A 113958-nucleotide genomic window follows, 5' to 3' on the forward strand; every position below is an offset into this window, starting at 1 on the left:
CTCTCTCTCTCTCAAATAAATAAATGAAATCTTTAAGAAAAATGCTTAAGTGCTTACTCAAGGCAATTTAGATATTTCATACAATCCCTACCAAAACACCACCAGCATTTCTCAAAGAGCCAGAACAAACCTAAAATTTGTATGGAACCACAAAATACCCCAAATAGCCAAAGCTATCTTGAAAAAGAAAAGTAAAGCTCGTGGCATCACAGTCCCAGACTTCAAGCTCTATTACAAAGGTGTAATCATCAAGACAGATACATACAAAACAAAAATATGGCACAAAAAGAGATACATACATCAGTAGAACAGAATAGAAAACCCAAAAATGGACCCATAACTCTACAGACAATCTTCAGCAAAGCAGCAAGGAATATCCAATGGAAAAAGGCCAGTCTCTTCAACAAATGGTGTTGGGAAAACTGGACAGCAACATGGAGAACAAAACTGGACCACTTGCTTATACCATACACAACATTAAATTCAAAATGGTTGAAATGCCTAAATTTGAGACAGGAAACCTTCAAAATCCTAGAAGAGAACACAGGCAGTAATCTCTTCGATCTCGGCCACAGCAGCTTCTTACTAGACACCTCCTCAGAGGCAGGGGGAACAAAAGCAAAAATGAACTATTGGGACTTCATCAGGATAAAAAGCTTCTGCACAGTGAAGGAAACAACAAAACTAAAAGACAATCTATGGAGTAGGAGAAGATATTTGCAGATGACATAGTGGATAAAGGGTAAGTATCTGAGTGCTTGCTTTGGCAGCACATATACTAAAATTGAAACAATACAGAGAAAATTAGCATAGCCCCTGTGCAAGGATGACACACAAATTTGTGAAGTCTTTCATATTTAAAGAAAAAAAAAGGTAAGTATCCAAAACCTATAAAGACTTAGCAAATTCAACATCCAAAAATTATCCAGTTAAGAAACAGGCAGAAGACGTGAACAGACATTTTTCCAAAGAAGACACATGGCTAACTGACACATGAAAAGATGCTTGTCACTCATCATCAGGGAAATACAAATCAAAACCACAGTGAGAATGGCTCACACCAGTCAGAATGGCTAAAATTAACAAGTCTGGAAACAACAGGTGTTGGTGAGGATTGGAGAAAGGGGAGCCCCCTTGCACTGTTGGTGGGAATATAAACTGGTGCAGGCACTCTGGAAGACAGTATGGAGGTTCCTCAAGAAGTTGAAAATACAGCTATTCTATGACCCAGCAATCACACTACTAGGTACTTACCCAAAGGATACAAAAATACAGATTTGAAGGGGCACACACACCCCGATATTTATAGCAGCATTATCTACAATAGCCAAATATGGAAAGAGCCCAAATGTCCGCTGACTGATGAATGCATAAAGAAGTGGTGTATACACGATGTAATACTACTCAGCCATCAGAAAGAATGAAATCTTACCATTTGCATCAACATAGAGGGATCTATAGAGTATTATGCTAAGAGAAGTAAGTTAGAGAAAGAGAAATACCATATGATCTCACTCACGTAGAATTTAAGAAACAACACAGATGAACATATGGGATGGGGGGGGAAAAGAGGACAGTAAACCACAGGAAACTCTTTAGGATAGAGAACAAACTGAAGGTGATGGAGCAATGTGGGTAGGGGCTGGGCTAGATGGGCATTAAGGAGGACACTTGTGATGAGCATTGGGGGTTATATGTAAGTGATGAATCATTAAATTCTACTCCTGAAACCTGTATTACACTATATGTTAACTAGAATTTTTTTTTTATTTTTTACTAATTAGAATTTAAATAAAAACTTGAAATAAAAATAATTGAAAAAAATCATAAAATACTTAATGCTGCTATGGACTCTGCTGCTTTCCACCCACTCTAGTTCTCCTGGACAAAAGGTGGGCATGCCTAGGGCATGTAAGTAGACCATAGCTGTGGGAAAAGCTGGGGTGATACAGACCTGGGGAAAACCTCTGTAAATAATCACAGGCTAATGAGGAAATCCACTCCTTCATGATCATACTTTCTGCTGTATGTTTCTAAGGTTAAAATATCAACTATCAAAGAGATCCTTAACCAGCTACACTCCGGGACAAGCACTGCCATAACTTCCAACACCACTTTTGTAGGGAGCCTCACGGGAACTTTCCTGTCGGGCTGTCATGAGGCCATTCCTCCCTGCTGCTGACCACGTGCAAATCTTGGAGAGGTCTTGCTGGGTAAAGCACTGCCTGTAAGCTCTCCTTCTTCTGCCTTCCCACTGGGTGGTTACTATAGGGGCAACTTGTCCTTTTGGAACCAGGGAGCATGCCAAACCTGGCTGGCCGTCAGGGGTGTACTGCTGCATAGTGACTCCCCGGGACAGCCTGAGGAGATCCTAGAAATGGCTCTGAGCTGATCCTAGAAATGGCTCTGAGCTCCCATACTTAGAGTCAATCCATTCATTCACCACGGTCCAGGCAAAGCATCCCTTGATCTTTTCACTCTACAGAGACTGAAATTTTCTTTTCAAAACAACCCTTACCACTCTTTATAATGTTGTATTTACATAAATGAAACGTAGGAGAGAGAAGTGATTATGGGCCACATGAAGTGACTTGCCTTAGAGATGGTTGTGTATAGGGCAGTCATGGATAAAAATAGATAAATTGAAGTCAACCAGCAGTTTAGCCAGTTTTCCTCAAAGGGCACAGGAAAAAATTATCACAAAATTGTAAGTACTGGATATAATCTTTAATTTTAATTGTTCAGAAATAATCTTGATTTCTTCTAAGTCACAACTTTTAAAACTAGGTTTGATAGCTCGGGTTTTAATATTTTATCTACTTCAGATGAAGATGCCTTATAAAATACTGTGGTTCAGAAATATCTGAGTGCTTCAGTGCTTCAGTGATTGTCACAATAAACCCTCCATAGGTAAGGGTCCTCTAGATTTAACAGTTAATCCCAGGGTACAGAAAGAAAAATGAGGGGCAGAGAGGTTAAGGCTCAAAGGCAAATGTTTAGGAGGCCCATGTGGCACACAGGAATCAGAAGCCAGGTTTCTCTTTGTCAAATGCCTGCTCTTCACTCCAGGAAGACACTTAAATAATCTCTAGACATCAGTAAATTATCTGATGTGGACACTAATAGAAGAGAATTTTAAAATTTTTAGAAATAATACTTGTGCTTGGAACATTTAAAATTTTACCAGTTAATAGTCTAGTGGCATGCACACCAGAAAGGTAACAAGAAACAGGAGAAATTAATTTTAATGATATATTTTAACTGAGTACAGGCATACCTCAAAGATGCTGCAGGATTGGTTCCAGACCACCACAATAAAGCAAATGTGGCAATAAAGCAAGTCAAATGAACTTCCTGGTTTCCCAGTACATATAAAAGTAGTATTTACACTACAATCTACTAAGTGTGCAATAGTATTGTCTAAAAGAAAACAGTGTACACACCTTAATTAACAATATTTTAGGGGCGCCTGGCTGGCTTAATCTATAGAGTATGTGACTCTTGATCTCAGGGTTGAGAGTTTGAGCCCCATGTTGGGTGGGTGTAGCGATTACTTAAAAATAAAATCCTTTTTAAATTTAGAATTATAACTTATAATTCTAAATTTTAAAAGGATTTCATTTATTTGAGAGAGAGTGAGCACAGAAGGAGAGTGAGGAGAAGCAGACTCTCCAATTAGCAGGGAGCCTGACAAGGGGCTCAATATTAGGATGCTTAGATTATGTCCTGAGCTAAAGGCAGATGCTTAGCTGACCGAGCCACCCAGGCACCCCTAAAAATAAAATCTTTTTTTTTTTTTTAAAGATTTTATTTATTTATTCGACAGACAGAGATCACAAGCAGGCAGAGAGGCAGGCAGAGAGAGAGAGAAAGGGAAGCAGGCTCCCTGTGGAGCAGAGAGCCCGATGCGGGGCTCGATCCCAGGACGCTGAGATCACGACCCGAGCCGAAGGCAGCGGCCCAACCCACTGAGCCACCCAGGCGCCCCCCTAAAAATAAAATCTTTAAAAAATACTTTATTGCTAAGAAAATATGTTAACCATCACCTGCACTTTCAGTGAGTTAATCTTTTTGCTGGTAGAGGGTCTTGCCTTGATGTTGATGGCTGCTCAATCACCACGGTGGTGGTTGCTGAAGCCTGGCATGGCTGGGGCAATTTTTAAAAACAAGACAATGAAATTTCCTATATGAATTGACTCTTTTCCTCATTAACTTTTTCTCTGTAGCATGTGATGCTATTTGATAGCATTTTACCCACAGTAGAATTTCTTTCAAAACAGGAGTCAAACCTCTGAAATCCTGCCACTGCTTTATCAACTAAGTTTATGTCATATTCTAAATCTTTGTCACTTCAACAGTCTTCACAGCATCTTCCCCAGGATTTGATTCTACCTCAAGCAAGACTTTCTGTGCTCATCTATAAGAAGCACCTCCTCATCTGTTTAAGTTTCATCATGAGATTGCAGCAGTTCAAATATAATAATAATGAACAAGTTTGAAATATTGCAAGAATTACCAAAATTTGACAGACAAAGTGAGCAAATGCTGTTGGAAAAATGGTGCTGACCTGCCCAACGCAGAGTTGCTGCAAATGTTTGATTTGGAAGAAGTGCAAAAAATGAAGCACAATAAAACAAGGTATGCCTTATATCTGCATTTTAGATATAAAATCACTACTTAAAAAGTATTAATGAGCTATTTTACCTTTTTCTCACACTAAGTGTTCCAAATTTGGTACATATTTTACACTTACATTGTGTCTTAATTTGGATGTTAAATTTTCAGCCAAAACACTTGCTCCATATTTAGATTTCATGAAATTTACATTTGAAAGGGTCAATTCACATACCCAAATTATTGCTAGCATACTTAAAAGTTTTCCAGTAACTGAGTTAAGAATTGATATTTAGGGGCGCCCGGGTGGCTCAGTTGGTTGAGCGGCTGCCTTCGGCTCGGGTCGTGATTCCAGGGTCCTGGGATCGAGCCCCGCAGCAGGCTCTCAGCAGAGAGCCTGCTTCTCTCTCTCCCCATCTCCCTGCCACTCTGCTTACTTGTGCTCTCTCTCTAGCTGTCAAATAAACAAATAAAATATTAAAAAAAAAAAAAAAAGAATTGATATTTAATTAAAATTTTAAACAATCAAAAGTTCCTCAGTTGCACTCAGCACAATTAAAGTGCTCAAGAGTCACATGCGGCCAGTGGCCACTGTACTGGCAGCACTGATTTAAAGAGCCACAGGATGTTTGTTTAGGGTGTTGATATTAACGGGATGGCATTCAGAACAGATGGCTGGTAATCTCTTCTCAAAACCAAATAACTTTCTTATGGTTTAAACTACCCACTGTTCTCGTCAACACATTATACATAATTTAAAACTTTCTTAATTATGTTTTCTCATAATACGCCATGTTTTCTATCAAACTTTAAGCTGCGTTCAGATTTTATGCATACACACTTTCTGTTGAATTATGAAGAGGCTTATATAAATTCTAAAATGACTCAGTCGGTCCCTACCCCAGTGCAAACACTGTGGTACTTACTACAAAGTGTTAAACCACCCTCTAAAACCAGTGTTAAAAAAAATCCCATCGTATTTTTTACAGAGCAATGATTCCTTGAACATTTACTTAAATGGAACAGTTCCTGGGACTCAAAAAGTCAAAATATTTTTATGCCTATGTTTCAGCTCTCCAGTTTACTTATTTCTTTACAAGTCGAATGTTTTAAAAATAAAGGCTAACCACATAGGTAATAGACTGAACGACAGCAGCTATAGAATTTCTTATTTAACTTAAACCTTTGTGACCCTTGAAATTATAAAATCCAATGATCAAAACAGATGCTTTAATCTTTACTGAAAATGAGTAATTAATCCTGTGTGCAAACTGGCGTGAGACAAGAACGAGGTACAAATGCCAGAGCCCGTGAAGTGTGTGTGAAGGCGAGACACCGCCACCTGCTACACCTTGGACCTAATGCCTCCAGCTTGGTCCCGCAGCTCCATCGCTGCGATTGCTGAGAGGTGGACTTCATCGGGCCCGTCTGCTAAGCGCAGGGTTCGCATTAGGGCATACCTGGAACAAACAAAAGGAGCAGGAATGGCAGGAGTTATTGACCAGGAACATCATGCTTCAACGTCAGTCACTGACTCTAAGCCAAGACTATTCATTTTTGAACTCTCGCCAAGACAATAAAAAGAGCACAAAGAGAACCAAGGAAAGTAAGCCTAGAGTGTATGAAATGCCATAGAAAGTTCTCACTTTGGGGAGAGGAATCTTAAATGGCCCAGTGCAGTGGGCTTAATCTCAGTCTTGGTTTGCTTTAGGGTTCCAGAAGTTGCTAGAACTAAGAGATATCTTAGATAAGCCACATGGAGTGAAGTATAAATATGGAATACTTACATACTGTAAATATGTAGTACTATATATTTAGTTCTTCTGGTTAAAAATGGATGGAAAAAACTGGTGGGGCACGAGACTCTTGTCTCCAGTGTGGGAGAGAAGGTGGCATGGGGACCTTGTAGTGAGGCACTGGAGAGTGTTCCTTGACTCCCAGCAACCAGAATCTGGACATTAGATGGTCACTGGCCTGAGCCATCCCTGTGGAGGGGGCAAACAGTCCTAAGGACATACCCAGGCCTGGGTCTGGGTGCCCTGTGCCATCTGTGCTTCTGTCACATCATTCTGGTTTCGGGATGAAGCCCCAGTGTCATTTCCTCACTGGTGCATGAACCCCAACGTGGGAAAAGTTGACATCACTGAGCAAAATGATAACTGTAATCATAAGAGCAACTATTTATTGGTACTGGGTACCTATATTACCTCATTTAGCCTTGAATTATACTTTTAGTATCTTTGTTTTCTTCTGAAACAGTAAGGGTCAAGGCAGCTATAGATTTTTAATTCCATCCCATTCCAAGCCTGTCAAATGTAGATGATTACTAAGTGACACCTACTTACATGTTAGCCAGAGGGTAATCCTGGGAAACACCCGCACCTCCACACACTTGGATCGCCCGGTCAATAATTTTGCAGACAGTCCGAGGGGCAGCCACTTTAATCATTGCTATCTACATAAGCAAGATAAAAAAGGAATGTTCCTTTCTTAGTACACAATGTGACAGAATTTGATATAGTCTGTATTTTCTTTGTGAAATGAGACAAGGGAAATTTCCCACATGAATTCATCACTGAAACAGGATCTTTGATAGAAGCCAACAAAGAGATTCATTGTAATGAGGCTAATGGCCATAATTCCGTCAATATAGACATTCTGAAAAGAGATATCTCTTCCAAATCATATTTTATTACTTATGACTTGCCTTGTTTCCAAAAGGATTTAAGGCAGCTGATAAATCACATTTATCACCTTAGGGATCATTAAACTAATTCAAGAGCCCTTATTAATCAGTTTTCTCTTGGTTTTTAGAATTAAACAATTACATTCTTACTCCATATCAGCCAGAAACATAGAAAGATAGCAGATGAGATGCATCTTTTACGAAGATGCATGTATATACATGTATATACATATACTATGTGGTAGCAAAGTGCTGTGCACTCTGTATCACCTTGGTCACTCTTCAGTAGAACCCTAGGCCACAGGCAACAAGGTCAGATACTTTGCCCAAGACCACCTGCCAGAAAGTGACATTCTGGGTATAATTCCAAGTCTGTTTAGTCTTGGATTTCCCTACTCCCTGGTGCTGCATCTCAAGAATGCTGAAGATATTCTACATCCTGAAAATCATTCCCTAAAACAGGCAAGTGAAAGGAAAACTAGCAAGTGACATATATTTATAATCTTGAAACCAAAATCACAGAAGTTGTTTCCAATATTCTTAGTACCATCAAGGCACCTCAAAACCTGAAAAGCCCAGTGGGTGAAAGAAACTGAAGAAGGTTTGGCAGACAGTGGGCCCAAGGGGCTTTACCTCCTTCTTAGCGCCAGCGCTGCCCAGAGTGTCAATGCTGTGGGCAGCTTTCAAGGTCAACAGACATATCTTCTCAATGGCAATGCGGCTTTCAGCAATCCAGTGAGCCACAACCTCCTGCAGGGCAGCAAAGGGCAGCAAAAAGGAGGACTGGATAAGCTGGCATGAGGTCCACATCTAACACGACCTTGTAGCTTGGTGAAACTCTAGGCCAACGACCGTTTCCAAGCCTTACTTTGTTGTTTAATGATGGAGTTCCTTTATTTGATACGTACCAGCCAACCACGTACTTGAGCAATGCGAAAGTTAACACTGCCAGACTTTAGTTAACAACGCTAGACATTTTCTTTGCTGAGAAAGATAATTTATTTTGGATATCTTGATGTCTAAAGTCAAGACGGCTGAACTGAGCAACCATCTTATTGCTGAAACATTCCTCCCTGGCCCTCCTGAGTGCTAATCTTACAGTCTCATTGAAACTCGGATAAAGGGACGCCTGGGTGGCTCAGTTGGTTGAGCAGCTGCCTTCGGCTCAGGTCATGATCCCAGCATCCTGGGATCGAGTCCCACATCGGGCTCCTTGCTCAGCAGGGAGCCTGCTTCTCCCTCTGCCTCTGCCTGCCATTCTGTCTGCCTGTGCTCGCTCTCTCCCCCTCTCTCTCTCTGATAAAGAAATAAAAAAAAAAAAAAGAAAAGAAACTCGGATAAATATATATGATGGTGGACTTGTTTATAGACAATTGAGATGATCCCCAGGACAATGTCAGTGTGGGGAAGGTGCAGCAGTTCTTTGTTGTGTTATTTAGTAACAATGACCTTTGCCTTTGATGAACAGTTGTATGAACCGTACCACATGTGTAGATTGCTGTAACCACAATCAAGGTACAGAGCAGTTCCATCTCCTCTTTAGAGCTGCTGCCCCTTTTTAGTCATACCCTCCCCAACCTCTAAACTCTCCCAACCACTGATGGTAAGTTATCAGCTACTATCATTTTGCCTTTCTCAGAATGTCATGTAAATGCAATCATGTAGTATGTATTTCTTTAGAGACTGGCTTCTTTCACTCAGCATAATGCTTTTGATTGTCACGGACCAAGTTGTTCTGTGTACCAACAACTGTCCATTCCTTTTTATCGTTGAGTAGTATCCCATTGTAAGGATGTACCAGTTTGTTTATCCATTCACCCGCTGAAGGATATTTGGGTTGTTTCTAGTTTTTGGTGATTATTAACAGAGCTTCTGTAATCATGTGCACACAGGTTTCTGTAGGACTATACTTTTCATTTTTTAAAGCAAATGCAGGGAACAGAACTACTAGATAATCTGGTAAATGCTTATAAGAAACTGTCAAACAGTTTTCCAGACCAACTGTACCATTTTGTATTCCCACTAGTAGTATATAATAGTTTCAGCTGCTGTGGGAAACATTAGCACTTGGTATTCTTTTTTTTTTTTTTAAATATAAGCCAGAAACATAAAAAAGATAGGAGATGAGTCATTTTATTAGTCATTTTAACAATGCAGAGCTATTTCATGGTAGTTTAAATTTGCATTTTCCTATGACTAATGATGCTGATCACCTCTTGATGGGCTTATTTTCTGTCTATATAGTCTCTTTGGTGACATGTCTGTTCACGTCATACCTCCACTTTTTAAAGTGGATTGTTCTCCTACTGCTGTTTAAAGAGCTCTTTATTAAAGATACAAGTCAACTGTCACATGGGCAATTTCCAAACATCTTCTCCAAGTATGTTTCATTTTCATTCTCTTAAGAGTAACTTTCAAAGTACAAATGTGATTAAATTTAATGATGTCCAATTTGTCAATTTTTTCTCTTATCAGTTGTGCTTCTGGTGCTTGTCTTAAGAACATTTTGCTTAATCTTGTCACAAAGACTCATTCCTATTTTTTTTCCTAAAGGTTATATAGTTTTACCTTTTACATTTAGATCTATGGTTTACTTGGAGTTAAATTTTGTGTGAGGTGTAAGGTTTAGGACAAGTTTCATTTTTTTTTTTTTTTGCCTATGAATGTCCAACTGTTCCACCACCATTTACTATAGAGACTAACCTTTTCCCATTGAACGGTCTTTAATTGGTTTTGTTTTGGTTTTGTTTTTTTCATCCATTCCATCACTCTACGATGTGATTAAATAGCGCATTTACATTTAAAATAGTTACTGTTAGATATGTTCTTATTGCCATTTTGCTCATTGTTTTCTCATTGTTTTTGTAGTTCTTTGCTCCTTCCTTCCTCTCTTGGTCTCTTTCCTTGTGATTCGTGACTTTTAAAAGTTTTCTGTTTCGCTAGGCTGCCCCTACCCAAACCTTCAGCTAAATAGGGTAGACTTCTGTTGGAAGTATTTTTCAAAAATTTTTGTCTGTGCTCACAGGCATTTTCAGTTTGTTAACTTTTTCAGCTCCAAGTCTGGAATGTATAGGCAAAAACAAACAAACAAACAAACAAACAACCCAACTCAGGGAACTCACTACCATGTTGTTCTTTTAGCTTAGCCAGTCTCCCACCTCCTCTTCACCTATCAGAGTCTTCCAGTGTTTGTTTTATAGCTAATCCCCAGGTTTTTAGTTGTATTCAGCAAAAGGAACGGGGGAAAGTGCATCTGTTTCATCTTTCTGGAAGTGGAAGTCACTGGAAATGACATTATTAATCTATATGGGCACCTATAAACTGCAATGCAGAACTCTCTGGGAATAGCTGGATTGGGGAATGGGGCTGGAGCTGAAGCTGAAGTGGAGGCTCCCTGACTCTAGATCTGGGCCTTGGAACCCACACATTCAGGCATGTGTGCAGAGCACAAAATTTAACAACTTAAATGAAGTGGACCAATTTGTCAAGATTCATAAACTACCAAAACTCACTGCAGGTGAAATAGAGTATTCTACAATATTAAAGAAGTTGAATTCACAGTTTAAAAGCTCCTGAAATAAGAATGATCAGGTCCAGATAGTATTACTGGTAAATGTTACTAAATAATTAAAGAAGAAATAACACCAATTCTGTGCGATTTCTTCTACAAAGTAGAAATGGAGGAAACACTTGCCAACTCATTTTATGAGGCCAGAATTGCCCTAATCGAAAACCAGATAAGAATAAACAAGACCAATATAGATGCAAAAACCTATGAGGAAATAAAGTCCAGCAATATATAAAAAGAATGTACACCACAACCAAGTAAGATTTATCTCAGGAATGCAAGGTTCATTCATATTAAAAAATCAGTTACTAAGAAAAATAATTATTGTAATATGCCATATTAGCCTGAAAAAGAGAAAGTACATGATCATGTCAGTTGATCCAGAATAGCACTTGACAAGATTCAGCATGTATTCATAATAAAAACTCTCAGCAAACTAGGACTAGAAAGGAACTTATTCAACCCAATGTAGAGCATCTAAAAAATTCTACAGTTAACATGCTTAATGATAAAAGACTAAGTGCTTTTCCCCCAACACTGGGAACAAAGCAAGGATGTTTACTCTAACCACTCCTATTTATCATCATTGAGGGAAGTCCTACCCAATGTAGTGAGTCAAGAGAAAGAAATTGCATACAGTTTGGGGGGAAAAAAAGAGGTAAAACTATCCATACTCACAGACAACGTGATTGTTAGAAAATCCTTAGGATTCTACCAAACAAAGCAACCTTCCTAGAACTAATAGAGTTTAGGAAAATTATGGGATACAAGATCAACACATAGCATCAATTTTTTGTCTATATGCTAGCATTAAACAGTTGGAAACTGAAATTTTAAAAATGCTACTTACAAGAGAATTTTTAAAAGGCACAAATCTAACAAAACATGTGTAGTATCCAAATGCTAAAAAATTATAAAATTGATTAAAAAAAAAGGAAGCCTAAATATAGAGGAATACTGTGTTTATGGACTGCTAGACTAATAGTACAGATGTCAGCTGTCTTCAAATTCTTCTACAGATTTAGTGTAATTCCAATCTGAATTCCAGCAGGACATTTTTGTGGATATAAATATACCTGTCCTAATATATAAATATAAATATATACCTGTCCTAAAAATTATGTGAAATGCAAAGAAACTAAAATAACAAAAACAATTTGAAACAGAAGAAAGTTAGAGGAATCAGATCACTACCTGATCTGAAGACTGTGTGGTATTAGCAAAGGGAGAGATGATAGGTCTTTGGAACAGAAGAGACTCCAGAAATCGACTCATAAAAATATGGGTTGGGCTCTCACTCAGCTCTGCCCCTGACCCCAGACTCGTGCTCTCTTTCTCATGTTCTATCAAATAAATAAAATCTTTAAAAAAATAGAAATATTAAAAAATAGAACAAAATCTGTTGGGACACCTAGCTGGCTCAGTCGTTTGAGCATGTAACTCTCTGGGTCATGAATTCAAGACCTGCTTAAAAACAGGAGCCTACTTAAAAACAACAACAAACCACACCAAGAGATAAAGAAGGGCATTATATAAATATAAATATATATATATATATATATATATATATATATATATATATAGCAATCCACTTACATCAATGGATAGATCACTGGGGCAGAAAGTCAACAAAGAAACAGTGTCTTTGAATGGCACATTAGATTAAATGGACTTAACATATACAGGGAACATTCCACCCCAAAACAAAGAATATACATTCTTTTCAAGTGCAAATGGAACATTCTCCAGGATAGATCACATTAGGTCACAAAATAAGCCTCAACAGATTTAGGAAAACTGTAATCATATCAAGCATCTTTTCCAAGCACAATGGTATAAAACTAGAAATCAATTACAACCAAAAAAGAAAAAAAAAAAGGAAAACACAAACATGTGGAGGCTAAACAACAAGCTATTAAATAACCAATAAATTAACAAAGATATCAAAGAGGAAATTAAAAAATACATGGAGACAAAATGAAAACACAATGACTAAGTCTAGGAAGTGCAGTAAAAGCAGTTGTAAGAAGAAAGTTTATAGTAATACAGATCTAGAAACAAGAAAAGTCTCAAACAATCTGGGGCACCTGGCTGGCTCAGTGGGTTAAAGCCTCTGCCTTCAGCTCAGGTCATGATCAGGTCCTGGGATGAAGCCCCACATCATCGGGCTCTCTGCTCTGCAGGGAGCCTGCTTCCTCCTCTCTCTCTGCCTGCCTCTCTGCCTACTTGTGATCTCTGTCTGTCAAATAAATAAATAAAATCTTAAAAAAAAAAAAAGAAAAAAATCTCAAACAATCTAATCTTACACCTAAATTAACTAGGAAAAGAACAAATGAAGACCTAAGTTAGTGGAAGTTAGGAGATAATAAAGATCAGAGCAGAAATAAAATCGATAAGCCATTAGCTAGCCTCATCAAGAGAAAAACAGAGAAGACATAAATAAAATCAGAAACGAAAGAGAAGTAACAGTTGACACCACAAAAATTGATTAAATACAATTAATTAGAAGAGACTACTATGAACAGTTATATGCCAACAAAATGGGCATCCTATAAGAAGCAGATAAATTCCTGGAAACATACAATCTTCCAAAAATGAGTCAGGAAGAATGATTACTGGTAATGAAATGACTCAATAATAATAAAAAATTCTCAACAAACAAGAGTCTAGAACTAGATGGCTTCTTAATTCTACCAAACATTTAAAGAAGAGTTATTAATGATTCTCAAACTATTCCCAAGAATAAAAGAGGAAGGAAAGCTTTCAAATTCTTCCTACAACACCACCATTATGCTGAAATTAAAATGAGATAGACAGTACAAAACAAGAAAACTGCAGGCCAATATCCCTGATGAACATAGATGGCAAAAATCCTCAACACCACATTCAACAGTACAATAAAGGGTCATCAACCACAATCAAGTGGGCTTTATTTTGGGGACACTAGGATGGTTCAATATCTGTAAAATCAATCAATGGGTATACCACATTAACAAAATGAAGGATAAAAATAATATGATTATCTCAACAGATGCAGAAATAGCATTTGACACAATTCAACTTCTGTTCATGATAATACTCTCAACAATATGGGTATAGTGGGGACATACAAACAAACAAAAATATCACCTACAGACTCTTAAAAGAATGGCTAAAGGAATTTCCCTAAACAGAAAGAGGAACCTTAAGAAATCAGGAAGAAAGAATGAACATAGTAAGAAAATATATAGTTAAATACAATTGACTTTTCTTTGCTTCTTGAATTTTCTAAATTATGTTTAACAGTTGAAGTAAAAATTTTAACACTGTGATGTCATTCTAAATTTATGTAGAAGAATTACTGAAGACAATTATAAATGAAGGAGTTAAAGCGACTTAAATTAAGGGAGATAAAGTTTCTATACTTCATTCAAACGAATAAAATGAGGACACTGGTAAAATACATGCATTTATACAAATATGTATATATTTATATAATGTAATACCTAGACCAGTCACTAAAAGAGCTAGGGGTGCCTGGGTGGTTTAGTCATTAAGCGTTTGCCTTTGGCTCAGGTCATGATCCCAGGGTCCTGGGATCAGGCCCCACATTGGGTTTCCTGCTTGGCAGTAGGAAGTCTGCTTCACCCTCTCCCACTCCCCCTGCCTGTGTTCTCTCTCTTGCTGTGTCTCTGTCAAATAAATAAATAAATAAATAAAATCTTTAAAAAAAAATAAAATAAAAGAGCTATACAAAAAGGTATACCCAGAAACACTATAGATGAATCAAACTGGAATTCTAAAAATGTTAAATTAACCTAAAGGAATGAAAAACAGAGAACATAAAACAATAAATTAAATGGCACACTTAAGTCATAACATGAATTATTACAAAGGCAAAGACTACGGAGTGGATTAAAAACAAGAACCACCTAAGTGCCAACTAGAAGAAATTCACTTCAAATATAATGATATAAGCAAGCTAAAAACAAAACAAAAAAATAAAAAATATGTAATATGCAAACATTAATCACATGAAAGCAGGACCAGCTATATTACTATCAGATGAAGCAGAACAAAGAAAATTACCAAAGACAGAGAGGGTCATTATATAATGATAAAAGGGTAAATCCATCAAGAAGAAGTAGAAATCTTAAATGTGTATGCAGCAAACAATGGAGCTGCTGACTATGTAAGAAAAAGCTGACAGAAATGAAAGGAGCAGTAAACAAATCCACAATCCTAGCTGGAGCTTCAACACCCCTCTCCCAACTACTGATAGAACAACTAGACAGAAAGTCAGCCAGAATACAGAGGAATTCAACAACACCAACAAGCAACAGGATCTAAGAGACATTTATAGAACATTCCACCCCAAAACAGGAGAATACACATTCTTTCCCAACGTTCTCAAACAGTAAGAGAAACAATATCCTAAGCCACAAAACAAATCTCAACAAATTTGTAAGAAATTAAATAATATAGTTTGTTCTGTAACCACAATGGAATCAAACTAGAAATAAGGACAGAGTAACAGGAAAATCTCCAAACACTTGGAAACTAAATAACACAGTTCTTAAATAATTCATATGTCAAAGAAGAGGCTCAAAGAAAATTGAAAAATAAATTGAGCTGAATTAACATGAAAACACAATATATCACAATTTGTGGGACACAGGTAAAGCAGTACTGAGAGGGAAATTTATAGCACTAAAAAACATACATTAAAAAGGAGGAAAAGTCTCAAATCAATGATGGATGCTACCACTTCAAGAACCAAAATAAATCCAAAAAGCAAAACAAACACAAATAAGCAAAAGGAAGTATATAATAAAGAGCAGAAATCAATAAAATAGAGAAAAATCAATGAAACACATATCTTGTTAATATTAAGCCCTAATATAACAACCACATTTTATAGTTTTGTATGTTAATAATTAATATATTTTAGGAGCGCCTGGGTGGCTCAGTGGGTTAAGCCACTGCCTTCGGCTCGGGTCATGATCTCAGGGTCCTGGGATCAAGCCCCACATCGGCTCTTTGCTCAGCAGGGAGCCTGCTTCCTCCTCTCTCTCTCTGCCTGCCTCTCTGCCTGCTTGTGATCTCTCTCTGTCAAATAAATAAATAAATAAATAATCTTTTTTAAAAATTAATACATTTTATATTCTTTGAAAATATCAGTAAAAGCAACAGACCTCTAGCAAGACTGACAAAGGAAAAAGTAGGCACAAATTACTAATGTCAAGAATGAAACAGGAGATATATCACTAAAGAATATAGAAACCAAACCTTATCATAAAATCCTACAAGCAACTCAATAGATAATAACAGATACTTCTGGTTGGCCATAATGAGTTTTTTGTTGTTGCTGTTTCCATTCCTCATCATAGAACTGATATTTACAGTGGAGAATAATTTGTTAAGTTTGATCAGCAGCCAATTACAGTGCTATTATTTGATCCACATTAACATTCCATAGTCACTTTTATGCTTGGTTATATTTGCTGCAGTACCTTTCTTAAACAGTGGTATTTGATCAGTTTTCCTATAACACTGATGTTCAACATAATAGCTGCTAATAACTACTTGTGGCTACTGAGCATCTGAAATATGCCTAGTCTGAATGAAGATGTATCGTAAATGTGAACTATACACCCAATTTAGTAAAATTAGTAGTTTTTAAAAAAGAATGTAAAATACCTTAATCTTTTTATATTTATTTCATTTTGAAGTGATAACATTTTAAATATACTGGGTTAAATAAGATAGATTATAAAAATCAATTTCATCATTCTTTTTACTTTTAAAAAATGTAGCTATTAAAAATTTTTTTTTATTTAACTAAAGCTTTTTTTTTTTTTAAACGTTCAGTTACTAGAACATATTTCTATTGGATGACTCTAGAGGTTGAACCAAGGCTCTAAATTAACAACTTCAAATAAGCCCCAGCAGTAAGTATCTTTTTGATAACTATAAAGCTGGGTGATTATAACTTCATGAACAGATCACAAATACATTTATTTTTTAGCTTTTGAATAAAAGAAAGTATTCTCAGTTGGGTCTCTACTGACCTTTGATTTGCTGAAAAGCATTTAGTGGGCAGAAACTGAGTGCTCTAAGGAGGTGCCAGATTAATTTACTAAGACATTATTTTGATACAGAACTTTCTACTTTCGTGCCTGAAATAATTTAGAAGGCAGCTGGAAAAGAGTCTCCAAATTCAGGGAAATGGAATGTTACATACATAAACTGAAAAAAAAAAATCTGGCTCATATTTTTGTTTACGACATGCCTCAACATATCTTTTGCTTCTGCCAGATCATTTTCTTTGTGCCAAATGCAAGAAGTTTCCAGTGAAGGGAGGCATGTTTTTGAAAAGCTCAGGCTTGTTCTGCCTGATACATTAACTTACAAAAAGCAAGAGGGAAATTTCCCTTTGGTATAGTGTTAAAAATATCTCTCATGAAACTTAAGGAGAGTGCTTTTATGTGTTCAAGATGTCTTTGCATCTCTCCCTGTCCTTCTTGCATCCTGTTCCAGGGTTTGGGTGGCAAACTTGAAAAGAGAAAAGTACAGGAAGAAATTGATGCCATGAGCAACTCTTTAGCTCCTACTCAGAGCAGCATGGAGTTGTATCCATGGTCCCAAAATTGATACCTTATTTTACTTCCTCCCACAGTGTCCATCCAACAGCTGAACTCCTTGCCCTTGCCATATACTAAAGGGGTTCCCCACAAATTATCCCTAGGTGTGCGCTAAAAATAGGTTGTATTTTTCCATAAGAACAGTGTTATAACTAAATCACAGATATGCTGAATAATATTTCACAAAAAGAAAACACAGTCTATAGGAATTTAAGGTAAAAAATATACTGTGAAATTTTAAAAGATGCTCACAAATATACAAGGGAACCAATGTACTAAAATGTACATGTCCAGCAAACACAGATACAATTTTATCAGCCTACATTTGACCTAACACTAAAATGTTAGCAATCCTAAATACTGAATATTTAAGAATAATTTTTCTTGCCTTCTTAAAAGGAGGGCTTTTGGGAGATGATTTGAATATCCCACTTATAAAGTTTCCCAAGGAAGTCAGAAATGACTGCTTCTTTTCCCTCTTGATAAAATATTCTCTAATTTTGATTATAGTGGGCACATGTAACTTTATTGTTTATTGTGCTTTGTAAAGAACAGACTCCATAGTACATAACTTATAGATGGGAATTCAAAAAATCATGAACATCCCACCAAACTATTGGTCCAATTTCTACTTATATTTCTCTAGTAACAGGGAACTCACTTCCTACAGAAGCAGGCCTTCCATTTTTTAGATCTCTCTCCTCTCACTGAGTTGTAGGTTATTTTCCTATATTTCCTCACTTATTACTAATTCCCTTCAGAAAGCCAAAGAACAAGGCAAATCCTTCTTCTTTATGCCAGCCCTCTCAGATCCACAGAGAATGCTAATGTACCAGTTTCTCTAGAGAACAAGAGTATGAGAAAGTTGAAGGAACTGTCCATACTCTTTGAGCTGTGCTGAAGCACATTGGGAATTATTTAATCTTTCACAAAGTTAAAGATCTCTCATTAGACTATATTAAGTACAGGAAAATATACTTTGTGGGAAAAAAAGCATCTTATTTACGTAGAGGAAATCTCCCTAAGATCAATAATGCTGTTTTGTTACAAGGTCAGTGAGTGCATGGGGCTATAGTAAATTCAAATAAATAATCATCCTTACATGTGAAAACAGTTTCTTCTTAAAGGCCACCCTCTGTGTTGCTCGTTCACACATAATCTGCAAAGCTCGTTCTGCCACCCCTACTGTTCTCATACAGTGATGGATTCTGCCTGGTCCAAGGCGGCCTTGGGCAATTTCAAATCCCCTACCTTCACCTGTAAGGAAGAAAGGAAAACATTAAAGTGGCCACAGCCCACTTATTTTGTTATTTAGACAAATCTTGAGAAAACGATGAACTGCCCCCTCAATGAGAATTGTGGTATTCTGGTAGGAAAAAAGTCAGCTCTGTAATAGTGTTCATTATTTATGGAACGTTTGATTTCCATGTTTTTTAAAACTACCACTGCTAAACATTTTAATCCAATTCAGGAACTGTCTCTTGAGAACCAACTATCCATGTATTTTTTAAGTGCCGCAGTGGTTACAAAGATAAGACACAGTCCCTACACTAGGAGTTCAGAATCCAGAAGTAGAGGCAAGGATGCTAGGAATAAGGGATATGGAGGAGAACAAAGAAAGGCAAAGGAGAGAGAGATTGTCTCCTGAGGGAGGCAGCAGGGGCTTGTTGAGTGGATGGGGTGAAGAACACAAAACCATTCTGAAAGAAGTGCCATTTGAGATGTTCTCTGAAGGTTGGGTTGGGTAGGATTTTAGTAAGCAAGAGGATGAGGACATTCCAGTCATTTAATATGCAAAGTTATTTATACTTCTAATGGGTTTATATATAAGACTTGAATTCAGAAAGAACATTGAGGTTTTCTTAGAACAAGTGGAGACCTGAAAGTCATGTTTTAGGAAAAAGTTTGTTGCTCTGAATTGTACATTTTTTTGTACTTAGCGATGTTTTCAATTGATGTGATATATAAAACCAAATCAAACACTTAAATATTATTCCATGTAAAAAAAAATCCACCATGAAAAATGTTGCCTTATAAATGGAGTAGGAGGGAAAAGTATCTAAATCAAAGTATATTTCTTATCTTTTCCAGATTCAGACGAAAATACTTTAGTACACAATACTGGAGAATCATTTCTCCAACTTATCTCACCTAGTATTAAGTTGGTGGCAGGAACTCTTACTTGATTAAAATGAATCTCAAAATGTCCTCCATGAAGATGATCTATAAAATAGAAAATATAATTTTATTTTATTTTTTTAAGATTTTATTTATTTTATTTGACAGACAGAGATCACAAGTAGGCAGAGAGAGAGAGAGAGAGGAGGAAGCAGGCTCCCCGCCGAGCAGAGAGCCTGATGCGGGACTCGATCCCAGGACCCTGAGATCATGACAGGAGCCGAAGGCAGTGGCTTAACCCACTGAGCCACCCAGGCGCCCCTAGAAAATATAATTTTAAAGAGCAAAATGAGTTGACCTGAAAGACACCCCCCCCCCCCCGTCGTTAACTAATTAACTGCTCTTTTGTTGTGTAAAAGTACCCCTCCTCCCCTTGCAATGAAAAGACCCTTCCCCCAGGGTTGAATTCAATGTAACTGCTCTTTTGCCTTTCTGTAACCGCTTGGCTTTTAGGGCATGACACTTGACTCCTGTTTGAACAAGATACCCTCTCCTAATAGCCGGGGCATGGTCACGTAGGCAAGGGGGCTGCATGGTCCCGTAGGTCACGTCGACAGGGGGCTGCATAGTCAGGTAGGCAGGATGTCTTTCTGCCTACCTAAGGTCAAACTTCCCCTCTTTGTTTCTCCTTCCTGCCTTTCTCTTCGCGCGAGGGGGTCTTCCAGGGCCAATCCACTAACACCAAGTATGCCTTTTTTTCAAATGTTCAAATTGTCAGCCAATCAGCCCCATCCCATCCGGGACTTGTATGTACCTGTCTATAAAAATCCTGCACCACCCCAGCCTGGTGTGCTCAGCTAGCAGGAGCTGCTGACCACCCGCAGGCACGCGCTGACCACCCGCAGGCGCCTGCGTAACAATAAAGAACCTCTTGCTGTTTGCATCCTGTGGCAGTGTTGAATTCTTGGGTAAGGGGATCCGCGGGTCTTTAAGACCAAAAAAATTTCATATATAATTAATAATTACTCAAAGAAATTACTCAGAAGTAGGACTTAAGAGCCTTATATGTCAGATATTCCTAGGTAGACCTCAAGCTCTGAACCCTTAGCACTCCATACCCTAGAAAACTCATCAACTGTTCCACTTAGAAGAGATTTTAGAAATCATTTGATCTAGACTTTCAAATTCATTTTCTGAAGTTGCAGAGTTACTAAAATGGAAGGTGGCTTCACAGACCCAAACAGATTATCTTACTATTATTTTATTACTGCTTTTTCTTTGAGACTTCTAATATATGGGGTTCCATAGAAAATTTTGCTTGGAAAGAGAAAAAGGTTCCAATGGTTCAAAAATTAAAAGTGAGTAATGTAATTCAAGTTTCTTATTTTATCATTGTGTAAATCAATGCCTGAAGAGGCAAAGAGCCTCCTACAAGGGACAGAGCAGGCTCAGTATTCAAAAACAAAGCAGTGATTGGACTTTGAGGTATGTTTACTCCCAGTCCAGGCTTGTTCCCTATGTTTGCCTCTTGGAAATGCTTGCATTTGATGGAGACTGGGAACATTTCTGTCTTTACATCATACCGCCTACCCCTCCTCCTGCTCCCCACCCACCCTTCATCAAGTTCTGGAGATAATCTCATGCAAATTCCACACCCTTTTCCTGTCAGAATAGACATTAATAATTGATCTTCTCCACAATTGTTTCTTTTGGCCTTGGGCATGGGAGTTGGAGAGGTGCTGGTGAATCTGTCTCACTGAAAATTCAAATATAGGTTCTGCAATAGAGGTGATTTCCAGGCAATTTAAACTATAAATCCATTTTGGGGGTCTTCAGGCCATTGCTCTGCAACCCAACAGATCCCCATGCACAATTTCCTCTAGTGAGCTTGTTCATCACTGTCTTGAAAATTATGCTTAGTCTGCGGGTATATTCTACAGCTGCATCCTATGGGAGGTGATGACAAATGTTCTCCAAAACTCCAAGTCTTACTTACATCTGGTATTGAACATTTTTATTAGCCATATTCAACTACAAAGACAAAGCCAGGGTCACCACAGAAGATCATATGGATCAGGTTCAAAAAACTTTTCCATAGCATTTACCTGCTGATTTGCTGTAATTTAGTTATTTATGTGTTTGTAGTTATTGCTACTCTCTCCTTCCCCTAGCATGTAAACTCCATGAGGGCACAGATCCTAGCCTATTGTGTTCACTGATGTATTCCAAGCACCTAGAACAATGGTCAGCCCTCAATAAGTACTTGCTGAGTGAATGACCTGAGCAGCAAGGGAACAATGAACAATGAGCCTGAGGTAGGTAGCAGGAAACAAAAGTATCCTTGCTTTTTAGAAATTCCATCCAAAGAACAGAAGGAAGGAAAGTTTTGCATTCAAATCAGTCAAAATTCATTGCTTACTAATAGTTTTTGTAGTTTGATTGGTTAATAAAGCTAAACTTGAAGACAAAAGTGAATTTTATTGGGGTGCCTGGGTAACTCAGTTGGTTAAGCATCCTTGTCTTGATTTTGGCGGGGGTCATGGTCTCAGGGTCATGATCTCAAGCCCCGCACTGGGTTATGCACTGGGCCTGGGCCTATTTAAGATTCTCCCTTTCCCTTTGTCTCTCACCCCCATTCTTGCTCGCTCTCTCCCAAAAAAAAAAAAAAAAAAAAAACGTGAATTTTACTATGGATTACTTAGATTTAATTTTTCTAAGTCTGTTTCATTATAGCATTCTCCAGGATGACAGAAGTATCAGTCTTAGCTGCTGTTCCTTGAATACAATCTACCCTTTCCAAAAAGGAAACAAAATGAAGTCCAGTGTTGCACCACTTCTCTCTCTTTGCTTTATTCTGAGTTCCACCAGCATTTATATGAAGATAGTCATCAGCACTAAAGGACTTCTAAGAATACATCTCCTACATTATAATGCTATCTGTTCCCTTAAGTGTTACTGCATATTTCAGTTGTCCTGCTTGCTAATGCATGCTCATATTGGTTGAGTACTTACCCATGTAGCCAAACACTGACAAAGGCCTTATTATTTCTACTCCAGGTGTGTTGAGAGGGACAAGAACCATGCTGTGTTGTTTGTATCTAGTTAAAGAAAAACAGATGTTAGGGAAAGTGTGCTAAGTGGAAAAATAAAACAGATCCTAGGTGGAGTTGCAATTGTCATTTTTGTTGTTATTATGTAATCATGTAAGCAATGATGTCTGGAATGGAAATTGTGTAAAAGACATACATCAAGCAGAGTTGGATGTTGGCTGTGATCTGGAACAGTAACAATGATTTGAAAATAAGTTAGTTATTTGAGGATTCTCGTTGCTCAGCAATGGAAACTGGGAACTGATACGCAATATCAAATTTTGCAAGACTATCAACTTTGATCTACATATCTAATCACTTAATTACTTATAGACAGTTCTGAAAATTTTAATGTATTTTATAATCTGATCCAAACAGTTCTGAGGATTCAGCAACACTTTCTTTTTATTTATTTATTTATTTATTTATTTATTTATATTTTTAAAAGATTTTTATTTATTTATTTAACAGACAGAGATCACAAGTAGGCAGAGAGGCAGGCAGGGAGAGAGAGGAGGAAGCAGGCTCCCCACAAAGCAGAGAGCCGATGCAGGGCTCAATCCCAGGACTCTGAGATCATGACCCGAGGCGAAAGCAGAGACTTTAACTCATTGAGATACCCAGGCGCCCCTCAGCAACACTTTTTAATGCAGGAAATTACACAGTGAAGAACATACAGCAACACTTCCTGAAATGCTTCTTAAATATTATCTTACAGTGAAATAACTGTGAAACACAAATGTGACATTAATCTCACATTTTATATTATGATTTGTAAGTCCAAATGGTGTATTTAAAAAAAAAATTATTTTAGAGTCGGTGGGAGAGACAGAGGTAGGAGGGGCTGAAGGAGGGAATCTTAAGCAGGCTCCATGCCCAGTGCAGAGCCTGACACAGGGCTCAGTCTCACAACCTTGAGATCATGACCTGAGTGGAAATCAAGATTTGGAAACTTAACTGAGCCACCCAGGTGCCCCGACCAAATGGCATATTTTAAGTAAATTATGTGGATAGAAAGCGCAATTCTTATTCCCAAATAGATCTCTCAATCACAATTATTTTGTTACCTGGTTGCAGAGGCATTTTTTGTTCTTCCCATAACAATTGCAATTGTGCACTTTGGATTTCCAGCTCCTAAAGCAAGGGGGAAAATAAGCAGAATACAACACAAAAAGAAATTTTTTAGTCTGACATTTCACCCTTAAAGTTCTAATCCTTCCAAGTTTATCTTGCAAAAAAATAGGAAGAAAACCCTTAATTCATTTAAAAATGCTTATGTGCTAAACTGCACAGGCAAAGCCAAGAGTGGACACCATCAATAAGAGCTGCAAAAATAACCAGAAACTGATGCCATGAAACAGCTGCAACCCTTAAGACAAAATGACGGCTCTCTCATTCATACTATTTCGGCATGTTAGAAAGGTTGTGAAATTCTTCTAGCGTATTTCCTCCTGTTTAGATCTCCTATTTTCTGAAATATGACCAACAAAGTATTAAATCTCATATGGTTTTAACTATCCAGCCAGTGGCTGAGAAAGACCTCATTTCCCTTACCATGGAGTTGGGTGAAGGTGAGTTGGTCTGAGGATCTCAGTACCTATCCTGACTATACTATTTGGTCAAGACATACTATACTAAGGAGCAGCTGAGGATGATTTACCTGGAGTTGTCTACATATATAAGGCTCTGACTCTACCATCAATAAGCCTAAGTTCTCATTTTTTTATTTATTAAAGGTCAGGAATTTGAAATCTAAAGTTCTTTCCATTTAAATACAAACTTTTATTTTATCACAGTTCACAGCTCTATGGCAATTTCCCAAAGGGGCCTTCTTATAAAAACTACATTTCTTTTTCACCAGTTAAGTCTAAGCCCTGTCCCTCAGGGAAACTACCATTTAATTGGCTTTCTAATTACAAAGCTACACACCACAGGATCAGACTAAGTTAAACACATCTGTACAAAATCTTTAAACAAATTATCAGATTCTTTTTTTAAACTTTTTATAAAAAATGGTTTTAAGAGATTTGAAATCATTTGACCATTCAATGAGAAATATTGGGAATTATTTCAAATACAGCAATGCCCCTTATCCACAAGGGATATATGTTCTAAGATCACCAATGGATGCCTGAGATTGCAATTGGACCAAATCCTATGTATACTGCTTTTTTCCCCATACATACACATATGTGATAAAGTTTAATTTTTAACTTAGACATAGTAAGATATTAACAACAACTAATAAAATAGAACAGTTATAAAATATACTGTAATAAAAGGTTGTGAATGTTGCTGATTAGGCAAGAAACAGAGACCATGGCAAACAGAGATAAAGAAACGGAGGATAAAAGTCAAGAGTAAAGGTAGAGAGAAGGGGTTTACTTTAAACCCCAGGACTCACAAATGAAATTTTAAAATTCCTTATAGTTGAATCTCTGGCTCTATAGAAGAAGCAAATGAAACAGAATTACAGTCATAACTGTACTCTTATTGTGTTTTTGGTATATCTGAGGAGATACTAAACTAAATAAACAGAAAACTATACAGTAGAAATTAATTTAGAATTTGCTAGAGCTCAGAATAGAAACCAAATTGGTAGCCTTCTTATTTATTTATTTAGCACACACGTGACAAGGGGGAGGGGCAGAGGAAGAGGGAGAGTGAAAAAAATTCCAAGCAGGCATCACATTGAGTGAGGAGCCCTACTTGAAGCTTGATCCCACAACCCTTAGATCATGACCTGAGCCGAAATCAAGAGTTGGACATTCAACCAACTGAACAACCCATGCTCCCCTTGATAGCTTTTCTAAAACCAACTTGGAGAGATTCACGAATGCAGAAATTTGTTTGTCCCCCATTACTCCTGAGATTCCATTAAAATAAATATATACGTCTGTTCAGGTTTTCTATTTCTTCTTGGTTCAGTTTTGGTAGTTTATATGTCTCTAGGAATGCATCCATTTCTTCCAGATTGTAATTTGCTGGTGTATTAGTTACTCATAGTATGTTCTTATAATTGTTTGTATTTCTTTGGTGTTTGTTGTGATCTCTCCTCTTTTATTCATGATGTTATTTATCTGGGTCCTTTTTCTTTTCTTTTTGATAAGTCTGGCCAGGGGCTTTATCAATCTTATTAATTGTTTCAAAGAACCAGCTCCTAGTTTCCTTGATCTGTTCTACTGTTCTTTTGGTTCCTATTTCATTGATTTCTGCTCTGATCTTTATTATTTCTCTTCTGCTGGGTTTAGGCTTTATTTTCTGTTTTTTTTTCCAGCTCCTTTAGGTGTAGGGTTAGGTTGTGTATTTGAGACCTTTCTTGTTTCTTGAGAAAGGCTTGTATTGCTATATACTTTCCTCTCAGGACCGCCTCTGTTATATACCAAAGATTTTGAACAATTGTGTTTTCATTGTCATTTGTTTCCATGAATTTTTAAAAATTCTTCTTTAATTTTCTGGTTGCCTTATTCATTCCTTAGTAGGATGCTCTTTAGCCTCCATGTATTTGAGTTCTTTCCAACTTTCCTCTTGTGGCTGAGTTCTAAAGCATTGTCATCTGAAAATATGCAGGGAGTGATCCCAATCTTTTGGTACTGGCTGAGACCTGAAATGTGACCCAGGATGTGATCTATTCTGGAGAATGTACCATGTGCACTACAGAAGAATGTGTACTCTTGTTGCTTTGGGATGTAATGTTCTGAATATATCTGTGATGTCCATCTGGTCCAGTGCGTCATTTAAAGCCTTTCTTTGTTGATCTTTTGCTTAGATGATCTGTCCATTTCAGTGAGGGAGGTGTGAAAGTCCCTTACTATTATTCTATTATTGTTGATGTGTTTCATTGATTTTGTTATTAATTGGTTTATATAATTGGCTGTTCCCATATTAGGGGCATAGATATTTACAATTGTTAGAACTTCTTATTGGACAGACCCTTTAAGTATGATATAGTGTCCTTTTTCATCTCTTATTTAATCTTTGTTTAAAATCTAATTTGTCAAAGGATTGCCACTCCAGCTTTCTTTTGATGTCCATTAGCATGGTAAATTGTTTTCCACCCCCTCATGTTAAATCTGGAGGTGTCTTTGGGTCTAAAATGAGTTTCTTGCAGACAGCATATCGATGGGTCTTATTTTTTTATCCATTCTGATATCCTGGGTCTTCTGATTGGCATTTAGCCCATTTACATTCAGGATAACTACTGAAAGATAAATATTTAGCGCCATTGTATTGCCTGTAAGGTAACTATTTCTGTATATTGTCTCAGTTCCTTTCTGGTCTGTTACTTTTAGGCTCTCTCTATAACCAGTAAGGAGACTGATGCAGTCAACAAAAATCTCCCAACAAACAAGAGCCCAGGGCCAGACAGCTTCTCAGGGGAATTCTACCAAATATTTAAAGAAGAATTAACACCTATTCTCCTATACTGTTCCAAAAAATTGAAATGGAAGGAAAACTTCCAAACTCATTTTATGACGCCAGCATTACCTTGATCCCAAAAGCAGACAAAGACCCCATCAGAAAGAATTACAGACCAATATCCCTGATGAACACAGATGCAAAAATTCTCACCAAAATACTAGCCAATAGTATCCAACAGTACATTAAGAGGATTATACAACACGACCAAGTGTGATTTATTCCAGAGCTGCAAGGTTGGTTCAACATCCACAAATCAATGTGGTATAATACATTAGTAAAAGAAAGAATAAGAACCATATGATTCTCTCAATAGATGCTGAAAAAGCATCTAACAAATTACAATATCCTTTCTTTTTTTTTTTATTTGACAGAGAGAAATCACAAGTAGATGGAGAGGCAGGCAGAGAGAGAGGGAAGCAGGCTCCTTGCTGAGCAGAGACCCCGATGCGGGACTCGATCCCAGGACCCCGAGATCATGACCTGAGCCGAAGGCAGGGGCCCAACCCACTGAGCCACTCAGGCGCCCTACAATATCCTTTCTTGATCAAAACTCTTCAAAGTGTTTTGAAGGGAGAGGGTTTTGAAGGGAAAGGGATAGAGGATCCATATCTCAATATCATAAAAGCCATCTATGAAAAACACACAGTGGATATCATTCCCAATGGGGAAAAACTGAGAGCTCTTTCCCTAAGTTAGGAAAACACAAGGGATGTCCACTATCACCACTGCTGTTCAACAGAGTACCAGAAGTCCTAGCCTCAGCAATTGGACAACAAAAAGAAATAAAAGGCATCCAAATTGGCAAAGAAGTCAAACTCTCACTCTTTGCAGATGATATGATACTTTATGTGGAAAATCCAAAAAACTCTATTCCAAAACTGCTAGAACGCAAACAGGAATTCAGTAAAGTGTTAGGATATAAAATTAATTCACAGAAATCAGTTGCATTTCCATAAGACAGAAGACAGAGAAGTTAAGGAGTCAATCCCATTTCAAATTGCACCCAAAACCATAAGATACCTAGGCAAAATAACCAAGGAGGCAAAGAATCTATACTCAAAAAACTATAAACTACTCATGAAAGAAACTGAGGAAGACACAAAGAAATAGAAAAATGTTCCATTTCATGGATTGGAAAAACAAATATTGTGAAAATGCCTATGCTACCTAAAGCAATCTACACATTTAATGCAATCCCTATCAAAATACCGTCAACTTTTTTCAAAGAAATGGAACAAATAATCCTAAAATTAATATAGAATCAGAAAAGACCCCAGATAGGGGAATATTAAAAAAGAAAACCAAAGTTGGCGGCATCACAATTCCAGACTTCAAGATCTATTACATAGACTTTAAGCTCTGTAATCATCAAGACAATATGGTACTGGCACAAAAACAGAACACAGATTGATAGAACCAAAGAGAGAGCCCAGAAATGGATGCTCAACTCTATGGGCAACTAATCTTTGACAAAGCAGGAAAGAATATCCAACAGAAAAAAGACAGTCTCTTCAACAAATGTTGTTAAGAAAATTGGACAGTCAAGTGCAGAAGAATGGAACTGGACCATTTCCTTACACCACACACAAAACAGGCTCAAAAAATGGATGAAAGACCTCAAAGTGAGAGAGGAATCCATCAAAATCCTTGATGAGAACACAGGCAGCAACCTCTTCAACCTCAACTGCAGCAACTTCTTCCTAGAAACATCGACCAAAGGCAAGAGAAGCAAAGGCAAAAGTGAACTATTGGGACTTCATCAAGGTAAAAAGCTTTTGCACAGCAAAGGAAAACAGCCAACAAAACCAAAAGACAATGGACAGAATGGGAGAAGATATTTGCAAATGACATATCAGATATTTGGGCTAGTATCCAAAATCTATAAAGAACTTAACAAACTCAATACCCAAAGAGCAAATAATCCAATCAAGAAATGGGCAGAAGACATGAGCAGTAGGCAGAGAGACAGGCAGAGAGAAAGAGGAGGAGGAAGCAGGCTTCCTGCTGAGCAGAGAGCCCGATGCGGGACTCGATCCCAGGACCCTGAGATCCCAGGACCCTGACCTGAGCCGAAGGCAGCGGCTTAACCCACTGAGCCACCCAGGCGCCCCTGAATAAAGTTATTTTAAAGCTTGGGGTCTGTAGCTTGATAACTAGCTTCCTATCAGTGACTCTAAACTGAATCCCAGGCCTCCTCCACCAAAAGTTTCTTTATATAATTTCCACCTAGGAAGGAAACATGGCTGGGAAAGAGATCTGTGAAAAACTCCATTTACCCTTGCTTTTCTCTTAAGTATGCTCAGAAAACCAAGAATCTGTACTACGTGAAGAGAACCTGCAGCATTAAAGAGAAATGACTGACCAAAATAAATAAACTGTAAAACTGACCATAGAGGAACAAAATAAAACAAGAAACAGAGAGAATCTAAACAAAACAAAACAAATGAGTTAAACCAAACAAAGAAATTCTAGTTGGTATAATTTGAGAGATTCAAATGTATTACAGCCATAAAACCAGAAAAGGATGTTGTGAAACAGGAACAACCAAAGAACAAGAAAATAAAAACTCTTAGAGCTTAACATATGACTGCTAAAGCATAAAGTTCAGTAGAAGCACTAAAAATCAATTCAAGAAAATTTCCCACAGGCAGAGGAAGAAGTCAGAGACCAGAAGTACGAAAGCAAAGAGAAGAGACACTTGAAGCAAAAATATAAAATCTAAGATCACAGTAAAAGAGGTCTAAAAAAAGAGAAAATAGTCCAAAAAAAGAAGAGAAAAATAAAGGGAAGAACTTATCCCTGAAACTTGAAAATTCTCTAAAACAAAACAAAACGTCTTCAGATTAAAAGGGCCATTGACTGGCAAGAAGAATCCATCTCTAGGCATTTCAAAACATCAACTATAAAGAGAAAATCCTAAAGGGTTTCAAAAAGAAAAAAAAAAAAACAAAAAACAAATAACAAGCCACCTCTAAAGGAATGAGGATTAGACTTGCATCAGATTTCTCATCAGCAACAAGGGCTGCTAGATAAAAGAGTTCAATCTAGAATTCTAGGGAGCCTGGGTAGCGTAGTGGGTTAAAGCCTCTGCCTTCGGCTCGGGTCATGATCTCAGGGCCCTGGGATCAAGCTCCACATCCGGCTCTGTGCTCTGCAAGGAGTCTGCTTCCCCCTCTCACTCTCTGCCTGCCTCTGCCTACTTGTGATCTCTGCCTGTCAAATAAATAAAATCTTAAAAAAAAAAATGTTTAAAAAAAATCTAGAATTCTATACCCATCCACATACAAATCTCTGTCATGGCAAAATAAATATCTACCTATTCAGACACACACGATCTCAGATTTTATTTTAATTTAATTTAAAATTTATAATTTATAAATATATTATAATTTTTAATTTATAAATTTATTTAATTTTAATTTTATTTATTTTAATTTTATTTATTTAAGCATTTTTTCTTAAAAAGAATACACTCAAGCAAATAAGGAAGTAAAAAAAAAAAAAAAGGTCATAGAGTGCAAAAGATGAACAATCCCAGGAAAGTAATATGTAAAAATTCCAGGATAACTGTACTGAAATATGCCTAAAAGATAATCAGTCCAGACTGGAATAGGCAGTCTCCAGAAAAGGGAAAATTCAGTAGAATTACGGGTACAATATAAACATACATGTGTGTATGTTTAAGGGGGAGGATATATAATATAAAACAGGTAAATAATGCAGTGAAAGAAAAATGGTAACTAGAGATTCCAGGAAAATAATTTTTTAAATATACAAATGAACCATGATGCCATATTTTACTTGGTTTTATATTTGGCTCTTCATTTGGTGAGTAATTTTGAATTTTGTTTTGAAGACTCTAGATTCTATTATAATCCCTTCAAAGCATGTTGATGTTTTTGTCTTATTAGGCTCTTAGGCAGAGTCAAACCGCAGAGTCTGTCTCAGTTTAGGTGGGGTGAGAGATCAAATTTTAGTTTATTCTTTTTATTCAGCTGCAGGTGCTTTGAGTCGACTACATGATTTTGATTCAGGGCTCAGCAGAGACTTGGGCAAAGTTTACAGGTGAAACCTGGAGCTCTCCTTTTATCGTTCTCTACCTTCCTGTAATACGCAAACTACAACCTCATTTTTGAGCAGTGATGGCGGCTCTAGGCACTGTCTTCTAGTTGCTTAGAACACAAAGATCCAAGTTTTCTAGAGAAGCTTCAGCTTTCTCAAACCACACTGTGTCCTCAAGCCAAAGTCTAAAAATGAAAAACTTCTCTTTTGCTGTCTCATCTTCCAAATTTTGACTCTGCTACAAAATCAGCCTGCTTTGGGTCACTCCCTAGCATCAAGTAGTTGTTTGTTTTGTTTTGTTTGTAGCTTTTTAGTTGTTATCTATGAGGTCGATCTTAGGTGGTAACTCCACTGCACAAGAAATGAAATTCCCTTAGAGTTTTGGCCTTTAAACTTTGCCAAAACCAAGTTTTTGCACAACCAGTATGGCAGTTTCTTATATATTCACACACCTATCATTAGTTTCGGCTAATGTTTTAGAAATGCAATGATCACCTCAAAACATGATCATACAAAAAGCAGAATTAGAAATCTTAGCTCTAAAACTTTAAAACCAATAAAACCGAGAGTTTAAAATTCTAATCCCCTCTGTCCTATATTGTGAGTTATACATGTAAAGTAAAAATGTATTTAAGATTAAAATATAATTGTTTTAAAACAATTTCGGTTCTGGGGCACCTGGGTGGCTCAGTGGATTAAGCCTCTCCCTTCGGCTCAGGTCATGATCTCAGGGTTCTGGGATCATGGACCCCGCATCTGGTTCTCTGCTCAGTGGGGAGCCTGCTTCCTCCTCTTTCTCTGCCTGCCTCTCTGCCTACTTGTGATCTCTCTCTCTCTGTGTCAAGTGGATAAATAAAATCTTTAAAAAAACAAAAAACGAAAAAAGCAATTTGGGTTCTTTCAAATTTAATGGAATCTACTTTCAATCAGTTCTGACTGGACTCTTTAAAATAAGGATGTTTCAGGAGCTACATTTGCCAAATTTTAATGAGAAAAGATCCTACCATTCACATATTTCAAAATTAAGTTTTTTTTTTTTTAAAGATTTTATTAATTTATTTGACAGAGAGAAAGATCACAAGTAGGCGGAGAGTCAGGCAGAGAGAGAGGAGGAAGCAGGCTCCCGCTGAGCAAAGAGCCCGATGCGGGGCTCGATCCCAGGACACTGAGATCATGACCTGAGCCGAAGGCAGCGGCTTAATCCACTGAGCCACCCAGGAGCCCCTCAAAATTAAGTTTTAAAAAGTCTCAGATCAGGGCGCCTGGGTGGCTCAGTGGGTTAAGCCGCTGCCTTCGGCTCAGGTCATGATCTCAGGGTCCTGGGATCGAGTCCCATATCGGACTCTCTGCTCAGCAGGGAGCCTGCTTCCCTTTCTCTCTCTCTGCCTGCCTCTCCGTCTACTTGTGATTTCTCTCTGTCAAATAAATAAATAAAATCTTTAAAAAATAATAATAATAATAAAAAAATAAAAAGTCTCAGATTATACCATCAGTGTGAATCCACTTAACTATCCTTGCTTGTTGAATCATATTTGAATTTCCAAATTGTGTATCACTGTTTTATAAGAGTGTGTCCTGATTTTTATAGGTCCTAATATATAAAAAACTGAATTCCACTAATCTGAGGATCAACCTGAAGAACATTAGGATTATTAAATAACAGATTATCCATACTGAATTATGGATCTTAACTGCAACTTCTTCTTTTTTTTTTTTTTTTTTTTTTTTAAGATTGTATTTACTTATTTGACAGAGAGATCACAAGTAGGCAGAGAGGCAGGCAGAGGGGGAGGAGGAAGCAGGCTCCCCTGCCAAGCAGAGAGCCCAATGCAGGGCTTGATCCCAGGACCCTGAGATCATGACCTGGGCTGAATGCAGAGGCTTAACCCACTGAGACACCCAGGCACCCCTTAACTGAAATTTCTTATCTGAAAATGCTGGGCTGGGGATTTTTTTTTTTTTTTTTTTTTAATATCCTTGACTGGTCCTGGCTGTGCAATAATATGCAATTGTGCTTTGATTCTTAGAAATTAGAGAAAAAAATTTTTTTCCAGAGATGCTCCCTTTTAAATTTTCAAGTGAGTATTTTTCTAGTTAGAGTTTTTGAAGTTTTAGTTGTAGGAAGCCTTGAGGCCCACAGGCTAATAAAAGGGTCAGGTCATTTGCTGTATATAATCTACATTGTTTCCATAGTGAGAGTACTTCAAAAATCAGATTAGGACACAATGACACAATTTGGGGTTTATTCGCACTAGAGATCTTTTCTTTCTCTACTTTCTATCCTGGTAATCAAGGACATTTTTGATAAATCTTTTAAGGTTCTGTGGATTTTAAACTTAGATGACCAGTAGCTAAATCTTTCAAAAGCAAAATCTTTTCTATAATTCCCTAAACCTAGCTGAAAGCCCTCTTTTTCTAACACCCAGAATATATTTTTCTCTAGTATTTTCCAATAGCACTTCCTGTCTTGTTCTTCATGAAAAATTGTGCCACAGTTTTAAGTAAGTGCTTAATAGATTCCAGAGATTAGGTAAATTTTGAAGAAAGTCAAGAAACAAGGCAAATAATTTTTTGATTCTGCCTCATTCAATCTAATATGGAAAACAATTCAGATTTTAAAAAATAAAACTTCTAAACTGGCTCTTCTTTGGGGGGGGTCATTAAGTAGAGGAAATAAGGGGAGTGGATAGGTTGTAAATTTTAAGATACTTTGATTTAACCTTGATGTGTCAGAAAATGGGAAAGACCCCTCACAAATATATCATCTCAACTTAGCTACAAGCAGAATTTGGCAGGTGCAGCAGCTGAAACACATCCTTCTTCTAAATAGAGCTTTTGCTCTTTTTTATGATTACGACCTTGGACCTTGAGATCAAGACCTGAGCTGAGATAAGATTTGGACGCTTAACCGACTGAACCATCCAGGAGACCCTCTTTTTTATTACTTTAGTTAACGAACAGGATACCAGACATTGTGGATGAAATATATTAGAGGAAATCCGAATAGGCCAGGAAACATTTAAATATATCTGTTGTGTCACAGGCTTCCATGAATGAAAATAGATGGCACATGTAAAATAATTGTTTTTAATTTAGACTCTGATATTTCAAGGCTGTTCAAGTGCCAAAATCAGGCTGAAAATCACATCTCCCTGATATTTGCTGGTCAGTTTTAATTTTTTAGGCTCTTACAAACCATATGGTTATCAAACAAAATCATTCTTTAACTCAAGGAAAAATGTCAGGAAAAAACATGACCATTGGGATTGAGTCCTGCATCATCGGGCTCCTTGCTCAGTGGGGAGACTGCTTCTCCCTTTGCCTGCTGCTCCCCCTGCTTGTGTTCTCTCTCTCTCCCTAACAAATAAATAAATAAATAAATAAAGTTTGTTTTAAAAAATGTTTATCTACAATCCTACAGTTAAGAAAAAACTTCATGGGATGCCTGGGTGGCTCAGTTGGTTAAGCAGCTGCCTTCGGCTCAGGTCATGATCCCAGCGTCCTGGGATCGAGTTCCACATCGGGCTCCTTGTTCGGCAGGGAGCCTGCTTCTCCCTCTGCCTCTGCCTGCCATTCTGTCTGCCTGTGCTTGCTCTCTCCCCCCCCTCCTCTCTGATAAATAAATAAAATCTTTAAAAAAAAAAAAAAAAAAAGAAAAAGAAAAAACTTCATTAGGGAAGCCTGGGTGGCTTATTTGGTTAAGCATCTGCCTTTGGCTCAGGACATGATCCCAGTGTCCTGGGATTGAGCTTCACACTGGGCTCCTGGGAGCCTGCTTCTCCCTCTCCCTCTGCCTCCTGATCCCCTTGCTTGTGCTGTATCAAAGAATAAATAAAATCTTTCAAAAAAAAGAAAGGAAAAAAATCCAATATAGTGTGCTCTCTTGGAATATGTGTTATTTTTAATGGGGGGGAAGCACCCTTTGAAATTCACTTATTCTACCTCCAGAAAGGTTTTACACAGTAATTATGCAATCAGTGTTAAATGCTGGACTACTTCTGTCATTGTTACAGAATGCAGTTGGATCAAAATCAATTCCAAATAGATCAGAGTTGAAATTATTAAAAATTTAAATAATCGAGCCATAAAAAGCTAGAAGAAAAAATAGTATTTATGAAATCTCTGTCTGAATGGGGAAAAAATTTTAAACCTTAAAAATGATAAATGAAATCAAAAGAAAGACATTAATTGTGCCATCTACATAAAACTACTGTACATTAAAAAGAAAAAAAGCCAATCAGGGGAAAATATTTCATACATGGCCAGGAAGAAGAGGGGAAGAGTACTGAATCTGCTACAAGTCATTTAGAAAGCAAAGCTAGTCAAATAACTCATTCTATTGGCAAAGTTCCATGGAGATAGACACTTTCATTACTGATGGGTGTACAAAGTAATATCCCTAGATAGTATAACTTGGCAATATCCATCAAAATTACAGATTCAATTACTCTTTGATCCATCAAACCTACTTCTGGAACTTACCCTACAGATATAGTTGTTCCTGAATGCAAAGACAGGTGCACAGGATTATTCACTGCAGTAGTATTGTTTTGTATTTGCAAAGAATTAGACATTAACCAATATCCATCAATAGAAGACTATTTAAATATACTGTGCTGTGTCCATACAATGGAACCCAACCAAAAAGACTAAGAAACTCTTCTATGCACTTACCTGGAAGAACTCTACAACTATCCTATACTGTGAATGGTAAGAACACTACCTTTTGTGTAAGAAATTAAGTCCAGTTTCCCACATTATCTACAAAGATGCTTTCTATAACATCATTTGTAATAGCAAAACACTAGAAACACTCTGCAAGTCCTATAATAGTTGAGTGGGAAGACAAATTATGATCTATACAACAAAATATTATTTAGCTACAAAAATGATATTTATAGGGATGCATGCATGGCTCAGTTGGTTAAATGGCTGCCTTTGGCTCAGGTTGTGATCTCAGGGTCCTGGCATTGAGCTCCACATCGGGCTCCCTCCCCAGTGGGGAGTCTGCTTCTCCCTCTCCATCTGCCCCTCCCCACCTGCTCATGCTCTCTCTCACTCTCTCTCTCTCAAATAAATAAATAAAATCTTCAAAAAAACGACATTTATAGTGAACCTGGAGTAACAGAAAATGTTAAGTAAAAAACTCACATACAATATTAATATGTAATATGCACACTAAAGAGAAGTCATGAGATTATCTAAATGTTCAATGCATATCTCAATATCAATTTTCAATATAAATTATGTTGAAAATATAACATTATATTTTCAATGATAATTCAGTATATAGTTTAGTCAGATTGCTTTCCCAAACATCTGTCACTGAGCAAAATGGTACTTCAAGAGGAAGGCTAAGAAATGGGTGTGGAGAGAGAGATTCTTCAGGAATGAGGGATACTGGTATGTTAAGGCATTTCATGGAGAGAGTTAATGGTGAGCAGCTAGTTGCAATCATAAAGATTCTGTTCTTAGGGATATGAGAAATAGGAGACAAGTACCAAAAATGGGGGAGGGGCAAGAAAGAAACAACTTAGCACTTTGGTAAGTTGCTTAGGGTAAATGATGCTTTTCCCTAATCTCCAAGCTATATGATTGCCTTTCCTATCTTGTCAAGACTCCCCTATCAACACCACCTCTTCTAGTTCTGTCTGGGAGAAGGAAAATACAGGAAAAGGCCAGGCAATAAACTAGTTTCACCTTACTGCATGTGGTATATACGACCAAAAGAGGTTTGATCTTTTATCTGTTATGCCTGGGTATGTGTGTGAATTAGCAAAAAAATGATGTGTGATTTTTGAAAGATATAAAGATTATAGCATTATAACTGATCATAATCCTATTTACAAGAAAGCATGTGATTGTTGGGGAGTATAAAATAAAGGAAAAGAATACTTTTAAATACATTTTAAAATTACCAGGATTCAAAGGGTGCCTGGGTGGCTCAGTCATTAAGTGTCTGCCTTCGGCTCAGGTCATGATTCCAGGGTCCTGGGGTCAAGCCCTGCATCAGCCTCCCTGCTCAGTGGGAACCCTCTCCCTCTGCCTGCCCCTCTCCCTGCCACTCTGCTTGCTTGTGCCCTCTATCTCCATCAAATAAATAAATAAAATCTTAAAAAAAAAATTCCAGCTTCACTGCTAAACTTGTAAGTCTGTGGAGGATAAGTTAAACTTTGATTGACTGAATCATTCACTCATTTATTCATGTATTTAATTATTATTCAGTAAACTGGTACCATAAGTAAGGCACACAGCTAAATGTTGAGGATATAGCAGGACACATGATTGCTATGGAAGATAAAAAATTTTACTAAGTACTAATAACAAAATGAGATAGTACTATAGGAGTAAAATGTATACACATCTGATCTAATCTAAAAGGGTTAAGGAAGGCTTCCTGAATTAAGTAACATTAAGGTTAGACCTGAATCTGAATCCTAAATAGAAGTAGCTAAAGTGGAGGGGGGGAGGAGTATCTAGATAGGAGTAATAGCACTGAACAAAGGCTCACAAGTCAGTATTGCATCTACATATAATATAGATAAATTGAAGAGATTATATGATTGTTAACTATGGAGGCTGCTGTTATAGATGAGTCATAAAAGAAGCATAGCATCAAGGGGAAGTAAAATGGATCAATAATCACAAGGGAAAGTAGGATTATTTATTAATTGAAAATACTGACTATTTGCCAGGCACTATTCTAGGCACTTCGGATATATCATTGAAGAAAGGAAATAAAAGCCCTTGCCCTGATGAAGCTTATATTCTAATACAGGGCAAGAGATAACAGCAAACATAATACATATTATATAGTAAATCAGCAGAGAATCAGTACAATGGTTAAGCTAGATTGGAGTATAGGTGGGTGAGGGGTATTTTAAATAGAGTAATTAGGGATTGCCTCAGTGAGGAGGTGATGGTGAATGGACAAAGCCTTGAGAGATGAGGGAGTACGGTTTGCAAATATTGAGAGGAAACACATTCCAGACAAGCAGAAAAGCCAATACAAAAGTCCTAAGAAGGAATGTGACTGGTACATTCCAAGGCAGAAAGAAAGTTGGTGTAGCAGACCAAACAAGCAAAGCATAAAGTAGTAGGAAAAAAGGTCAGAGAGGCAATGAGGGATGGAGGCAGAACTTGCAGGATTTTGTAGGCCTGTCTGAGAATTTAGGGGAAGGTTGCCTGTTCACAAAATACTGCTCTAGTATATATAAGATCAAGAACAAGAGGTAAGAGAGGAGGCTGGGAAAAATGGCAGAGTAGGGGCACCATTGTTCCATGTTTACAACTAGATTTCAATCACCTGAGTAAATATACCTGAGAGCTATCTGAAGAGAGGCAGAACAAACTCCACAACTAAATGCAGAAAAGAAGCCACATGGAAGAATTTAGGAAGAATAGAAAATGCAGTTGGGAGCTCTCTGCAGGAAAGAGGGAATTGTGGGTGCAGAGAAGAGAAAGGAACATGGAGCCCACATGGGGAAAACGAATCCCCATAATATCTGGCCTTGAAAACTGGAGGGGCTGAATTCCATGAGTTTGTACAACCAGTGAGACTTGGAGCCTAGAACTTTAGAAGTCAGTTGACTCAGCATTGGGCAAATGGGTAGAGGAATGATAGCTGGGCCCCCCACCCTTAAAGAGACAAGGGCTGGCCGAGAGGCAACATAGAAGCAACAGTTTGCACAATGAGAGGGAGCTCTGTTTATACGACTTTGGTGTGTGTTGAGGACTTCTCTGGGAATGAAGGAGTTGGTAGGTGCCATTTTCCTCCCCTCCCTGCAAACACAGAGCCGTTTGTGGGAGATGGTGCTACATAGATACTTGCTGCCTAAGCTGCTAGCAATGCAACCACCCATAAGTTCTCCTGGAACACTTGCCCAGTCCAAGGCTGCTGGCTTCAGCCCCGGCTTCAGCACAGATTTTGTTAATGCCTCCGCACTTCAGGATGTCCAGTCTAGGACTAGCAGCTCAGAACAAACCTGCTAACCCCGCTGTCCTGCCTCTAAGCCCTTCTGCAGTCATGTGCCCTCAGAACGAGCCTTCGTGGGTCTCACTAACATCACAGAGAGCAAGTGCAGCCCACAACAGGCAGAGATTCAGGGTAGATGTCTAGACTGAAAGGAAAAGTGACTCGGACACAATAGTAGCATGCAAGTGACACACACAGGTGAAGTATTATAACTGATTCTGATAAATAGCAGACACTGCACTGAGGGCACTACAGTAGCTCTTCTTCATAAAGCCACTACTTTCAAGAGCAGCTGATATAGCTAACTTTCCTAACACAGAGAGACACACAGTGAGGTAGAAAAATAAGGAGACAGAAAAACACATCCCAAATGAAAGAATAAGATAAAATCTTAGCAAGAGATCTAAGTGAAATAGAAATAAGTAATGGGCTTGATAAAGAATTTAAAGTAATAATCACAAAGATACTGGACTTCAGAAATAGGTGGAGAACATTAGTGAGATCCTTGACAAAGAGATAAAAACTAACATATCAGAAATGAAAAACTCAATAAAGAAATTTAAAAAATAATAGGTGAAATAAATAGTAGGTTATAAGAAGCAGAAAAGGTATCAGTAACCTGGAGGACAGAGTAATGGAAAGCAATCAAACTGAAAAGGTGAGAGACAAACAAATACTGTATAATGAGAATAGACATAGAGAATTCAGTGACTCCATCAAGCATAATAATATTCACATTATAGGGATCCCAGAAAAGAGAGAAAGGGAGGCAGAAATGTACTTGAAGAAATAAGAGCTGAAGACTTCCTGAATCTAGGAAGGGAAACACAGATCCAGATTCAGGAGCCACAAAGATTCTCCCAACAAATTCATCCCAAGGAGGTCCATACCAAGACATACAGTAATTAAAATTGCAAAAAACAAAAACAGTGATAAGGAATGTTACAGTTTGCAAGCGGAAAGATGAGTGTTAAATACAAAGAAAACCTTATAAGTCTAGCAGCTCATTATTCAGCAGTAACTTTCCAGTCCAGAAGAGAGTGGCATGATGTATTCAAAGTGCTAAAAGGGAATAATCTGCAGCCAAAAGTACTCTATCCAGCAAGGTTATCATTCAGAATAGAAGGGGAGATAAAGAATTTCTGAGACAAACAAAAGTTAAAAGAATTCATGACCACTAAACCACTCCTATGAGGATGTTAAGGGGGACTCTGTGAATGGAAAACAAAAACCATAAGTAAGAGTAAAACAAACAAACAAAAAAAAAAACAGGAAGCACAAATTTTTTAAAAAGTGTATCTGTAAAAATTAGTCAAGAGAAGCACAAAATAAAAGGATGTAAAGTATGATACCAAATATCTCAAAGGTGGAGGGGAGAGGAGTAAAGGATGAGTTCAAAATTAAAGCAACCATCAGTTTAGTATAGACTACTATAAGCAAAAGATGTTATATATAAACCTAATGGTAACACAAATTAAAAAATAGTAATAGATATGCAAAAAATGAAAAGTAAGGAATCCAAGTATATCACCAAAGAAAACCAGCAAACCATGAAAGAGCAAGAGAAGAAAGGTCAGAGAAAAACTGCAAAAACAGTGACAAAACAAGTAACAAAATAACTATAATCAATACATACATATTAATAGTTTCTTTGAATGTCACTGGACTAAATGTTCCAGTCAAAAAACATATGGTATCAGAAAGGATAAAAAAAAAAACAACCAAGACCCATCTATATGCTGCCTGTAATTTCTACCTGTGGAGACTGAGCCTAGCTTTGCATGAGAAAAGAAATAAAGGGCATTGCTAAGCAAATGTATGGAGAGTCCTGTTTAAACTGGAGGACTAAATCTGCATGCATTTCTTCTTCAATTTTCATTTGTTTGGAAGCATGAGAAAAACAATGTCCCCAGACAGAAGGATTTTGAAAGTTTGTATGCTGGTCTTTGAAAAAATAAATTTGAAGGAGGCAAGAGAGTTTACAGTCATGGGGAAAGGCATACTCTGGGGTCAAGGACAGGGAAGAAATAATTTTTTTTTTTTTAAGCCAAGAGCAGTTTCATAGTTTAAGTAAAATATTAAATGATGTGGCAGAAAAAATATTGTTCTATAAATGCCTAATCATCACTCAAAATTTAGTCTGTGATAATTTAGTCTTTTAAAAGAACTTTTCAAGTTAAAGTCATTTTTCTTTTTTTTCTAAACAAAATAACTTCTCAGAGTATTTCTCTAAATTCTACCTACAGTGCTCATTAGCCCCTGATGCTCTCTGGGGTGAATTTTTTTTGGTTTGGCCATTGGTTCTTTAGCTGCCGGCAATTTCTTGTTCCCTTTCATCTAAGTAGAAACTTTGAAAGGTATGTCGTTTTTGAAACAAGATAGAATTCTTTCAAACTTGTATGCTAAGACACTTTAGAACTTGAATTTGACTTCACAGTATGGTTATACAAAAAATAAAAGATCAAGTGCTCACAAGGTTAAATTTCAGGAAAGCTCTCTCGGATGCAAGACAAAGGCGGGGTATAAAACGAAAACAAAAGTAGCCTGAGTTAAAGAGGTCATTTGAATTTAGTCTCCACTCAAGACTGCTCCTCTCTGCACGCTGAAACAGGTTGGTTTTTTCATTTTCTCATTCTAATTGGGATAAGATTGTTTTTTAAAGCCCAAAGACTTTATATACTTACCTATATAAAGGGAGTGTTGATGCACAAAAGTTTAAATGTTAACATATGCAAAAAGAGCTATTTGAAAACAGCTATACACTTTAATCTTAAAACAAAAATATGAATATAGCAAGAAGAAAACATATTATTTCTGGCATTATGTTAATACCATTACTTGCCTATAAAACTTTGTTATTGAGAAAATAGGTTGTGTTATACTATTTTTTCTGTTTTATTTTACAAATGCTATTTTTGTTCTTGTAATAATTATAAAGACATCTAAACTGTGTTCCTGTATTTCTGACAGAAGGATCAATTCCTGCAAATAATTTCCATTCCTGTCCTATTTACTCACATTTTTAAGTAAGATTCTTATTTAAAAATATACTTCCTTAATGTCTTATATTATTTGTGCATATTATTTCTTATCATCAGATTCAAGATTTGTGATGAATGAGAAAGAAAGAACAAAGTTCATACTGTGTTAATAATTAACACATTAAGAAAATGATGACCAGAATGGTCTTCCAGATTGGAGCTTTTCAAATTAACTTAAGGGTAAAAATAGTCATTTTAAATTGTTGGCACCTGGTTTTTACATAATGAAAGCAGTTCTTCTATGTGGTATATTTCCTTGAGGGCCTTCTCTGCTTTACTCATCCAAACAAGGTTAGTAAGAATAAGAATATTCTTTTGGAAATGTACCATAAGTTGGCACACTGTTTTAAAAATACTATTTTCATTAATGATTCTATAAGAACATTAGAGCTTTTCCCAAGGACAAAAATAACCAAAGGAAGACAGAAAGGCTAAGGAAAAGGCAAAATAAAACTCAGCAGTAAAACAAAAACATCGAACGTCATTTTTATATACATTTTAAAACTTGTGAATTCTGGGGACACCTGGGTGGCTCGGACAGTTAAGCATCTGCCTTCAGCTCAGGTCATGATACCAGGGTCCTGGGATCCAGCCCCACATTGGGCTCCTTGTTCATCTGGGAGCCTGCCTCTCCCTCTCCCTCTGCCTGCTGCTACCCCTGCCTGTGCGCTCTCTCTGTCAAATAAATAAATAAAATCTTAAAAACAAAAAACAAAGAGCAACAACAGCAACAACAAAAGCAACATGAACTTTCTGTGAGCTTATTTTACTCCTATAATAAAATAAGCTCACAGAAAGTTCACGTTGTTTTTACTATATTGGTGTTAATAACCAATATAGTAAAATAACTAATGATGAGGCAAGATGATTCCTGCCATACCATCTATATATTCTAGACTAATAACTTTATATCTGCTTGTAAGTCCTTTAGTTTGACAAATATTTACTGAGCACCTATTGTATACCAGCCACTCTCCATGTAGTCATTATAAACATAAATCCAACAGGTCATACTCTTAGGGAACTAAGAAACACATTTTTTCACATCATGGGGTCAGTTCTCTGAGAATGAACGTAGGTATGCATATAGATATAGGTATTGGATCAGGAAAATCTTCGGGGGAGGTGACATCCAAGTTAACTGGGAAGGAATGGGCTCTTTAAGGGAAGGGCAGGAAATAGTCTATCAGACGAGGAACAGAACGAGTAATGGTGCAGACATGTGCTGCAGCATGGTGTGTCCCAGCAAACTGCTTGCAGATGAGTACTATGACTATCTGGGGTGTAGAGAGATATGGCACAGCATGGGGCACATTATAGAGAGATGTAGCAGGAACCATGGGTCATTTTTTATATACATTTAAAAACTTGTGAATTCTGGGACAAGTTAAGCATCTGCTTAACATTATGCAGGGAGCGGTAGGCATCATGCTAAGTATGTATCGTTAGCTTGGATTGTACCTTTCAGGTGGAGAAATGTATCTTTCAGGTGAGGAGCTTAGCAGAAGAGTGACAGATTGACATTGCAGAGATAGAGAACTCTGGTGGCAGTAAGAAAATGATTTTGACAAAGAGGTAGTAAGAAGGAAAAAGAATAGGAGATAGCAGTTGGGAAGATACTGTAATAGGCCAGGTAAGAAACAACGGCGGTCGAATGGTGCAGATATGTCAAAGAGGGCAAATTAAAAGAGATCGATTCACAATCTATTTGTAAGGTAAAATCAGAAACTAGGGGCTGACTGAAAATTAGGGATGAATGTGACAGAAGTCAAGGACAGTGTAGGCTTAAGACTCAGGTAACTGGTGGAATAATGCTACTGAATGGTAGCGTACTTTCAGCATGTGTGACAGCTTTTCAAGGGAAGCTAACTAGAGGAAACTTTGTTTTTTAAAGGCAAGGCAGTGAAATTAAGTATAAACACTGAGTTAATTTATTTAACTTATTTTAAAATAAATTCATTTTTTAAAATAAAATTCATATTTTAAAATAAATTCATTTAAAAATATGTTTATAAATAAAAATATACTTATTTTAGCTAAATAAAGTATTTGCTTATTTAATTCACTGCCAATATCCTACATAAGAATCACAAAGTTGTGTTTGTAAAAAATATAACATTTCCTTTTCTTTTGTTGAAATCTGACTAAATTTTCATATTTTAAAAGCTATATAAAAGTCATTATTTTGATTTAGGGTTTAATGATTAATAAAATTCCACAGCGTGTTATTTTTATCTTTCTTGTGTAAAATCCAGCTCCTGCACACAGACTGGTAAAAACAAAAATGCAGAACTAATCTTGGGGATGTCTGGGTGGCTCAGTTGTCAACCATCTGCCTTTGGCTCAGGTCACGACCCCAGGGTCCTGGGATCAAGCCCCATATCGGGCTCCTGCTCAGTGGGAAGCTTATTTCTCCCTCTCCCACTCCCCCTGCTTGTGCTCTCTCTCTCACGTGACTGTCTCTGTCAAATATATTAAATAAAATCTTTAAGAAAAAAAAAAAAGAACTAATCAACTAATCTTGGGGCTATACTCCAATGTGGCTTCCACTGAAGAATTTCAAATTTCAAAAAGCGACAGATTCAGCCTCACCTATGTTATAGCAAAAATCTACTCTCTAGTAAAAGAACAAAACTTACACTACTTTAAAAAATGCTTCCTTTTAAACAATATTAAAATGAATATTTTGTATTCTTTTTGATATTTAGATTGGAGCCATGACTTTGGAACACAACCAGTCAACAGATTACTACTATGAGGAAAATGAAATGAATGGCACTCATGACTACAGTCAGTATGAAGTGATTTGTATAAAAGAAGAAGTCAGAAAATTTGCAAAAGTTTTCTTGCCCGCCTTCTTCACAATAGCTTTCATCATTGGAATTGCAGGCAATTCCATAGTGGTGGCAATTTATGCCTATTACAAGAAGCAGAGAACCAAAACAGATGTGTACATCCTGAACTTGGCAGTGGCAGATTTGCTCCTTCTATTCACTCTGCCTTTTTGGGCAGTTAATGCAGTTCATGGATGGGTTTTAGGGAGAATCATGTGCAAAGTCACTTCAGCTTTGTATACAGTCAACTTTGTCTCTGGAATGCAGTTTCTGGCTTGTATCAGCATAGACAGATACTGGGCTGTAACTAAAGCCCCACGTCAATCAGGAGTGGGGAAACCATGCTGGCTTATCTGTTTCTGTGTCTGGATGGCTGCCATCTTGCTGAGTATACCTCAGCTGGTTTTTTATACAGTCAATCACAAGGCTAGGTGCATTCCCATCTTTCCGTATCACCTAGGAACGTCAGTGAAAGCATCAATTCAAATGCTGGAAATCTGCATTGGATTTGTAATACCCTTTCTTATTATGGGAGTGTGCTACTTTGTCACAGCAAGGACACTTATCAGGATGCCCAACATTAAAAAATCTCGTCCCCTCAAAGTTCTGCTCACAGTGGTTATAGTTTTTATTGTCACTCAGCTGCCTTATAACATTGTCCGGTTCTGCCAAGTCATAGACATCATCTACTCTCTGATCACCGACTGCGACATGAGCAAACGCATGGATGTTGCCATCCAAATCACAGAAAGCATTGCACTCTTTCACAGCTGCCTTAACCCAATCCTGTATGTTTTCATGGGAGCCTCTTTCAAAAACTACATTATGAAAGTTGCTAAGAAATACGGGTCCTGGAGAAGACAAAGACAAAACGCGGAGGAGATTCCTTTTGATTCAGAAGATCTTACAGAGCCAACCAGTACTTTCAGCATTTAAATGTAAGACTGCTGCCTCTTGCTTCGATACACATGAATGATGCTTCTCCCTCAGATAAAACATCTGCTTTATTCTGAAACTTAAATCTCAAACACCGTGGTGCCAACTTATAGCAATCAAGAGGTGGGGGGAATATGGGGAGAATATAGCAACCAGGAAGAGGAGGAAATGACATAATAAATGCAGAAAAACATGAACTTAAAGTTAACAATATAGGAAAATAGTATTAATAGGCATAAATAATAAAAACACTATGCTATGAATTAGGCCATCTGAAACAGATTAATAAAAAGGCTTACTTATATTAAGGGGCATTTCTAGTTATTTTAAAAGATCTAAATTTTAATGTAAGAATGATTTCACTGCATAATTTCAGTAGTTGAATAACTATACAACAAAATTTAATCCTTTTTTCCTGTTTCTTAGTTTGTAAGAGATTTAAGACCCCAGAAATAACAGTGTAACAATAAAAATATTACATAAAAAGCTTTACTGGTCCTTTTAATACATCCCTGGTAAACTTTTTTTTTTCTTTTTATCCCTGGTAAATTTCTGAACATGTGCTTCCATGATGTTAATTTTCTTTAGTAATAAACTGGTTATCCGATTAGATTTACCTGTATGCTCTAGAAGCAATCTTTAGATAATCATATTTACCTAGATTCCAATTTTGTGAGTTCCTAAAGGGCTTATCCATTTATGTGAGTCTGTTACTGAGGGTTGACTAAACAATGCATTTTCTTACATATGGATTCTTATTTTTTTGCTTAAGTACTTACATCTTTAAGCAATAAAAGTATGTGACACAATAGATGATTTTTAATAACATGTATGTCTTATCTCTTTAAATATAATTATTTATAAATTATAGTTCATTTAATATGGCCCTACTGAGGGGTGCCTGGGTGGCTCAGTGGGTTAAGCCTCTGCCTTTGGCTCAAGTCATGATCTCAGGGTTCTGGGATCAAGCCCCGCATTGGGCTCTCTGCTTGGCAGGGAGCCTGCTTCCTCCTCCCCCTCTGCCTGCCTCTCTGCCTACTTGAGATCTCTCTGTCAAATAAATAAATAAAATCTTTTTTTTTTTTTAAGATTTTATTTATTTATTTGACAGACAGAGATCACAAGTAGGCAGAGAGGCCGGTAGAAAGAGAGAGAGGAGGAAGCAGGCTCTCCGCAGAGCGGACAGCCCGATGCGGGGCTCGATCCCAGGGTCCTGGGATCATGACCTGAGCCAAAGGCAGAGGCCTTAACCCACTGAGCCACCCAGGCGCCCCAATAAATAAAATCTTTAAAAAAAATATGTCCCTACTGAAATTTAATTTTGAAAGAAATTACAGTGATCAATAGTGTACACTAATACGAATTTTCTCTCTCACAAACTATAAAAAAACTGTGAACTGTAAAACTGTAGGAAAAAAAAAGACATGTTTTCTACTCTTAAAATAAATTATCACCTAGTCAAGATATGTTATCTTAAAATTACTTTTTGGGGGGCACCTGTGTGCCACTGTTGGTTGAGCCTCTGGCTCTTGGTTTTGGCTCAGGTAGTGATCTTGGGGTCGTTAAGATCAATCCCTACGTTGGGCTCTGCACTCAGCATGAAGTCTGCTTAGAGTTTCTCTCTCCCTCTACCTGTGCCTCTGTCCTACCCTCCACCCCTGCACTCTCCCCCTCTTGCCAAAATAAGTATTTTTTTAAAATTACTTTTTTTTAATCAAGTATTTCTAAATTTGAATATGCCTTCAAAGCCAGAATTTAAAGAATGGAGTGATCATGAAACTAATAATTATGTATCATATTATTCTAGCACAGCACCTGGGACAAAGGATGGATCCGAATACTCACCACTGCTCCACCATTTCTTGCCATTAATTACATAGCTATCTCCATCTCGTTGGATGCTACATTGAATATTTGTGGCATCACTCGAAGCTATACTGGGCTCTATAAATAAGCAAAGATTGAATTTACAGACATCAGACATCATCAGTTTACAAAAGAGATTTTAGATAAGGAAATGTGAACTCTTTGAGGATAGAGGCATGTTCTATCCTTACCCCTTCCACCCTAGTTCTCCTAAAACCTACATAAGTAGGTACTCAGTAAATGTGCACTGGAAGAATGAATGAATGAATTGTGAACACTGGTGATCAGCAATCTGAATTGTGTTCTTGGCTTCCTCACTGATGCATGATTCAAGATAACTCACTCAATCCTTTCTCCAATTATCAAAAGTAGATTAAATATACTGTTGTTTATTGTCCACAATAGAAATTTACTAAATACTAAATATTTGCAAGCCAGATTTCCCCACCATGTAGTTTACTATCTTAGACAATTTCCAACCCTGCCTTGCAAATCCCATCAGGAATGCTTTCACTGACTTATTCTGCATTCTGTAAAGACTGATCAACACAATTTCTTCAGAAAGTTTTTCGTGGGACACCCTTACATAACTGCCTTACTGTATGGCATTTCCAAATGTGCAGGCTAGTCATCTGTTGTCATCATTTGTAGTCATCTGCACTTGCTAATATGCTGCTCTTTTAAATGGGTCCTTCAGATATTTTGTGCACTCTATTTCTAAAACTAGAGACCCACGGGGTTCCTTTAGAAAGGGTGCTGTGTACTTATTTTGTAACCTCCAATTAGTGGTTTGAAGATAACATGTCACTGCAGATGTCCAATAAATTCCTCTCACCGATTTTAAATGGAGATCAGTTTTCCTATTACAAATACATACAATGTTATAGAAGACTTTTAAGTATGGCTAAAATTATGGCCAGATGACATTTAGTTTAATTCTAAGCTCAACTATATAATAATGACTTTTTCCTTTGAAAAATTCTTACCTGCTGTTTCCTATGCTGTTTCCTATGTTCCATTTTTAACATGCTCCTAATTTTACTTCCCTACATGATCATAATTTTAACTATGTGATCAGCCCTGGTGAATGGTCTATTTTTCTATTTTGTAACTATCAGTTGTATTTTGTAACTATCAGTAAAAATTATTACAAAGACAAATATTTCATACATAAGGGCAAAAAAGATATTAAATATACATACATGGCAATTTTAGAAATGCAAGTCAAAAGATTATGAAGTTAGGTTTACTCTGCTGCTAAATGCTTAAAGTAGACTATCAGAACACATCACTGGGTATCCTCCCAGAGGGGAGGACAGTTTGATTCTGCACATTTAAAAATGCCAAAATTTGAAATAGGGCTCAAAACAAGCACATGCTCATCTCTGTCCATGGGCAAATTTGCCTGAAACACAGAGCCACTCTTTCATTTTAGCTTATCCATAATAACTCCAGGATGACTGACTGCACAAGGGGAGAACCATGATTTGCTTTTACCTGTCATACAGAAGCAAGAGGCAATGTTCCCTTGAAGAAGAGGCTCAAGCCACTGCTGCTTCTGCTCTTTACTTCCATATAGGTGGAGGACCTCCATGTTCCCTGTGTCTGTATGTAATAAAAACAAAACAAAACAAAACATTTCTTTGGTGTTTAAAAATTTACCAATATGAAATCCAAACTTTATGTTGGAATTATATACATGTATCTTTTTTTTAAACAATTTTTTTGGCTTTAAAAAAAATAATAATTTTTTTGGCTTTAATTGCATTGTTATGTTTTCCCAAGTTGTTTTCTTTCTTTCTTTCTTTTCTTTTTTTTTTTTTTTTTAAGATTTTACTTATTCATTTGACAGAGATCACGAGTAGGCAGAGAGGCAGGCAGAGAGAGGGGGAAGCAGGCTCCCTGCTGCACAGAGAGCCTGATGCGGGGCTTGATCCCAGGACCCTGAGATCATGACCTGGGCCAAAGGCAGAGGCTTAACCCACTGAGCCACCCAGGCACCCCTACATGTATCTTTTTAAAGTAAACACTTGCTTACAAAAATATTTTGAAACATAATAGTGAATATAACTTATAATGAAGTATGCCATAAATAATTATTATAAATATATGGCATTTGGTGCATATTTATTCAATTTGTGTTGAATTACGACACTTGTCCACTTCATTCCAATAAAACATGGCTTTAATGAGGTCTGACTCATTTAGGACGAAGGAAAACAATTCACTGTCTTTTTTTTTTTTTTAAGATTATTTATTTATTTATTTGACAGAGAAACATCACAAGTAGGCAGAGAGGCAGGCAGAGAGAGAGAAAGGGAAGCTGGCTCCCCGCTGAGCAGGACCCTGAGATCATTACCTGAGCCAAAGGCAGCAGCTTAACCCACTGAGCCACCCAGGTGCTCCACAATTCACTGTCTTAATCTTTTCCTGCTTTCTTGCAAATATGCTTTGCTAGGAGTGACTGCAATGCTCCTGAAGAACAATTATCATTCCATGCTCTACTGAGACTCCATTGCTGAGACTCCTGTTCCTCGAACATACACCGTGCTCTCTACCTTTCGCCTGTTTGCCTGTGCCAAACCTTCTCTCAAGTCCAATTCTACCCATCATTCCTAAGTAAATTTCTGCTTCTGAGCCACTTCCACCATGAAGAATCTCTGACTACACAGTCAGAAATACCTCCTTCCTCTGAACTCACAGAGTAATTATTGTCTCCTTACTTTTACCATTGTTCTTACTATTGTGCACCCCCTCCCATCTAGGAAAGCACTAGGTGGTGTCTCAAGAATGATAAACACAGAATCCCCGATAGAAAATGACAGCAGATAACTTCAAAGACCCTTTCCAACCCTCAGAGGGCATTGTTCGGTAACTGATACACTACTATCACTCTCATATAAAGAAGAATGCTTTATACCTGCCATGGAGCAAAACACTCTAGGGGCTTTTCTCCGATATTTGTTCCTATCAAACTTCTAAAAAAAATACTATTTAAACCTTTCCCTTGAAAACTGATTACTCGCAAGATTTATTTATTTTTATTTTTTAAAGAACTTATTTATTATTTACTTATCAGAGCAAGAGAAAGCAAGTGCATAAGCAGGGTGAGCAGCAGGCAGAGGGAGAAGCAGGTTCCTCGCTGAGCAAGGAGTCCAATGCAGGATTCGATGCCAGGCCTCTGGGATCATGATCTGAGCTGAAGGCAGATGCTCAACCAACTGAGCCACCCAGGCATCCCACTCATCATAAGATTTTTCAAAAATGATTTATTTATTGTATTTTAGAGAGAGGGTGAGGGACTGTGTGGTGGGGGGATAGAAGGAAAGGGAGAGAGAGAATCTCAATCAGACTCCTTGCTGAGCAGGAAACCTAACACAGGGCTTGATCCCACAACCCTGAGTTCATGACCTCAGCTGGAATCAAGACTCAGACACTTAACAGAATGAACCACCTAGGTGCCCCAATTATTTACAAGATTTTCAAGAATCAATATCAGCTTTAAACATGACTTAAAGGACAGTCACTGATATGCCTATGAAAATGGAGTTAAATCCAAGTTAAGTCTCTCAAAATGTTTGCAGTCTGTCCAGACACTACCAACAGAGCCAAAGTTATATTAAATTGCACAAAATTCCTAATAGATTAACATTAGTTTAAAATTCTTTTTGGCTGAGAGAAAAAATGAGTCTTGAGTTATAATTAATGAAGCTCACTATTTTCTTCGCTTATTTTAAATTCACTGTTTCTTGTTATAGTTCAAATGAGGTAAATATTGACTAAGATCTTTCAAAATTTGTCAGTTTGTTCTGAGAAGCTGGCAAAACGAAGCTATCATTTATGGGTTGGGAAAAAGCCTGGATAAATTAGTTCTACAAAAAATTACCCTCCCCCAAATCAGCCCATAGGCCCTCCAAATTTTCTAGTATAGCTATAAAATTAAAATTGCTATTTTCAACATTCTAATATACAATATTGTATACTTTGTGAAGTGAAAAAAAAAAAAAAAAGACAAATTGGAAGACTGCATATGTTTTCCCTAAGCTTTTAGAACTATTTGGAAAACTTGAGTAGAAATTCATCTTTTATACTTAAGAAACCTCCCAAAGTATTTAATTAACATCTGTTATATTCCCTTCTTTTTCTGTTTCAGAAATGCTCCGATACACAATGTCCTAAGGCCTTCATGAAGATATCTCCACTACAAAGAAAAAACGCCTAGTTTTCTACTTATGGTTTTATACATCCTTGTTTGTTAATCATACTCTGGCCAAAGAAAATGTATTTTCCTGGCCACTTTTTAAATTTCAGCAGTTTGGTGATATCATTTAGAGAGTACAACTGATAGACTCATGAAATTTTAATGCTAGAATTTTTAATGCTAGGCAAATGATCTTCTAGTGAAAAGGGAGTTCATGGGTCAAATGGAGAAAATAGTGGCAGAGCTGTGTATGCAAAGGAAGTCTTCTATAGCATTATTTTTTATATTATGAAAATATTGTAAACTATTAGTTATATTTTAACCATATTATGACCTGTTAGTATGTCATGAAATCAATTTAATGGAATAGGCTACCATTCTCTAAAAAATAGATCAAAATAGAACATATTAGATTTGACTAGACTCACTGGAAAATATCTGAATATACTGTATGTAATAAAGGAAATTATTATTTCATGAAACACTTTTTCAGTAATATATAAGCCTCTCATTTCTTATTCCCCAAGTCCCTTGGTCAATCCATCCATCCATCCATGAACATACATGTACAACTACATATGCTACATATTGGGTCACAATATAAATTGTATTTCTTAGTATAAGTAGCAATAAAAAAAAATTTTAAGCAAAAGACCACCAGTTCTCCTTCCACAAAATTATGCCACCTATACAGTAATAGCTTCACATAAATGAGACGAAATATTTAGAAATTCTTTGATAGATTTCTATCAGTAGCCTCATTACTGGATTAAAATGTAGTAGAGCAGTAATTTGATAAACTGGTGATTTGAAGAAGGAAAACCACCAGGGATAAATTCAACCAACATCAGAAGTTTATAGCTACCTTAATGGTTTCAAATAAATGAGAGTCAAAGTCCACTGTCCAAACAATTTACTATGCAACCAGAGTGTGTCTTCTCTCAGATATCCAAATACTTATTTTTGGTAGTTCCATCCTTCATTAACTCTTTTTGGGAGAGCTTTAGCAGCAGGGCCGTACAATGAGCACAAAAGGCAATACTGAGGTCCAACTTGTTCAGTGACAATATAGGATATCATACCATCATCCTTCTATAACAAATTAAATGTTGGTCCTTGAATGGTAGCAACAGAGTAACTAGAGAAACTAGGAGGAAAAAAGACAAGATATTCCCTGGGTCTAACCTAGACCTACTGAACCAAATCTACAGGGATGGAGTCTATGAATCTGTTTTTGTTTTAAAGTTCCTTAGTGAGTTCTTTAACAAATCCATGTTCGAAAACATCTTCTACAGACACAGTACAGTTTATCTGTTCCATATGACCTTTTAAACAAACAATTTTTTAGACTTTTATTTATTTATTTGAGAGAGAGAGAACACAAAGAAAGAGGGAGAAGCAGACTTCCTGCTGAGTAGACAGCCCTACAGGCCTTCATCCCAGGACCCTGAGATTATGACCTGAGCCAACAGCAGACACGTAACTGACTGAGCCACCCGGGCACGCCATTCTATATTACGTTTTTAAAGAAAAGTTGGCCTCCTTCCTTTACCCTTCCAATTTTTCATGCCAGAATCTTTGCAGGCATCCTTGGGTTCCTCTTTCCTCTTCCTTCAGAATATATTTAGAATCTTTCTACTTCTCACCTACTGCTACTACCCTAGAACAAATCCCCATCATCTCTAACGAGGATTATTACAACAGACTCCCTGCTTCCTTCCTTCCCTCCTTTTGTTAATTCCTAATACAGTCGTCAAAGCGATTCTTTTAAAACTGATATAACATCTTGTCACTGCTCTGGTCAAATCTCCCATGGCTTCCCCATTCATAGGAGGTATAAGCCCTTACCTGCCCCATAAGGCCCTTTACTCTCTGATATCTTCTCTTACTATTCTCCCAACTATGCAGAGTTCCTTGACTCTTCTTGGAATACACCAATCATACTCTTGCCTTAGGGTCTATGCAATTTCTGTTTCCTCTGCTATGGAAATTCCTTCCCCAGATAACAACATAGCTAACTCTCATGCTTTTTTTAAGTCTTTATCGAATATCATTTTCTCAGTAAGGCCTACCCTCATCATTCCATGTTAAATTGTAATTTGCATTTCTTGTTCCTCAGCATTCCAACGTTGCCCTACCCTGCTGGGTTTTTTTCCCCCCAAAGCACTTTTCATCTTCAAACTGACTACATAATTTACTTACTTATAATATTTATTATTTATTTCTGTCTCCCTCCATTAGAACATCAGCTCCATGAGGGCAAAAATCTTTGTGTATTTTATTCTTTGATACATCCCAAGGATCTAGAATACTGCTTGGCACATAGTAAGTAATCAATAAATAACTGGTGAATAGGAGCACCTGGATGGCTCACTTATAAGAGTGTGTGACTTTTGATCTCAGGGTTATGAGTTAGAGCCCCATGTTGAGTGTAGAGTTTACTTAAATAAATTTTTAAAAACTTAAAAAAAAAAACAAACTGGTGAAGAAATGGAGAGACAGTGAGGCTAACCAAGATCTGGAACTCTCGATCCATTCCAATTAGCCATATAAATATCGAAGATCCAATCGTGAAGTTGTAATCTTTATATTGCCAGTACCTCTGGAGGTGGCTTCTATTCACTAATAGAATGCAATGATGCAATGATGTTTAACAAAAGGATAATCCAGTGAGAATATCAGATCCATTTTTAAAAACATTTAAATCAAAGTAACTGAGAAATAAAATTGTAGACAAGTTTATAAACCAACGACTTTGTGTAGAAAAACTTCTTATCTTAAAGTAGAGGAATTTCAAACACTGCTCAGAATATCTGAGAAAGTTCTGGGTTTTTTTTGTTTTTTATTTTTGTTTTTAAGATTTTATTTATTTATTTGACAGAGAGAGTAGGCAGAGAGGCAGGCAGAAAGAGAAGGGGAAGCAGGGTCCCCGCTGAGCAGAGAGCCCAATGTGCGGCTCGATCCCAGGATCCTGGGATCACGACCTGAGCTGAAAGCAGAGACCTTAACCCACTGAGCCACCCAGGCACCCCGAGAAAGTTCTGTTTTTAAATAATATAGTAACCTGGTGCTTGGCAGTTAAAGACATCTGGAGCAAAAAAGCATTTTCCTGTTTCTTCAGCAATCAAGGCATAGTCCACCTGGCTGAGACCGCTCACAGCTGGCAAAAACAAGTTCCAGAGGCCTTCTGCTTTGGCCATTTCCTGTCAAGGTGATGAATACACCAGAGTGATCATAATTTACCATGCACTAAAATAGTTTATTTTTAAAAGATATTGCTATTTATGCTTCTTGCAACTTAAAAACACTTACGAAGTTACTTGTTTTATTTACCTTACCTAAAACCAGTTACTATCTCATTAGAAATCAACAATTTCCTGTTAAAGAAATGCCCTTTTCTCCAAGTTTCCTTAGATTTGGCTGAAAAACTAAATTTGCTTTCCTGAGTACCTCTTACTGAATTATAGTTATTACAGAATCTCCCACATTTGAATCTAAGTATGCCAAACATACTGTTGTGTATATTTTAATTTCTTATGTGTGTTGTGGTTAGGATTTAAAAGCATGGAATTTAGACCAAGCGCATGTGGAACAAATGTTCTGCTTGACTTCTATTGTAATTTTGCAACAGATGGTAGTGAGTGCTGTTGATCATATTTTTTCTTTCAATAGCTGTAAGAAGTTATCGTCATCACATACCACATACAAAATGCTATGTAACCTACTTTGTATACTATAGGTTCTGTTCTTAACTTTCTTTTTAAAAAGTTATTACTGATATATTTATTCTCTCTATATATAACAACAACAGCAATGACAAACTAAGGTTTCAAAAAACATCTGCATATTCATTTTCCAACATTAAATGCTTTCTTGTTTTTCTTACCTTAAGTTTATCAATCACTAAAGGTTTTTTCCATCTGTCTACTGAATTTTCATTTTGAATGTAGAACTCAATTACCTCCTTAAAGTAATAATAAGAAAAAAAGTTCATTAGCTAAAGTTAATACAAAGTAAATAATGCCACAAACTGCAAATATCCAAAGTAAACCTATTTAGATGAAGAAGCTTTTCAAACTGCTATTAAATCAGTAATATTTCTTTCCAAAACCAGATATACGAGTATAAACAAAGTTAGAGGTTTGTTGCTCACAAAATTATGCTGCCTCGATATTAGATAACAGACTTCCAAAATCTTGTACCAAGATTTAGTGTTCCCTTTTTAGCAATATAGCTCACTGGGTAGTCATAGGAACCCCTCTCAAAGTAGCACAACTAAGAATGCCAGAGAAAATATTTAAAATAATGAAAAAAAAAATACATGTAATGAATAGCTGTGCTGGAAGAACAATAAGGAAATTCCTCAGTGGTCAGAAATAAAAAAGCTTGACTCTTCAGGTGTTACTAAAGTACTTGTTTCAAGCCACCATTAGCAAAAATTAGCAAAACTAACAGTGTAACAAAACTGAATCACACTCCCCAAAGACTACAGACAAAAAACAAACAAAAAAAAGTCATATGTAGAATAAAGTATTTGTGTCCAACAGATTTAAAGAATAAAGGAAGGAATTAAAAGTATGACAAAGGTTATCAAAATTGGCCAAATTTGAAAAAGAACAACAAAAAAAGTAAAAGAATCAAAAGCAACTTGAGGAAAAGAAAAAACACATTAATTAAATTTAAAAATCCAAGCAGTGGTTCTTATAAACAATTGAGAACTGAATTCCCAGTACAACAAATGAAGGCAGAAATCAGTGTTTTAATGTCTTCAGTTGCTAAGAGAAAATAACTGTCAACCTAGAATTCTATGTCTAATAAGACAATCTTTCAAGAATTAGGGCAAAATAAAGGCATTAGAGATAAAGAAACAGAGAGAATCAGAATCAGAATCATTACTTCCCTCTCTTGAGCAAAAAAGGAAAATAAAAAGAAAAAAAAATCAAAGGAAAGATTACTAGCAGATTCTCATTAAAGGAACTTGATCCTAAAAGAAATATCTGAGTTGCAAGAAGAAACAGTAAATAAAGTGGTAAATACATGGGTAAATATAAATTAAAAACTAGCCACACCAAACAGTAATAATAATCACTAATTTGTGCAACTAAAATAATCAAGATGAACTAAAATATGGATTGGGAAGGCATTTTCCAATATTTTGCTGTTACAGAATATCTATACCTAATTTTTTTTACTTATGCTAGAATTATAAATTAAAATCTGTGACTACAGTCACAAGGCCACATTACAAAATTATTTTCTAAAATTGTTCCACTCCTTTATAGTCATATAATACACAAAACTGTTCTTTTTATTAAGCATGGCTAGTCTAGGGAAATGATGTATTTAGTGAAAACTACAAGACAAAGGACAGCTCTTTTTCACCAGGATGAAGAGCATTCATCATTTCTGTCAGGAAGTCAGTTGAATTGGAGATTTCCTGTTTAGGGTTGTTTATTATGTCCAACCCTTGTGCTGCAGTAGAAATAGTCAATGCTACAATATATTATGCAATACATTTACAAATTCCTCATCTCTGACTACCTCTTTATGATACTACAGTTCTGAGAAATTAAAGCACCCAATGTTTACATAATTATTTAAAAAATTTGTGTGATTTAATACTTCCTATTCTAAAGTCTATCCATTTAGAGATCTGCAAAATCTGTTTGTATTGTGGTATAAGTCAGAATTAATGTAAAATCTCATTATAAAGAAGGTTCATTAATTCTTAGAGTATGAAAAACAGTATATTGGTGAAAGGAGAAAGCAGAAAATACACTTGATGCCTAATTGATTCCCCCCAAATAGCACCTTTAACATCTAACTTCCTCATAACTTACTGAGATACTGCTTTGCAGTATGTTAGTTCAAAATCTTAAATCTGAGCCTACAAATAATTTTGTTATATAATATGCTTTTCACCTTAAAGTTGTCTATTAGAAAAAAGCAATAGCTCTTTAATAGTACATTACACTTAAGAGGAAAATATAACTAATGTTATCTTTATATTGTAAGTGTATTCTCAAGACTATGTTGCTAGTTCTTGTATTAAATTCTATTTTTTAGGACTTCTTATCCATTTTATTTATTTATTTTTTTATAGACAGAGTATGCACATGTGGTGGTTGGGGGACAGAGAGGGAGAGAGAGAATCTTAAGCAGGCTCCACACCTACTGTGAGCCCAATGCGGGGTTTGATCTTATGACCCTAAGATCATGATCTGAGATAAAGTCAAGAGCTGGGTGCTTAATTGACTGAGCCACCCAGGCCCCCTCCTTACCCATTTTAAATAGGAAAAACTGCCTTTTAACACTTTCATAGATATTGGGTTCTTAATGTTCTTACTTTATGAAATCCAAGGAATATCAAAGGTCATTAGAGTAGTTTAAATAAAGCTTATTTTTTCCCCATTATAAAAATTAGAAAAATTGTAAAAGTATTGAGAAAAAGTCATCAATGGTCTTACTAAAGATGTATACTGTTAAAATACTGGTGTATTATATGACATTATTTTGTTTTCTAGATCCGACTTTTAATTTTTATAAACTTAGTTATAATACTGGATAGGATTTTATAGGCTTTCCCCCTCCTATTTTGAAAAAGTTAATCACTTTTCTCCAGATATCATTTCAAATGTATATGTTCACAGACAAGGATTAGTATTGCTCAAGATCATTCTACATGATAAAACATTTTTACAGATGTTGGCTTAAGATTTTTGTGTTTAATATTTTATTTTATTTTATTTTTTAAGATTTTATTTTTAAGTAGTCTCTATACCCAATATGGGACTCAAACCCACAACCCCAAGATCAAGACTTGCATGCCCCGATGACTCTGCCAGCCGGGTATCCTGGTTTATGATTTTTAATGAAAGAAAAAGCCCATGTTATTAGGCATGGATATATTCTAGATTTGAACTATCTGCAAAGACAAAATTACTGTGGTTTTCCTTGCCACAGAAATATTGACAATCTTCTGTTAAAGCTATAGATTTTTTTTTTAAACTTATAATAAAGCATTTTCTTTTACATTGAAAAACTTTTTAAATTTATTCATTTGAGGCAGAGAAATACAGGGAGAGAGCATGATCAGGGGAAGAGGCAGAAGTAGACTCCGGCTGAGCCAGGAGCCCTACTCAGGGCTTGATCCCAGGATCTGGAGACCATAACCTGAACCAAGGCAGATGCTCAATCATCTGAGCAACTGAGGCATCCCTAGATTGAGAATTCTTTGTAAATATTTTAATAGCTGCATAATATTAAGTTTAGCAGATATCACAACCCAACTTGTGATACTTCTTTTCTCTGCTTCATGTATCCCTTGATTTCCCATTCACATTTATAAATGAAAGAGCAAGACCACATGGTTTCTTCTGCTAATTCTGCCCTCTCCTTTGAATAGTCGGCTGGTTCCAGGCACAAGCATGTCAACAAATATGTTTCATTTTAGGGTGAGCAGGCAGAAATCAGGCAGGTTGATAGGCAAGCTGGGGTTTACACCAAACCCCTATTTTTTTTTAAAGCCCCCAAAATAGAGGACTCTAGAGCACTAACCCTCTTGTGAAATCCTGGCTTCTTGGAATAGGCAATTTTTTTTTTAGAGTTCTAAGTTTATTACTCATAGCTTAAATATTCTCTGACTCATTTTCAAGCCAGAGTAGTAATTGTACCCCTGCTACAAGGATTACATAAGTTACTACACTTCAAGCTCTTGGCATAGTATCTGGCAGAGGAGTAAATTCTTAATATAATAACTAGTGTTGATTCACTGTCTCTCTCCCATTTGACTGTGAAGAGAGTAACTTGTCTTCCTGGCATAATATCATCATGCTTAATAAGACTTAATATCATCATGTCCCCACCATCAAGTACACTGACCAGCACAGAGAGGTGCTCAATGTTTGCTGAATGTCTGAAGGAAGTATTTTGCTGAGGGTAGAATTTACGCAAAGTCTGAATCTAGAACACATGCTCTAAGTTCAGGTTTTCCACAGTGTTCCACACTGGCTTCCTTCTCTTTGATTTAGGCAAACTGCTTAATGTCTCTGGGCCTCAATTTCCTCACTTTGTTTTTCATCTTATCTTTTTTCAAACTGGAGTGGTTAGCATGCAATATTCTATTTGTTTCTAGTGTACAACATAGTCATATGATCACCAAGATAAGTCTAATCATTTGCTTTTTTAGAGGACTCTTGCAGCCTTCTGTCTGAAGCAAATGCTACAGCTAGGCATGGGGTGTTACAGACCTACCCCTGCAGCCCATCTACAGGTTAATTCTTCAGTCAAACATCTTAATTTTTTTTTAAAAAGATTTTATTTATTTATTTGACAGAGAGAGATCACAAGTAGATGGAGAGGCAGGTAGAGAGAGAGGGAGAGGGAAGCAGGCTCCCCGCTGAGCAGAGAGCCCGATGCAGGACTCGATCCCAGGACCCTGAGATCATGACCTGAGCCGAAGGCAGCGGCTTAACCCACTGAGCCACCCAGGCGCCCTTAATTTTGTTTTCCCTTCTCACTCTTGCTCTCCATACCAGCCCATGACAGGGGACTCCATTGTAAAACAAAAGAAAACAAAACAAAATGGTTACCACCTGTGCTATAGCCTTCTCTTATTTCAAAATGATTTTGAGCCTCACACCAGTCAGAATGGCTAAAATTTACAAGTCAGGAAATGAGAGATGCTGGTGAGGATGTGGAGAAAGGGGAACCCTCCTACACTATTGGTGGGAATGCAAGCTGGTGCAACCACTCTGGAAAACAGCATGGAGGTTCCTCAAAAAGTTAAAAATAGAGCTACTCTATGACCCAGCAATTGCACTACTGGGTATTTACCCTAAAGATAAAAACGTAGTGATCTGAAGGGGCACGTGCACCCAAATGTTTATAGTATCAATGTCTATAATAGCCAAACTATGGAAAGAACCTAGATGACCATCAACAGATGAATGGATAAAGAAGATGTGGTGTATATACACAATGGAATACTATGCAGCCATCAAAAGAAATGAAATCTTGCCATTTGTGATGACATGGATGGAATTAGAGGGTGTTATGCTTAGTGAAATAAGTCAATCAGAGAAAGGCAACTCACTATCATATGATCTCCCTGATATGAGGAAGTGGAGATGCAATGTGGGGGGCTTGGGGGGGTAGGAAAAGAATAAATGAGACAAGATGGGATTAGGAGGAAGACAAACTATAAGAGACTCTTAATCTCACAAAACAAACTGAGGGTTGCCAGGGGGAGGGGGGGTAGGGAGAGGGTGGAGGGTTTATGGACATTGGGGAGGGTATGTGCTATGGTGAGTGCTGTGAAGTGCATAAGCCTGGTGATTCACAGACCTGTACCCCTGAGGATAAAAATACATTATATGTTTATAAAATAAATAAATTTTTAAAAAGATTTTATTTTTTTATTTTTCAGAAAAGGGAGGGCAGGGAGAGGGAGAGGCAGGCCCCCCACTGAGCAAGGAGTCCAATGCAGCATTCGATACCAGGACCTGAGCTGAAGGTGGACACTTAACTGACTTAGCCACTCAGGCATTCCCCCATTCTCTTCTCAAAACCTTAGTCTTCTGATGTGTCCACTCCTTTTTTTGTGCTTTTAGTAACTTAATTCATTTTTCAAAAGTTTTTTTTTAATTGTTAATAGGATTTTATTTGAGGGAAAGCAGGTAAATGCTGAATTCGGTCTGCCATCTGAACCAAGTGTTGCATTTTCTTTTTAATACCCAAAAGTTCAGAATTTTAAAACTCAACATTCTATATGTACTATATGTATATATAGATCAAAAGTCTCCATGGGGACCTGGGTGGCTCAGTGGATTAAAGCCTCTCTACCTTTGACTCAGGTCATGATCCTGGAGTCCTGGGATTGAGCCATACGTTGGGCTCTCTGCTCAACGGGGAACCTGCTTCCCTTCCTCTCTCCTCTGCCTGCCTCTCTGCCTACTTGTGATCTCAGTCTAACAAATAAATAAATAAAATATTTAAAAAAAGAGTCTCCAAAGTGATACCTTAAATACTAAACACATGTAAGAGGAGACTATTTTTATGCTATTTTATAAATTTAAATTTAATTAATTAACATACAGGGTGTTATTAGTTTCAGAGGCAGAGTTCAGTGATTCATCAGTCTTACACAGTCAGTGCTAATTACATCCTGGCCCTCCATAATGTCCATTACCCAGTTACCACATCTCCCAACACCCCTCACTCCAGCACCCCTGAGTTTGCTTCCTCTGATTGAGAGTATCAGGGTTTGTCTCCCTCTCTGATTTTGGCTTATTTTATTTTTCCCTCCCTTCCCTATGAGCCTCTTTTTTTTTTTTTTTTTTTTCTGTTTTGTTTCTTAAATTCCACATACATGTGAGATCATATGATAATTGTCTTTCTCCGACTTATTTCACTCCCTCCAGTTCTGACCATGAGTTGAAAATGGCAAGATTTCAGTTTTTTGATGGTTAAGTAATATTGCATTGCATATATATACATGTCTTACATATAGAAGACATCTTCTGTAACATCTTCTTTATCCATTCATCTGTTGATGGACATCTTGGCTCTTCCACAGTTTGGCTACTATAAACATTGGGGTGCATGTGCCCTTTCAGATCACTACATTTGTATCTTTGGGGTAAATACCTAGTAGTGCAATTGCTGGCTCACACAGTAGCTCTATTTTCAACTTCCTGAGGAACCTCCCCATACTGTTTTACAGAGTGGTTGCACCAGCTTGCAGTCCCACCAACAGAGTTAAGAGGGCTCCCCCTTCTCTGCAGCCTTGCCAACATCTTGTTTCCTCACTTGATAATGTCACTATTCTGACAGGTGTGAAGGGGTATCTCATTGTGGTATTGTTACCAAGGGATGTGGAGCATTTTTACATGTGCCTGTTGGTCATTTAGGTCTTCTTTGGAGAAATGTCTGTTTACCTCTTCTGCCCACTTCTTGACTGGATTATTTGTTCTTTGGTGGTTGAGTTTCATAAGTTCTTCATAGATTTTGGATACTAGCCCTGTATCTCATAAGACATTTGCAAATATCTTCTCCCATTCTGTCAGTTGTCTTGGTTTTGTCCATTATTTCCTTTGCAGTACACAAAAGCTTTTTATCTTGATAAAGTCCCAATAATTCATTTTTGCTTTTGTTTCCCTTGCCTTAGGAGACAGGTCTAGCAAGAAATTGCTGTGGCCAAGGTCACAGAGGTTGCTGCCTGTGTTCTCCTCTAGGATTTTGATGGATTCCAGTCTCACATTGAGGTCTTTAATCCACTTTGAGTCTATTTTTGTGTATGGTGTAAGAAAATGGTCCAGTCTCATTCTTCTGCATGTGGCTGTCCAATTTTCCCAACACCATTTGTTGAAGAGACTGTCTTTTTTCCATTGGACATTATTTCCTCCTCTGTCAAAAATTAGTTGACCATAGAGTTGAGGATCCATTTCTGGGCTCTCTATTCTGTTCCACTGATCTATGTGTCTGTTTTTGTGCCAGTACCATATTGTCTTGATGATTACAGCTTTGTAATAGGGCTTGAAGTCTGGGATTGTGATGCCACAGCTTTGGTTTTCTTTTTCAACATTCCTCTGGCTATTCAGGGTCTTTTCTGGTTCCATACAAAATTTAGGACTATTTGTTCCAGCTCTGTGAAAAACATAGATGGTGTTTTGATATGGATTGCACTGAATGGGTAGACTGCTTTGGGTAGCACAGACATTTTAACAATTTTTGTTTTTCCAATCCATGAGCATGGAACATTTTTCCATTCCTTTGTGTATTTCTCAATTTCTTTCATGAATGTTCTGTGGTTTTTAGAGTACAAACGGTTAAGTTTATTTGGTTAAGTCTATTCCTAGGTATCTTATGTGTTTTGGTGCAGTTGTAAGTGGGATCAATTCCTTAATTTCTCTTTCGTCTGTCTCATTGTTTGTGTACAGAAATGTAATTGATTTCTGTGTGTTGATTTTATATCCTGCCATAGTGCTGAATTGCTGTATGAACTCTAGTCACTTTGTGGTGGAGTCTTCGGTTTTCCACATAGAGTATCATGTCATCTGTGAAGAGTGAGAGTCTGACTTCTTTGACAATTCGGATGCCTTTTCTTTTTGTTGTCTGATTGCTGAGTCTAGAACTTCTAGTAATATGTTGAACAACAGTGGTCAGAGTGGACATCCCTGCCATGTTCCTAACCTTAGGGGAAATGCTCTCAGTTTCTCCCCATTAAGAATGATATTTACTGTGGGCTTTTCACTGATGGCTTTTATGATCTTGAAGTATACTCCTTCAATCTCTACACTGTGGAGAGTTTTAATCATGAAAGGATGCTGTACTTTGTCAAAATTGCTTTTTCTGCATTTACTGAGAGGATCATATGGTTCTTGTCCTTTCTCTTAGTAACACTATATATCATGTTGATTGATTTGCAGATGTTGAACCACCCTTGCAGCCCAGGACTAAATCCCACTTGGTTGTGGTGAATGCTCCTTTTAATGTACTATTGGATTCCGTTGGCTAGTATCTTGGTAAGAATTTTGGCATCTATGTTCATTAGGGATAGTGTTCTGCAATTCTATTTTTTGGTGGGTTCTTTGTCTGGTTTGGGGATCAAGGTAATCCTGGCCTCCTAGAGAGAGTTTTCCTTCCATTTCGATTTTGTGAAATAGCTTCAGAAGAATGGTGTTTTTTTTTTTTTTAAAGATTTTGTTTATTTATTTGACAGACAGAGATCACAAGTAGGCAGAGAGGCAAGCAGAGGGGGAGGGTGAACCAGGCCCCCCTCTGAGCAGAAAGCCCAAAGCAGGGTTCGATCCCAGGACCCTGAGATCATGACCTGAGCCGAAGGCAGAGGCTTAATCCACTGAGCCACCCAGGCACCCCAGAAGAATAGGTTTTAGTACTTCTTTAAATGTTTGGTAGAATTCTCCTGGGAAGCCATCTGGCTTTTTTGCTGGGAGATTTTTGATTACTGCTTCAATTTCTTTGCTGGTTATGGGTCTGTTCAGGTTTTCCATTTCTTCCTGTTTCACTTTTGGTAGTATATAAGTTTCCAGGAATGCATACATTTCTTCCAGATTGCCTAATTTGTTGGCATATAGTTGCTTATAACATGTCCTTAAAATTGTTTGTATTTCCTTGGTATTGACTGTGATCTCTCCTCTTTCATCCATGATTTTGTTTGAATCCTTTCTCTTTTCTTTTTGATAAGTCTGGCCAGGAATTTATTGATCTTATTAACTCTTTTGAAGAACCAGCTTCCAGTTTCATTGATCTGTTTTACTGTTCTTTTAGTTTCTACTTCATTGATTTCTGCTCTAATCTTTATTAATTCTCTTCTCCTACTTTGTTTCACAGGGGAAGAGCTCTTATTCTTTCTCCAGCTCCTTACAGTGTAACTTTAGCTTGTGTATTTGAGACTTTTCTAAGTTTTTGAGAAAGGCTTGTATTGCTATGTACTTCCCTCTTAGGACTGCCTTTGCTGTATCACAAGGTTTTGAACAGTTGTGTTTTCATTTTCATTTGTTTCCATAACTTTTAAAAATTCTTCTATAACTTCCTGGCTGACCCTTTCATTCCTCAGTAGGATGCTCTTCAACCTCCAAGTGTTTGAGTTCCTTCCCGATTTCCTTTTGTGATTGAGGTCAAGTCTCAAAGCATTGTGGTCTGAAAATATGCAGGGGATGATCCCAATCTTTTGGTATCAGTTGAGACCTGATTTGTGACCAAGTATGTGATCCACTCTGGAGAATGTTCCATGTGCACTTGAGAAGAATATGTAATCTGTTGCTTTAGGATGGAATGCTCTGTATGTATCTGTGAAGTCCATCTGGTCCAGCGTGTCATTCGAAGTCCTTGTTTCCTTGTTCATCTTCTGCTTAGATGATCTGTCCATTGTTGTGAGTGGGGTATTGAAGTCCCCCCACTATAAAGTATTATTATCCATGTGTTTCTTTAATTTTGCTATTAATTGGCTTATCTAATTGGCTGCTTCCACTTTAGGGGCAAAAATGTTTGCAATTATTAGATCTTCTTGTTGGATAGGCCCTTTAAGTATGACATAGTATCCTACCTCATCTCTTACTACATTCTTTGTTGTTTTTTTTTTTTAAGATTTTATTTATTTATCTGACAGATAGAGATCACAAGTAGGCAGAGAGGCAGGCAGAGAGAGAGAAGAGGAAGCAGGCTCCCTGCTGAGCAGAGAGCCTAATGCGGGGCTCCATCCCAGGATGCTGGGATCATGACCTGAGCCGAAGGCAGAGGCTTTAACCCACTGAGCCACCAGGTGCCCCTACATGCTTTGGTTTAAATCTAATTTTTCTGATATGATAATTGTTACCCCAGCTTTCTTTTGATGTCCATTACCAAGATACATGGTTTTCCATGCCCTCCCTTTTAATCTGAGGTGTCTTTGGGTCTAAGAAGAATTTGCTGCAGACAGCACATGGATACATTTTGCTTTTTAATCCAATATGATACCTTGTGTCTTTTGACTGGGGCATTTAGCCCATTTAGATTCAGAGCAACTATTGAGTTACAATGAATTTAGTGCCACTCTATTACTTAAAAAGTCATGTCCCTGTTAAAAGGAGGCTATTTTAGAACGAATTTCCCAATATTTTAGTAGTATTTTCCTAAAAAAGCTATACCCCACTGTCAGCAAAATTCATCTCATGACAGTTCTTTATTAAAAATATGATAATTAGGGCATCTGGGTGGCTCAGTGGTTTAAAGTCTCTATCTCTGGCTCAGGTCATGATCCCAGAGTCCTGGGCTAGAGCCCCATATTGTGCTCTTTGCTTAGCAGGGAACCTGCTTCCCCCCTCTCTCTCTGCCTGCTTCTCTGCCTACTTGTGATCCTATCTGTTAAATAAATAAATAAGATCTTTTAAAAAATAAAAATAAATTTTAAAAATATGATAATTATTTATCTAGTTCAAGCAACAACAGTAACTGCCCTATAAACACATATCAACTCTGAACATTTTTGTTTAAAGAATTTTGGCCTTTTTCAGTTTCCTATTTGATTTTGTAGGTCTAGCTCTAGAGCTCTCAGAATCACAGAAAATTGAAATGAGAATTTACTGTATATCTACTCATACCTATGCACATCACAGATGAAAGACTAAGGCACTGAGAGTTAGAGTTATTTGTTCATAACCACCTAACTTGTGACAGGAATGGACTAAAATTAAACCCTTACAATTTCTACACCAGTGTTCAACTCACACATATACCTGGCCCCACCTGCCTTATGTATTTTCATAATAGCTTTTACCTTTTCTTCACAGCATTATCGTCTCTTATTGAATGTCTTTCTTTTGTGCTAAAGTATAGGCTCTGTGGAAGCATTAGCTCTGTCTTATTCTTTTACTTTTGATGGCTCTCCAGATGCCTAACCCATTATTAGGTACCTAATAACTACATGTTAACTGAATGAATGAATGAATGCACCATGTTTCACTACCCTCAGTGAAGTTACAGAAACTTAACACCTTAAAGTAGTAGCCTGTATGGAGAGAGATAGTAGTATCTGTGAATAGACTGAAATGATATGCAACATTTCTTGGTTATGTCCATTTTGTTTAGTCTACAGTTTTCTTAATTTTCATAGGGAGCCACACATACACAAAAAAAAGCTAAAAGTCACTGCCTTATGAAAAGGCCCTGGAGTACCTGGCTGGCTCAGTCAGCTGGGCATCTGACTCCTGATTTTGGCTCAGGTCATGACCTCAGGGCTGTGCTGTTGGGCCCAGCATAGAGCTCCCTACTCAGCGCAGTCTGCTTACTCCTTTCCCTCTGCTCCTCCCCCCAAATAAATGTGCTCTCTAATAAATAAATAAAATCTTTTCTTTTTAAATGGCCCTAAAATAATGTTTTACTCTAATATATTTACAGCCCCAACTTTACAACAGTTAATCCCCTTTGAATTTTAATTTCAAGGATTCATCTGTGGCATTCCCTTGGCATCTTTTAGGAGCTCATCAGCTTCTGCAGCAGCTCAGTGCTAATGTAAGGAGGGGAATGGGTAAGGACTGACTACAAAGATAGGATACCATGATACTCCTAGAAGGAGAGATAACAGACATAATTCACCAATAGTCCTTGAGCCCAAATACATTCTGTTTGTTTATACAGTACTCACCTTTTCAGCTGGAAGGATGTGTCGTTTCATGAAATGCTTCACCCTAGCAAGAACTTCCTGGCCAGTCTTACTCTGTACAAACAATTGTTGGGAAGTATCAATCTGTGGTGATGTAGTACTGAAAGTTCTTTATTAAAAAAAGAAAAGAAAGAAAGGAAAAAAAGAGTTACAAAGGTGTCCCAAATCATTATTATATATTTCTGAATATAATGTGAGGTCTTTCCAACTCCTTCAAAATATCCCTCAGGAGTTGGCATATTTTGGAATTTCTTAAGTTTTTCATTTATGCAATAAATGTACAATCACTTTACTTTGAACAGGAAACTTTAATGCTGAAAGCACTATGTAGGTAAAACATAAGCCTGGCACAATCTCAATCGGTGGTAGTTTTGAATCTTTATTAAAGTCAATTATCAAAATCTCTCAAAAAGAAGGTGAAGAAACTGAACACAAATGTAGTAATTATTCTTAGTATATTCCTCACAAACACAACTACTGGATGTCATTATAAAGATCTTTATGAAGAGCAACACTGTCACTTATTATGTTGAGAGAATACAAACATCACCTAAAAGATGAATTATAAAACATAACTGTCCTAACGTTAAGTCCTGGGTACTTGTGCCCGGACAGAATTTCCAGGGACAGCATCATCAATGGATTCAGGAAGTGCTATTATATCACATCACTTAGATGAAAGTGTGTAGTTGGGAAGAGAACTAGATGCCTCAAAAAGTGCTCCACTGATTGAGATATGGATTTTAAAGACATTTATGGAGTGACTGAATAAAATTTCATGAAATATGATGGAAGAGAGCAATACTTCTAAAGTTAATAAATCATCTTTTATAGGGTATAATTTTGAATAGGAATATGTAAGTAATGTAAATGTTAGAAAGAAGCATTTGAGAGTTTTATCTATTTCCTTGAAAGTTTATATGCTCAAGTTGGCAAAAAAATACTTTTAATCATGAATCTAGGTTATTTTATTTTCAGGCATATAAGATGTTACCAAAAAACTGATGTGACTGGCAGCAATAATCCTGGTAAAAGCAACAGAAACAATCCCTATCCCCTTGAAGTTTACAACCTTCATATATCTAATAAAGGCTCTAATTTGAATTAGCCAAGGAATCGATTTTGCTTACCTTTTTGAAAGTTGTAATCCAGTTTCTGCCAGAGGCTGCACAATCTTGGCAAACAGAAAGCTACTCTCAGATGCATTATTTCCCAGAAGATATCTACTATATACTCCCTATAAATAAAATTAACATAGAGCAATTAAGATTGACTGAAAACCGTTCTTCAGCTATCCAGTCTCCAGTTTCCCAGCTATGTGAGTCACTAACCTCACAAGGTATCAAGATATAAATCAGACCATCAATTCTATTTATTTACATATAGGGATAATTATACCACCCTAAATTAAAGAGTTAGACATGCATTATTTGCTTAACACACTCTCATTCTAACAGAACTTTAACTGTAAATCAAATCAAACTTGAAAATGAACTCAGGAGTTAACAAAGATGTCAAAGTGGCATCACCTTATACCACCTTTAAAGATCACTGTTCTCCTGTTTTAGTGGGGGAAAATCTAAATAAACCAAAATAAAATTAAAAACTATAAAATGGAAGAGAAGACACAGAGATGATCTCTAAGAATATTTTCTCTCATTATTTTGGAGTCCGAATTTAGTTAACTGTCTCCTTGAACAGGGTTAGTTGAATGCTAATTAGTTTTTCTTTCTTTGTGTTCTGTGCTTTCAACATAACACTCTCCTCTCCCTTGCTTGTCTCACCCTAACACAATCCACTGAATTTCATTAGTTTTATTTCTTCGTGTACTTCTTTTTTTTTTTCTTAAAGATTTTATTTATTTATTTGACAGACAGAGATCACAAGTAGGCAGAGAGGTGGGCAGAGAGAGAAAGAGGAGGAAGCAGGCTCCCTGCTGAGCAGAGAGCCCGATGCGGGACTCGATCCCAGGACCCTGAGATCATGACCTGAGCCGAAGGCAGCGGCTTAACCCACTGAGCCACCCAGGCACCCCTCTTCGCGTACTTCTTTATGCAATAAGACACTCTAACACTCCTTCCATCATTCCAATTTCATATTTGTAGTTAGAATGCAATGTTTATGATCATCCCTGTTACCATATAGTCTACCACATACATAATGCATAATGCAAGTAAAACTTTTGTTTGAAATGAAAATCCATTTTAAGTTCAAAGCCCATTTGGTATCTGATTTGTGGAAACTGACAAATATAAAAAACATACCATGAACCCTCTTTTGAGGAACCCATCCAACCAACACGATTAACGTGATTCTAAAATACAGGATGAGATGTAATACAACTATATCCAGAAGATATTTCAGTTGGTCATGGATAGCATGGACTCAGAAGACAAGGAAAAAACACCTTAATCCTTTTTACATTCTTTTTTGTTTCTAAAATCTCTTACTGACTTATTCTTCCAAGCCCTAGCCCTTTGTCACTGATGAAGCATCTCAATTTCTTAAATAAACTCCTGAGGTTCAAAGCACATGTAAACTAAATCAGTATAAAGAAGAATACACTTTAGGGGCACCTGGGTGGCTCAGTTGGTTAAGCACTGGAATTTTGATTTTGGCTCACACCATGATCTTAGGGTTGTGAGATTGAGCCCTATGGCAGGTTCTGTGTTGAGAGTAGAGCCTGCCTAAGATGCTTTCTCTCCCTCTCCCTCTGCCCCTCCCCTGCTAAAAAAAAAAAAAAAAAAGTACACTTTAGATTTTAAAAAACTGAATTTATGCTCAATTTCCTCTTAAAATCAGACACGTAATTTGTGTGATTCTAACATTATTAGAAAACAGAAAATTTTACTCATTTATTCTCTCAAAAATATATATTAAGAGGCTACTATAATCTAGGTACAGTGCTAGACTTTGGGACATGCAAAAGTATTTCTTTCCTCATCATCAGTACTGGTTAATAAATGGTTTTATAGTTTGGAGCAGACATTATTAAAAGATTTTAGCTCTTTCTTAAATTGGATATTCAGGAAATAATGAATCTTCATATGCTTTTTTCTTTTTATCTTTCTTTCTTTCTTTCTTCCTTCCACTATTAAGTTTGTCATACCAAAAAATGATAACACATTTTGCTACTCAATTTTTTGCTTTTGCCAAATTCCTATTCTGTAAAGTCTGGATTCATATTCACCCAGTCCTGGTATTTGTCATTATCCAAAGCAAAATGATCTAAGGAAAAAGAACATAAAACTCCTGAAGACCAGAAAATATCATGAATAGTACATTAATAAATAATGGAGAAACAGAAGTTGAGACCAATCAATTACCTGTGCTATTCCAGCCATTTTAAAATATGCAAGGGCAAGAAAGAAATTCCAGTTAGGGAGAATAGAATCAATTCCCCTGCAGCGGCAATATATTGAAACCAGTTCTTCTATTGATGGTATCCCTATAAAAACAACACATACTATAAAATTTAATAAAGATATCATGGTGAATGTTTCAAATGTAATAATACTACATGTGTACATAAAACTGATACACATAACAAACATGTTCTGAATGTTGTTTTCCAAATGAATTATATATATATATATATATATATATATATATATATATATATATATATATATAAAGGGCTACATTTTATCATAATTACAAAAAGTAAAATCTGTTGTTCAGAAAAATCAAGAATACAATGAATTAGAAACATTTCAGAGGAGTGCCTGGGTGGCTCAGTCAGTTAACCATCTGCCTTCAGCTCAGGTAATGATCCCAGGGTCCTGGGATCGAGTCCCGAGTTGGTCTCTTTGCTTAGCAGGAGCCCTGTTGCTCCTTCTCCCTCTGACCCTCCCCTTGCTTGTGCACATGCATTCTTTCTCTCTCTCTCAAATAAATAAAGTCTTTAAAAAAAAAGAGAAACATTTCAAGAAACAAATAAAAGCTATGTATCTAAAATGGCAATATAAATCTTACCTTTTAATTATGAAGAATAAATATAATTTTATATTAATAGCAATTTAGGCAACATTACGATTTCATACCTATATTTTCTTGAAAGTAAGAATTTTGATTTATCATTGGAACAGTCCTTGGCCAAAAGTAGAATAGGGAGAGATGAGCTAAGTCTGACAAAGGATGACCAATAGTTGAAAGCTCCCAATCCAGTATAGCTATAACTCGAGACTGCAATTAAAAATAAAAAGGTTTTAACATATTTAATATAAAACAAAAACAGGGAAATAAGTGGATCCTATTATCTATCAGAAGCAAATCTTAGTTTACATAGTTTATAGTTTTTACCTACAATGGCACATCTCATTTACCAAATAACTAATTAGTCTGGAATATGTAGAGCCAAGTCTGCTGGCTCCATCATTGGCCATCAGTTATCCTGCATTTTACTTTACATACCACTAGTATCTCTGCTAATGAGAGGAAACAAAAGCAGCTGAAACTGCTCAACTGAGGGTTAACTGTAGAAGAAATTCTAATAATTACTTATAATTTAAGCATCTATGTCATGTCATGCACAGTTTAAAGTTTGCTCTCAGAACACCTGGGTGGCTCAGTTGCTTAAGCATCTACAATTGCTGGGTCATAGGGTAACTCTATTTTTAACTTTTTAAGGAACCTCCACACTGTTTTCCAAAGTGGCCCTAACAACTTGCCTGATTTCAAGCTATACTATAAAGCTGTGATCACCAAGACAGGATGCTACTGGCACAAAAACAGACAGATAGATCAATGGAACAAAATAGAAAGCCCAGATATGGAGCCTCAACTCTATGATCAACTAATCTTCAACAAAGTAGGAAAAAATATCCAATGGGAAAAAGACAGTCTCTTCAATAAACAGTACTGGGAAAATTGGACAGCTATATACAGAAGAATGAAACTTATATCATACACAAAGATAAACTCTAAATGGAAGACCTCAATGTCTCAATGTGAGACAGAAATCCATCAAAATTCTAGAGGAGAGGGGCGCCTGGGTGGCTCAGTGGGTTAAGCCGCTGCCTTCAGCTCAGGTTATGATCTCAGGGTCCTGGGATCGAGTCCCTCGTCAGGCTCTCTGCTCAGCGGGGAGCCTGCTTCCCTCTCTCTCTCTGCCTGCCTCTCTGTCTACTTGTGATCTCTCTCTGTCAAATAAGTAAATAAAATCTTAAAAAAAAAAATCCTAGAGGAGAACAGAGGTAGTAACCTCTTTGACATTGGCCACAGCAACTTCTTGCAAGGCACATCTCCAAAGGCAAGGGAAACAAAAGCAAAAATGAACTTCTGGGACTTCATCAAGATAAAAAGCTTCTGCTCATAATATGTTCTTAAGATTATTTGTATTTCCTGGGTGTTGACTGTGATCTCTCCTCTTTCATACAGGATTTTAAAATTATTTATATATTTAATTTAATTTATGATTTATTTTCTTCTTGATAAGTCTGGCCAAGGGTTTATTGATCTTATTAACTCTTTTGAAGAACCAGCTTCCAGTTTCATTGATCTGTTTTACTGTTCTTTTAGTTTCTACTTCATTGATTTCTGCTCTAATCTTTATTAATTCTCTTCTCCTACTTCGTTTCACAGGGGAAGAGCTCTTATTCTTTCTCCAGCTCCTTACAGTGTAACTTTAGCTTGTGTATTTGAGACTTTTCTAAGTTTTTGAGAAAGGCTTGTATTGCTATGTACTTCCCTCTTAGGACTGCCTTTGCTATATCACAAGGTTTTGAACAGTTGTGTTTTCATTTTCATTTGTTTCCATAATTTTTAAAAATTCTTCTATAACTTCCTGGCTGACCCTTTCATTCCTCAGTAGGATGCTCTTCAACCTCCAAGTGTTTGAGTTCCTTCCCGATTTCCTTTTGTGATTGAGGTCAAGTCTCAAAGCATTGTGGTCTGAAAATATGCAGGGGATGATCCCAATCTTTTGGTATCAGTTGAGACCTGATTTGTGACCAAGTATGTGATCCACTCTGGAGAATGTTCCATGTGCACTTGAGAAGAATATGTAATCTGTTGCTTTAGGATGGAATGCTCTGTATGTATCTGTGAAGTCCATCTGGTCCAGCGTGTCATTCGAAGTCCTTGTTTCCTTGTTCATCTTCTGCTTAGATGATCTGTCCATTGTTGTGAGTGGGGTATTGAAGTCCCCCCACTATAAAGTATTATTATCCATGTGTTTCTTTAATTTTGCTATTAATTGGCTTATCTAATTGGCTGCTTCCACTTTAGGGGCAAAAATGTTTGTAATTATTAGATCCTCTTGTTGGATAGGCCCTTTAAGTATGACATAGTATGCTTCCTCATCTCTTATTACATTCTTTGTTTTTTTTTTTTTTTTTTAAAGATCTTATTTATTTATTTGACAGGCAGAGATCACAAGTAGGCAGAGAGGCAGGCAGAGAGAGAGAAGAGGAAGCAGGCTCCCTGCTGAGCAGAGAGCCTGATGAGGGGCTCCATCCCAAGATGCTGGGATCATGACCTGAGCCAAAGGCAAAGGCTTTAACCCACTGAGCCACCAGGTGCCCCTACATTCTTTGGTTTAAATCTAATTTTTCTGATATAATGATTGTTACCCCAGCTTTCTTTTGATGTCCATTACCATGATACATGGTTTTCCAAGCCCTGAGCTTCAATCTGGAGGTGTCTTTGGGTCTAAGAAGAGTCTGCTGTAGACAGCATATGGATGTGTCTTGCCAGCCAATCTGATACCCTGTGTCTTTTGATTGGATCATTTAGCCCATTTAGATTCAGAAGAACTACTGAAAGAGATGAATTTAGTGTCACTGTATTACTTATAAAGTCCCTCTTTCTGTAGACTGTCTCTGTTCCTTTCTGGTCTGTTACACTGGGGCTCTCTTTCTGCTTACAGTTTCCCCTTTAGTATTTTTTGCAGGGCTGGTTTAGTGGTCACAGATTCTTTTAGTTTTTGTTTACCCTGGAAGCTCTTAATGTCTCCTTCCATTCTGAATGACAGCCTTGCTGGAAGGTATTCTTGGCTACATGTTTTTCTCATTTAGTTCCTTAAATGTATCATGCCAGCACGTTCTGGCCTGCCAGGTCATTACGGCTTGGTCTGCTGCCAGCCTAATGTTTCTACCCCTGTTGGTTAAGAACCCCTTGTCTCAAGCTCCTTTCAGGATTTTCTCTTTATCTCTGAAATTTGCAAGCTTCACTATTATATGTTGGGTGTTGATCTATTTTTATTGATTTTGAGAAGGGTACTCTCTACCTCTTGGACTTGAATGCCTGTTTTCTTTCCCAGATTAGGGACATTCCCAGCTATGATTTGTTCAAATATACCTTATGTCCCTCTCTCTTTCTTTCTCTTTCTTCAGGGATGCCAATAATTCTAATATTATTTTGCTTCATGGTATCGCTGATTTCTCAAAGCATCCTCTCATAGTCCATTAGTTGTTTTTCTCTCTTTGCTTCAGCTACCTTCCTTTCCCTCCACTCATCTTCTAGGTCACTTCCTTCCTCTTCTGCCCCATTTACCCTAGGTGTTACAGCATCCAATTTAGAATACATCTCAGTTAAAGCATTTTAAATTTCAGCCTACCTAGATTTCATTCTGCACTAACAGATTCTCTTGTGTCTTTCATCCTTTTTTCCAGCCCACCTAGTAACTTTAGTATCATTATCCTGAATTCCAGGTGTGTCTTTTTACTTATATCCATATTGATTAGATGTGTGGCAGGAAGTATTACCTCTGGTTCTTTTTTGTGAATTTCTCTTTGTAGTCATTTTGCCCAGAGAAGAATGGATGAATGAGATAAAATAAAAATTATCAACCAGACCCAAATGAAATATGCACCAGACAAATCTGAAGCAGTCAGAAGGCAAAGAGGAAAAGAAAAAAAGAAGGGGGGGTTTTTCAGAGAGACTATAGTCTCCCAGGTAGACAAAACAGGGTGATCCACTTGGTCCTGGGTGTATTTTGGTCTGTTTGTTAGAAGATACTAAATCCCAATATTGTATCATATATATATATATATGATACAGTAAAAGGAAGCCAAAAATGAGGAATGTATCTATTAAACGTAAAAAAAAAAAAATGAAAGTTAAAAAAAGACTTAAAGATCTGATAAAATAAGAAACTTATTGAAAAGGAAAAGGAAAACTTTAACCTGAAAGATAAAGTTATAATGAGAAAAAAAAAAAAACAAAAACCCTTGAATTCTATATACTATTTTCCCCTAGTGCTGCAGTTTTGCAGTCCTGTGTGTTCCATACACTTGGTGTTCGCCTGCTTTTCCAGCTGGTCTTCTTGGGGAAGAGCCTCCTGTGCTGATTATCAGGTGTCTTTGCCTGAGTAGAGCTGCACCACGCTTTGCCAGGGAGGCAGTTTCAGTGTAAGCCACTTCTGGTTGCTCTAAATGGGTTTTGTTTCCTGAAGGCTTTCCGTGCCTCTCTGGGGGACGAAAATAAAAAAGGCCATGCCTGGATCACCAGCCCTGGAGCTGAAAGATCACAGTCACCTCTCTTCAGTAAACTCAGGGATGAGTGGTCTTCCCTTCTGTGTGTGTCAAACTCTGCAGACTCCTGTGGTATGCATCCACTCTGGTCTTCCTAGGGAAAGGTAGAGTGTCACGGCCTTTCTGCCCTTTGCAGGGCTCCTGCATGGACAGCTGTTGCCCAAGTGTGCCACCATTCATGGCTTAGAGCAAACCAAGCTGAAAGCCCCCTCACGAGCTCACTGTCCCTAACCAGCTTCCCTTGCTGCAATGCTTGGGAATGCTGCCAGCTCGGGCACCTCCATTCTTTCTGTGACTCCAGAGATATCCTGAGGTCACACTGTCCCACCTAGGATTCTGTCCCACTTCACCACTTGAGCAGCTTTCAGGCAGGGACATCTCTCACTGGAGCAGATTTCTAAAGGTTCTAATTTTGCTCTCAGGGGCTGTATCACTTTCCTATAACTGGCTTGCAGAGGCTCCCTCCCCCTGCCATTTATCTTCCAATATATCCCCTCAGATTCACTTCTCCATACCTCCTACCTTGCAAAAAGTGGTCACTTTTCTATTTGTAGAATTCCAGCATTTCTTTTTTCATCTTAGGTTGAATTCACAGGTGTTCAGAATTTTTTGATAGTTCTTTAGTTAAATTCAAGGGACCAAATGAAATGAGCTCCCCTACTCTTCCACCATCTTGCCTTCCCTCCTTATTTTATTTGAAAGAGAGAGAGAGCGAGCAAGCATGAGTGAGGGGAAAGGGACAGGGAGAAGCAGGCTCCCTGCTGAGTAGGGAGCCCAACTCAGAGATCTAGAATCCTGGGATCATGACCTAAGCACAGGCAGACACTTAAGTGACTGAGCCATCCAGATGCCTCTACTAAAAAGTATTTAAAAAAATATCTATAATGTAGGGAGGCCTGGGTGGTTCAGTTGGTCTAGTGTCTGACTCTTGATTTTAGCTCAGGTCATGATCTCAGGACCATGAGTTCAAGCCCCACATCAGGCTCCTTGTTGGATGTGGAGCCTGCTTAAGATTTTCTCTCACTTTCTCCCCCTGCCACTACCCCTCTGTCTCTGAAAAAAAAAAAAAAAAACCCAAATTGCTACACCCTTCCTAGCAATAAAATTAAATTTCACAACTATGCTTCTGCCCACCTACACTAACACTTAAGAGATAATGAGGGAAATAAAAAAGAAGAGCCATTAAAAATACAAGTTTTGTTTGCATATCAAATCTTTTTTCTTCACAAGTTAATGTATAAAAGGCTGCAAGATAGATGACTTTAGAATAGCCAGATTACATGTATTTATTATCTTACATACATCTGACTACTAATTAATGAATGCAGATGAATTATCTCTAGGTTTATCTGTTTCTAATTAAATAAATTTGTTTTTCAAGTTGAAATGCACATTAAACTTTTAAACATTTCTCTGCCAGATGGGTAAGATTTATGTTTAGAAAATTAACAATACTGGGGCACCTGGGTGGCTCAGTGGGTTAAACCGCTGCCTTCGGCTCAAGTCGTGATCTCAGGGTCCTCGGATCGAGTCCTACATCGGACTCTCTGCTCAGCAGGGAGCCTGCTTCACTCTCTCTCTCTCTCTGCCTGCCTCTCTTCCTACTTGTGATCTCTCTCTGTCAAATAAACAAAATATTTGGAAAAAAAAAAAGAAAATTAACAATATTTTTCAGGAAGGCTGGATTTCTTTTAAACATTGCAGTAAGCATGTTGTATTATGGAAATACTCAAACATACTTCAAATACTTTATGTACAAGTAACTGGAAAATACGGATTACAAAACTGAGTAATGTGCTCTCCTTCTGCCATACCCTTTAGTAATCCTTTACTGGCTTACCACACACATTCCTGGAAGGTTTGTCATTTAAGTTTGTTTTTGTCTTCTTTCTTGTGTTTTCTGATGATAAAAATAAAACATGCTATTCTTTGAAAAAAAAAAACCCACAAAATAATAAAACCTCAAACCTTACTTGTTACAAAAATGTACAACTTAAAAGTCTCCTATAATTTGATCCCTTACAACCACTGTTTAAGTTTTAGTACATATTATGAAATATTTACTTCTACCTTAATAGTTTTATGAAGAACAGAGCTTGATAGGCAATCTTCAAAAAAAGTAAAATAGAAAAACAGAGGAGAAAATAAAGAAAAAGAAGAAGAAAACTGAAACAAGTTCAGCACAGCTATGCCAGGTACCAGCTACTTGGTCCACATTGATTACTTCATTTTAGCTTCCTAACAACCCTGAAATTTTGGTATTTCTCTATCCAACTTAAAAGGCACACAACGTCAGTTTCCTGGCTTTGATAATGTACTATAGTTGTGTGAGATCCATTTAGGGAATTAGGCTGATAGGTATACAAGACCCTTTGTACTTTTTTTTTTTTTTTAACAACTTCTTACAAGTATATAACTATTTTAAAATAAAAAGTTAAAATAAGTGGTTCAAATGGTAGCATAGGAAGACACTGAACTCATCTACTTCCACAGATACACCAAATCTTCAGCTCCATATAGAACAACTTTCTCTGAAAATGATCTGAAAAGGACCTGAACAGCTCCTCCACAATGAAGGACAGAAAGGCTATATCAAGGGCAACTGGCTAGCTCAGTCAACAGAGAATACAACTCTTGATCATGGGGTTGTGAGTTCAAGCCCCACACTGGGTGTATAGATTACTTAAAAAAAAAATCTTAAAGGGTGTCTGGGTGGCTTAGTTGCTAAGCACCTGCCTTCGGCTCAGGTCATGATCCTAGGGCCTGGGTTCAAGCCCTGCATCGGGCTCCTGGCTCAGCGTGAAGCCTACTTTTCCCCCTCCCTCTGCTTGTGCTCCCTCTCTCGCTGTGTCTCTCCCTGTCAAAATAAATAAAATCTTAATAAGATAAAATAAAATAAAATCTTAAAACAAACAAAACAAAACAAAAACAGGTTACAGCAAGATGGGTAGGAGAGGTAGAGATGAAGTGTCACCAAAAATCCTACCCTCCAGTGTGGCAACCCACAAGCAGGAGGGAATTACATAAATATGGACTATATCCCAGAGAAGCAAGGGGTTTAAGCCCCATATCAGGTACTCCCATCCTTGGGATCTGCACCAGAGAGATGAGCCCCCAAAATGTCTGGCTTTGAAAACCAAAAGGATTCACATCCAGGAGAACCAAAAGGCTCTAGAAAACAGATTCCACTCTTAAAGGGCTCATGGATAGATTTACCCATCTTGAGACCCATCAAAAGCAGCAAGTTGAAAGAACTTAGACCTTATATGAAGGAGATTCATTGGCCAATCTTAAAGCATCTGCTGGAGTGGCTGGGATTTATTTGAACTCTCTCTGGGGATGGAGATGCTGGCAGGTGCCATTTTTGCCCTCTCCCTCTACCTTACTAGTGCTGCTTGCCCTGTGGCCCTACATTGCTAAACCCAGCAGACAGGCATGCTCTGACCTTGTGCTACCACATGGCCCTGCTTCACTGAACTCAGCAAGTGGGCTATCCAGCAAGGTATTCCCTTAAAGCTTCATCCCAGTATATCCAGTGGATAGTATTATCCTGGCCCATCCCTCCTTTATGGCCCTGCCAAAGCTGTTCACACAAGCAACACCCCTTGAATGTTGGCTCTGGTGGCCAGGGGGCTTGCATTTCTTGGCCCCATGGGGCTGAAATAATGAGAGAGGCAGTCATGGCTAGGCTACTGCCCCCAGGACACTGCACAGACAGCGAAGTGAAACACATCCCATGTTCCTGTGACCACTCCTTTAAGACTGGGAGGGATAGAAGTTATACTTAATACACAGAAACAAAGACAGTGGTGCCTGAGTGTCTCAGTCAGTTAAACCTCTGACTCTTGATTTCTGCTTAGGTCATGATTTCTGGGTTGTGAGACTGAGCCCTGTGTTGGGCTCCATGCTCAGCAGATAGCATCTTTCCCTCTCCCTTACCCCCTCTCAAGTAAATAAACAAATCTTTAAAAGAAGATGAAACAAAGACAGAGAATGAAGCAAAATAATGAAAAAGGAGTATGTTCCAAGTAAGAAAACAAGATAAAATTCCATTAATTAATTTACCTGATAAAGAGTTCAAAGTAATGGCCATTAAAGATGCTCACTGATCTAAGAAGAATGGGTGAATACAGTAAGAATGTCAACAAAGAGGGAAAATATAAGGAAGTACTGAACAGAAGTCACGAAGCTGAAGAATGCAATAAATGAACTGAAAAAATGCACAAGAAGGGTTCAACAACAAACTAGATGAAGCAGAAGAAAAGATCAGTGACCTAGAAGAAGGGATAGTGAAGTGCAAAATAAAATAGAAGCCCAAAACAAAACAGAAAAAATGGTTTTTAAAAGTGACGATATCTTAAGGGACCTATGAAACAACATCAAGTGGAATGACAGTTGTATTATAGTGGTCCCAGAAGGAGAAAAGAGAAATAGGGATAGAAAACTTATTTGAAGAAATAATGACCAAAAATTAGGGAAGGAAACAGAATTGCAGACATAGGAGCCCAGGACCAGACAGTTTCGCTGGAGAATTCTATCAAACATTCAAATAAGATTTAAATATCTGTCCTTCAAAACTCTTCCAAAAAAACTGAAGAGGAGGGGATACTTTCAAATCCTATTTCTTTACTTATTATTATTTTTTTAAAATTAAAGCTATCAGTACACCCAATGCGGGGCTCAAACTCAGGATTCCAAGATCATCTCATGCTCTTCCAACTCAGGTATCCCCCATACTCATTTTATAAAGCCAGCATTACTCTAATACCAAAAACAGACAAGACACCACACATACAAAAAGGAAAATTACAGACCAATATCCCTGATGAAAACAGATGCAAAAATCCTCCACAAAATATTAGTAAATTAAATTCAACACTACATTAAAAAGGTCATATATTATGATTGAGCAGGATTTAATCCAGGGATGCAAGGATGGTTTGACACTTGCAAATAAACCAATGTTATATGCCACATCAAGAAAATGATCTTTTAAGCATCTAAATAGATGCAGAAAAAACATTTGAAAAAATTCAACATCCATTTATAATAAAAACTCTCAAAAAAGTCATTATAGTGAATGTACCTCAAAATAAAGGCCCATATGTAACAAGCCCACAGCAAACATACTCAATGGTAAAATGCTGAAAACCTCCTTTAACAATTAGGAACAAGACAAGGATGCCCACTCTTGCCCCTTTCATTCAACACAGTATCGGAAGTCTAGAGCAATTAGGCAAGAAAAAGAAATTAAAAAGCATCTAAACTGGAAAGGAAGAAGTGAAAGTGTCATTATTTGTGGACAACAGGACTTTTTATATAGAAAATGCTGTAAGACTTTACAAAAAAAACCTATTAGAATAAACAAACTCAGTAAAGTTACAGGATACAAAATCAACATATAATATTATGTTTTTAATACTGTAACAACAAACTATCAGAAAGAGAAATTTAGAAAATTACATTTACGATTGCACCAAAAAGAATAAAATACCTAGGAATAAATTTCACCAAGCAGGTAAAAGAACTGTATGAAAGCTGTAAGACACCGATGAACTAAACTGAAGAACACACAAATGGATTTGAAGAATTAATATTGTTAAGATATCCATATTATTCAAAGCAATTTATAGATTCAATGGAATTCCTATCAAAATTCCAATGACATTTTTCACAGAAATAGAACAAAGAATCCTAAAATTTTATGGAACCACATAAGATCCCAAAGAGCTAAAGCAATCTTGGGAAAGAATAAAGTTGGAAGCATCACACTTCCTGATTTCAAATTATATAATATTATAATAATCAAAACAGTGGCACAAAAACAGACATAAGGATAAATGGAACAGAATAAAGAGCCCAGGAAAAAAACCCACATGTATATGGCTGATTAATTTATGACAAAGGAAGCAAGAATATACAATGGGGAAAAGACAGTTTCTTTAATAAATGGTATTGGGAAAACTGGACAGCCACAAGCAAAAAAAAAAAAAAATGAAACTGTACCATTGTCTTATGCCATACATAAATTAACTCAAACTGAATTAAAGACTTGAATACAAGACCAGAAACCACAGAATTCCTAGAAGAAAACATGGGTGGTAGGCTCATTGACATTCTTCTTGGCAGTACTTTTTTTTTTTTTTTTTGGTAACTGATTCCCAAGGCAATGGGAACAAAAGCAAATATAAACAAAAGGGACTACATCAAACTAAAAACCTTCTGCACAGCAAAGGAAACCATCAATAAAATAAAAAGGCAACCTCCTAAATGGGACAATGTATCTGCAAATCATATATTGAGTAAGGAGTTAATAGCCAAAATAGATAAAGAACTCCTATAACTCAATACAAAAGTACAGTCAATAAAAAAATAGGTATAAGTTCTAAATAGAAATTTTTCCAAAGAAGACATACAGATGGCCAAAAGTCACATGAAAAAAATGATTAACATCATTTATTATCAGAGAAATACAAATCAAAACCACAATAAGGTATCATCTCAAACCTGTCGTAATGGCTATTTTCAAGAAGACAGAAAAGAACAAGTGCTGGTGAGGATACAGAGAAAAGGGAACTTCTGGGCATTATTGGTGGGAATGTAGATCACTGCAGGCACTATGAGGGTATGGAGGAAACTATGGAGTTTCCTCAAGAAACCAGAAAGAGAACTACCATATGATCCAGCAATTCTACTTCCACATATTTATGTGAAGCAAATTAAAACATTAATCAGAAAAGATATGTGCACTCCTATGTTCACTACAGTATTGTTCACAATAGCCAAGATGTTAAAAGGCATCCATGGATGGGTGGATGGGGGTGGATGGATGGATAAAATGTGGCATATATACAGTGGAATACTATTTGGCCCTACAAAAGAATGAAATCTTGCCATTTGTGACAACATGAATGGACCCTGACACTATAACGCTAAGTGTACTAAGTGAGACAGAGGAAGAAAAATACCATATGATTTCACTTATATGTGAAAAGAACAAAACAAAACAAAAAAGAACAAACAAAACAAATATAATTAAACTCATACACGAGGGCGCCTGGGTGGCTCAGTGGGTTAAGCTGCTGCCTTGGCTCAGGTCATGATCTCAGGGTCCTGGGATCGAGTCCCACATCAGGCTCTCTGCTCAGCAGCGAGCCTGCTTCCTCCTCTCTCTCTCTGCCTGCCTCTCTGCCTACTTGTAATCTCTCTGTCAAATAAATAAATAAAATCTTAAAAAAAAAATAAACTCATACACGAAAAGAGCACGCTAGTGGTTGCCAGAGGTAAGGGGGTATGTGATGTGAGTGAAATGGAAGAAGGGGGTCAAGAAGTACAAACTTCCAACCATAAAATAAATAAGTCATGGGGATACAATGTACACCATGGTGACCAGAGTCAGTAATATTATACTGCATATTATTTAACTTCATAGGGCGAAGGGGTAAACAATCCTTATTGTGGTGATTGTTTCACAATGTGTGGAGGTATCAAATCATTGTATTGTACACCTAAATATGTTACAATGTCAATTACATATCAATAAAAACAAATTAAAATAAAAACTGAGGCACAGAGGTTAAAGTATCTGCTTTAAGGTCACACTGTTAGAGAATAAAAATTAAGCACAAATATATGATGCAGAAATAGTGATTAATAAAAATCAATTCTTTCAACTTAGATTCTATTCAGAAACATGTAACCACCTGCTACGTAAACGCTATAGTCACTGCTTTAAAGGAAGTCATAGTCTAGCAGATCTCCACTTATCAAGCATCTACTATACAGAATCTAGAGGCAAAGGTAAAAAAAAAAAATTAAAACATAATCCTTATTCTCAAAGAAAAAATAAAAAGCTTAAAAGCTTCCAATCCTATCTCTAGGAATATATATAAACAGGTGAGCACATACATATACACATTCAGCTCGCTATAGTCCAAGGACTGATTTTCCAATTTGTGGAGTGCCTTCACAAAAAAGAAACATACTCTAAATTTCCCATTTACTTATGAGATCTAAAAAATGAGGTGGGAGGCACCTGGCTCGGTCAGTTGGTAGAGCATGTAACTCTTGATCTTGGGGTCATGAGTTCGAGCCCCACATTGAGCATAGAGTTTACTTAAGAAAATAAAGGGGGTATTTAAATAAATAAATAAATAAATAAAAACTAAAAGTGAGGTAGAAAAGGTAAACTATTAACTAAAACTAAATTTAACATCTCACAGCTTTTGATGCCAGTCCACAGTGTATCTTTCCTCTGACTGCTCGTGTAAGTTTACTTTGTATGACGTACTTTAGCACTCAGGTATACATTATTTTTTTGCTGTTAGCTAATTATTTTTTTCTCTCCATTTGTATTTTGAGCTCATTAAGAGCTGTAGTTCCTTTCCAACCCTATCTTTCAAAGCAAATAGCTGGTAATGAATCAATGCTGGTTGACTTGTACTCTGCCAATCATATGTTATTTCCATAAAAATTAGCTACAATATTTATAGGAGGCAGAAATTGATTAAATTTAACCGTCAGTTATGGGTTTATTGGATAGAAAGTAGGAGACATTTTACCAGATACCATATAACCCTAATACATTAAAAGATAATGCTGTATGTCACAAATTAGTACTACAGCTAAATAGCTTCACGATCTGCCTCTACCAGTTTCTTTTTTAAAAAACAGCTCTTCCAACTATTGAATATTTTGCTTTTCTAAAGGAAGATGACACCTGTTTGACAACTTTACTTCTATAAGAAATGGTTTTCTTTTTCTTTTTTTTTTTTAAGGTTATTTATTTATTTATTTGACAGAGATCACAAGTAGGCAGAGAGGCAGGCAGAGAGAGAGAGAGAGAGAGAGAGAGGAGGAAGCAGGCCCCCTGCTGAGCAGGGAGCCCAATGCAGGGCTTGATCCCAGGACCCTGGGACCCTGGGACCATGACCTGAGCCGAAGGCAGAAGCTTAGCCACCCAGACACCCTAAGAAATGGTTTTCTAATTACTTTCAGCATATTATGACTAATCCTAAATTTAAACATTTTGCCTGATGACACAAAATTCAAGAGATCTAGGTCTGAATTTTTCCTTTCTTGTTTAATCAACAAGTAGAAAAGTACATAGAACACATAGAAAACTCTTACTTAAAGGGAGGCTCCTAAATATTAATGACTCAAATGATGCAGATCAAATATAGGCCTGATCCTGCTAGGTTTTAAACTATAAGTTTTTAAAATTTTTCCAGTTTATTAGTTAGCATTCTTTAATCTTCCTAATCCATATTTAACAAAGTTATTTCAGAATTCATCAGTACCATTAACAAAAGTTTACCCACATACATATATAATTACATATACATAATTTTAATACCCAAATTGACTTCCTTATAAAAAGTTTTCTGTCTTGCTGGTGAATGTGTTCCTGTCTTTATGTTATGTTTGAACTTTGATTTGATATAAAACTACTTTGAATTATGGCAGCAATGTAATTTATAATGCTATTTTTCTCCTGTCCTCTTCCTATAGGGAAAGAACATGAAACCCAGAAGCTCAGCACATGAATTCAGAGCAGCTCTTCCTGCCCTAAAACGTCTTAGCATTCTGAGAAAATTAATGAACCCAGAAAAACCTCTTTTAAGAAGTAGGATTCAAGGAACTAGAAATCTTTCACATTAATCTCATAATTCTAAGGGCCAAGCATCTTATCCAATGGCATCCCATCATACTCCTCCAATCCCAGGTCTCACTGTCTGTGTTCTGTGAAGGAGGGTTACAGTTTTGAATTGTTTGTACCCTTTATAAAGACTACACTGTGTACATTTACACGGAGCAAGGTCACATTAATCTATAATTCTTTCAAAACTTCAGAAGAGATTTTTGGAATTCTGTCATCTCTGAGCTTATACATATACATGTATATTTAATGATTTTACTTATTTATTTGACAGAGGAACACAAGCAGTGGGAGCAGCAGAGAGGGAGATGCAGGCTCCCCGCTGAGCAGGAAGCCTGATATGGGGTTCGATCCTAGGACCCTGACTGGGATCAGGATCTGAGCCGAAGGCAGATGCTTAACCAACTAAGACACCCAGGCACCCCTCTGAGCTTACAATTAATTAACCAAATTAAAAATTCTTCATGAGATAAGGAAAGGAATGAAAATGAACCAAAAGAGCAAGAACCTAGATAAGTATTTCTTGTAGATGAAAGACTTCTCTGAAGAAATCAGTGACATACATGTAAATTACCAAATCCTGTTTAAGTAGTAAATCAGATATCCTGAGGGTTAGACTTGGCCTTAAAGGTGGGCAGCTACCTATGCCCAAAAATCTGCAGGACTCTTCCTAAAAATTTTGAGTGGTGAAGAGAGTCCCGAAGGTAAGAGAACCATGAGGTTGGGTTGGGCTCCTTCAGAGCTCTGAGGGGAACATCGACCTAGTACTTGTGCCCTAAATCAGAAGTGCTAAGACCGATTTAGTTTATTATAAATATGGCTTACAGTACCTCTGTAGGGTGAAAAACTATGTTATCTAGTTTATAATCTCCATGAATCAAATTTTCTTCATTGTCATTATCTGGCAAGTTTTTCATTAGCCAATCAGATAGTTGGTTCATAGCAGGGATGTCCTGATGAGCTGCAGCTCGATATTGCTCTGTCCAGGTTGATACCTAAAGATATACAAATAAGAAAAATTAAAGAGCTGAAAGTAGAAGATCCAGCAATTCTAAAATTAAAATAAAATTTGAGGGACGCCTGGGTGGCTCAGTTGGTTAAGCGGCTGCCTTCGGCTCAGGTCATGATCCCAGAATCCTGGGATCGAGTCCCACATCAGGCTCCTTGCTTGGCAGGGAGCCTGCTTCTCCCTCTGCCTCTGCCTTCCATTCTGTCTACCCGTGCGCGCGCGCGCGCTCTCTCTCTCTAACAAATAAAATCTTAAAAAAAAAAATAAATAAATAAAAAATAAAATAAAATTTGATTTTGTCAAATTTGGTCTTATTCTTAAATGCTCAAGACAGATGCCTATAAGTGACATTCACATGAGCCCAGAACATCTAAATCTTTCTTCTGTCTAGTTCATTTTACCAATCTAGATTTTTATCAGGAAAAAAAAATACTGGCATAGGAATAAAAAAAAATGGGTTCTAGTCTTTATTCTGCAATTATTTTGTGGAAGAAAAAAAGAATGCACACAAACACATACACACAAATAAATAGGCATAGATTTCTGGAAAGGTCACAAGAAACAAGTAATCACTGGAAAAGGAAATATGGGGGCTAGAAGAACAGAGGTTTTTACTTTTCATTTTAGTACCTTTTCTTATTACCCACAGAATCTTCTAAATGTATTTTGGGTATAAGGAATGTGAAGACTTTTCATTATTCTTAGAATTACATGGAAACAAATCAAACTATTCTCAAAATCTTCCATCAACTGAGACCATATTATTTATCAGCTTAAGAGTTCTCTCCACATTCCCCAAGGATTCTCTGTTCAACTTAGTGCAGTAAAGACCTTCATCTCTGGAATCATATAGACATGGACATAAATTATGTCTAAGCCACTTATTCATATATTATTTGATATCTATTAGCCTCAGATTCCTCATCTACAAAATGGGGGTTATAATACTTGTGTCTTAGGGTTGCTACAAAGATTTAAAAAGAGTAGATCAGTAACTCACCTACCATGGGACCTGGCATACAGTGAGTACTCTATAAATCTTGGTTTCCGGCTCTCTTCAGTCAGAAGAGACATATATTAAAAAATGGGAAAAGTCCTATAGATATCTGGTCTAGCTGTCCCTTTGGTTTTAAATGTTCACCATCTTTCCCCTATCACTCTAGATTTTCTATCTCCTTATACACAAAATGCAAGACATATCTCTCCCACAAAGCTTTCTCTACCTAAGAAAAGATGCACTGACATCTACCCTCTGAATGGAACAGCTCTTATCATCAGCACCAAATCACTTACTACTAGATCATATACTCCTTTATTCTATTTTCAAGTTTCATGTAAATGAGATTCATGTACAGGTCTCTCAAAAAATGACCGAAAGTTCCTTTAGGGGAAGAACTTATTTCTGTTTTCTTGACATTTAACATGGTACTCAGCAAGTATTAAACACATGGTTGTGCTTAATAGATATCTTAACTTAAAAGGGAAACTGTATGGAAAATATATTGATAAATTAAATGAAGAGGCTGAAAAGCTTCAAATTTGCATTCATGTACAAATTTGTTAGTTATAGAGGCTTAGGCTGAAAAAAAGGTGATCTAAAAATATAAAATTATTTTTTGCTAACAAGCCGATATAAAGGCTGAAGTTACATCCAAGTTTCAGGAAAGTATAAAATAGGTTTTTATTTTGACTAATAATAAATATTGTTTCCAAGAACTTGACAGAAGGAGCTCTTTTTTTAATAAACATTTATATATTTTATTTATTTATTTGAGAGAGAGAGAGAGTGAAGAGACAAGCAGGGGGAGCAGCAGGCAGAGGGAGAGCAGAGCCCTGAGCAGGGAGCCCTATGCGGGACTGGATCCCAGGACCCTGGGGTCATGACCTGAGCCAAAGGCAGATGCCATCTGAGCCACTCAGGTGCCCCTAAAAGGAGCTCTTTATATGGATGTATTACCTGTCTTTTGCAGTATCCAGCACCTCTACCGTATCCTTCCAGCTGCAATGACTGTACATTTAAGGAATGTAAGTGAGCCAAGGTTTCTATCATGGCCACATATATGGCTGAGCGTTCTGCTGGGCTAACTCCAGGAATTGTAAAATCACGAAAGATTCGACCCTACGGAAACCATTACAACAAATAATTTAAGACAAAATAAAATTTTTCCTAACAATTATTTGCTGTGTCATAATTCCGCATTGCCTATGAAAAAAAATCAGGATAACAGTTTGCAACCAAAAGCAATTCTTTGTAGAATATGCTAGAAAAGCATTCCTTTGGGAAACATGTTCAGTAGAATATATGTGCCAAAGGAAAAATACAAGGACATTCCAAGTTGAACTTAAAGGACAAAAACTATTCTCAAGTTACATTTTGCAAAGAAAAAATTTTTTAAACACTTTGCATTTATTGTTCTTAGTGGATTGATTTCCTATTTGTCCTTTTCTTCCCTCCAACCATCTGGAGAGTTTGGTTATTGCCATTACATATAGCTCTTTATTGCCATCTAGAGGAAAATTAAAGAATAAGTTAACACACTCTAGCAACTAAATTTGTTCCTGGTCTATTTCACCCCACCCACATTGCCTGTGTTTAAATCAAAACAAACGTTTAGGCCCTTACTACTAATTACCTAAATGTTAATTAATAAACTATCATTTATTAACATCTAATTTCATAATCAAAAACAAAAGTAAAAATAAAGTAAGATTAAGTGTTAATTTACCTGCACATGGTCCATCACATAAAATTCTGTTCCAATGACAGAAGGATCACTGCAGTATAATAAAGGCTTCGGAACGGGGAATCCAACTGAAAACAAAGCTTTCTGGACTTTAAATTCTCTATCAATCTAAATAGAATGATGGGTTATTAAAAATCAGAAACAGGGACGCCTGGGTGGCTCAGTTGGTTAAGCAGCTGCCTTCAGCTCAGGTCATGATCCCAGCGTCCTGGGATCGAGTCCCACATCGGGCTCCTTGCTCAGCAGGGAGCCTGCTTCTCCCTCTGCCTCTGCCTGCCATTCTGTCTGCCTGTGCTTGATCTCTCCCCCTCTCTCTCTGATAAATAAATAAAATCTTTAAAAAAAAAAAAAAATCAGAAACAGAAATTTAGTTTTTAAAAAATTTAGTTATTTTTTAGTAATCTCTATACCCACCATGAGGCTCAAACTCATGACCCCAAGATCAATAGTTGTGTGTTCTTCCAACTGAGCTGGCCACGTGCCCCAGAAACACAGATGTATAATAACTATTCGCAAGCTTACATTAAGGCTAGAAATCAAGTTTTAAATTTTTTTTTAAAGTTTTTATTTATTTATTTACTTGACAGACAGAGATCGCAAATAGGCAGAGAGACAGGCAGAGGGAGAGAGAGGGAAGCAGACTCCCCGCTGAGCAGAGAGCCCGATGCAGGACTCGATCCCAGGACCCTGGGATCATGACCTGAGCCGAAGGCGGAGGCTTTAACCCACTGAGCCACCCAGGCGCCCCAGAAATCAAGTTTTAAACAGTATCAACAAATGGCCTAGAGGATAAAGATTTCCTTAAAAGTAGTCTTAGTGCAATTATTACAATTATAAATGAGGCCAGCATGTAAAAAACCCCTGATAATTAGGTTAAAGGACAGAAACATGCATGGGGCTTAATCTTGGCTCTGTTAATATGAAGGCGACAGTTCCTGATCACAGTATTTCACAGAGTATCATAAAAATAATCCTTCATTTTCAGCAGTTCCCTGCTTGCTCATTGGCTTACTCTTGCTTACTCTTTCTCTCCCTTTCTTTCTCGCATCTTCCAAGGGGACTCAGCAAGTCTCTATTGTGATGCTCTGGCACAGTCAGCTATAGGGTGCTACGGGAGGGCAGTGAGTGCTGGTAGAAGGGAAAAACCGCTAGCTCCTGAAGATCAAGAAAGGTACTTGTTTTTAAAGCAGTGGGAGGGGAATCCTTCCTGGTACCCAAGGCTACCATGGAACTCAGGATAACCGGGGGAAAGGAGGCAATGAGATGCAAACTAGTACTGAAGCAGGAACCCAAATAAGATAGAAGGGCCTCCTCAACCAGGAGAGATATATGGGCCTATCATTCAGGGCCTGAGGACACAGCTCATAGCAGAGCTGTGATGCTGACTCATCTGTTCCAGACTAACACCCTCCTTTCTTTCTTTCTTTCTTTCTTTTTTTAAAAATTTATTTATTTTAGATAGGCGGGGGGAGAGGGAGATTCTTAAGCAGACTCCTTGCTAAGCTCAGAGGGCAGAATCTGACATGGGACTCATCTCTGAGCTTTAGCTCACAACCTGAGCTGAAACCACGAGTCCAATGCTCAACTGACTGCACACCACCTAGGCGCCATGGTAACTAATCACTTCTAAGGAGGAGAAACCATGAAGCTGACTTTGACAGCAGGGATGAAGCAGCAGTTAATAAAGATTAACTAGAGGAAGGACATGACTAATCTGTGATCAAGGTGAGAGAAGTCAGTGGAACCAAAGGTTATGAAAGAAGTATTTGTAATCACCCTGGTGCTGGGTATAAAGACAAAAGGGTTAGGGAGTCATAAAGTGGATGGCAGTGTGAGAATATTGTTTTTTTCAGCGCAGACTTAGAAAAAAACAAAGGGAGTCGAAGCCAACTAAGCCAGATCTTTGGCGCAGCCTTAGAAAAAACAAAGGTAGTTGAAGCCAACTAAGTCAGATCTTTGGGCTGAAAGCATTACGTTATTTTCTGTCTTCTGGTAGAATGTTATCAAGAAGAGAGACAAAGAAGCTGTTTATGGGGGCATAAATTTCTGGGCATAGGTAGGGATTTTCCTTCAGCCTTACCAAGTTGAGACTTAATAAAAGTTACCCAACTTTTTTATAATCTTAAGCATCCAAGTTACTTCAAATTTCTTGGATACGGAACCAAGAAAGCCAGAATATGCATTTTTCCATTAATGTAATCTTTAGCCTATCCTCCAATGCTCCTAACCCAATCAGCTGGGCCTAGGAAATACCTATTACACATGGTTACAATAATAACCTATATATGCACAGTGCTTTTAATGTTCTCTAGGAATTTTCTTTTCTTTCTTTTCTTTATTTACTTCAAATAGAGATCACAAGTAGGCAGAAAGTCAGGCGAGAGAGACAGAGTGGAAAGCATGCTCCCCGCTGAGCAGAAAGTCCAATGTGGGGCTTAATCCCAGGATCCTGAGATCATGACCTGAGCCAAAGGCAGAGGCTTAACCCAGTGAGCCACCCAGGCATTCCTAGGACTTGGATTTCTGTGCTCACCTGTTTTCAACTATAAAATTCTACAGATAATAGCTAGTTTCTGAAAACAGATTAAATTTTTAACAAATCTTTTAAAATTATCATGAAGCCTAATATTTAGAGAATACTATAAAATGATATTCAAAAAAATTTTTTTAGCAAAAGATCAGTGAATTGTCAGAGCAAATATATTAAGATACTTCAGTGAGTAGATATTGTTATAAGATATAATTTTTAAAACATAATTAAAATATGTAACCAAAGAACATGTCAAATGAGCAGCACTGAAAATATTCACTAGATGACTGCATATCTAGCCAATTGTGAGGAAGGAATCAAATCCACAAGAAGACTGGGTATTGCTCAAGATTAATGACCTAAAAACAGCCTCAGATTTCAACCTCAAGTCCTTTTTAAAAATAACAAGGGATACAACTCAAGTGAAATTTTTATCTAAGAAATAAAATATCTATTATTTAATAGTCATGAGATGAATTTTAAAAGCAATTTAAATTATTTTTCTATAAATAATAAGCACTTATTTGTCAACAAAGAATTATTGTACTTGTATACCATACCTTATGTGCTTTAGGAAGAAGTGAACCAGGTGGTTTTTTTCTGAGTACATATGCTCGAAAGCCCTTCCGGAGATAAAAGGTTGGATTGGATTGTCCTGATCTAGATAAGAGTAAACGTCATTTACAAAGATATTTTCCTTTTTTTTTTAAAATATATATTCCTTCTTCCCCCAATCCTACCAAAATGTCAAAACAAACACAAAATAAAAATAAATCGATTTCAGTGCTGGGAAACCAAGAGGGGTGCTACCAGTGCTCAAAACATTAGCTTTTGGATGATATTAAAGATGGCAGCACAGTGGCAGGTGGACAATCTGTAACCCACACAGGTAGAAGAGAAGACCTCACTCCCTGCCTGCAAATCATGAATTTTATAAGTATCCCTAGAATAATGCTGAGATCTAAGTAAAGAAAGGCTAGGAAAGAAAATTAATTAAAATTAATTAAAGAATGGTGGGATAGGGTTCGTGTCCCCTCATCTGCAGATGCTTTACCAAGGTTGTACACAGGTGTAGCTCTCCACAATGGGAACTGTGGCAAGCGAGGCCTCAGGGTGGACACCTGGGCCAGGGAAGTACAAGAGTGCTCCAGGTAACTCACACATACCAGGGCACCGGCGTTCCCTGCCAGGTGAGCAGAAATTCTCACATGAACTAAAAATAAACTCTAGATACCAAAACCATTCAACTTACGCCTTCATTTCCAATATGGCCAGTTTAGAATTACCCAGCTTTTGAAGACTCCAACAGCATGAGAAGGAGGATTTAACTAAATAGTGAAAAGAATCAATACCTGATATGTGCTGTAATGTGGATGGACTTTGAAAACCTGATGCTAAGTGAAAAAGGTCAGCCACAAAAGCGACATATTATATAATTCCACTTCTATGAAATGTTCAGAGTATGTAAATCCGTAGCGACAGAAAGTAGATTAATGGCTGCTAAGGGATGGGAGGAGGAGAAAATTGGGAAGCAAGGGTTTTTTGGGGGGTGACAGAAAAGTTCTGGCACTAGATAGTGGTGCTGGTTGCACAACATCGTGAATATATGAAAACCCACTAAACTGCAACCTTTTAAAAATTTTTATTTATTAAAGATTTTTACTCTCATTTGAGAGAGAGAGAGAGAGCACACACAAGCAGGTGGAGCAGCAGGCTGAGGGAGCAGCAGGAGAGGGAGAAGCAGGTTGAGCAGAAAGCCCACCATGGGGCTTGATCTTAGGACCCCAGGATCATGACCAGAGACAAAGGCAGACACTTAACCAACTGAGCAGCCCAGGCACCCCTAAACTGTACACTTTAAAATAATTCAAATTTTAAATTTTATGTAAGATAAATCTTAACTTTAAAAAAAATCCCAACGTCGCTATACTTAAATAGAAAAATAAATTAAAAAAATACGTATTTCTCTTGGGGAAAAAAAAAAAAAACCTCACCAAACTGAAAGCTTTCCCCCTATATACATATCTATGATGTTTCTACAAAAGACCCCCCCAAAATGCAGAAGCCCATCTTGGGAAGATTATCACCAACACTGTGTACACATAGTAATGGCTACATTTAACCACTGTAAGCATCAGGCCACCATATAGTCTAGAAACCACAGATGGTATCAATACTGTAAGAATCATCAATAAGCCAATAGCTATCACTATTGTTTAGGACTCAGACAAGACAGGTCGTGCTTAAAGAAATAGGTTGATCTATAACCAAAGAGGTGGCACCTTTGATTGACAGCTCAGGTTCTAAGAAACGAGGCCACATAGGGGAGGATGGCTGTCAACCTGGTTTAGAAGGAGCCGCTGCCTCTAGTAACAATCCTCTGGACACGGCTCCCAGCATCCTAACAAGGGACATGAGCAAGAACTTGCTACACTTAGGGAAGCCCAAAGTATCCTACCAGATACTTACAGTTTATTTCCAGGCCCTCCAGTTCAGATACAGTCTATCAATTAGATATTATTTCTACCAGAAGTAATGTTGCCTGGAAACACAGTTGACATGCCACCTTTACCAAATTATCAGAGTAACTGAGCTAGAAAGTTAACTTGATTTGTCCATAGAAAAGGTTTTTTTAAACCCTTTCTTCACATCTTACTAGAGACATCTCAGACCCGTGAGGTCATCCTGGTGGGTGGTTTTAGCTGCATCTCCAAATTTCAGAAACTTAGAAATTCCTACAGGATTCTCCTTTTCAATAGCAAGAAATTGGAAAAAAGCATCAATCCTGATAAGGGCGTTACTTATGTTCGCAGCTATGTAGGCAGCCATCTTGTCCCTAGTCGAGATAAAACTGAAAATATTCAGGATTCACTGCTCTTTGGTTTTATCCCTTTTCCTAGTAATACTGAAATCACCACTTGCACTGAAAACATTGGTGAAGTCATGACTATTCAGGTTAACTGCAATAAACAGTTCATTCCAAATGAACTTAGACCTTTGCTATGTACGCTATGAAACTGAGCAAAGATGAAAGATCACAACCAGTTTGGCCAGTTTGAACTCACAGACATCCCTCCTGTACTCTTTAGATTTGTACAAGTTGAAGTAACTTTTGATACTGATAACAGCATCTCAGATATATTTGCGCTAGATAAGAGATCAAGAAAAGAGATTAAAAGAGCAATGTCATGGTATTTGAGCATGGAAAATATTGGGTATACGGTCCAAGAGGCTTAAAAGTATAAAGCTAGAAATGAGAAGTAGAGAGGCAAAATATCCCCTACAAAAATGCTCTGATCCCATGTATTCAACAGTAAGGCCATGGTGGAAGATGAGACCCATCAAAGCAGAAATAAAGATGATGCCAGACAAGATTCTTGGCAGGTTCAATGAAATCATCAAATGGCTGGTGAAGAATCAGATCACTGAGATTACATGAACATAAAGAGCTGGAGATGGCTTTCCTTTGTCCCCTGGAACTTAATGTCTTTCAGCATAATCACATACATCTTCACTCTTCTCTGAATGGACCCTTCATCTCCTTGCTCTAACTAAAACTTGAATGTTCCCGGAGGACAATGTTTCCCTTGTAGGCCTCTAAAATGGTATATTCCTCCCCCACCCCCCATCAGTGGGCCTGGAGATGGAGTCTATGTTCCTCCTGATACTCATTGCCACTTGTGAACTCTTGGCCTTCCCTCCTGCCTGAAACCTGCATCCAGCTTTGAATCTCAACTTATGAGACTACCCCATTCCACCCTTTCCTGTTGCAGTCAACTATTCTCCGTGTTGCATTCACTCTCCCTCATTGCCTATTGACCTACTGCTCATATTTACACTACTCCTATTCTCGTAGTTTCAAAATCCACTCAGATGTTTGTTCTAACACGCAGGCCTGTCAGTCCCTTGAATTCTTCTACTCCAGTGATAGTTTCCACTGTAGTACTTCAGTCACTCACTCTGGAGGACTCATATTAAACATTAACAACTCAAGCACTACATAACCCTCCTTGTTAAGCATAATCTATCTTTCCACCCACTCCCACTGGTACATGGATTCCAACAATCCTTCAGTCCAGGGATCTACCATCCACTGATCATATTATTGTTTATCATCCTTTAGCCTCTCTTTCCCCCACCACGTCCTTTCCAAACTCGCTTAATTTTGATGGCCAATTATGTAACTACCCTCTTGAATGCATCTTTAATACACTTGCCCCCTCTTCTTATTTGCGGGGCTTCCTCCATTCTGGCTTAAATCCAACTCTTTGCCTGTACTCACATAGCTAAATGTAGCTGGAGAAAGAAACATTGTAAAAGTACTATAGGCTAGTGGCATTTATCACCAACATTTGTATTTCTTGACTACTGGTTTATGTGAAAATAAAAACAGGGGTAAAGGAGATTGATCAGAGAGTTTTGTGGTATAGAATTAAAAGGCACCTTGCCCCAATAGATAGTGGAAGTTGAAGGAAGTAGAATTAAAAACAGCTTAAGTTTCTAACCTAAAAGCCTTGTGTTGTAAACAATGTTTAAGATCTTTCACCTATTGCTGCATCATTAATTATCAAAAGGAGCACGTTCTTATTACAGATTAGGAAACTAGTTCTCAGGGAGTTTATGCAACATTTAAGTTCCCAGTCATTGAATGGCAGACAGAATTTCTTGAAAGCCAAGATTGCTTCTATAGCTGTATTCAGCAAAACACTATTTTTTGAATAAGTTCTTTAAAATTTGTTTTCTATTATAAAACAGACTAGAGCTAGATTCATAGTGAGCAACAGTCCTCTCAGGATCGTCATTCAGTTCCATTCCCTAACTTCAAAAAGAACTAAAGCCCAAAGTGGTGGTGTGATTTACTAAGTGGAAGACCTAGGATTAGAATTCAGATTCCCCCAGCTATTGCCATTAACTCAACCTCTGAGAATAGGGCCAATTAAACGGAATTACATCTGCTTCTCAGTGGGAAAAAAAATCGAATGGTTACTGAACAAAAGTTGAAAGAAGACCTCTTCATAGTCCACAGAGCTTCCAATCTTAATTGCCTCAAGTGGATCCTCCAAGTACATAATTGCATCCTTTTTTTTTTTTTTTTAAAGATTTTATTTATTTATTTGACAGACAGAGATCACAAGTAGGCGGAGAGGCAGGCAGAGAGAGAGGGGGAAGCAGGCTCCCCACTGAGCAGAGAGCCCAATGCGATGCGGGGCTCAATCTCAGGACCCTGAGATCATGACCTGAGCCGAAGGCAGAGGCTTAACCCACAGAGCCACCCAGGCGCCCCATAATTGCATCCTTTAACAAAGATTCCTTCTCATAGTTGGAATCGTGAATGTTGTGGTGGTTCCATTATTGTCCTCGAACTGGAAATACCCAAAATGAAATGCAGGGGACCGCTGACGGCACATTCCACCAGCAGAGTGCGTCATTGCAGGAAAAGAAGCCGGGGTGAGGGAAATTGCGACCCCACCCAGGGCCAAAGAAAGGAAAGCCCAATGCACAGATTGGTTTCTGCTGGAGAAGACCGGCGTCGATACCTGTACTGGGTAACGGTCAGCTGAGCCTCGGGCTCGGCCCCAAAGCCTGGCAAGTGCTGGTTCAGATAGGCCTCTAGGGACCCGCTGTCGAACTTGTGCTGGGGCAACACTTCGGCCGTGTCGGGCTCGGGGGAAGCGTCGGGTTCCATGGCTGCGGCTGTCGGGGCCGGCCGCAGAGACCAAGATTCCACAGGTTCTGGGCGCTCAGAACCCTCGGGGGTAGAGTCCTACTCCACGGCCAGGGGGCGAGGCCCGGACCCGACCGGGCGGAGATGACCCAGCCGCTCCAGCCAATCCCACTGCCCCACGGTCTGGTGATTTAGGCGCTACTGGGGCGTGCCAGAGAACCTCCGCGTTCTCGCATTTAACAAATATTCAATCTCACAGTCGGAGGCCGCAGTCTTCAAGAAGGCAAACGCCTCTTAGTCACCACAATTAGGAACAATTAGGGCAATTAGGAACGGAAAGGCCTTGTCCCATCCCGAATTTACTGTACCGGCTGCCGCAAGACCTACGGGTCCGTCTCCGAAAAGGGTCCGTCAGGCCCGTGAGCCCAGGAATAAAAGATCCCGGTGTTTCCTCTAGCCGCCGGGCTGAAAAGGCAGTATCGCAGGCCGTGGGCTTTGGACGCTAAGGACCCCCGGCCCTGCTGGGGCCCTGTTTCTTAGGACCAGGCGAAGAAGGAAGCTAAGAGGGGCGTTTTGGTTTGTTTTGTTCTTCCTGAGGGGGAGCGATGACTGCAACGTACCGGAAGCGGTACCGAGGGAGGCCCGCGGGAGCGGCGGCGACGTGTCGCCTGTGCGGCGCTGGGAGCACTTCCCCAGGGTTCTGGGCTAGGAAGGCGGCGGCTGCGTGTCTCCTCACCCATCCTTGGCGGGACCAGCGGGCCTGGCAGCGTGGGGCGGCGGCGGCGGCGGCGGCCTGGGCTGGGAGCGTTGGCGGCCGGGGTCCCAGCCATGGCCGAGTCCGTGGAGCGGCTGCAGCGGCGGGTGGAAGAGCTGGAGCGGGAGCTGGCACAGGAAAGGAGTCGGCGGGCCGTGGGGGGCGGCGACGGAGGAGGCGGCCGGGTCCGCATCGAGAAGATGAGCCCGGAGGTTGTGGACTCCAACCCCTACAGGTATTTGCGTTACGGGTGGGAGGCGGGCGAGGGCGTGAGGTCAAGGTGTGCGAGTGGTCAGGAGCGAGGCGCGCTCCCTCCCTTCCCTGCTTACACGGCCTTCCACCTCCTTCTTGCGCTGGGTCCTGCTCCCAAACGCGCAAGGGCAAGTCTCAGCAGTGGTGGAAAGGTAGTCTTCCTCTTAAAACACACCCACCCACCCCCGAAACAGTCAGCCATATGGTGCTGCTCTTGGGCCTGCTACGGGTACGCGAACCGATTTCCTAATGCCCCTGTTCGTCTACCTCATTCTGCATAAAACTGATAGTAATTAACTTTCAGAAGATGACATTGAATGTAAAACCCACTCACTAGTAAACTTCGAGTTTCATAAAGCCTTCTCAGTATTTCACAATTGGGGACGTGGTGGGGAGAGCAGGATTAGCTTTCTTTCTTTTTTTTTTTTTAAAGATTTTATTCATTTATTTGACAGAGATCACAAGCAGGCAGAGAGGCAGGCGGAGAGAGAGGAGGAAGCAGGCTCCCCGCCGAGCAGAGAGCCCGACTTGGGGCTCGATCCCAGGACCCTGGGATCATGACCGGAGCCGAAGACAGTGGCTTAACCCACTGAGCCACCCAGGCGTCCCAGGATTAGCTTTTTTAAAGCTGTTCGACTTGACCAGCCCTGTCTGGCCCTGTCCTTTCAGCGGGCTGAATGGAGTGCAGTGGTTATAAAAGGAAGGACTCTAGAGCCCGAGCGATCGGATTCAAATCCCAGCCCTTAGTAGCTGAGCAGCCATGGAAAATATTTCTGTGTATAGTAGGGACCAGTGGTATCAGTGAAATCTTCAGGTAATACCTGAAACTGAAAATCCAGAAGTAACAACGCTGGCAAGCTATTTAGAAATTTGTTAGTAACAGTTGAAAATGAGGAAGGAGAGGAATAGGGGAGTCGGGATCAGAAGCCTGCAGAATTTCCTAGCAAGCCTGGTAGAACTATTTGACTCTTTAAAGTGTAAATGAATGGGAAATTTATATATATGTGCATAGATTTAATCATATATATATGTCTCTTTCACATATATATCATTAAATCTCTGTACATATATTAGTCTGTTTCATATATATGAAACAGACTAATATCAATAACCAGGTAAAGTACCTCTTAAGAGTACTTGGCTGCAGTTGGTGCTTACTAAGAGCAGACATCATCCATATCCATTATGGGCAGAGACAGCTGATGTTAAACATTAAACATTATTTACATATGCTAAGAAAGCACAGAAAAATGTTGAAATTTTTCTTTGACTTATCTCATCTGGACATGTAACATTTAAGTCAGTTGCTTCCATCTTGGCTGCACATTAGAGTATCTGAGGAGCATTAAAAAAAAAAAAATCTTGTTGCACAGGCTACACCTGGAAGGATATTCGGTGTTTTTTTAAAGCTGCCCAAATGACTTAATTTCATCTGGTAAAAGCCAGCTGAAAGATTTCTCTTAAAGCATTAGTAGTGATTGAGTTTGTATTTTTCTGTGATGATGTGTGTTTTCCTATATCACAATGAAAAGATTGTAAACTTTAAAACATTCATTTTTTTCTTTGTTTTAAGCCGCCTGATGGCATTGAAACGAATGGGAATTGTAAGCGACTATGAGGTATGGTAAATCTTTCCAGGTTTTTGAAGATGATTTCAGTAAATGAAAATAATTTCTGATGACATTTTGGATGAAAAGTTAACCAACAAATAATATAATTTTGCATTTCACAGAAAATCCGAAACTTTGCTGTAGCAATAGTAGGTGTTGGTGGAGTTGGTAGTGTGACTGCTGAAATGCTGACAAGATGTGGCATTGGTAAGGTAAAAACATTTCTCTTTGCCTATCACATAGGGAAGCTACTCATTTCTGGAGTGAATCAGGTATAAATTAGGAATTTTTCTCATTAACTAATGGTTTATTGATTTGTGCTGTCTTTTTTCATATTATACTTTCTACCTACAGGAATTAAGACACAATACCACCCAAATGGAAACTGATAGTAAGGCTGATAAAACAAGGAATATTCAAAATTTTGTTCAGAGATTTTGTATTTGGGATGATACATATTACAATTTGGGCTTAAATATTTTAGATATAGAAGCTTAGGAGACAAGGCTGTTAAATTGATAGTGTGTGAAACACAGGCATCTAACAAATGTTTTCTAAACATGCTTTGTACAAGATGAACTAGAAAGCATGTACCTTTTTTTTTTCATAGTGGCCCTTTATTAACTTATTTAGAAGCATTTTAAAAAATTTATTGTAGCTGACATAGAGTATTAGTTTCAAGTCTGCAACACAGTGAGTGATTTCAGCGGTTCTATGCATTACTCAGTGCTTATAAGTACAGTCACCACCTGTCACCATACAACATTATAACAGCGTTACTGACTATATTTCCTATAAGGCTGTGCTCAGCCTTATAAAAGAAGAAAATCTTGCCATTCATGACAACATGGATGGTCCAGAGGGTATTATGCTAAGTGAATTAAGAGAAAGACAAATACTGCATGATTTCACTTATATGTGGGGTCTAAAAAACAAATGAACAAACAAAAAACAGACTGTTAAGTGCAGAAAACTGGTTGCTAGAGGGGAGGTAGGTGGGAAGATGGGTGAGCTAAGTGAAGAGGATTAAGAGATAAAACTTGTAGTTAGAAAGTAAATACCCTTCTTACTCTTAAAATTGAAATGGAGAATACTCTAGATTTTTTTTTTTAACCCATACTTTTTTTTTCACTTTTTTCTAAAATTAATTAGGTTATGGGTAGGAAGGAGAGATAACCTTATACCAGTCTCAGATTTACAAAGCTAAAGTCTGTGATGTTGGATTCCTAATGGTTGAATGACAAAGCTTTCCACAATTGATTTCCGCCTCTTTAATTTGTCATTTTGACAAAGCAAGCATTTTTCCCCACGAGAGAGGAGGAAGCAGGCTCCCTGCTGAGCAGAGACTCCGCTCTGGGGCTGGATCCCAGGACCCTGGGATCATGACCTGAGCTGAAATCAAGATTCGGACTCTTAACCAACTGAGCCCCTCAGGTGCCTCCATGCTCCAAATTCTTAAAAGAAGTGGTTTTAAAGTTGGCCTTCAATATAGAAAAGGCAACACAAAAATAACTAAAAATGTTTATTAACATTTATAGTCTTTCAGAAGCTTATAAAAGCCAGTCAGAATTACTTGTAATTGATATAAGGACCGTGGCTGATTGACCTGGCATAGCAGAGATCATGAAGATTATGGGTCTCAGGGTTGAATGTGCTTCGGAATCACTTAGATGGCTTTTTAAAACCTGATTGCCAACCCTACCCCAGTGATTTTGATTCTTTAGTTTTTGAGTAGACCTAAGATTTTAAATTTGTATTAAATCCCCAGGTGATTCTGATGTTCTGGGGGGTTTTTTAAGAACTGCTGGATCCTTGCCACTCAGTCTGATGCCCAAAGTAGTAGCATCAGCATTATATGGGAGCTTGTTAGAAATAAATACTCTCACGCCCTACCCCAGGTATACCAAATTAAGAATTTTAACAAAACTCCAGATGATTCATATGCATATCAAAGTTAGGGCAGTGCTCCTATATTTCCAACAAGCTCCCAATGATACTGATGGTGCTAGTCCAGGCCACGTTTTGAGTAGCAAGGCTGTAGAACGGTGGTTATTCAATATTGCTGTAATTAGAATCACCTGGGAAGTTCAACAAAGTTTGATAATCCAGAATGGAATAGAATCAATCTTTGTGAATGGGACCCAGACATCAGTATTTTTTAAAAACTCTCCTAGTGACCCAGTGTGCATTCAAGTTTATAAGTTAAGGATCTGCATAGGTAAGTTTCAGAACTCTTTTCATTATGTAAAACAGATAAAGAAGAAGCTAATTTATGGTTAAATAGGGAAGTGGAGGATTGGAGACTCAGAGCCCACCTTTTACCCCTTCTGTGGTGTCCTGGATCACCTGATCCAGATTAGCTGCTTTATTTTACAGATGAAGATACAGGCCTAAAAAGTGAGTGACAGAGCTACAACTCATACCTCCTATCCCCAAATTTGAGATTTCCTTAACTTATAAACCAACTATCAGGCTGAAGACTCAAATTTCATACTTGGCTTGACCTAATAAATACTGTCTACTGAGCTGAAATCAACTATATTTTGTTTTAAGTTGAGTCAGAAAATTATCATAGAGGGCAGACAGGGGTGATGTATTTTCTAGCAAGATAATAAGGGTTACCTGAGTTGTCGGTTGGATTAATTTTGTTACTGTTGTTAATAAGATCCCCTGCTGCTTTTTTATTCCTTTTTGTAATTTTAGTGTGTGCAGGACAGTGCACCACAAGCCACAGCCCCCTTAACCGCTATTGTAGACTTTGCCTCTGTGCTTGTCCTGCCTGGCCTTTTCCTCTTTTTTTTTTTTTTTTTTAAATCTAGAATGCTGAAAATTGTGTTAAAAAGTCACAGAATTTTAGATGAAGGAAGGGACCTTGGGAATATTTGAGTGCAACCTCATAATTTCTTACTGATAAGAAATGGGATCTTTATTTTTTTTATTTTATTTTATTTTTTTTTTTAGAAATGGGATCTTTAAAAGGTGTTCTGTATGAGTGTTGAGTGTGAGAAATGCTGTTGTGCCTTAATATATAGAGAAGGAAACAACAATTAACTTACTGATATTGGGGTGATATTTTAGCCAGGGCTAAGAATGGTGTTCTAGTCACAAAAGGAGTCATGTTATACTATAATTTTAAGTTAGGACATTTGTTATTTTAAAATTTCATTTATCTACTATGTTCTTGGCTTTTAGTAAACTGTTACACTGAGAAATTCCATTTCATTTTATCATTTAGGCAGACAGTAAGTGTTATGGTTCAGGTGCAGATGCTGGGTTGAGAATGCCTGAATTTGAATCCCATTGTCATGTATGTTAGTTGAATGGCTTTGGGGTGTGTCCCATAGTTGTCTCATTTCTACCTATATGAGCACTAAATGAATTAATATAGGATACCTAGTGTTTTTGAGTTAGTTTGTATTATTACTGTCAAACTGTTAAACCCACCAAATGTGAAGTCCACTAATTTATTCTTTGTTATTGTTTATATTTTGGTATGTTTTTCATCAGAATACCGCTATTTTCATTTTAGTTGCTACTCTTTGACTATGACAAGGTGGAACTGGCCAATATGAATAGACTTTTCTTCCAGCCTCATCAAGCAGGATTAAGTAAAGTTCAAGCAGCAGAATATACTTTGAGGTAAATGGATTAACAGTTAAGGACTATAGTGAAATCTTAGTTTGTGAATTTGTATAAGTTAATGCATAAATTTGGGGTGTTTGGGTGGCTCAGTTGGTTTAGTGACTATCTTTGGCTCAGGTCATGATCCTGGAGTCCCAGGATCAAGTCCCACATTGGGCTCCCTGCTCAGCAGGGAGTCTGCTGCTCCCTCTGAGCCTTTCCCCTCTTGTGCTCTCTCTCTCGCTTTTGCTCAAATAAAATCTTAAAAAAAAAGTTAATGCATAGATTCTTCTCCATAAAAGTTCAGGTTTTTACTTCTACAAGTTGTCTTACCTCTTGGAACAGGGTTGGCACTATTTTTCTGTATAGGGCTAGATAGTAAATGTTTTAGGCTTTGAGGGCCAACTATGAAACTGCCCAGCTATGTAGTGGTAATGTACTAACAACTATAGGCAGTAGAAATATGAATGAGCATGGCTATGCTCCAATAAAACTTTGTTTATGGACTCTGAATTTTAAATTCCATGTAATTTTAGCATGTTATAAAATACTGTCCTGTTCTGCCACCATATGAAAAAGGAAAAATCATCTGTAGCTTGTGGACTTCATAAAAACAGGTGGTAGGTAAGATTTGCCCAAGGGCTATACTTTGCAACCCTTACTCTAAGATGTTTCTTTGTGGCCTCAAACATACTTGCACTGAATTAAATAAGGAACAAAGAAACTCTTTTGTCAGGCTAGGCTGTAGCTCACAGAGGTGCTAAAGGCTTAATTCTGAGCACATACATGGTGGGAACATGTAATTTCTGTAATTTCTGTAATCCTGCAGTCAACACATTTTGAATGTAGTCCTTGAAGTGGGTCAAAGGAAATAGAAGAGGGATATGGGTTTTCTTTGAATCGCTTGAATTCCATTTTTCTAACCTCTGTTAAATGATCTTTTTCAGCTCTTTTTCTTGCTTTCACTTAGAATTCCCACTGGTAGTTTAATAATTACTCCTTTTTCCTTCTTAGGAACATTAATCCTGATGTTCTTTTTGAAATACACAACTATAATATAACCACAGTAGAAAACTTTCAACATTTCATGGATAGAATAAGGTAAAATTTTATTTATGAGTATTTTGCAATGTCCAGCTCAGTTAAACAAGTATCATTAGAAAATCTACTGATGTGTGTAACTCAGTGAGTTGGTAGATTTGACACATGTTTCTGTTTTTAAAATAGTTATTTTTGTGTGACCTTTATGTATTAGGAGCTCGGTAAAAAGTAAATATTGTCCAAAAAAACAATAGTAGTAACAATAAAAAAACCAAACCCTGTTATAATGATAGAAAAAGGATCTTCAACTATTTCTTTGTGAAAGTGGTTTTCTGCAGACGTTTTAACACTACTGAGATACTGAATTATATTCAGTTTTTATTACATTTACATTTGGAGTGAAACATGAATAAAGCCTAAAGCTGATTAGGCAATTATAACTTCTGTGAATAGACTTTATACTTTTTTGTGCCAGGCAAAGTACTGTAATATCATTGATACTCATATTAGTCACTCAGTACATACTAGATCTTTAATATTAAATACTATGTCTTAATTATACTCAAACATTTACTGAAAGAATAAGTGTGTGCCTGAAGATATAGTCTAACTAGAGTGTATTTTGTGTCCTGATTTTTTTTTTTTTTCCAAATAAAATTTATTATCTTGACCTAGTAATGGTGGATTAGAAGAGGGAAAACCTGTTGACCTAGTTCTTAGCTGTGTGGATAATTTTGAAGCCCGGATGACAATAAATACAGTAAGTATCCCTATTGTATAAGAAGTTACACTCATGGCCTTATCAATTTTTTTTTTTTTTTTGTATAGTTCTGCATTTAAGAATAGTTCTGCATTTAAGCCTTCATGTAATATGTTTTGTTAACTTTTAATTATTTTTTACCCTACTTTTGAAATTCGGATAACTCTGGGATCTGTCTAGCCTTGCTGGTATGGCTTCTGTTTCAGTATCCTATTCTCTCTTATGCCAGTAGAGGCAGCTATAAAATTGTAGATACTTCTGATACATAATTTTTAAAATAAATGACAATGTTAAAATGTCTCTATGTTAGCATTGGTTTTAACTTTTGTTACTTTAAGTAAAGACAGAAATATGTATAAACTGCCTACAGACCTGGTTTCTCAGAGGTAAAATTCTTTGAAATACCATGTTTTCAGTTTTTCAAAAAATCTTTTGCAGTTTTTGTTGCTGAAATTCTTTTCGAAAAATGAATTTTTTACTTTAATAAGAAGGATGTGTTAGATAATAAGCCTAATAGTTGTATATAGTTAAATAAATATTTATTGGGTATTTACTTAAATGCTATCTCTTTACTTTTTAAATAAAGTGGCATTTGCCAAGGAATTCCAATATTCATAACTTTCCTCTTTTGAAAAATTAAAAAAACCCTTGGTAATCCATTTAATTAAATCCCAATTTTTGATGAAAAAAACTTACAGTAAATTACTTCTTTTTATGTTCTTATGTTTTCATCTGTTTCTGCCAAGGCTTGTAATGAACTTGGGCAAACGTGGATGGAGTCTGGAGTCAGTGAAAATGCAGTTTCAGGACATATACAGCTCATAATTCCTGGAGAATCTGCTTGTTTTGCAGTAGGTTTGATTCATTTTGGCTTATTTTTTTCACTATTAAGTACTCGAGTTCCAAGGGGTATTCAAAAATGTATTCAGAGAAAAAATAAACTTTGAATGTGATGGAATACTATTTTGAGCATGTTACACTTTTCTCTTTTTGTTTTGAAATATATTTTCTTTCATTCTTTTTCATGTAGTGTGCTCCACCACTTGTAGTTGCTGCAAATATTGATGAAAAGACTCTGAAACGAGAAGGTGTTTGTGCAGCCAGTCTTCCTACCACAATGGGAGTGGTTGCTGGGATCTTAGTACAAAATGTGTTAAAGTGAGTGAGGGCTAATTTTTCTGAATAGTCTTGTTTGTTTTTGATAAAAATATATTTCAGAAAGCACATCAAATATTGGAGTTACCAGCTAAGTATTTTTTTTTTAAATCTAGTTTCAAATATATGTAAGTTTTTAAATATATGTATAATACATCTGTACTTTAAATTTACATACATATCCTAGTATATCTAATTTAAATATAAGCGCACATATTAATACACATGTGTCACTATGTATTTGGAATAGTTCATGTTAAATGGTACAGTGGAACTGGTGTATTTATATATGAAGTATTAACCAAATGATTTAAATCTCTGTGGTTTTGACCAAAGGGCATAAACACACTTCCTTATTTAATTCTTACTAAAAATAATATGAATGTGATTAAATATTAATAAGGATAATATCTCTGCTAGCCAAAAACTGATACCCAGCAACCACACCATCTAAACTATAGTAGCAAAGGAGGGCAAAGATTCTTTGCAGGGCAAATTAATTTCAAAAGGTTTTTGAACCAACTCACACTTTATAAAAAGCAGAACCCCTTTAAAGGTTCTCTATCTCAGGCCATTTTTTCCCTCACCTTACAGCTTTAGAAAGCTTTTTTATGTTTCCTAACCCTCCAGTGTAATAAGAACAAATTGCAACATGATATAGAGAGGTACCCTGATACCAGAACCATCAGCTACCAACAAAAAAAATTGTAAAAAGCATTCATGAGAACTCTCCAGGCAGCTGTCTAGGGCTAGTTCATAGAAGTAGACTTCACAACTCTGCAAACTGTATAAACTTCAGTAGGCCCTATCTAAAAACGTTTTACAGTATGCTACAAAAGGGGGGAGGGAATCACGGTTATAAACTATTCTCTTAAGGATATGTCATATTTAGTCAGTCCCTTATTGATGGACATGAAAGTTATTTACAGATTTTTTTGCTTCTGTTAACAGTGCTGCAAACAACATCTTACATATATTTTTGTATAGTAGATTTTTATAGATACAGATTTTTAGTGGTGGAATTTCTGAGTTTATGCAGTATTTGACAGTATTAAATTTCTCCTTCAAAAATACACATTTCTATCACAGTGTAGGAATACCTGGTTCACCCACACCAGATGATAACATTTGGTATCATTAGACTTCTTAATCTTTCTTAATATGATGGGTGAAAGGGGTATCTCATTTTAATTTTCAGTTGTTTATGGAAAGGGGTAAGCACTTATATTTTTCTGTGAATTGTCCGCTTCATATCATTTGGTCAGTTTTCTGTCTTTTAAAATTTTTTTTTATTTGATAGAGAGAGACAAGGGAATACAAGCAGGGGGAATGGGAGGGGAAAAGCAGGCTCCTCACTGAGGAGTCTGATGCAGGGCTCGGTCCTAGGACCCTGAGATCATGACCTGAGCCAAAGGCAGATGCTTAATGTCTGAGCCACTGAGGCGCCCAGTTTTTTATCTTGTTATATATTAACATTCATTGGAAATATTTTTCCTTTTGTAATTATTTTGTACGTGATTCCCCCCCCCCTTCATATAAGTTTCTAAAAGGAATTAGATTTGACTAATAGGGAGCACAAGGGCACACTGGAAATGTTCTGTCTTTGATCTGGTAGTGATTACAGGGGTGAAGATTTGGAAAATTTCAGTGAGTTGTACATTTAAGATTGTAAACTTTAAATTGTGTATAAAAACTTCCAAAAAGTAGTTAGATTTAGTACCATATCTCAGGAATTCTTCACTTTGACATCAGTACTTAAAAGTACCATTTTGTTACAAAAATCATTAAGTACTTCAATACCATTTCTTAAAAATTCAGTTATTTCTAATACTTCTATGGTTTATTTAAGTGTGCTTTGATTTGTTTTTCTAGGTTTCTGTTAAATTTTGGTACTGTTAGTTTTTACCTTGGATATAATGCAATGCAGGACTTTTTTCCTACCATGTCCATGAAACCAAATCCTCAGTGTGATGACAGAAATTGCAGGAAGCAGCAGGAAGAATATAAGGTATACATCTATCCATCAGAATATATGAGAGGTTATATTATTTGGATAATAATTGAAAACAGTTACTTAGATTTGGAATATAAGATAAATGGATTCTGGATTTTGAAGGTTTTATTTATTGTATCTCTAAGTTAGAAATGTTAGTAAAAAATTCACCATGTTTCAAAAGTGAAAAATCTCTCTGAAGTTCGTTCTTGTTTTTGGTAAAGTAAAAAGCCTGTCTGAATTCTTGCTCAATGCTTCAAAGGCCTGAGAGTACGAACACTTTGATACTATTTGATTTCTACAGAAAAAGGTAGCAGCACTGCCCAAACATGAGGTTGCTCCAGAAGAGGAAGAGATTATACATGAAGATAATGAATGGGGTAGGAATTCTTTCATGAATTGAAATGGCAGTGTCAAATCTCTTATGGGAGGAGATATAATTTTAATTACACAGATTTAATTATTGCTTAAGTTGCTTGAAAACTGTCACCATATTTAACTCTATAGGTATTGAGTTGGTGTCTGAGGTTTCAGAAGAGGAACTGAAAAATTCTTCAGGTCCAGTTCCCGACTTACCTGAAGGAATTACAGTGGCATACACAATTCCCAAAAAGGTATGCTCAAAATCTGGTTTATCATAAGTATATGTTACATAAGAGAAAATTTTTTACTTACCTTCTTTCATCCTCATCCTATTTTATAATGCCAATGCAATATTTACTATTTTAGATGTTTTACACTATGGGCATTAAGATGTGTAAGAGAAGGTGTTCAGTGTTAATGTGGAAATAGGCACAGTGCCTTTTTTAAAGGTATTTATTTATATATTTGACAGAGAGAGACACAGTGAGAGAGGGAATACAGCAGGGGGAGTGGGAGATGGAGAAGTGCTGAGCAGTGAGCCCAATGGGCACATGGCCTTTTAAACTGTTTGAAACACAGACCTAAAATAGTGTTCCTGACTCATGAATGGATCAGATACAGTAGATTTTGATTAAATGAAGATAATATTTTTGTATTTTGAGCATTTTAGCTGTAATACCATTTTAAAAATACCACTGCAGTAGAGATCTCAAGAATATTGAAATTATGGCCTTGTAAATCAAAAGATTGGTGGGGAATGTAAGGGATTTTGTCTGTCCTAAAAATTAGAAGGCATCTTTGATAAAGTTTACTTTGTAAACTACTTGAACATGGTTAAAACTTAGTGATTATGTATTCCTAAGCATCACAAATTTTATATGGTTATTTTTTCACTATGTTTACCTCATTTGTTGATAGCAAGAAGATTCTGTAGCTGAAGTAACTGTGGAAGATTCTGGCGAAAGCTTGGAAGACCTTATGGCCAAGATGAAGAATATGTAAATAATGGACTGACCTATATTTTATTTCCTGAGTTAAGCCTATACCCTTGCAATTAAAAAAAAAAATTAAACTGACAAAGCTTAGGGCAATATTACTTGATATATAATCTTCATAGAATTGTTACACTTTTTGAAATAATTTTGTTTGTCCCTTTTTCTCTTTAAATCCGTAACTCCTAAAACTCATGTTTGAATCTAGCTAAAATTTGAAAACCCAGCCACTGAAATGCTTTGCCCTTTTGGGAGGGGTGGGAAGAAAGGATCAATATAATGCTCTATTTGTTCTCCTTCCAATAATCCTCTGTGGTCTGTTGCCTAAGACCATGGATAATAAAGTAATAGGTGGTTCTCAAATATAGGGAAAGGACAGGAGGTACAATCAGTTGATTAGAGCTAGCAGATATCTACTCATTTTATGTAGAATCCCTCTCTATAAGAAAACTGTCCACTGTTACCAACAATGAATTCAAAATAGTTAATTAATAAAATAAAAAATATCCTCTCAAATGTTAACCTAAATACAAGCTAAAATGTAGTCATCAGAAAAGTCTGTAAATCTGTGAATTCAGAACAAGACAAAGGCAAATAAAAGCAAGCTTTCTTCATGGATTAATAAAGGTACTTTCAGGGAGTAAAAATCATTATGTTTCTGCACTAAGCAAGGAACAGAACTCCTTGCATGAGTAGAACATCTATCTGGAGTCACTGCACTTTATTGAGGAGCAAGGAGTACATGTAGTTTAAGATTATCTAGATTATACCTGTCATATGGGCTACCTTCTGAGTACTTCATTTAAATTTGATTCTCTAGATAATTAGATAGTTGTCCGGTATTGGCATAAAAGAGACCTAAATTACCTCTATAATGATTGACATGTATTTATTAACTGGAAGAGTATCATTTACCCTGATCATGGCCACTAAATTATAAATTGATAAATTGGTTTTCTCTAAATGAAATACAAATAATGAAAGCTTAGAGAGCCTTAGTTAAATTTCCAGTGGTTTGGAGACCAATGAAAAATATGCATGTGTAACCATTGTCAGTAGGATGTTATTACACTATGCTAATCTACTTTGATTTTTTTACTTGAAGATATGAATGATTACATTGTATCTCTAGGGAAGAAATGTTAGTACAAAATGAAAAATGCAATTTCCACTTAATAAAATAAATTTTTAAAGTCTGGTTTCGGAAAGTCCCAAATATCAAATATGTTCAGTATATTTGCTTTGAGATTGTAGAATCATATAGTGATTCTTCTGTTTAGAATAAGTTTAGGAGTGGTAGCCTTGAAACTTATGTTGCCTTGGTAAGTCATTTGCCATTAAAAAAATTAGTGAATTCATCTGTAAAACAGTTTTTTCCTAGTTACGGGAGATATTTTGAACTTCAGAAAAGAAATGTAGTCTTTTTTTTTTTTTTTTTAAAGATTTTATTTATTTATTTGACAAAGAGAGATCACGAGTAGGCAGAGAGGCAGGCAGAGAGAGAGAGAGAGGAGAAAGCAGGCTCCTGCTGAGCAGAGAGCCCGATGCGGGACTCGATCCCAGGACCCTGAGATCATGCATGACCTGAGCCCAAGGCAGCAGCTTAACCCACTGAGCCACCCAGACGCCCAAGAAATGTAGTCTTTATAAAAATAATACCATTCATTTGGAACATCTAGTATAGTGATTCAGTCAGGCTTTGCTTACAATTTTTTTTTTTTTTTAAGTAAGCTCCATACCTAGCATGGAGCCCAACACAGGGCTTCAACTCACAACTATGCTTTGCTTATAATTTAAAGATTGTATAGTTTGATAAAGTATAATAGCCAGAACTCACCTTTGTTCTGCTCAACATGGCATTGTACACTGTTGGTGTCTTAACACTGGACCAACTATTTTTACCTTAGTTATCTAATTTGTCTAATGTCTTCCATTAAAAAATAGTTGGATGATTTACCAGGAAAAAAATCTGGTAACAGGTATCTTTGGCTACCTGGAGTGCTCTCTTGGCAGTCTGTATGCCATGAAAAAAAGAAAAGAAAAAAAAAAAAAAATATATATATATATATATATAAAATGTATACACACACACACACACACACACACACACACACACACACACACTGTGGCCGATTTTGGGAAATTAATTGTCACCAAGTTTTACATTACTAAATAAACCTCTAGTGCTTGACCATATTTTTAAACACTATAAAGTGAAAGAAGGAAACACACTCCCCAAATTGCCATAGCACAAAGGCTCTAAATTACAGTAAAACAGTATTTCAGGTTTAACCCCTTCCCCATTGTGAATGGGAAGTTAATTTATGTACCACTTAAATGTTTAATGTAGTGAAAAAATGTATCCTAGGTTTTCTCACATAGAAACACTCCTTAAATACCTACAAACACATTGATCAACACAAAAAGATAATAATCAAAAAAAAAAAAGGTAATAACGATTTAAGAATATTAAGGAAGCTTTAACCCTCCAATTGTATTTTTTCCCATACTTCTCTTTCTGTAAGGTATTAATGAAAATTAACCATAACTAACATTATTTGGTTTCTACCAATTCAGATGTAACTGAGTTGTCTGAAAGCTCCTTTTTCATCACGAAGGTGTGAATCAATATGAACATATTTCTATTTGAGAACTCAAATACAAAGAGATGTGTGTCCCAGATTTTTTTTTTTTTCTCCAAGATTTTGTTAGAGAACATGAGCCGGGTGAGGAGAAGAGGGAGAAGTGGACTGCAGGGAGCCAGGGTTGGATCCCAGGACTGTAGAATCATGACCTGAGCTGAAGGCAGATGCTTAACCAACTGAGCCATCCAGGTGCCCCTATTTTTAGCCTTTTTTTTTTTCCTTTAAAGATTTTATTTATTTGACAGAGATCACAAGTAGGCAGAGAGAGAGGGGGAAGCAGGCTCCCTGCTGAGAAGAGAGCCCGATGTGGGGCTGGATCCCAGGACCCTGAGATAATAACCCGAGTGGAAGGCAGAGGCTTGAACCCACTGAGCCACCCAGGCGCCCCTATTTTTAGCTTTTTAAGTAGACATTTAACATGAAAACATTTGAGTTGGTAGTACATTATGTAGTAAGATCAGAATATAGCTATCAAAAGTAAAAATTTTGTGAAAT

General features: G+C 37.3%; 3 protein-coding genes and 1 non-coding gene across 7 annotated transcripts; 3 read left to right on the forward strand and 1 right to left on the reverse strand.

Annotated features, from left to right (window-relative positions):
• The first annotated feature begins 754 nt into the window (after positions 1–754).
• LOC131826134 (U6 spliceosomal RNA) lies at positions 755–861 on the forward strand. The gene has a single exon (XR_009351429.1). It is a non-coding gene; the product is annotated as a U6 spliceosomal RNA (small nuclear RNA).
• Positions 862–5830: 4969 nt separating this feature from the next.
• Positions 5831–98644, reverse strand: ACAD11 (acyl-CoA dehydrogenase family member 11). 2 transcript variants are annotated; one of them, XM_059162617.1, is made up of 21 exons: positions 98150–98285; positions 95269–95360; positions 93173–93272; positions 90065–90190; positions 89296–89457; positions 87160–87324; positions 72241–72382; positions 71524–71645; positions 69328–69434; positions 68180–68306; positions 55922–55999; positions 55100–55238; positions 49332–49439; positions 47814–47912; positions 23766–23832; positions 22622–22707; positions 19643–19714; positions 18594–18748; positions 7934–8050; positions 6960–7069; positions 5831–6074 (listed from the first exon to the last, which is right to left on the reverse strand). In XM_059162617.1, exons 4-21 carry the CDS (start codon positions 90077–90079, stop codon positions 5960–5962), a joined length of 1986 nt encoding a protein of 661 aa, XP_059018600.1. In that variant the 5' UTR covers positions 90080–90190; positions 93173–93272; positions 95269–95360; positions 98150–98285; the 3' UTR covers positions 5831–5959. The 2 variants fall into 2 exon arrangements, with proteins under 2 accessions (XP_059018600.1, XP_059018599.1); XM_059162616.1 differs by lacking the exon at positions 95269–95360 and having other exon boundaries at positions 98150–98644.
• ACKR4 (atypical chemokine receptor 4) lies at positions 41630–47044 on the forward strand. The gene is made up of 2 exons (XM_059162622.1): positions 41630–41768; positions 44907–47044. Exon 2 carries the CDS (start codon positions 44916–44918, stop codon positions 45966–45968), a length of 1053 nt encoding a protein of 350 aa, XP_059018605.1. The 5' UTR covers positions 41630–41768; positions 44907–44915; the 3' UTR covers positions 45969–47044.
• A 250-nt stretch (positions 98645–98894) lies between the features above and the next one.
• Positions 98895–112026, forward strand: UBA5 (ubiquitin like modifier activating enzyme 5). Of its 3 annotated transcripts, XM_059162618.1 has the most exons (12): positions 98895–99266; positions 100857–100902; positions 101016–101105; positions 104423–104532; positions 105529–105615; positions 106231–106315; positions 107062–107166; positions 107346–107473; positions 109343–109478; positions 109768–109843; positions 109971–110077; positions 110745–112026. In XM_059162618.1, exons 1-12 carry the CDS (start codon positions 99106–99108, stop codon positions 110826–110828), a joined length of 1215 nt encoding a protein of 404 aa, XP_059018601.1. In that variant the 5' UTR covers positions 98895–99105; the 3' UTR covers positions 110829–112026. The 3 variants fall into 3 exon arrangements, with proteins under 3 accessions (XP_059018601.1, XP_059018602.1, XP_059018604.1); XM_059162619.1 differs by lacking the exon at positions 98895–99266 and having other exon boundaries at positions 101016–101100; XM_059162621.1 differs by lacking the exons at positions 98895–99266; positions 100857–100902; positions 101016–101105 and adding an exon at positions 101125–102327.
• Positions 112027–113958: the final 1932 nt, after the last annotated feature.

Source organism: Mustela lutreola, chromosome 2 (genome assembly GCF_030435805.1).
Source record: "Mustela lutreola isolate mMusLut2 chromosome 2, mMusLut2.pri, whole genome shotgun sequence".
NCBI lineage: Eukaryota > Metazoa > Chordata > Mammalia > Carnivora > Mustelidae > Mustela > Mustela lutreola.

Bases quoted from the DNA above. Each gene is read 5' to 3' on its own strand.
- ACKR4 (XM_059162622.1), top strand. From the start codon at position 44,916: ATGACTTTGGAACACAACCAGTCAACAGATTACTACTATGAGGAAAAT.
- ACAD11 (XM_059162616.1), bottom strand. From the start codon at position 98,298: ATGGAACCCGACGCTTCCCCCGAGCCCGACACGGCCGAAGTGTTGCCC. The intron at 90,191-93,172 runs GTATGGTATACA...CATTCTATTTAG, and splicing joins TTCTTCCTAAAGCACATAAG to ATTGATAGAGAATTTAAAGT. The intron at 18,749-19,642 runs GTGAGATAAGTT...TCTTCCTTACAG, and splicing joins TGCCACCAACTTAATACTAG to GTGAAGGTAGGGGATTTGAA.
- UBA5 (XM_059162618.1), top strand. From the start codon at position 99,106: ATGGCCGAGTCCGTGGAGCGGCTGCAGCGGCGGGTGGAAGAGCTGGAG. The intron at 105,616-106,230 runs GTAAAATTTTAT...ATCTTGACCTAG, and splicing joins CATTTCATGGATAGAATAAG to TAATGGTGGATTAGAAGAGG. The intron at 109,844-109,970 runs GTAGGAATTCTT...TTAACTCTATAG, and splicing joins ACATGAAGATAATGAATGGG to GTATTGAGTTGGTGTCTGAG.